This window comes from Impatiens glandulifera, chromosome 5 (genome assembly GCF_907164915.1).
Source record: "Impatiens glandulifera chromosome 5, dImpGla2.1, whole genome shotgun sequence".
Classification (NCBI taxonomy): Eukaryota; Viridiplantae; Streptophyta; class Magnoliopsida; order Ericales; family Balsaminaceae; genus Impatiens; species Impatiens glandulifera.
The window spans coordinates 48,615,561-48,731,279 of record NC_061866.1 but is presented as its reverse complement, the minus strand read 5'-3'; the positions used below and the strand labels follow the sequence as shown (position 1 = coordinate 48,731,279).

Below are 115,719 nucleotides of genomic sequence, written 5' to 3'. Positions count from 1 at the left end.
TTTACTTGATCGGTTTCTTTCATGATTGGCCGCCGGGTTGATTTTCCTGTCTTCAGATTTAGCCGAATTTCTGATAACACGCTCTTCAAGCTTTCATCGCACTCGTTGAAAACGGAGTCCGCCGGCGTCATGCAGGATCCGACCACGACAATCTCGTCGGTCTCCATTTCCTCCCATGCGTTCCAGAGATGGAAACAGAAACAATCCGGCACGTCGATCCAAACTAATTGATCTGCATTTTCGGCTTTCTTATCCAAAACCCCGAATCTAGAAACCTTTTTATCATCATAGACAACCGGAGATCCGTCCCGGATCATTTCAGGTAGTCTGAAAATAACATTCTGATCTGGGATTACTACGAAGTTCTCTGTTATGGCGAAATCATGCATCATTGTCGGCTCCGGCAAGGGAATTTCCACGTCCGGTGATTTCTCACCGGTGGGTGAGACTCTAAAGTATTTAAGATAAGGTTTCTGAACAACATCAGAGCTCAATGCAAATAGCTCGCCGGAAACAGGGTCGACTTTTGGATGTGCGATCATGGCTGTTTTAAGCTTCCCGTTAAAATCATACCGGCCGGCGGTTTTAAGGTCTCCGGCGTCAGTAATCTGGACATGATAAGGAATGTCATCTTCTGACATGGCAAGTAAACGTCCGTCAAAGTAAACCAAACCAGCGTTAGCAACGCCAGAGCCGCGACTATGATCAACGATTCCAAATAACCCCCTAGCGTAAAACAACATCAAACGCGCGATTCCTAAATGTCCATGCAATTCTCCAATCGCCTTAGGGAAAACCGGCCGACCCAATGCTTTTTCTTGAACAAAGCGTTCTGTTTTAGTGAACCGACAAGCGTAGCTAGCCGAACCTTTGTCAAACTTAACGGCGTGAACCATTCCGTCTCCATCGAAGAAATGATGACCGGCAACCGGTTCGAAGAGTGGGTTAGCGCCGTTTCTGACGTAGACGCCGTTAATAGAATCAGGTATTTGACCGACAACAGGGAGGTTTCTGTGTACGGGTTGCTCTGGCACCGGAGCAAAATTACCGGCAATTTGAACACGTGGGTCAGTGGTTTTTGATAAGGGTTTTTGGGTCTCATGCGCGACCAAGGTAGTTTCGGCGGCGTCTAGGATTGCGGCGGCGGCTTTCTGGAAGATGTTGAATGGATTGGGATTAGTTATGTTAGTGGAGTGATTGAGGAAGTTGAAGATATTATTAGAGGCAGAGCAATTTATTCTATGTTTGTTGTTGCTGTTCTTGTTGGGATTGGATGAGAATGAAATTGATGAGGAAGAAGAACTTAAGCGAGGATTATAAAAGAAATGATTAGATGGATTTACTAGTTTAGCTGAGGAACAAGAAGAAGAAGCCATATTGTCGTGTTTATGATGAAGTAGAATAAAAACATAGAATAAATTATATATATGGAGAGAAAATGATGTTTGATTAGGGTTTGTGAAAAATAAGGAGAATGGAATGCTATATATAGAAAGGGGAGAATATCCACGTGTTATGTTTCGTATGGGGAGAAGAGTGGGAAAGAGGTTTGACGAAAATAATGTGGGAAGTTGAGCTTCCAAGCTTTGCCACGAGCTCCCTCTCTCTCCTTCTAATATTATTTTTCAAATTGGGATTTTTAAAATTAAATAAAGTTTGAATTATATATATATATATTTAATGATTAACATAATAAGATAGATAGGACACCTCTACAAATAAATAAGAAAAATAATTTTAAGTAAACAAACAATATAATTCATAATAATGTCTCGTAAAGATGTAATTGAATCCTAAAATTCACCTTAATTATTGTTATTTACTATGATGAAATATTTATTTATTTTTTTCAAACTCATTCTAACTTTAATTTTAACATCCATTCTTATCCACAACTATAACTTTACATTTACAACTATAGTTAATGAGAATACGTTTGTGCAAGTCTCACCTAGGAAAATATTGAATGACGTGTATATATTAAGTGTTGTATTTGTTTTGAATCTTTTGAGTATAATTATGTGGAAGATAGTTGAAGAGATTTTGGTTTCATCTATCTAGCATTCAATTATTTTCCACTTAATAAGACATGTGTGATTTGACTAAGGTTGCAACATTTTGATGTCTATGTTTAGAGATTTGTCTACTATATATAATCAGACAAACCCTTTATATAAAGAAATATGTTTCCTTTTTTAAAAATAAAAAAATAAATATTTTAATTAAGAAAAGTAAAGTGAGAGCAAATATCAAAATATGATACATGTGGCCTTGTATTATCATGATGTGATGTGAGTGTTGTTACTATTCAATTCAATGGAACTTACAAATATATATGAACTAAATCATTCTTAAATTTTTTTTAGCTAGTAGGATACAATGATCGATCACACACAAATGGAATAAAAAATAGATAGATAGAAATCAAGAAGTAATTAAGACATGAATATACTAAATTTAGTATAAGAGACAATTAGAATTAGAGAGAAGAATATATATATAATTAATTAATGGTGGTTTATACACGTTTTGATCAATCGGTCCTAACCCAACCCAACCAACCGAACCCCGCGTTGCATCCTCAATTATGGGAACAGTTTCCATTTTCACTCTACACGTGTCCCGTACTGACCACCTGAGATCTAAGAACCTTCTTTTTTCTTTTTTTTTGGGAATAAAAAGTTTCCTAGCTGGACATGCGAAGAACATTTTGAAAGAGAAAGATTGCTTTATGAGACGCGTTTAATAATATCTCGATCGTAATCCGAGTCTAATAGAATTATGAAGTCAATTAATTAATTAATTAATTAATTAGTGAAATGAAAGTGCATACATGATACATCACCTTTCAAACCGCCCCTTCTTCCACGTTTGGCTTTCACTGTTCCAAATACTTTAATTTTAACGGATGTTAGCCTAGATTCGAATTCGATTTATGATTTTTTTTAATCTAAAATCTATATCACTCTTTATCAGAATAACTATAATTTAAAATTTTAGTTTCATTATTTTCTATGTTTGTTTCAGTCAATTCAATTTGTGAGTTAAAATAATATAGTATTTATTATTTTAAATTATTAATATATATTAATATCATTTAATTTTTTTTTATCAAAAAAATATATTCACATGTACTCAAAATCATCCATCAATCATTATTTTTAATATAAGTAAATTAACTTTTGACAGTAATTCTTTTAGAAGCTTGTTTTTATGTTAGTTTGTTTTTTTTAAAATAAAATTAATTTGATGAAAAAAATGTGTTGTAATAAGTGTATATTGGTTTTATTTTCTTAATTTTTGTAATTATAAATTTTAATATAAAATAAAATAAAATAAAATAAAAATGAACGGACCTCCCAAGATTTGTCATAATTACCTTATTGACAAAAAAAAAAAAAAAAAAAGAAGTACTATATGAACGCAGTATGCTGATATATAGAACCATTTCCTGTCCTACCCACCTTTCAAACAATTTTTCCCAAACTACCCACCTTTTCATTCACATTCCCAAACTACCCACCTTTCTCTCTCTAAATCATTAATCAACCCATTAATTAACTCACTCTCTATCTTAACCCACTAATTAACTCCCTCCCTCTCTCTAAACCCATTAATTAACTTCTCTATCTCTTTCAACTATTAATTAATATTCTCACTTTTAAACTATTAATTAATTCAATTAAAATATATTATATAAATATTAAAATAAAATAACACGTTTTATTTTTATTTAAATCTGTAAATATAATATATATAGTTCAAATTAAATACATTAAATTAAATAATTTAAATAGCTATTATAAATTAAAATAAAATAGAATACATTACATAAACGGGAACTTGAAATAAAATATATTACATAAAAATTAAAATAAAATACATTACATCACAATAAAATACATAACATAAACATTACAATAAAATAAAATACATAATAAATATTAATCATTCAATATACAATAAAATGCATATTTTATCTTTATAATTCAATTTTATGATATCTACTCCATTTTCCACCAGAGCAAAAACCTCTATATAAATCCACATTATGTTTGTTACCACCCTTCCAATATCCATTTATGGTTCTGTATTGTGCAGTAACGATTTCGAAGATTGCTCTTTGTTCATTGTATGGAATAATCTTGTGTGATGATGTTTTTTTCTCAACCGTTTCAAATAATTCTCTTGACCTTTGACAATAAGTTTGACCATTTTGAAGGTCATTAAACGTCGCAGTTTCAAATATAAAAAAAATTGAATTATAAAGATAAAATATGCATTTTATTGTATATTGAACGTGATTAATATTTATTATGTATTTTATTTTATTGTAATGTTTATGTTATGTATTTTATTGTGATGTAATGTATTTTATTTTAATGTTTATGTAATATATTTTATTTCAAGTTCCCGTTTATGTAATGTATTCTATTTTATTTAATTTAATGTATTTAATTTGAACTATATATATTATATTTATAGATTTAAATAAAAATAAAACATATGTGTTATTTTATTTTAATATTTATATAATATATTTCAATTGAATTAATTAATAGTTTAAAAGTGAGGATATTAATTAATAGTTGAAAGAGAGAGGAATTAATTAATGGGTTTAGAAAGAGAGAGTGAGTTAATTAGTAGGTTAAGATAGAGAGTGAATTAATTAATGGGTTGATTAATGATTTAGAGAGAGAAAGGTGGGTAGTTTGGGAATGTGAATGAAAAGGTGGGTAGTTTGGGAAAAATTGTTTGAAAGGTGGGTAGGACAGGAAATGGTTCCAGGAAATGGTTCTGATATATATCCCATCCTGATCATTTCAATCAAAATATGATACCAATTAGGATTCGTTACGTTCTCACGAAGTAAAGGTAAAAATCATTTTAATATAAATATAAAAAATCATTTTTGTATGTTTTGTAACAAAGACATTAGAAAAATCAATTCACTTTTTTTTTTATGACAAATTTAAATGTAACCAAATAATATTTTATATATATATAGAGAGAGCCTATTTACAAACTCTTTTTACTTCTCTATAATTTTAAAGTTCAAATATTATATATATATATATATATATATATATATATTAAATATTTTACCACTAATTTTTGAGACTTCACATTTTTAGATTCTAATTATTATTTGATTATTTATCTATTTTATGGTAAAAATTAATTTATTATTTATTAGCATATATATGCTCTCCTAAAATATTATAATTTTTAACAAATACAACTAAGGTAGAGTCATACAATGAAAATATATTGATGTACATTAATTCTAATGTAGTATTTTAATATATTAATATATTTGTTTTAGGTCTCATTGTTATATGTGACTAGAATTTGAGCTTTTTATTTTTTTTATTATCAAATTGAACTTTGAATTGTAGTCATTTGAAGATCGTCTTTTATCTTAATTTATTGTAATATTTTTCTTTTCTTTATTATTTTATAATACTTATAAAAAGTTAAATAACAATTTTCTCTCTTTTATTTTTTCCAACTATTTCTATACATTACAAATTCTTTAAGACATTTAAATTGAATTCGAGAATTAATTTAGAACAGGTATATTTTGACTCAATTTAAAATATAAATACATTCAAATTAGTAAATCGTAGACAAAGTTATATCATCTCAAAATTTTATAAAAAATAAAAATCAAATCTATATCTTTAAGAATTTTCTCAAATTTTTGTTTAAATTACACTTATTTTAGTAACACAACCCACATTTGACAAATTATAATGTTCAAATTAAAAAAAAAAAATACTCAGTTTAAAAAATATATGTCTAAAACATTTATAAATATTATTTTATTTACGAACCTAACAAATTAATTAGAAAAAAATAAAAATGATACGTTAGAATAACAATACAGACGTTTTTGTTAATTTGATAAAAACAAACTCGAATAACTAAAATTATTATGATAATTTGAACTTCATTTAATAAAAACAATTTAATATCGAAACTCAAATAACAATTAAACCATTTGTTTTATTTTAAATATAAATTTTATTCTCTTAGATAAATAGATAATCCATTTTAATCTTTGCCTATAATTTCTTTCTCTCTAGGGTACTCGTATAATCCATATATCTTTATGGTCCCATAAAATTAAATAATTAATATAAAGAATGAAAAATAGAAGATGTAAGATCGATGTTGTCCACAAGAATGTTAATTAGTTTTGAATTAATAATATATGTACTATGCAACGGACTAACTGTGTGGTTGATTTGTTTTTGACTACATAAATCAACTTGGAATAATTAATTAATTCCTAATTCTTTAATATATATATATATATATATATATAATATGTTACGTGTCTTCATATTAACAGCCATTAGTCAACTAGCTAGTTCATCCATTAAGCAGCACATTTGCATTTATAATTAAAAACATATTTATGTTTTCTTTTTATAATTAACGGAGTATTTTCATATATTATTTTGCTGTACTTAAATGAATCACACTTTTAATTTATCATGGACTTCAAAAAAAAACTGAGATATGATTATTTAAAGTATAAAGAGTTTGTTTAAAAAAATAAAAAATTCAAATTTGATTTCCACCGTCTTTATAAATTCAAAATAAAGAAGAAGAAAAAAATCATAAAAGAGAGCCTGCATGATTTATTTAATGGGTGAGACTAATATATATATATATATGGTTATTTTTCTTATTTAAAATAAACAATGTTGTTAGGAAATTTCTGTTAGACAAGAATAGTAAACAAAGTCAATTAATGATGAGAAATTAGCGTGGGCGGTGGCATAAACATTCTAAAGTAAGCAAAAAATCTGATAAAAAATATAAAAAGAAAGATATTTAAGGATAAAAATGGGACATGTGGGTTCAATATGAGTTTATTAGGAGTCAAACATAGATCGCGTCATGTGTTACTTGTCAGAAAGGACATAAATTAATTAATTAATTATGAAATAGACAGAGTAGAGACAATAATATTTCTATTGTTAATTAGAAAAATACTAACAAGTAGCTAACTAATGAATTTAATGACGAGATTAGGCCGGTTGGAAGGCTACGATAATCAAGAATTAGAGAAAATAAGACGTGATTTGTGGTCGCCCAAATCTATTTCTTTTTTATTTTTAATTAATTTTACGCGCAAGTAGTGTTATTTGACATTAATCATCCCCATTATCCGACAAGCATGGCCAAAACTGTCTATATTTTAGACCAATTGCTCAAATTTATATCATATGTTAGGGACCCCACACAATGTTTTTTTTTTTTTTTTGTAAAAGCGTTACATATATATATATATTATTATGATTTAATTTTTCTACTTTAAACCCTAGAGTACTCATGAGAAGAATGGACCGGACACTAGCCGAACCAGTTACATATATATATATACAAGGAGAACAGGCCAAGATATATGAGCATGAAACACGAGTACACGACCAGCTAGCCCTGCCAGATAAATAGACATATGTTAATTGTGTGTTTTTTTTAACCCGTGGCCTACACAAGTAATGATATAATATTTTTAAATGTACCATGGTCATAGGACTACAATTCCATGTAAAACATATGATAAACATATAATGAAATTCTTTCATGTGTATTAATTATTCTTCTTTGAGAATCTCACAATTAATAAAGAAAAAGAAATCTTAATCGAAATTTCTTTAACACATATAATTAAACTTAGTCCGAACTTGATACCCCTCTTGAATATGGAATAAAAGTGTAAGAGAGACCCGACTGAAATATTTCATATCAATTTGTTTCCGTCTAATAAAATCGAGTAACTGATTAATTACAATATAAAGGTCTCATATAATTCAAAATAATAAATAAATAAAAATTAAGAAATAGCAAAACATAAAAGTAACGTTGTTCACTATCCATTAAGAACCATATCTATACAATCAATAGTAAGAATGGTTAGAATTATTCTAATTAGATCATAATTTAATATGTGAGAAATTAAAATCTGAATGCAGCGGAAACGTACCTTAATTTGATGAATCATGAATCTTCTCTTTCTTAGACTTTTCATGAATTGAATGATTCTTTAATCTTTTTCTTTAAACTTTCCTTATATGAAATTGTTCTTCCATTTGATGAGTACGTAAATAATTTTCTCTTTCTGTTGATAGGGACGCAAAGTAGAATTGACCGTACATCAAATAAAGACAATTACCGTTACATATAACCAACATTAAGTTAACTAGCATTTAGCTCGTGCATTTGCACGAGTAATAATATAAAAAATCGCGAAAAAAATTACAGATAACATTTTTAATTTTATTTTTAACCGTTTTAAATTTATGGGTGGGTCAACACATAATCCGACCCAAGTATCCATTTACTCAACATCATTATATATTAGTTAGTTAAAAAGTTGAACTTATATTGATGTTAAAACGTCCCGCGTTTATCAAATTTGGTGTTGAATTTAAAATATAAAGTCTTTGTAGCCTAGTTGGTTAAAGAGTTGTACTTGTTTTGTTAGGTTGCAAGTTCGAAACATACCTCTAACATTTTTAATTTTATTTTTAACCGTTTTAAATTTAAAAACGGGTCAACCCACAATCCGACCAAGTATCCAAATTAACCACAGCTCTCGACCCGGCAATCCGGACACTTTAAAAATTAAGCATCATTATATATATATAGATTAGTTAGTTAAAAAGTTGAACTTATATTAATGTTAAAACGTCCCGCGTTTATCAAATTTGGTGTTGAATTTAAAATATAAAGTCTTTGTAGCCTAGTTGGTTAAAGAGTTGTACTTGTTTTGTTAGGTTGCAAGTTCGAAACATACCTCTAGCATTTTTAATTTTATTTTTAACCGTTTTAAATTTAAAAACGGGTCAACCCACAATTCGACCCAAGTATCCAAATTAACCACAGCTCTCGACCCGACAATCCGGACACTTTAAAAATTAAGCATCATTATATATATATAGATTATTATAGTTAGCTAATTTCTAATTTAACCCCTTCATAAAATTAGAAATCCCACTTAGGTATCCTCACTTTATATTCATGACAAATACAACCATAAGTCATAAACTTAATTTCACATTAAATCACATTATTTTGGCTTATATTAAATATAACATTTGTACCATTATTTATTATACTAGTCACCCTATTCATTCCAACAAGAAAACCAAAACAAAGTTGATAACAACAATGTCACATATTCAATCAATATTTTCAACAAAAGCTTAAATAAATAAATAAAAATATAAAGTATGTCAAGGCATTTGACGTGGATGATAAGATTCTTAGTGATCGAGTGAACTTTTTAATTTGTCTAATGAAGTTGTAATTAGTTATTTAATTAATTAGTTGGGACGTCCTATATATCTATCTAGTTGTTAATACATAATATCATCAAGTTTCTTTCTTCTTCAATATATATAGTAAGCTATTAATTACTTTTTATTTAGCAACATGTAATTTACTAATTAACTAAACAGTTAATTAAACCAAATTAACTAGTGATCGAATACTATGAATATGGGACAATAAACAAGTGAGCTTAATTATCTTCAATCTTCATGGATTAATCATATATATATCGATATCAATCAAGCATGTTAATTAACACTAGTTGAGAGCTAGGGAATAGGCATGAAAAAGGAAACCATTAAACTATATAATCCGCACATTGTAACATATGATTCATCAAATTAACACAATTAGACACGCAGACAAAAAATCAATTCTTTGTGTAACTAAATTATTATTCATAATAACAACTCAAATAGCAAGAGTAGTTTTTAAGATATCAATGAATACGGTTTGATTTTCACTTATAATACCTTAAATTGAAGTGAATGTCATGATTTGTGAAGAAATTAATATGATAAATATATATATGACACATACATATGATATCATGACACACATATAACAAGCTTTCTATATATATTTAGGAAAGAAGTTGAGCCCATATATTATAAGTGGAAGCCAAATTGGGCTTTAATTTTTCAATGGCTGAGAGGCTTATTATTTGGGTGTGGCTATTAAAAGTATATGTCTAGTGTTATGAGAATGTTCTCAATTTGTGTGCTTTGACCTTTTCTATGGTATTCTTGTAGACTACTCAACGGTGACCTCCGGTCCCCCCTCGACCCTCTTGCATGTTTTCACACTCCAACTATTACTATATATAATACAAGCTAACTGCTTCCATGCATGTTTTGGGATTATCAAAATCATTTGTTTGTTGTAAGAAATGGGTAGCAATAAAGAAGGTGGAAAACAAACTAAGGTGGTGATCATTAACACCCAATACGTGCAGACCAATGAAGCCAACTTCAAGTCAGTTGTTCAACATCTCACCGGAAAAGATGCTTTCGTGCCACACTCAGACACCAGGCACAATGGGCTCATGCGAATAAAGGAGGAGGAGCCACAACAACCACCCAACCACAAACAGCCACTGTCGAGGAGCTTGTCATTTGAGGATTTCAATAAGTTGATGAAGGAGTTGTCGGGATGATTTGCCGCCCCCAATTTGTTTAGCTATATTGGTTTAGTATAATTTATTGCAATTTGTGTTATACTTTAAAAAAAAAACCCACCAAATTAACTCAATCATTTATTTAGTTAGTTTTTATTATTATGTTTCAAATTTATGAACTTGTCATTTTATATCATTGGGATGACAAAGTGACAAATTAAAGAAAAGACATATTATAATGATAATCTCCTTATTTTGTATACAAAATTCATTCATTTTACATGCATGTGATTCTCCGACACCAAATTGTCTCTTTCATTGCTAGCTAGATCTTAGTTTTCAATCCACAACAAACTAAAATTCCTATGAAAAATAATCATGGAAGTCGTCGTCGTCAAATGGAGAAAATGAAGTTCCTCCCTCCACCTTGAATAAGTGTGGAGAATAGGCTACTTAATTTGATCCAGGATATTTTTAGGATTTTTATGTTTTTTTATAAAAGTGTTTGATAAAAGAAAATTTGTTTGAGATTTATTTAAAATAAATTACTAAAATATTTTTTCTGGATAAAAATATTTTATTTTACGAATTAAATGAAGTGATTATTAAAAATTTATCCTAAATTATGTGTGTTTCTTTAAAGATAATGATACAATAAAAAGAGATATTTTTAAACCAAAAGAACCTAAAATACACAACATAAAGCTCCGTTAGAGATAAACATTTTGACTAAGAAAAAAAATAATGTTTAATTAAATATTTTGTTAAAAAAGGAAATTAGAATCGGTTTAGATATTTGGAAATGGAATTATATTAAAACTATAATTATAATTATGTTAGAGATGATATTGAATTAGATTTTAATTTATATGTTTGAAAAATTATAAAATTGTAATGTATTTTCAATTTTTATGTTGAAAAATGATTTAGGGTAGGAATAGGGATGGCAACGGGTACCCTACCCGTCGGGTAGTGAAGTACTTATTCCCGAACCCGATTTTTAATTTACTATCCGATCCCGACCCCGACCCCGACGGGTATATCTAATTTTATCCCCATCCTCGATTCATCGGGTACCCGATCCCCGACGGGTACCCCATTACCCGATTAAAAACTTAAAAATTGTAGAAGTTGAAGAAAAAAAAAACATAATAACTGTAATAAATAATAAAATTATTAATAACGAAATGTTAAAAATATAAACAAAAACATTACTTACCTAAGTATTTATGTTATAGATTTTACAAAAATAAAAAAAAAAAAACTTTGTTGTTGCTAAGTGAATAAAAGTTAGAATAAATGTAAAAAAAATATTGACTTATGTCGAAGATCTTGAAAGAAATAAGAACTTTGTTGTTGCGAAGAAAAGTTAGAATGAATGTGTTACGACTTGTTTCGTAATAAGTGTTTTGGGTTCAAGAATCACGTTCTTGATCTATAAGACCGGTGAAATTCTACAATCAAAGGGCAGCGGAAGGTTTTCGATAGAGAATTTAGGGGAAAGGGATAGAAGAATCAAGGGTGCGAAGAGAATTACTGTTGGTCTATACCAAACAGTCCATAGTAAATAATAATAGATGAATAGGGAAGAAGTTTATATCTTCATTATTCCATTCATGGGTCCTTGGGGAAGAAAGATCAGCCTTATATAGGTGATGTCTTGCCCAAAAATATTCGGTTACAACAATAACTAGAAAATAACAGAATTCAGTTTGTAAATTAGAAAAAGAAAGCAAAACAAAATAATAATACAACAAAACAGAAATCTGGCCCATGTGCACACTAGGACCGAGACCGGGTGCCGGGGAACGTTGCTGGAATTTATTCTAGGACCGAGGCCTTGATTTTAGACCCTAACAGAATGTTAAAAAAATAAACAAAAACATTACTTACCTATGTATTTATGTTGAAAATCTTGAAAAAATAAGAACTTAGCTGTGCTAGAGTGAAGAAAATATAATGAATATTAAAAAAAAGTTAAAGATTGAATACGAAGAGTGTTGAGATTGAAATATATCTTGTTATTAAAAGAAAAATTTGAAGATGATGAGAGAAATAATTTTTGGGGGAATATAAAGAAATAATGTCTTTTGGGGAATACAAAGAAATAATGTTTGAGTGGAGTATTGATAAAAACAAAATATTCATGATGATATTTGTAATAATGAGATATTTGAAATGTCACATTAAACTATAATAAAAAATATTTTATTTTTAATATTAATATAATCGGGTATCGGGTTTGGGTTTCACACACTCCCCATCCCCGACCCCGTACCCGATCGGGTATCTTCTCTCATACCTCATGCCCGACCCCGACCCCATACCCTATTTAAAATACCCGAACCCGACTATCGGGTACCCACGAGTATCGGACATACGGGTACTCATTGCCATCCCTAGGTAGGAATAGGGTGTTCAACCGACCAGTTAACCGGTTCAATGGTTAAACGGTTCCGGTTAAGATCGGTTTTGCCATTTATTTTACAAACCGATTAACCGGCCGTTAATGTTATCGGTTTTACCGGTTCTAGTTCTATCGGTTTTGATCGGTTCTGATCGGTTAACCGGGTTTAACTAGGAACCGATAATTCAATTTTTTTAAATTAAGTAATAAATTTATGAAATGATTTTTTTTATAAATTATTATTTGCACTTTCCTATTATACTATTTTCTATCTTTTCTTGTCTTTATTATAATATATTATATTATTATAATATATTTATCTGATGTATTTAAGAATATGTTATAATATATAATTTTATTGCAACAATATAATATATTTTAGAGTTATTTTGTTAGATTTTTTATATATTTGTTGAGAAAATTTAAATTCATTATGTCGGTTATTCTTTGACCAACAAGTATAGGCGAATATGATTAATCTCCTTCTCAACCGATAGAACGAAAAGTGGAATCAGTAAGTTATAATAAATAATGGCTATCTGATTAAATTCAGTTTGTTTTTAATTTATTTTTGTAAAATTTTATATAAATTATAATGTTTAAAAAAATTAAATCTATAAAAATTATAATTTATAATTTAAAAATAAAAAAGAGTTATAAATTATTAAATATTATTTATAATATATCTATTATTTATAAAATAACTAATACAAATTATAAAATATAAAAAAGTATAATTAAATTATTACCGGTTAAACCGTTAAAAAAATAGGTAAACCGAAAACCGAACCGTTTAACCGGTAAAAAACCGACCGGTTAACTAATAAACCGTTAAAATGGAACCGGTTAACTATTGGTTCGGTTGGGTTATCGATTTTCTGGTTTTTTGCACAGCCCTAGGTAGGAATTTGGGAGAGATAATTTTAGATGAATGACACGACGACCGCAATATGATTCGTTAAAAAAATAACAAATTTTCTATTTTTTCTCTCTCTACTATTCTTTATTATTTTTTATCGGACCTCTCCAAATTCATCTCTATACCTCCTTTTTTATGTTTGAAAAAATATAATAAAAATAATTTGAATATATTTCATTTATATATTATTAAAATATTGATTTGACTTAATATATTAGAATATTTTAAGTGTTAATAATTTTGTTTAAAGATAAAAAAAATTATTGATTTAACATGTTATATAACATACTAAATTAAAAAATATATTAGTTAAATAGATTAACTTTCTAAATTTTTAAAAAAAAATATCACTTTGAATTATAAAAAATTTTGGCTTAAATTTTATTGGAATTCTTCCAATTTCAATTTTTATTCATATAGAATGGCCTGTGAAACTTAAAAATTATGATTATACACCACCACCAATTTCAATTTTATGATTATCAAACACACCCTTAAAGTCATTATAGATGGTAAGTCAAACTTTACAATAATTATGATTTATTTGTTTTTGAAAAGTATAATAATTTTTTATGTTCAAAATTTGTTTAATTTAATTTATTGAAATTGAATAATGTTGGGACAAAAAAATTTGTTTATGTAGTAAAAGAATTTTTTAAAAAACCTCATAAAATAGTTTTTATGCTAATTTATCAGGGTATGACAAATTTGAAGAATTTTGTTTAAAATATTACAGAATTTGAGTTTAATTATTTTTATTAAAAATCTCCTAAGTTAGAGTGAGGTGATAACCATGAAATCATGATAGATTCTCTTAATAAAAATAATTAATAATAATGTATTTGTGAATTCGAAATAAACAAAAATGATTTTTTTTATTAGAATTATTACTTTGTGTTGTTTTGATGTTCTTTTCAAAATACTATATATGTTCCATTATGATTCTTATGTTTGTATTGTATTTTTAATTTTATGGGAACTATATCTTATTTTGGAAATATGTTTGTAGTGTTATTTATGTGTTATTATAACTATCTCTTACTCTTCAGTTTAAATAAGGCTAATTAACATAAAAAAAAAAAAGAATCAAATCAAACAAAATTGATGAGTGGCTTACAAGTTAAAACCATCATTATATTACACATTAAACTCCATTCTCTTTTTCAAATAGTTAATGAAAAAATTGAATTCAATTATTATAATTTTTTTTTATTTGAGTTATTAAAATATGATTTATTTGAAAATATTAAAAATATAAATATATAATGTAGAAAAAATATTTAAAATGGAAATAAAATAATAATTAAAGTGATAATGTTTAATAATGAATATAAAATTGAATGATAGACATCAAACAGAGGATGATAACAAATGACAATGATAAAAAATAAATAAAAATCATATTTTGTCTCTACTTCCCGCCTTTCCTAGTTTAAATTGATTTTATATATTTATTTTGCTTTAAATATATAATTTATATTCGGATCTGCCTAGGTCTACCAAATCAAAACCATTAATTATGTTGGTGGTTGAAAAGAAGGATCAAACAGGCGGCTTATTATTTTAATTAGAAAACTTATATAATTAAGTTTTTTTTTTATACTTGCAATTTTTAATATAAATTATTTTTGAATGATTTGTATATTTCATTTATATATTTTTTACTAGCTATTATGAGTATTTATATTTGCCTCTTTGTAATTTATTTTTAAAAAGTCTTAAAGTCTTGACATATCTATGCGGCTATGCCCCACTACTTGGTGGTCCAGTTTAATTTTAAAGTTTTAAAAATCAAGTTTAATAAAAATAAGTATTTGATTTGAAGTATAGCTTTTAAACATATATTAAGGTCATGTTTGATAAATGGTTATTATGATTTAAATTTTTCTCGTTATCATCCTTATTTATGAATCAAATAATTTTAAATATGAAATATAAAATAATACTTTAGTTATTAACTCAAATAATTTAATTTTTCATCAATATATATATATATATATATATATATATTTGTTAAAAGTAAATTATTTTAAAATAATAATTAAAAGCTATATCAAAGCAACTTTAAATTTAGTTTACAAACCCACAACAGTAGGTGTGGTAATTTAAAATTCAAATATGGCATATCCTTTTTGTACATATATGGAAATTAGAAGGTTATTGGTGTCTTTGACCATGGAATATTATTGTCATTATAATTTGTTTGTATATTTAACAATGCAAGGAGATTGACTTTATTTTTTAAAAAGCATTCATTCTCGTGCATTTATGTTTGTCCTCTAGTACAAATTTTTTTTTATTACTATATTGCCCTTTCACCTTTTTTATATATATTTCAATTATCATTACTATCTAAAAAAAATTACTTCAGTCTTGTTTAGATATTTCAATCACTCAATTTCAAAAATATAAATCCTTTATTCTTGTTTAGATATTTCAATCATTCAATTTAAAAAAAAATCACTTCACTTCTTTCTAGTGGAATCACTTAATTTATTAATTAAAAATTTAAATTATTATTTTTTTATTTTATCATTATTATAGAATATTTTTATAAAAAAAAATTGACACTTTCTCAAAATTACTACTCATTATTATTTTTCAAATAACCCTTATCCAATCAAGTTATTTCATTCAATTTTAAAACATTTTTTTTATGGAAATCAAATTCATAACTTTTAATGTAATTTTTTTTTATTTCAATCAATTTTAAAACATTTTTTTATGGAAATCAAATTCATAACTTTTAATGTATTTTTTTTATTTAATGATGAAATAAATGTGTTTCATGAGAAAAGTTAACTAGGACTTGTTTATTATTTGATTATTGGTCAGTTTTTATTTCAAAACTTAAATATCTTATTAATAATTTAATTATCAATTTTCTCTCTCAAGACTAAATTAGTCTTAAAATTTTAAAAACTAATTTTTTTCTAATTCTTGTCCAACAAATTTTGTATGAGAAAACTCATGTAAAACTCAAAAACATACTTCCTCAAACAAACCCTAAAATGATTTGAATTATATTGAAATTTTGTTAAAGGGTAATAAAAATATTACTATTTAAAATGTGATGATGTTTTCAAATAATTTGTAATTCAAACAAAATTGGATTGAGCGGTGGCTCTTGTTTCTCGTGCTAAGTGTAAAGCTGCCAAGCTGTGCGTGTCTTCCTAGCGGCGAGCACCGCATAGTGTGAAGTTTTCTCTCAATCACATTCACTCGATTTAGATTAAGTGGGTGGGACTCTCACTTTCTCTCTTTACCCTCTTCAAAACCAGGATTTTCTCGCCCAACTTCTTCAGAACCCGAAGCCCAGGTGAGATTCATGTTCATTCACTGAATTTTCTTTCTGTTTCATTTTCATTGTTCAAAAAAGGTAACATTTTTTCATCATTTACAACTATTCTTAGTTTGCATCATTAGGGTTTGTCAGCAAATCGTTTCTACTAACTTGTAAGTAGTTTAATAGTTTGTCAGCATCATTAGGGTTTATCTTTATAAGGCTTGCTCTGTTTCTACTAGAGTTTTGATTTTCCATGGAGAATAGTGATTGTTTCTGCAATAATGTTCATCAAAGAGCTCATTTTTCACCGTATAGATATTTTCTGGAATGGGTTCAGTTCAATGTATGTCCATCTAGAGAGTTAGCTCAAACTCAAGCTTAAACTAGATGAGTTTTTAGTTGGAATTGAAAAATAAGGTCTTTTTATGAAGCAAACCAGCACCAATTCTTGTAAATCTGATTATGGTAAAACCTTGTTGTTGTTGCTATAGGGAATCAGACATGTCTCGTAAGCAATCATCTCCATCTCGCTGTGATTATGATCCTCTACATCGCAGACCAGTTGCACAGAGAAAGAGCATCATCCAAACAAGTTCAACCAATCAGAAGAAGTTGGTAGGTAGGATAAACAATCTGGAATCCCAACTCGGGCAAGCACAGGAAGAGCTGAAGATTCTGAAAGACCAGTTAAACTCAACCGACACAGTGAAGAGGGCAAAGAGCAAGAGATCTTCTATAAATCCTTACAAGGGCGTTCGAGAATCCAGGACACGCGATGAGAAGACTATAACTGAAACAAACAAGGAGACAGATGTGTTTGAAGTTCCTACAGAGAGTAAAGATGATATCAATGCTCTTAAAGCCATGCTAGAAGTGAAGGAAAAAGAGCTGAAAATCTCTGTTGAGGAGAATGAAAGGCTGAAAATTGAAGTGGAAGAGAGAATGACAGGGATGGCTTCTGCTGAAGCTAAGGAAGAGGAAATGCGGTTAAGGCTGAGCCAGTTGGTGGAAGAGGTAGAAGGAAGCAAAGATAAAAGAAGGGAGTTGATTTTGAAAATGGAAGCCATGGAAGCAGCAAAAGAAGGGATGGAAGATGAGATGAAGAAACTGAGAATTCAAACAGAGCAATGGAGGAAAGCTGCGGATGCAGCTGCTGTAGTGATGTCGGAGGGGATGGAGAGAAGAGTATCGGAGAGGTGGGGTTCGAATTCGATGGATAAACAGTATGGGAACATATTTGAGAATCCGGTTGGTGTTGGTGGGTATAGTATTGTGGATGAGTTGGAGAATGAATTGGTTGGCCATGAAAAGAGGAGGGGATCTGGCATTAGAATGATTGGGGATTTGTGGAAGAAGAAAGTTCAGAAATAAAAGAAAGCATTCATTTGAATGTATTCTCAATATGAGTTTGGTGTTTTGTTATTGATCCAAGCCAATGCTGCTGCTACTGCTGTTTTTGGGCTTGGAAAATCACATAAACACCGATTTCAGTTTCAATGTGTAAGGTGTTCTTAGTGATCGATCACCCTGATCATTTGGATTTAATTCATCATTAAGTAGTGCACTTTGTGGATCATTTCATCTACTTTACAAGACTCTATTCTCTTAGAGCAGAGCTTGATTGATGTTGTTGGATATTTGATAGTTTTTAGTTGATAAATTAAGGAACTAGTTCCACATTAAATGAGCTCTTAAATCAGAAATTTTATGTGCTTGTTGTTACTTTATTAGTTTAAAAGATATGGTAGGAAACCAAATTGACAGACTTATCATGAAGTGTTGAATGAACATTTAAGGGATCTTTGATTGCTCATTGTCTTCATTGCTCATTGTCTTCATGACAAAGAAGAACAATCCTTGAATCAATGAAAGAGGAGGAACGCGATGAACCAGATAAAGTATGAGCTTGTTCGATCTTTAATTTATTAGTATTTTTATTGATTTAAAAAAAAAAAACTATTTGTAAATTTTGTAAGATAAACTATCAATAAAACAAATATTATTTAAAATTAATAAAGATATAACAATTTTTAATTTAAGAATAATCAAATAATTAAGATTATAGAGCATGGTTTGATTTAATTTAAAATGTCTTATACAACTGCATCAGTTACTTTAAGTCTGAGTATTTAAAATACATTAAAACAATATGAACTTACTTTAACATCTCAAATTTTAACGGTTCAATACATACAAAATTATAAAATATTCATTCCCTCAATATGAACTTACTTTAACATCTCAAATTTTAACGGTTCAATACATACAAAATTATAAAATATTCATTCCCTCCAAAATCTATTATTATAATACGAGGGAAAGAGAAGAAAGAAAGAATGGTAGAGAAGAGAGAAAGAATTATTAAAAAAATGATAGAAGAGAGAGGAGAAAAAGAATTATTAAAAAATTATAAAATTTGTATTTGGTATGCTAAATTTAAACTAGGAGAGTCAAAATTTTAGAATTAATGTTTAAATTAACTGATGTATGGTTTTTTTTTAAGATTTTTTTGTTAAAAAATCTAATATAGCATAGATGGTTGTGTTTAGAGTAACAGATGCACTTACTCTTATACCACCACATCACTAGTTTCGACATAATTTATTTTATTTTTTTAATAATTAAATTGTTAAAATTATTGACTAAAATTAAACTTTAATTTTAAAAAAAATCATTATTTAGGTCTTGTTTGAGGAGATGGTTTTTTGGATTTTGTTGAGTTTTATCTAAAAAAACCCTTATTTGATAAAAAGTAGGAAAAAATTGGTTTTTAAAATTTAAAGACTAATTTGTCTTTTGACTTTAGAAGATATAGTGTAGGTGAGAGAATGGTAGTTTGAGAGAAGATAAAATTAGAGGGTAGTTTTGGTATTTAAATGATAAAATTATTTGATTTGATGATTGATAAGATATTTAGGTTTTATGATAAAAGTTGGGTTTTATCCCAAAAACCGCCTTCATCAAATGAGGCCTTAATCTAGATTAGATTAGATTAGATTAGATTAGTGTAGAATAGAGTAGGTAATGGAGGAGTCTATCCAGCTATCTAGCAGGGGATATAGCAGCAGGCACTCCTTTTAATGACAAGACTATCGTCCTTATTCAATATGCACTCCTCCTCCTTCCCTCTTATTATCCTCCGGTTCCTCATCATTCAACAGATTCTCGAGCCGCCAGTATTTTAATCCATTCTGTGGATTGTTGGAGGATGTGGGATTTTGAGAAAAAAAAATTGGCTTTTAAAATTTTAAAACTAGTTTATTCTTGAGTTTGAGTTGAGAGGATATACGATGAATGTTTGAGAATTTTGGATTAGAGATAAAGAATAAGTTGGCTTAGAAAGTGGGATAGTTTTGATATTTAAATGTATAAAATTGATGATTTAATATTTGATAATATGTTTAGATTTTGAAATAAAAATTGAATTTTATCTTAATAACTAAATATCAAACAAGTCCTATGTTTTGTTGTTGGGAGCGGATCAGCTGAACATAGCATGATCTTTATCCTGTAACACAAATCAAAAATATTTTATATCAATTTTAATATTTTTACCTTAAATTTTCGGGAGACAAGTTTTTATTTGTTCAAGGGGTACATGAGAGGGTACATATATTTTCTTCTCATTTGAATAACCAACCTTAAATATACTGGATACACTTAATTGTTCTATTATCTTATTTGTTTTGAATTATCTAATTTCTTGGTTACACTGTTATTTATGTCTAATTTTATATGCACCATGTCTTATTTGCTAAGATTATTATATATTGATTTATTTTTTTGCTTTAAAAAAAATTATTTTATTTTTCAGTCAATTAAATTGCAGTCTATCCCTTTCTCAAATTTTCTCATATATGTTTCACCTTTTAATTTATTTTATAAAATTACTTTGTTACTTGATTCGTTCATAAATACTCTTTTCATTTTAATATATATATTTTTTTCGACAACTCCGACCAATGATCTTAAGCATATGAATGTATTTTACCCTTAAATAATGAGTTTCATTTATAACTTTTTTTTAGATTAAATATTTTTATTTTAAATATAATAGAGAAAAAAATAAAAAATTCATTATTTTGAGAAGGTAATGCTTATTTTTGATTAAAAATTTTAAGGATATTGATGGATATATATAAATAAAATGAAAAATAAGAATTTAAAATAGAAAGTATTTTAATGTTTATATTAATGATTTGAGTGATTTGATAAATGAGAGCAAAGTGAGATGATGTTTGATTTTATTTGAATTTTTGAAAAACCAAAACTGAACCTAGAGGTTGTTCAGATTGGAATTTTTATAAATACTTATAGAAAAAAAATAATAATGATTAACGATGATTTTGAGATGATGATGATTATTTTTAACAAAATAGACTTAAAAGGTATTGATATAAATAAATAAAATAATAAATAATAATTTAAAATAAAAATTATTTTAGTACTTTAGTTAATGATTTGAGTGATGCAATTAATAAAAAAGAATTGAAATAATGTTTAATTTTGTAATTTTTTTTAAAACCCATACAGAACAAGACCCTAACCTAAGTTTGGGAAAATTTAATTTAAAAAAAATATATGAATCTATTGTCTTGTAAATATGTTTGGCAAAAAAGTAATTATTAATTTATTTGTTGATGTCTAACTTAATTTTAAAACATATCTAAATTTTTAGCTGCCTTACTTCTTCTACCTAGGCCTTATTTGTTATGGGTTTTTTTAAAAACCAAGAGGGAGAAAAATTGATTGATGGTGATAATTTTGAAGAGATAATAATTATTTTTGGTAAAAGACTTAAAAAGTATTGATATATATAAATAAAATATAAAATAATAATTTAAATTAGAAGGTATTTTAGTATTTTAATTAATGAAATAAGTGATGTGATTAATGAGAAATGATTGATTGAAAAATTAATTTGATTTGGATATTTTAAATAAGAACAAGACCTTATTCTTATTTTACAATTTTAGAAATAATTATTCTAATGATATGGAAAAAAATAATAGTTTAAAATAACTTTTTATTAAGTTAATTTTGTTTAGAGTGATCTTGAATGTTATAATCATTGATAAAAAAAATTATATATATAATTATATAATAAAAATATTTTTTGAAAAAGTAATATAAAATATTTTTATTTTAATAAATAAATTAAGTAATATAATTAAAAAAATATATGATGATATTGTCTACTTTACTATTTAATAAATTGAAAAAAAACTACTGAATAATTAAATTTCATTGAATTCAAAATGAAAAACTCAAAATTCAAAAATATAGTCTGACAATATCTCTGATCAAAGTCTGTCACGCTTTGGGACTTGTCTGTTTTTTCTTTTTTCATTTTTATAAAAACTGAACACTCACGTGTCTCTTTGCTTCCATTCCCTATCCTTATCTCGTTTTCTCACATTTAACAATATATATAATAAATAAAGACATTATTCTCTTGAGTTTTTTAAAATTTTTATCTAAAATTAAATTTTTAATTAATTATTTTCTTAATCATTAATTATTTATTTCATTAACCAAAATATTAAAATACTCTCAATTTTAAATTATTATTTATTTATATATATCTTTTAAGTCTTTTTACCAAAAATAATCATCACTTTCACAAAATCATCACCAATCATTATTTTTTTTTCCTCTCTAGTTTTTTCAAAACCTCAATCCAAACAAGGCCAAAGTAAAAGAATTGTAAGAAGATAGAAATATAATTTTTTGAATGATTAAATTAACTTTAAGGGTAAACATTCCGAAATCGAACTATCCGAATTTCATATTTTACTATCCGAGTCCAAGCCCGAGTCTGAGTCCGAACTATCCGAATCTGAACCGTCCATTTTTTTGGATATGAATAATCCAAATTATACGAAATATTTTACACTCTTGAATATAATAATCACTATTAAAAATATTTAAGAAAGTAATACATCAAAACACCACAAATTTCAAACATAATGTTTCACACAATTATAAATTAGTCAATTATAAATTAGTCAAAATCGAAAATTAAATTGAATTCAGATAGTTTGGATATCCGATAATATTTTTTCAATTTCGAATCCGAATTCGAACTAAAAAATTTGAATGATTCGAATCTAAATTTCGAAAAAAATCGAATACGGACTCGGATTTTGGATAACGAATTTTATACTCACTCTTAGACATAATAATCATGAGAGATACATAAACATAAATTTGTAGTTTAACCTACTAATTCATAATTTGAATCATATCAAACCTGACCTTGAAATTTTAGCTCAATTATTTTATTTAAAAATAGACATATAGGTTTAGGTTAGAGTTAAAGCCTTTTACTTTGAGAATCAATCAATCCATTCTTCTTATGATAAATCACATCATTTAAATTATAAATAATAATATTTTTTTAATTTAAATACGTAATTTTTTATAATAATACTCTAAAAAAATAATCATCTAAATAATTAAAATAAATATCTACCTAAAACAACCTCTTGGTTATTCAATTATTTATTTTTTAAGGCTATTCTTTATGCTTTATTTTAAATTGAATGAAACTTATTAGCTATTACAAAGAGTTTGTGTAAAATGCTTTATTTTGATTTTTAAAAAAAATATCATCCCATCATTCATTTTTTTTTTTATAAATTATTCAAATCATAAATTAAAATATTTAAGAATACAGATATTTAGTAAAATAGCTTAATCAAACAATTTTTTTTCAAATAACCCTAGATTACACAAAAACACATATTAATATGGTATTTGTATCAGAATCAATAATGCAATATAAAGTTTATATTCAAATTATAAGTTATATTAGGCTTAAGTATCCTTTTGTATCACTTATTATAGTTGAGGGTAAATTTACATTTGTATACAAACAAGTTTTTAATGAGAGAAATGATCCAGAATGCTTTTCATTATACCACCTTTCCCTTCATTTCATCAGTCTATTTTACTTACACAATTTATTTAAAATAACTATGCCCAATTGCCCATTAAAGAAGAACACATAATTATTGAAATAAGCCAAGATCAAAGACAAGACCTTGACGATGATTACAAATTTATTTGAAAAGCTAGCTAGGCTTCAATTTTCTCAAACAAACAAAGCCTATTATCAGCCAGGCGTGATTTGTATGCAGATTTCTTATACTCAAACCACGTAAACTCTTTATACAAACTTTCTTCCTCACCTCCTTTCATCAGCGCCGGCAACGGCGCTATCTTTTCCGTCAACGGCGGCCCTCCAAAGTATACCATCGACACTCTTGATTTCTTACTATTCCCCACCACAACTCTGTGTTTCACACTCTTGAATCTCCCATTTGTCATCACCTGAATTAATTGAAACACGCAATTCTTTTTGATCATTCATACTCTCTGTAAGAACTTTTTAAGTTATATATACCCACCTGTAAAGAATCACCAACGTTGATGAAGAAACAACAGTGATCAGGAGGGACAGAGATCCAACGGCCATCTCTCAAACAGATTTGAAGGCCACAAGTGTTGTTAGATCTGAGCACTGATATGATTTGTGGGTCAGTGTGCTCTCCAAACCCTATTAAGTGTTTACCTTTCACCTGTTGTTGATCAAGCTCCGGGCATGGCGGGTAATGGTTTAACCTAAAAACAGAGTCACTTTCTTCATTCTTCAATAGCTTACTCAAAGCATCCTTTTCATCAATCTTCAAACCATCCGCCACCAGTTCAAGAACATCACACGCCATCCTCTTCACAGCCTTCACGTAATCACTCACCACACTTCTACAAAAAAAAACAAGGAAAAACCATTGATTTTTCCTCTTAGAAAATATCATTTGTTATACAAACACGTTACACGTACCGAAAGGTTTTGAGGTTTTCCCCGAAGACAGACTCGAATATTTTGTAATCAAACTCTGGATTTGTAGTCAACATTAAAAACTCGATCCATCCGATGTCACCATTTGGACCAATATTCTTGTTACCATATCCAAAAGGATCTGGTGAACCCGCTTTCTCTTTTTGAAACAGGGGAAGACTAAAGAAATTGTTGGCCTCTGTTTCTAACCTGGAAATGATCTCCAAAGGGACTCCATGGCCGACCACCTTGAAGAATCCAAGCTCCTCGCAAGCTTTAACTAGTAGATTCTTGGCGTCGGGATGAGACAGGTCTATGGTGGGAATATTCACGGCGGCGGCGGTGGTGGTGGCGGCGGCGGCGTAAGTGAAGTTCTCTGTTACTGCAACGGCTACCATGTCGTCGAAAGTATATAATTGAGGATGGAAGTGGGATTATGCACATGTGTTGCTGGCTGCATCTTCTATTTATAGAAAGAGGCAAAATTGAGAAATTTGGAGAAAACGATAAATGATGGATCAAATCAGTGCTTCATTGCCTAACTACATATAATTACAAATGGATACCAAATTTAATCATGAATGGAATTCATTTTTATTTATTTATTTATTTATTTAACTTTTACTTTTAAATAGATGTAATGATAATAACTGATTTTAACTTTTATTAAAGTTAGATCAATTATATTATACAATTAATGTTTAATAAGTATTATAAGGACTTGTTTAGTTGGGATAAGTTAAATATTATTTTCATTATATAGGCCAAGTTTGATTTGATTATATATACTTAAAGGTCTTCTTCAATTAAGAATAAGTGGTCAGGAATAGTTTAGCCAAATTTGATGTTGCTCATACACATTTTGGGAATGAATTAAATGTATCAAATACATATAAATATCAATCCTTAGTTAATTCAATAAATTATATGTTATATATTGTGGATAAAGATTAATTTGGAGCAAATAAACTATTGAAATTAATATAATGTTTAGTATAAAAAAACTTAACATTTTATCTTTTAAGTATCACTCTAGATGCTAAAATTATTTTAGTGGGTGGCTTGATATTTAGTTATTTGAAATTTAATTTTTTTAGAGATGTTTTATAAATTGCATTTTAATTTTGTTAAAGTATTTTGTTTTGTTTAAATGATGCTACTTAAAAAATTCTAATCTGAATTATTAGAATTTTAGTTTATATTGAAAGTTAACCATTTATATCATATATGTTAAATAAAAGACCAAAATGTAACAAAAATTGATTCTAACTTGTTTCCGGTCTTTTTCGGTTCGAATTATTTTAATAGTCCAAATAAAATCAAATATTATTTCACTTTTTATTCATTAAATTACTCAACTCATTAATCAAAATACTAAAATACTTTTTATTTTATTTTAAACCTTACTATTAATCTTCTAAAATAATTAATAAAAATAAAAATAAGAAAGAAGAATGAGAAAATGACAACTGCAAAGACCCCCTAATAGAAATTGTCTATTCATCAAGGCTCCACCAAGTTCACATCTATTAACTGTCCTATGAATCCGAAATTAATCATTGAAAACAATATATATATACATATAATATATAATATAATATAACTAACGATATATAGAAAAGACATCTAAATTAATGGTCAAGTATTTATAAGGTTTGTACCAAACATTTAATATTTTAATTATTATTATTTTATTAAATGTTTTAATTATTCTCTCTCTTATAATTTTTACTATTACATTTTTTTTAAAGATTATATATATATTTTAATTTTAATTATATATATATTAATATAATTAAATATAAAATTATTATTTTTACAAAATTATACACTTATTATATCTGAAATTGTTTTAGGTATAATTAAAAAAACGAATGACCACTATCCAGATCAAATTAAATTAGATTTTCTCTATCACTAGCCCAGATGTTGTTGATAAGGATATATTTCCAGCTCATCCGTTCATAGATTCCATCTTCTTTTTTGTTTTTCCTTTTGTGAAGATTCCATTTTAACTCTATCTTCATGCTTGGTAGATTATTTGAATAACATATTTGGTTAAATAATTCAATCCTTAAATTATTTTTTTTTATTGATAACTTAATAATTATTCATTTAAAGAGCTTTTAACCAATACAACGTATAATTCATATATTTGTATAAAATAAATAAAGTATTTTTTTTTATTTGCAAAATTAGTATCACATTTTCTTTCAACAAGGTCATTATCTCCTAAATATTTTGAAATTTATTAATTGTTATCACCGCATACGATCATTAACAAGATTAATATCAATGACTTTTGACCTCCAAAGAAAAATATATGTACATGTTACTTGGTCAATAGGAAAAACTGTTGTTTTTTTTTTTATTGAAAAGTTGGTCATAACTCATAAGCCGTCAAAATACAATTCAAAGTCCAATAACATTTGCAGAAGTATCCTATAAATTTCCCACAACTCATTTGCATTCTCTAGCTAGAAACTCAAAATGGCGATCATTTTCCATGTCACAAAAAGTTGTTTTGTTGGACCTAATGACAAACCCATTAATTTGGTAGCTTGGAGGAGAAAGCTGTGAAATATGAACGACTTGGAACAAGATCTTAGTAACAAAAGTCAATTGTTATTGGAGATGAATCCGATTCACCAAAAAATTCCGATTCCTATCCACAACATAGGACCTATCTGCGAGTCTTCCGTTATTCTAGAGATGAGGTATGGACGGGAAATTCTAATTTCTGCCCATCCGACCCTTATGAACGAGCCCACACCAGATTTTGGATATATTACATCGGCCAAAATGTAAGTTGATCATGCATATATAGTTACTACATCCTTATAATTAATTTATATATCTCGATTGTGAACAATTTTCACTAACATATATAACCATTTTTGGAACAAATATACGACAAAGCGAGTGCATTTGCGTTTAAGACTACTTGGGGAGAAATGCAAGAAGCCGCAAAGAAAAAGTTGGTGAAGTGCTAGCTATATATATATATAAAGTGTTGGAAGAGGAGCTCGGGAACAAACCTTACTTTGGTGGAGAAAGCTTCAATTATTATAATATGTATTATATATGTATTCTATTTATTGGTGGAGATTGATGAGTCTACTAAATAATTGAACTAATATGATATATATATTATTTATAAAACCGACACATGTCTGAATAATGAAACAGTGATGATGTGGATGACATAACCCTTTATAGTTCTGATTCGTTTGATCGTGTAAATTTTCACGTGTTTTAATGTTGACTCCAGTAATATTCCAGTCACAAACCAATAATGGTACGTGGAGTCTATATATAATATATTAATCATGTATGTAATTAAGTCGGTCATAATTAATATATAGTTTGAAAATCATATTATTAATCAATCTAGCTAGTAGTTATAAGCTAGTGAAAAAGAATAGATGTGTCTGCTTCTATTCGTTTCCTCCCCGCTAATAAATTAAAACACTGTCTCATTTGCAGCTTAATTGAATATATAAACTTATATATTATATTATTATGTCGGTCAATTCTAAACTTTTTCCATTTAAACAGGAAATTTAATGACATTAATAATTAATTAACTAATTTGAACTTTCATCTCATGTTGTCCCATCCCAATAATAGGGGGAGACCCATTTTATTTATTTATTTGACATGACAATAAAATGTACACTATTCATTTTTTGTTTTGTTTTTCAAGGTTAATTAACTTATCTTAAAACCACCATAATGTATTACTAAAAAAGATATTTCAAGCTTTTGTTCTTGTAGTGTCATCCTTTTGTAATTAAGGCACTCTTTGTTTTTGGGTAATGAAATTTGCAATAATAAAAAAGAAAGATATAACCCCACTTACCTCAAACAACTTGTATTTCATAATGTTATTTGAATAAGGGAGCTGATCTATTATTGTTGGATGTCTGTTCCTGCTATATAATAACCTATAGTATGCCCTTTTTCTTTCTTCAATTAATTAATTAATATATAGCGATTAAAGTTGATGCCCCTGGGAAGACATGCAATAATAAAAAAAATAAATATTTCTCCTTCAATTATGTCTACCCTTTGATTGTGGGTGATTGCGGATTTAATGGGGTTAATAAATCATTCCTTGAGGACGAGTGTTTTGAATGGTTTGGTATATATATATATATGGTTGATCTTTTTCGAGTTCACCGACCGTCTTCACCGGTTTTTTCAAAAAGATTTTCCATATCGTCGTAATAATAACGTTGTGGAATAAACGGATCGGTCAACTGCGATCATTGAACGTTCTACGGTTTTTTTGAGTTAAATAATTTAGACGAAAATAATCGGGATAGAGACTCACCGACTTAATCAATTTGAGCTCGCGGTTTTTATCCAAACGTCTCAACAACCGACAATTGACTCGGTCATTACCCACTCAATGTGAATAATCTTCCAAAGTAGGCTACAAATCACAACATCTCCTTTGCAATGCAAAAACAATTGAGGTGTCGTTTACACTTCTTCGCAACACATTCTGCAACAACCAACCATAATACATGTTTTATTTATGAATCTATCATCCGTTAAAATCCCTTCACATATGCTCCGTCCAAAAAATGAATTTTTTTAAGAGAATTTAGAATATCACAATTTTTTCCATAAAATATCATATGGAGCAATCTCCGCAAATAATATGTAACAATGATCAACCTTAAAAGAATCAATATATTGTCAATGTAAGACACAGAGAAGAAATCACTACATTGCACCCCCACTAACTAAAAACAACATCTTTTTATGTAAGGTTATCTTTCTATTATTAAGTTTTCTTCCATATCTAATTCTACTCGTGAAACTATACGAACTAGAAAAAACATGTTTTTGACCAAAATATTTCTATAAATAATAAAAACTTCAAAACTACAAAACTACAAATAATGATCGATGTCCTTAAAACTGATCGATTTACTTAAAAACAAATAATAAGATATTTTAATTTATAATTTGAAAAATGTGGTTGATAAATATATATAATTGAACATTGAGATCCATTTCATATATATCCTACATTTGTTCATTAATTAAAACATTATCTATTTTTCTATAACAAAAAAACTTCTTTTTTTTTTCTTTAAATGTTTATACCTCTAAAGCAAATAATTATAAATAATCCCCTTTTATTTTTAACCTAAACCCTAAACTAACCAAATAATTTAATTAAAAACAAACCCTAAATTTAAGCATATTTGTTTCAAAAGAATAATTGATGACAACGTTGAACCATTTATAAACAATAAAAAAGCGGCATCAAATCAGCTGGACACTCCCTAGATTACAGATTTTATCAGCCTCCTCCATCTCATGTCTATCTATATACCCTGTTCTGATTCTTTTTTAACCAATCATTTTGCTTCTATTTTTTTTTAAATTAATTAATTAATATCCTACTTTTTATTTCGATTCAATCAATTTGTTGGCCTACCCAATTTGTTTAATTTAAGTGGTTGTGATTAGCTTACTAAAATAATTTGCTTAAACTATTAATTAGAGATTTAATCATGATATATATATATCTCAAATTTGATTATAGTTCGAATACTTTGATTGGTTTAAGTCAAGTCAGACTGTGTTATTTGGCTAATATTACTTAAAATAATTTATGTACACTTTTCACTAATCTTAGTAAAAAGAACACCAAAAATCATAGTGTAATTTTTTTTTTAATTTTCTATACAGACTGGGATTTAGGGGATATATATATTATAATGAAAAACAAAGCAATATTGTTCCTTAACTTTTTTTTACTAAGTTGTTGTTTAAGTAACAACTACATCATTTCTAATCAGCCATATATCCATTATCATAAAAACATTAGTTTTCTTGGGACTTAGGTTATTTGAATTAGTTGAAAAGAGATAAAAAAAAAACTTAGAGATATTAATATATATATATATATATATATATTAATATATATATATATATAATAATAATAATAATAATTTCAAATAGATGTATTTTAAGTATTTGAGTTAATGAATTGAGTAATGTGATAAACGAAGAGATGAGTTGAATTATGTTTGTGTGGTTTATGTTATTTAAATAACTCAAACCTAACCGCAATCTAAGGCCTTGCTCTAATTTGGTTATTTAAATGATATATTTGAGGTAATTTAAATAATTTTAATTAATAATAAGTTATGAAAAGTTGAGTTATTAGTAAAATAAACTTAAAAATATTAATATTTAATGAAACATGTTTATTTATTAACATTGTTTTTAATATTTTAATTAATAAATTAATTGATTTATTAATAATGAGATAAGTGATAGAATAGAGTTATTTAAATAATTTAAAGGATTATTCAAATAACTCACCAATTTGATGCTTAATATGATATTATATATGGTAGAAGTTGTATATAAATATAGATGGTAATAATATATAAATAATATATGATAATATAAGTTGTATAAATTATTACTATTTGATTTTAATTATAAAAAATGATATATATATATATATATAATTGTAAATAATTTATAATTTTATGTTTAGTATATATTATAACAATTTTTTTAAATATTAATATTATACTTGGTTTTGAGTATTATTTTTTGTAAGATGAAACAATTTATAATAATAAATAAAATAATCCATTATGAAAAAATTTGACACAAGGACACAATAATCTCATACTAGTTAATCATTTCTCTTTAACTTTTGATCATAATATTAAAACTTTAAATGAAAACAAAATATAAATAATAAATTGATAGGTGAAATTGCCACCCCAAGTTGGAGAAATCAACTCAGCCCACAGACAAGTGATGCCCATTCTTATCTCGGCTTGATGAACTCTGCAAATCTTATCCAATTTGTCACCCAAGTTGGAAAACTGTTTATTTGGATAATCATCCGATTTAATTTATTAAAAGTTTTATTATTTAAATAAAATAAATATTACTGGTATAAATATATATTAAGTTATCTTTAGAAATTAAAATAAATAAATGGTATTATAATATTTTAGTTAATAATTTGAATTATTTTAAAGTTTAAGCTTAGGATTTAAAACCTTTAAAATAATCTTATATATATTAATAAAATAAAATAAAAATATTGTATTTCATTTATTTTTTATGATTGATAGACTTGGTCTATTTGATAAAACTTAAGAAAATAATAATAATAATAATATTGTCACGTATCAAACTTTCAAGGCCTTAAAAGGTGGCTTGCTATTATTTGCACATAAATTATTTATTCTTGAAACTCCAAACCAGATCAATTAATGTATTTCAATATCAAAAGAGGATGGGCTGCCTAATATGGTCACAATGTCATACATTAATATTTGTTACATAGTACACATGTTGTGTCAGAACTCAAAATTACACAAAATAACATTTCTATTTATTTATAGGAATTATGGCCTGTTAAAATCTTAGTCCCACTGGGTTCCATTTTGTCCAATATTTATTATTCAGTAAAAATATTTTATTATGATTTAAATTTTACACTATAAAAAATTACATAAGAATTACATTTTTATGGGCTGACCGACTAAGGTGATTGTCCATCAATATTGATTTTCTTATTGTCCACTATAAAGATTTTTTATATTTTAAAGTAGTTATAGTCCATCTTCAATGTTTCATATCAATGAGGGTTGAATATTTAGCTTATTTATTAATTGGTTGTATAATATAAAAAAAAATAAGATATGAATATATGAGGCATTTTTAATTTGAGATATTTGTTCAAATTAAAACAGTTGATAATTTATAAAATCCTTAAAATAAAAAATAACTTTAAATGGTAAAGAGTTTTATTTAAAAGTATATTAATTTTATAATATTATTATTTTATTTTTTTGTGAGTATGTTTACACAATTTTCATAATTTATTTAAAAAAATAATTGCATACATTTATTATTTGAATAAATCTGAACTTTTTTATGATGTGAAATGGTAATAAAAATGATTTATAAACCAGTAAAATCATTCCAACTTTTCATAGTAATTAAAAAATATAGGTGTATTTGACAAATATACTTAAATCTGCTAAAAAAAATAATATTCTATTTATTATAAGAAATGCAATATTCACACTTTTATTATTTTTTTAAATTCAAGTCAGGTTGAAAGTCACTATGATTTTTTTTTATAATATATATTTATTTTAGTTTAATGATTCTATTATAAAATAATTTCAAATTTTAACATAAAGTAATCTCCATTCATCATGCTAATGCTTCTTCAAATCTCTATTTGCTTTTATTGAATTTTTTTTTTAAAATCAAATTCTACAAGTTCAGGTTCAGATAGATAATGTTGAAATCAGATTAGTTTTGATTTAGATTCCTGGTTAAATTTTACTTTTTAGTTTAATTTTTTGCTACATGCATGCATGACAAAACATCTTTTAAATTCAAGATAATATTTAATGTTCAATAATAATATTTTCTTAAATTTAATATTTTAATTTATTGATTTTATTATAAAAGAAAATATTTACTATTTTAATTTTTTATAAAAAGGTTATTAATAATATTATATATATATATATATATATATTCTATTTATAATTAATAAAAATAATGATAATTTCAAATAATTTGTTTTTAAATAATAATTTTATTTTAAAAAATTTCAATAAAATTAAAAATTATAATTTTAAAATAAATCTATTTATATTACATTTAAATATTTACTAAATAAATACCTTAAGTATATAATAATAATTTATAATTAAATATTTGTATATTATTTAAAATTACTATTAATTTTAATAATTATAAATAATATATATATAAATTAGAATAATTAATCTTATTAAAAAATTAAAATAAATTGATAATTAAAAAAATTGTATTTATTATTTAAAAATATATAATTAAGTTAAGATAAATAATATTTTTAAAATAAATAAATAATTTTAATGTGATTCCATTGCCAAGGATTTGTTTTTATACAAGTAATATGTATAATTGAATATTTTCAAACATGTAATTTGACACTTTGAGTGAAATAGTAAGTAAATATTTTATCTTCTTAAATTTAGAATATAAGAATATAATTTATTTAAGATTTGATTTAAATTAAACATTTTGATCTCTTATAAATTAAAAATAGCAGATAAATAATAAAAATTAACTGTATTCTCTCCCACCACTAGGAGATCTGAGATCGAGAAAGAATGCTTTGAGGCATTGGTTTTCAACATAGTTTGATATATTTATTGTATTTAAATAAGTAGTTGAATTATAATCCTCAAAATACGCCCTATATATAGCTAGATCTGTTCTTCATGATCAAAATCCATGAATTTGATTGCGGCAAGGAGGAGATCATATTATACGTACATTTAATTCAATGTTTTGCAACTTGTAAGAGGAGATCAAGGGCTTCACCCGCCCGCATGCCCGTTGAAAGACGTAGTTTGCGATACTCTTCAAAATCGACCGGAACATATAACCTAGTATCATCGGAATCCAGCAGCAGCTCAGCCGGCGCTTCCATCCGAGTGTCTTTCGGTCCCAGGACAAACAGAGCAATCGACAGTCGGACACTTGCAGCTTCCCTGCACATCACTCTATGCTTCACATTGTAAAATCTTCCATTGCTCCATATCTGCAGCAAGCAACAACACATATCATCAAATCCCTTTACTTGTTAATTTTAATCTCTCAACTCACTTTGCCGAAATCGCCCATGTTGACCAGAAGGGATCCAGCCATGGGATCGATCGGCAAGAAAACACCCGTTTCCTTATCCATAACTTCAAGGCCTCCAACGTTTTCATCGTCCTGCAACATTGTAAGGAACCCAGAATCCGTGTGGATTTGTACTCAGTGGCGGACCCAGAAATATTTTCTCGGGGAGGCCAAATACCTAATAACGTAGCATTTTTGGCTATCAAATAAATGCATTTTTAATTAAAATTTTACTCGATAATTACATAAAAATACTAATAAGCACAATTACTAAATTATTCTTGTCCATGAGTCGGTACAAAAGAAGACAAATATCTTCATTACGTTGACTATATTAATCAATCAATTCAAGAAAATTTCCTTTATTTGATGAACTACTTGACTCATCATGTCCTCGAAAAGGTAATCCTTGCCTCAATAGAAAGTGTGTTACATCAAATATTGTCGTTAAACATGTGTGATAATTTATTTTTATATCACGACCATGTGTACGTAAAACGTTTCTCACGTTATGTCTTTAATCTTAAAATGATTCAAATTGAATTCTAGCTTTATTATGACAACTATTTGAAGTTCTCATATGACGATTGAATCTTTCTAATGCTTTTTTCCAATTTTTGTACTCATCTCCTATAAATGTATCATCTACGTTTTCTCTATTTAAAGGTTTGAAAAGATAATACCAAAAACAAAATGATGCATCTTTTGATATGCTATATTCTAACCATGTATATTTGATCAGTAACATTAGACTCATTAGTAGGCTCATTAATTGATTGAGAAGACTCATATTGGTCATATGATGTAGAAGTACAAATTCGTTTATAGAACATCTTCATTATTCTATATCCTACATAAAATAAATGATTAAAAATAAATATGTGTCACAACCCCTAAATAAAATCTAACAAATACATTTATTTGTTGAAATAATTTAAAATTAATTTAAAATTAAGAAATATAAAATAATATTTTACCCATATATTTATATAAATGGTTATTTTATCCTTATATTTATAAGTAATTTGTATTATTAATTATATTAAAATTAATAATATATATATATATATATATATAAATAAATTATAATATAAATGTAGTTTTAAAATAAATAATAATATTATATGATTTTCATTATTTTATATATAATTCTTTATATTTTAACTTATATAAATAAATGTTATTTATATATTAACTAAAATTTATGTATTATTATAAATATTGTATTTTAGAAAAAAAAATTGTATAAAATAAAATATTAATAATAATTACTTGTATTTTAGAAAATATTTTTTTTGTATAAAATAAAATATTAATAATAACTACTTTAATAAAATTATATTTGAAATTAAAGGAAGTGTTAGTTTATTATAAATAATGTTGGTATAAAAAAAGTTATAATTAAAGAAATGTTAGAGGCAGGGTTTGATCCCCTGACCTCTACTATACATTTCAGCTCCAAAACCACTGAGGCAAAGCCTTATTTGATAAATATATATATAATATCTAAAAAGTTTTATCTTGGTTGGGGGAGGCCCGGGCCCCCCAAGGCCCCCCTTGTAGGTCCGCCACTGTTTGTACTCCACAAGATCCAACAGCTTCGGGTGTAAAATTGTACTTGTTAATCCTGAACTGGCATGGCCATTCCAAGAACAAATTTTTAGAACCCAGTCCTAAGCCTTCGTATATCTTCCGTCCTATGTCAATCACTAGTTCATTTATTGCCTCTGAATATTTCTCTATTGTGTATCTGTAATAAATCATGAAATAGATCGATCTAGTTCAACCACAGGAAACTCAAATCTAAAATGTATAAGTAGTTACAGATGAGAATTAAAGACGGTACCTTTGAGCAGGGGCGAAGCCAGGATTTAAAACCTACCCGGGCTAATTTTTTATTAAAAAAATCTATCCGGGCTAGTTTTATAGTTTACTGTCACCAATGCCTTTTAGCGACGAAAAATAACCTTTTAGCGACGGAAAATAAACAATAACGACGGTAATTTACCGTCGTTATTGATAAAATACATAAGGCTCCCCGGGCTACAGCCCGGGCCAGCTTGCACTTGGCTCCGCCCCTGCCTTTGAGATGGAGTGGCTTCAAGCTGGTCGCAAAAATCTCGGACGGCTTGGGAGGACCCGATGTCGTAGAGACCCAAGGCCTCATAGAGTGGATTAGTCTTTGTCGGACCGACATACCCGCTTCCGGCAATGACGTCGATGTTCCGGATTTTCACTTCGGCTGGGAGGTCGAGGAGGGATTTTATGACCGACTTCATTTCAGACATCAAATTGGTGGGTATAGTTGATGATCCTGAAGCATCCCCATTGATCGCAAGCTTGGATCAGATTGTGGGATTCAGATGGGAATTTCTGCAGATCGATCACTGGTACAGACGATTTCATTTCTCGCTCTCTCCGCCTGGGTTTTACTCTTGATTTCTTGGTGACCGAAGAAGTTTGGTGGTGCAAAAAATAAACTCTTTTAAGTGGTAACATGACCTATCATATATATTATATTGGTGATGACTCATTCTTTCCCAAAACAAATAAATAAAAAAAAACACTAACAAAATGAATGAATAAGAAGATAAAAATAACTTCTTACTTTATTATTAGTGATTGATGGTTCATTATTAAAGATCAAAGAAAAAACAAACTATATTGGACTATTCCAAATTTCCATTACAAGATTATTATTAATATAATAATCGATCAAATTTCAAAGGTGAGCCATATCTCATTCACCCTCCCAGAGAACTCAAACGGTGAATTGTATTGCGCCACCGTAAACACCTTGGTCGGTTCCGCAGCATGTGACTTTCCAATCGCCGCCGCCCATTCGGTGTCGGCTATGCTTTCCGCCAAGGCCGCCGCCTCGACGCCGACATCGGAATCCTTAACGAATCCACCGAACTGTCTAACGGCAACGTAGGTATTCTTCCATTTCTGAACATGGAGACCGTTTGCAGGTGGAGGGTTTTGCTGATTCTTCTTTGGGACATAGAAACTGACAACAAATGATGATTCGCAGAAAGGGCCGTCGCTTGGGGAAACTTGTGTCATAACCGGCGCCGTCATTTCTACTTTCTCATTGAAATCGTTCTTCCCTTGTATGTAATCAAATAACCTGTCATTTCAATTTCAGACATACCCAACTTCAAATTAACCATTATTATTATTAGAATAAATGAAAGATCAATTAGTACCGTAAGAAGCCGGTTTTGGTGGCTCCGACTAAGGAAATGTCCTGAATAGAAGAAGTGGACATCCACATAGAGGAATTGTATAGACGGATCTCGTAATCTTTTCCGGCGTCGATGACATCGTAAACAGGGCATTCGATTCGGCTGCAACTCGGCGGTGTTTTTACTGCAGTGCCCACGTTTAGGTTTGAGTTTGAGTAGTAGTTAGGTGTGAGAAGGCTGAAGAGGAAAGAGAGCTTCAGAAACCCTAGAGCCGCCATGGTCGATGACATTGAGGATTATTTGAAAACAGAACGATTGAATGGACTCTGTAAATTCATTCTGTGGCGTTGCATAAAACATTTCTATCTTTGGATTTTACTGGTGTACGTTGGTACACGTGGCACATTATTCATCCCATCTTTTATTATTTTATTGCTTCAAGATAATTTTGTTATTTGTTAGATATTTCCAAAATATATTTTAAAAGAATATGGTTATATTTTTATTTTAACTTTTCAGTTATAGAAAAAATAACATTAACTTGGCTTTGATAAAAAATAAAAAAAAAATAGTTTTTAAAATTTGAAGATTAATTTGTCTTTTGACTTTATAGAGGATATGGTGTAGGTGAGAGTGTTATTATCATATTTAGCATAGCCTTACTAATTTTTTCATATATAACATTTTGTCAAAAAAACCGAAACGTCTTCAACATTCAGGTTAGACGCTACTGTTCCGTTTCCGTTTCCTTCGTCATTTTATCGCGGAAATGGATGAATGTTTAGGGTTTCATCGTTTAGAGTCTAGGTTGTAGGTTAGGTCATGGATGAATAGTTTTAGAGCTTGGCTGATTGGTTTTACGGTGGAATATACATCTGACGAAGGTGACGAAAGCGACGATGCATCTGTCGCAGGCGGGAAATGCATCGTCGCCTGCGACAGATGCACAGTCGCCTGCGAAAATGCATCGTCGCCATCGACAGCCTGCAACAGCTTTCGACAAAAGCATTTTAAACCCAAAACTATTCAGTCAGCCAATAAACCTAAACCTAAACAATAAACCTTAAACCATTCTTCCATTTCAACATGTATGGAATATAAACGATAGAAAACGGGAAAACTCAGATAGAAACGGGAAAACAAGGAAGATAAACTCACCTTCAATGGATAGTCGGGGTTCAGGGGCTCTTATTCAGTCGTTCTGCTTCTCATCGGGGGCTCTTATTCAGTCGTTCTGCTTCTCGTCGGGGGCTCTTATTTGTCGTCGGGGGCTCGTCGGGGTTCGGGGGAGAGGAAGGGTTACGTGGGTTGGGCTTTTCGTCGTCGGGGAGAGGGATGGCTGATCGGTCATCTTCGGCTTCGATCAGTCGTCTTCGGGGTAGGGGGAGTTGAAAAGAGGGAGAGGAAGGGAAAACGGGGGAGGAGGGAAAAGAAAAATGATTTTTTTTTAAATTAAAGGACAAAAGAGACATTTGCCTTGAGAAAATGTTATATATGAAAAAATTAGTAAGGCTATGCTAAATATGGTAATAACCCTCTTATGAGGGTTATTTAATCAAATTTCCCGTTTATAGAGATAATAAAATTATAGGGTAGTTTTAGTATTTAAATGATAAAATTATTTGATTTGATGGTTGATAAAATGTTTGAGTTTTGGGATAAGAACTGCCCTTTCATCAAACCAGGCCTTGGGTAGAGAAATGTCTTGTAAAAATATGTCAAAGTTCATTTAAAAAAAATTAAAATTGTTTAAAAAAAAGTTTTTTAAACTAAAAAGTTAAAAAAACATGGCGTTGATAGGCGCTGAACATTAAATTGTAAAACGCTGATCAATAAATTGTTTTGAAAAAAAATAAATATTTTTAACTAAAAAATGCGCTGAAAATGAAGTTGTAAGATGCTGAACATTAAATTGGTTTTAAAAAACTACTGAAAAAAGAGCTGAACATGAAATTCATAAACGCTGAACATTAAGTTTATAGAAGTTGAACATTAAATTTGTTTAAAAGAAAGACAGTTTTTTTAACTGAAAAATGCACTGAATATGGAGTAATTAGGCGTTGAACATGAAGTTCATAAACGCTGAACATTGAGTTTTAAGACACTAAACATAAACTTGGTTTAAAAAAACCAAGTTATTTAAATTGAAAAGTTAAAAAAACATGACATGATATGTAAAACATTATTATTGTTCTTCTAATATATATTAATCTAACTATCACTAACATTAGCAATATCACTTCAAATTGTATATTTTGATGTTAACTTTACTTTTTTAAAAAATACAAGAACATAGCATTGTTCTTGTTTTTACAAGGACATGTTCTTGTATGTTCTTCAACTAAAACATAGTCTTGTTTGGTACGATTCGGGTTTAACGAATTATTTATTCAATGTTTTATCTTTTCCATATCATTGATAAAGATATTTGAGAATTTTATACCCAAACATTACAATATCTTCCATAATTATCCACTATACAAACATTTACTAACTAACTTGTATAACTATCTACTACCCCACTACATTAGGGCTTCTCCAATCGGACTACAAATGCAGACGACAGCTCATAAATTTGCTCCAACCGAACCGCAAACTTCCCTGCAAAATGAGAATGTAAATTCTCTTTCTAAAAATAATATGCGTAGTTCCTGTTCACTGTATAATTTTTTTTATAAAAAGTTAATTAAGTCCTTAAAATATATAACTATATTAATTTAAATATTAAACTTGTTTAAATAAACTATTTGAAACAATTTATTGGTTTTTTAATTTTTAATTATATTATAAAAAATTATAATATTTTTTAAATATTTAATTAAATCATTAAATTGTATTATACTTTTAAATTTTATCTAATTTATTTTATATTTATATTTTATTATATATTTTTACGTTATATTTTATAACTTAAATTTTATAGATTATAAATTTATAATTTTAAACAATATTAATAAATATAGAAATGTATAATATGTTTGTTTATTTAAATGTATTATTGAATTATTTTGTTGTTTATGAATTATTGATATATATATATATATATACTTAATTTTATTTTAATATTATTAAATGAATAAGAAAAGATTAGGATTAAATATGTAAAGTTGATAAATATATAAATAATATTAATAAAGTTAAAAGGTTAGTGTGAGAAAAGAATATTCTAAGAATATTCTTTTAAGTTTGGAAATGAATTTTTGGGTTAAAGGTGAATTACTGTTTGATGTGACAGTTTATTGCATTTTGGATTTGAGAATGAGTTTGTGGGTTTGAATGTGGGTTTGAATTTGAGAATGAGTTTGTGGGTTGAAAATGGTCTTATACTTCAATTGCTATTGCTAGCTATATAATTTTAGGTACGTATAACATAATTTAACTATTTTTTTTTTTACAAATTACATGCATTGATTTTGAAGATGGTTTGATTTATTATATTTAAACAAATATGTAAAGTCTGTAATCCTCAAAATACGCCTAGCTAGCTAGATCTGTTGTTCATGATCAAAAGACATTGATTTTATTGCAGCAAGGTGAATGAGAATATCATGCTAGCTGTTTTACAAGTCACTGTTTTGCATCTTGTAAGAGGAGGGAAAGGGCTTCACCCGCGTGCATTCCCTTTGAAAGCCGGAGTTTGCGATACTCTTCAAAAGCCACCGGGACATATAACCTAGTATCATCGGAATCCAGCAGCAGCTCAGCCGGCGCTTCCATCTGAGTGTCTTTCGGTCCCAGGACAAACAGAGCAATCGACAGTCGGACACTCGCTTCCCTGCACATCACTTTATGCTTCACATTGTAAAATCTTCCATTGCTCCAAATCTGCAGCATCAACACGTATCATCAAATCAATATCAAATCCCACCATTTCCATTTCCATTTCCATTTCCATTTAATTTACATGCTCACTTTGGCTAAGTCGCCCATGTTGACCAGAAGGGATCCAGGCATGGGATCGATCGGCAAGAAAACACCCGTTTCCTTATCCATAACTTCGAGGCCTCCTACGTTTTCATCGTCCTGCAATATCGTAAGGAACCCAGAATCCGTGTGGATTTGAACGCCACAAGACCCAACAGCTTCGGGTGTGAAACTGTATTTGTTAATCCTGAACTGGCATGGCCATTCCAAGAACAAATTTTTAGAACCCAATCCTAAACTTTCGCATATCTTCCGTCCTATATCCATCACCAGTTCATTTATTGCCTCTGAATATTTCTCTATTGTGTATCTGTTGTAGATCATGAAACAGTTCTTATTCTATACATATAGCTCTTCCAGATTAGAATTAAAGACGGTACCTTTGAGATGGAGTAGCTTCAAGCTGGTCGCAAAACTCTCGGACAGCTTGGGAGGACCCGATGTCGTAGAGACCCAGGGCCTCGTAGAGTGGATTAATCTTTGTCGGAGCGACATACCCACTTCCGGCGATGACGTCGATGTTCCGGATTTTCACTTCGGCTGGGAGGTCGAGGAGGAATTTTATGACCGACTTCATTTCCGACATCAAATTGGTGGGTATAGTATGGTTGATGATCCTGAAGCATCCCCATTGATCGCAAGCTTGGATCAGATTGTGGGATTCTGATGGGAATTTCTGCAGATCGATCACTGGTACAGAAGAAGATGATGATGATTTCATTTCTGGCTCTCTCCAACTCCAACTTCAATTGGGTTTCAACTTAATTTGATCTCTTCACTTCACTGACGACTCGATCAAGACGACCTAAAGAGTTTTCGTGCTGTAATTGATGTTCTCAATCCATCACATGTTCAATGAGTAGGAAATGATGGTGGGTCATTTTCTTTATTTACATGTGGCACTGCCTATACCACATCGGATTTTTATCCAATCATACAAGTTATTTTATATATATATATATATATATATATAAATATATATATATATATATATATATTTATATATATATTTATATATATATATATATTTATATTTATATATTTATATATATATATATTTATATTTATATTTATATATATATATTTATATTTATATATATATATATATATATATATATATAATATGTCTCTTTTAAGTGTAGATTTTTTAGAACATTCGATTAACTAAACTATGAACAATGAACAAATCTTAATTATTAAAAAAATTATTCCAAATTCCCATTACAAGATTATTATAAAATAATAATTGATCAAATTTCAAAGGTTAACCATATCTCATTCACCCTTCCAAAGAACTCAAACGGCGAATTGTATTGCGCCACCGTAAACACCTTGGTCGGTTCGGCAGCATGTGACTTTCCAATCGCCGCCGCCCATTTGGTGTTGGCTATGCTTTCCGCTAAGGCCGCCGCCTCGACGCCGACATCAAAATCCTTAACGAATCCACCGAACTGTCTAACGGCAACGTGGGTATTCTTCCATTTCTGAGCATGGAGACCGTTTGCAGGTGGAGGGTTTTTCTGATTCTTCTTTGGGACATAGAAACTAACAACAAATGATGATTCGTATAAAGGACCGTCGCTTGGGGAAACTTGTGTCATAACCGGCGCCGTCATTTCTACTTTCTCATTGAAATCATTCTTCCCTTGTATGTAATCAAATAACCTGTCATTTCAATTTCAGACATACCCAACTTCAAATTAACCATTATTATTATTAGAATAAATGAAAGATCAATTAGTACCGTAAGAAGCCCGTTTTGGCGGCTCCGACCAAGGAAATGTCCTGAATAGAAGAAGTGGACATCCACATGGAGGAATTGTATTGACGGATCTCGTAATCTTTTCCGGTGTCGATAACATTGTAAACAGGGCATTCGATTCGGCTGCAACTCGGCGGTGGTTTTACTGCTGTGCCCGCGTTTAGGTTTGAGTAGTAATTAGGTCTGAGAAGGCTTAAGAGGAAAGAGAGCTTGAGTAACCCTAGCGCCGCCATGGTCGATGACTTTGAGGATTATTTGAAAACAGAAGGAATGAATATGGACTCTGTAGATTCATTCTTTGCCGTTACTATATATATATAACATTTCAAGGATTTGGCTGACTCGTCACACGTGGTACTTTATGCATCCCATCTTTTATTATTTTATTGCTTTCTAGATAATTTTGTATTTATTATATTCTATTAATTTCAAAAGTTTTGAAGAAAAAGGTAATTAATAAATTATAATAACAAAAAAAGTCTGATATGGTTTATCACTAAGATTTATTTCCAAATTATAAATAATGGGGATTACTAGAATATACATAATATTAGAACTAATTAGGTAACATGATAATTAATATGTATAAGAGACTATTATATATAGCCTAATTAATTTCACCTTGTTTTTAATCACATATGGAGTGTTATTTAATCACATTAAATATTTTGAATTTATTTTATAATTCTTACTAAATTTAAATTATTATTTATTATGATTTTTTATAGGTATTACATATTTAGTAATTACTTTAGAACTTTTAATTATTAAATTTAATAATTATTTATTTACATAAAAAAAACTACAATTAACAAATCATTCGGCCAAGGCAATCTTCTTTAATAAAAATGTATATATATATTGATATAGTTGTTACAAATAAGAATATTTAGGGTTTCTTTTTCTTTCTATTATATACTAGTTTTTAATAAATATCTTTTAAGGCCCAGAGCAAGAAAATGAGTTAAGCCCAAGTAGAAAAAGAAAATCTTAGGGTAAGGTAGGGCAGACAGGCCCATGGTTTGTGATATATTTTGTTTTGTTGAATCATTCATACAAATTAATTAAAATATAATTAGTATCTTCAAACTTATAAGACACAATTAATAATTGTGTGTCTAACTTCCCGGAAAATCCTTTGACAATCTTCCGTTACAACACTATTGATTGATCTACTGTTTGTTTGTTTTGAAACAATAATATGTACGTAGGACTTGTTAATTAAGTTTAAATTATTAATTTTGCAGTTTTGAGTGTGATTCAAAGTTTGCTTGATAATGCATTTAAATAAAAAAAAAGGATGATGATGAAGTAGCGAATTAAATCAGCAGGCCAGGTTAGAGGGATGATGAAACAATACGCGATTGCCGTTATAATAGCTTTGTGTGGCTGTTTAGCCGGCGTCGCCGCCGCAGCTGTAGTGTTTTTGTCTGTAAGAAAATTGATGAAGAAGAAATTAGATGAATTGAAGAAGCCAAATGCTAATAATTCAATGAAGAAGAAGAAGAATAGCTGCTGCAGCAGTAACAGTAGTACTGTAGCCCCTTGTCCTCCTCCTATGCCTGCAGCAGCAGCAGCAGAAGACAATAATATTGATCATGATCTTGAGAAAGGAGATGTTCATGATGATAATGATGTTGATGATGATGAGAAGGACGGAGGTATGGTTATTCTAGCTCACGGCGGTCTAGTCAACGGCGGCCGTTGCTGCGGCGGAGGCGGCTCATGTCATCAATAAATATATATGACTCACAGGAATTAATTATTTGTTATCTTGCCATTCTATTCTCTTCTCTTGATTAATTCTAATTTGTTGTTAAATTATACAAGAAATTAAATGAAAATTTATTATTATTATTATTATATTTTATGTTATATAAATATCTTTTTATATATAATAATGATATTAATATGATAGCATCCATCCTAAAATTTATAATAAAGGAAAATTAGTCACTTTGAGATTAAAGACAAATATTATAAAATGTTAGATAATATATTATTTAAGCTGGTAAAAGATAAACCAACAAATAAAAATTTATATTGACTCTCAAAGTTATAATAGTATAAAAAACAACAATAATAACATTTAAAAAGAAAATAGATTATTAAAAATTTATATAATAATAATAAATTTATTGTAGTTATTTAAGGCTTTGTTCTCTTTGGGTTTTTAAAACTTATCCCAAATCAATTTTCCAATCAATCACTTCTCAACAATTACATCACTCATTTCATTAACCAAAATACCCTTTATTTTAAATTATTATTTTTTATTTTATTCATATATATCAATACCTTTTAAGTTTTTTTACCAAAAATAATCACCAATCATAATCTTTTTCCCTCTCTAGATTTTTTCAAAAACCCCAATCTGAACAAGGCCTAATAATGACTAAACTAACTCTATTATCTCATAAAAGTTAATAATCTTCTTAAAAAAATATTATTTTAAAATTTTTAAAGAAATGTGTTATGACATTTTGAAATTAATTAAAATACTATATTTTTTTATCGAGTTTAAATAATCTTTTAAATTTAGGATAATCAAATCATCGTTTAATTAAAAGAAAGATGTATTTTTAATTATTTATTTAAGAAAAAAGTCGTCAATTGATTTTTAATTTAAAATCAATAAAATGTTTTGTATAGGTATATAAACGCATACTTGATTAGAATTTTTTTAAAATTAGTATTATTTTCTCCATACCAGTTAAAAAACGGTATCTACTTTATAAAATTTTGAATCGTGAAAAAATTATTTTATTATGTTTTATTTAACCAATTATTTTTTAAATCCTAAATATGCACAAGATTTTTCTTGCATTTGATAATTATTGAGGAAAATACCTAATAAATATAAACTTAAGACATTAGAATTTCAAAAAAAAAATCTCTAACATACCCTTATCAAATATATTTTGTGAAAATATTCTCAAAATATTTTGAAATTGTTTTCTATTTGTTTGAATTTTTTTAAAATGGTTTAGTTTGGGCTTCAAAATAAAACTATTTTTTTTAAAATTAAAAATCTCAACCAAACAGGACTTAAGACCGGTCCTCTCAGTCGAGGGCTATCCCCTCGGTCTGGGGTCGAGATCCCTCGGTCGGGTGCGAAAATTCTCGATCGAGGTGTGGGGAGCTCGGTCCTAGACTAGGAGCTCTCGGTCCTAAGCTAGATTTCCTCGATCGAGGTGCGGGAAGCTCTCGGTCCTAGGTTAAGATTCTTCGGTCAATGCTAGAAATCCTCGGTCGAGGTGTAGAGAACTCTCGGTCATAGGTTAGAGATTCTCGGTCGGGTGCAGGGGAGGGTTCAATTTTCTTGGTCGGAAATCGAACCCAAGTCAATCCCTCGAACGGTCGGTCGTTAAGAACATCAAACTACAAGTTTGATGAATTCGACTAGGGCTTTAATCCTTCGATCTAAAGGCATGGGGAGCTTCGTCTAGTCTCAAAGATCATTTATAACATCATCACGATGCATCATTCGATCGGGATGATGTTCCATTCAAATTAAACAGTTTTGGAGTGATAAACGTGTTTTCATTTTTTTTAAGGTTCAATAAAGTGTAAAGATCTTGCCAATAATTTTCTTATACTTCATATGATTGAACGAAACCAAAACATGAACGTTGACGGTTCATTTTAACCAATTCAAAAGCTGAAATTTTTATATTTATAAAAAAAATAGTTTTTTATCAAACATGATCGAGATTGTTTGGAATTGGTTCTGAACATGTTAGAAAGGTTTTTGGGTTGTTGTTCTTGAGTTATAACTCAAAAACAAAAACCCAATTTTGAAAATTTTCAAAATCAAATTTAGGTATTCTTGATTTGGATCGATTGATTCAAATTAATTTCGATAGAAATCTTATAAATGATCTCATGAACGTTTCCCAATCAAAAAATTGAACAATCAGGCATTACATAAAATTGGTCGAACTAAAATTTAAAATTTCAATTTGAACTTGTAATGGAATTATAGTATAATTGTAAGTTTACTGTGAGTTGAAGAATACTTCTGAACTCTTTTAGAAACTTTATGAATGCCCAAATCTGAGCTTTACAGTCTTACACAAAGATTTAAAATTTTCAAGAAAAGTAAAAAAAAATTTAATGGCGTATTTCGTATGGGATTGATTGAGGACTTGAGATTTAGATCATTGCCTTCAGTTTGGCCTTAAAGAGCTATTTATAGCCTCACAAGGTCAGTTGATCGACCAAGTGGATCGAATTTCAGTCAAAACGCCATAAATGATTTTTGTTTGTTCTTCATCCAACTTGATCGTTCAGGCGATGATGAAGGCTATGATCGTAGGTGAAATAATCATCGTGGTAGGGTGATCATTTCAGCTTTCAAATTAGTCGTTTTGGTTGAGTATCGGTCGAGTTTCACTATTGAAAAATCAAAAGTTTTGGCCGATGATGATGGTTATTCGTCGCAAGGAAGAAGAATAACTAGAGGAAAAACGACGTCGTTTTGGGATGAAATGGTAATGACTGGGCGTTTCGTCCGCGTTCTGTTAGTGTTCTATTGTGCCTGGGAGTCCCGCTGCGTCTGGGCTAACGACGCTAACATGTGCGTTAGTTGTTCTGCTGCTTCGCAAACGCGCGCCTTTTACGTTGTAACGGGCGACGTGACTAACTATTGGGCATTGAATGATATTCTGTCACTCATCCAATGAATATGCGGTTTACTGCACCAATTCTTCTTTATTTCGGTTATACCAGATCCCGGTCTTTTTCCAGCCTTGGAGCTTGTTTGTAATTGAATTTTTTTCAATTCCTTTTGGCATTATTTTTGACATACAAAATATTTTAAATAGACATAATATATATTTTGCCTATTTATTTTATTTTATTTTTGTATATTTTTGAGATTTAATAAATAATTTATTTTGGATAAAATGGATACAATATTTTCCTAAATTATTTATTTTAATTTATTTTGACCCCTTAAAATTAATTTGAGATAAAATAAATATAACATTTATATTAAATTATTTTATTAATTTTTCTTAGCTATTAGTTTAATTAATTGGGTTTAATTACTATAATAATTATTTCAATTAATTATGTTTTGACCTTAATTTTAATTATTTTAATTTTATTTATTTAAAATAATTATTTTAAAGTAGAATTCAATCAAGGTGAAAAAAAAAAGGTATGATTTTGTGAGTAAAGAAACGTAACTATAACATTATAGAAAAAATAATTTATGGAGTGATATTATTTTTTTTTTTTTCATTTTCATCTCATATAACTAATTTTAATTGGCTTTTATTTTCAACATACTAATGAATAGTGTTGAGTAGTCTGGGATATTTGAGCATTTTGAATGGGCTGGTCCAATTATATATTAGTTAAGATTTTTATGGGCTAGAATCACGTATATGTTGGAGTTTGTTTAAAAATTTAACTGATATTATCAATTTAGGATTAAATCTAGAATAGGATGAACAAATTGCAAATAATATCAAGAGAGAAATTCAAGAAAGAAGATGTTATATATTATATTGTTGAGAATTAATTACCCATAACTAAATATATATAAATATATATATATATATATATAAATAAATAAACAAAACTTTAGTAATAGAAATATTATTATATTTGAAATACTTCAAAATAAATAAAAGTGGTAGTAACTGAAACACAATAATGTATAAAATAAAAATAAATACTTATCTTAATATAATTTAAGATTATTACGACATAATTTCTGTTATAACATTGAGGAGTGAAGAGAAAGAGAATTTGAAGGAGATAATGACGTGTCACTAATCACTAGTTGAAAATAAGATAAAAGGTGAAGAGAGAGAAATTTTGTTATTTTTTTAGCTAATCAAATTACGCCACATCATTCCCTTCCCATTCCTGTAGCCTAAATTAGGTGACTAAATTGTATCTTCATGAATCACATTAAATTTATATATATTTTTATTGTTTTACGTCATTTTTCATAATCTGTACTAACAAATAGCAAGAAATAAATAAAATTATAAAAATAGCAAGAAATAAATAAAATTATGTATAGTAAAAGAGATTGCGTGTCCTATAGTAGATGATAAATAAATATACATAGGTAGATTGCTATTAATCAATAAAGGTCATTAGACATTAGACTCATGACTATATATATATAATGAATGAATGAATAATGCATATATAGATAAATAAGTAGACCCCATCACCATGATAATGGTGGTTGGATGAGAATGCATGGGTTCCAGTGTTTGGGTGTTGTTTTCGGGGGACCGGGGTCGGCAAGGAAGCATGATCACATGGTCCTGGGTGGGTGGCTACAGATACATACATACATACATATACCTAACTGACAGATAAAATAATTATTATTTAAAGAAAAATCATGAGAATCTTACGAATCAGATCTTCAAACCCTACTACCCGCACCAAACATGTTTTATATATATAATTAATTGGCCTATATATATCTAACTCATGATGTCCATGTCATTTATCACCAATCTAATTACTAGTGCCAGAATTTCTCAAGTGGGCATGCAGGCAGTACCAAGCATACCTAGCTAGCTAGCTAGCTAGATCATATATAGAAATGGACAAGCCACTCAAATTTCGTATATATTTTAAGTGGAACTTTAATTAATTATTAATCAATATCCCATTTATCACCTTAATTATAATTCACTGTTAATTAGGTCTACCTATGATCTACCTCCATTTATTTAAATTATAATTCACTGTTAATAGAACACTCTCTGTATCCCTGGAATTTTAACAAACTATATATGATGAATTGTTGTTGTTAATTTTAATGTTAAATATTTTTTAAATTAAAAAATAATAAAAATCCATGGTCACCGGCCACAGTACTGGGGCGATTTCTCTTTTGGGATTAGTTAAATAATTAAACGCCTCAATTGCCAAGTGTGACATCTTGGCCGTGTTATATTGGTTACAAGGAAAAAAAACACTTGGATAATTATTGTAAACATTATAAATATATTGTTTTTTATTTCTTGGAAAACAACTTTATGCGGCTCTTTTTTGGTTAAGTTTGGTGCAAGTCAATTACATATAAGAATAGTCTGGGATGTGGGTTTAATTGCTCAATGGGGAGTTTGAAAAAAAAAACATTCTCAAATTAATATGTCAATCTTTATACACACTTTTTAATTTATTTTATTCTAAATTTAGCACGATGTCTTTAGTTATGTTTCTCATTTTAACTTAGTACGTTTTTAATGAGAATTATAATCGTGACATTTAAATAACATTAATTTTAATTTTTTTTTTTAATTTTTTTAAACTGTAATGGAGGATTTTAAAAATGGAACTGATATTTTTGAGATATTTTTTATACAATTTTGATTAAATTATGTTTTGAAAGAAAAGTTTGGGGAGCATAACATTAAGAAGGTGGGTGAAGGGAAGGGGACCAACTTAGTTTTTTGTAGTGGGGTCTTGCTTAGTTGGGGGACTGTTTGTAATTGGGCAAAGTATGACAATATATATATGCTATATATTTCAATTATTAATTATACTATACACTTGTTAGGATTCTCTTATTATTTATTTATTATTTTGTTAGTGGTTATGGACCTTATGGTATGGGCCATAGCTAGGGGTGTACGTGACTGGTGATGGAAAGATTGTCCTCGATATATATTATATAATTATATATGTATGTGATAATGTGAGTGCATGCCCCTTTCTTTGCCTATATATATAGTGAGAAACCTCGGTTGTATTCATAGTCACATATTCATCAATCACTTAATAATTATTGTTCTCACAACAATTCTCACTTAACAAAATGGCAGTTTCATTCTCTCCAAATTGGGCATCCGACATGGTGGATGATGATGAATTATTATTCGATGTCGACAGTGCGCTTCTCATGTCATTCCTCGAAGAAACGCAAGGGGAGGAATGCGATCAGGATCAACTACTCACTGTTATGAAGTCGCTGGAAGCCGAGATTGATTGCGATTCTGCACAAGGAAAGGACTCTCAAACAAACTTATTTCATGATGATGATCAGCTGGAGTTATATGGATGGATGGGCAATCAAGATTGTTCCACGTCATCATCGGGAAGTTTTGATGATTTTCAATGGATGGGAATGGACATGGATATGGATAATGGCAATTGGTATATGGACCACTTTGTTGGTTGTGGGGATGATGAGTTAATTGATCAATATGGAGGTGTTAGGGACTATTCGGTCATTTACTCGGTTGGCATGGAGGAGCAATCTTATGGTTCTTTGTGGCAAGAATCTTAAAAACTATAAAACTAGGGTTAATTTAGATCTGTCTGTTCTATCTTAATATATCGTAATTATTGTAAATTGCGTTTCTTAAATATTATACCCTTGGGATTATCGTCAATACTCAATCATAAATGCATGAAGCTCTTGACTCTTATCTTATTATTTACCGTGGATCATGATAATTTGATTTGTCATTAAAAGTTAGGTGGTTACTTTTAAGCCGATAATTCACATATTTAAGATAATCTAATAGTTTTATCCTTGTTAATTAAAGTACAAACATCAATAGAATCAAGAATAATTAAAGATCATATAGACGATAGTCATTAAGCCATGTCATTATTGGAACTTCCACTTGCCCTTCAATAATTTGTTTCATAACCAGCTACAACAATTGAGATTAATGATTTTTAGAGAGTTCAAAATTAATTAAACAAAAGGAAATCCCAAATCATTGCACAAACCAGTGAATTTTAAGTTTGAAAGTTAAAAAAAATATATCTACTTAAAAAATAATAAACATTTGTCAATTGCTAAGAATAGAGATCTTCAAAATTTTGATTGATTTTTTCCTTAATATATAACAAGTAGTCTTCTTTCTTTTGTTCAAATTATATCCACAAAAAAATATTTTGTTTATATAAAAGTTTGTACATTCTTAGAGATAACTTTTATAATTTTTCTCTAAAATTCAATAAACTCTTTCTCAAAATTAACTAACCTATTTAAATTAGTTAATTTATTTATATAATATATATATTTTTAAATATGTAAGTGTGTAAATGTTGAATAAAATATTATGTCAATTTATGTTGCACATGCATACATAATATATATAATATATATTGTTCCCTTTGTCTATTTGAAAGGAAATAATTAATTATTATTTAATGTAATATGTTGACAGAAGGATAGATTAAATGAAAATAATTGATAAGAAAGATAGAATATGATCATGATGATATGTTTAATGGATCTGAAATCCATCCGACACGCTGTTTTCGCACTTAATTTGTACAACCATGAGTCATCATCCTTAATTAATTAATTAACTAATTAATCATCGTCCATAATTAATAATTAATAATTAATAATTAGTTGAATGAATCTCTCTTTATTAGTGAACCACCTCCACCGCACCTTTTTTTTTTATTTATTTATTAAATTTAACATCAATAATTAAGCTAGCCAGCAAGATGCTTGATTAGCTCATGACCGGTCAATGTGTATCTTTTCCACCAAATTCATTTCATTTAATATTAATTAATTATAGTAGCATTTATGAATTCTATTATAACTTTTCAATCATCTATCCGAATCTCAATAGGATGATGAACTCTTGGACCAAAGACTCTAGGTTTGAGAAATGGAAAGATTGATGATACATTCGGGTCATTTAGGTTCGAGAGAAATTATATAACTTAAAAATAATCAATGTTATTATAACAACTCTCGCTGAAATATGTAAAGGGGTTATGTGGATTTTGTCGGGGCTAGTTGGTTCTGTTGGGAGACCTCTAAGTACGTTAATATAATTTTCTTTTATTTTAGTTGTATGAAAGGCGGATTAACGTTTATTATTACTTGGGTTAGGATTATAACCCGGGTGGCTATATAATTTATAATTTATTCAAGCTTAATTAAAAAATATTAATATTTAATATTTTAACTCTATGTAGTCTGAGTGGTTCATTTATTGAATTTTATGAAAAATTTAGCCTGTGTAAATTTCAAGGTTACTCTTGTGTTTGAGGTTTGCCCAATTTCTATAGTGAATTTTTTATTTATCTATTTTTTAATACTATTATGCACTATTTAAAAGAAAAAAAAAACAGTATTAAAATATGTTCATGTGTATGGTTGAATACTTGATTACAAAACCAAGCAAAATATTGAAATGATAATAAATACTTATAATTAATTTAGTTATACACTTCCATAAATATCTATGCAATGCATGTATCTCTTCACATTATGCATGTGCTTTGTTTATTTTTCTTTAAATAAATAAACGGATTGGAGGATGGAACTAACATGATTTTTCAGAGATCTTTTGATACATGCATGCAAATTTGGGGGGAAGGATCAGAAAGTACTACTTTATTGAAGTGGTTAAGTCATCAACATAATAAATAATATAATATTTCTCTCCAACGTAGATGTAATTATGTTTGATTTGTTAAAAAATAACAATTTTTTTTATTTTTTCTCTCTTTATATTTTATCATTTTTTCAGCTAATGATATGGTGACATGTCATTCTTTCTTCCAAATTCTTTCCCCAATCCTTCCTCATTTTATATATAAAATTTGAATATAAAACTAAATTTTAAATCAATAATAATTACTAATTAAATTACAATTGAATTATTATGTTCAGAAGATATTTCAGTTATGTTTAATTTGAATTTTTATTTAATTCAAATAAATAAATTATCTACGATTTCATACGGCCCACCAAAATTGATGATGAAATAATGGGCCTTCCTAGTAAAGTGAGCCCACTTATCTTCTGTATCACTGTGGCTGTACACGTGGACGGTTTCGATTAACTATCACCATCGGAAATTAAGCTTACTGTTAGTCAAACTCTCAACAAACTTCAAGTAGAAGAAGAAATTTGACTTAATAGATCCCTTTGGGAAAGGGGAAATTTGATGAAATGGCCCCCATAACAGGGGAAATTCCGAAAAGGGCCCCCGCCTACTAATGTTGGCAAAAAGGGCCCTTTTGCCCTGCGAAATGTCAGAAATACCCTTTCGGCGCCAGTTTTTACGCTCATAGACGCGAATTACCAATCACGCGATTTAATCTAAATCGCGTGAGTTCATCACCGCGATTTAGATGAAACGCGTGATTGGTAATTCGCGTTTTTAAATGTACGTGAATTAAACCTAAGAAGAAGCTGATATGGCCACCGAAGAAGCTGTAGCGGTAGTTGAGGCACCTCCGGCCGTCGTGGAAGCTGAGCCGGCGGCGGTTGTTCAACCGGCGGAGAATGCAGGAAAGGTCAAGACGGTTAAGGAGCCTAAACCTAGGAAGGCCAGAAACCCTCCTACTCATCCTCCTTATCTTGAGGTTAGCATATATATATATATAATGATATAATAATCTAGGGTTTAGTTTCGTTTTGTGATTTGTTTAGGTTTTGAATTTGAATCCTTCTTAGATCTGATCAATGGTGTTTGATCTGTATGATTCAGATGATTACCGAAGCGATTGTATCGCTTAAGGAGAAGAATGGATCGAGACAGTACGCGATCACGAAGTTCATTGAGGAGAAGCAGAAACAACTTCCTCCTAATTTCAAGAAATTGTTGTTGGTTCAGTGAAGAAACTTGTTTCGACTTCCAAATTGGTGAAAGTGAAAGCTTCTTTCAAGCTTCCTGCTCAGTCGAAGGTGGCGAAGTCTGCCGCCGCTGCTCCTGCCAAGAAGAAACCGGCACCGGCGAAGGCTAAGAAGACTGTGAAACCGGATGGTAATTCACGTACATTTCAAAACGCGAATTACCAATCACGCGTTTCATCTAAATCGCGGTGATGAACTCACGCGATTTAGATTAAATCGCGTGATTGGTAATTCGCGTCTATGAGCGTAAAAACTGACGCCGAAGGGTATTTCTGACATTTCGCAGGGCAAAAGGGCCCTTTTTGCCAATATTAGTAGGCGGGGGCCCTTTTTGGAATTTTCCCTGTTATGGGGACCATTTCATCAAATTTCCCTGGGAAAGAGATCCTTCCTCAACAAGAAGTAGTTTCTTTGAATTTGAAGGATAATGAGCGAAGATTCGAAGGAAAGAGGCCTTGCCGGAGACGACCATCACCACCACCACCATCATCTTCATCATCATCGGCCGGAGCATGATCAACAACAACTTCAGTACGGAACGTTCCAGGGAGTGGCCAACTATCCTCCGCATCCGCAGCCTGTAATCGGATTTCCTCAGCCAGTTCCGCCTCCTGGAATCACTGCATCATCACTTCCACCAGGCTCCGAATATGATCAAGGCTATCAAACCGTTCCAGGTAACCATCTCTTTCTGATCGAAGGACTGAAAAGAATTGTTAGATCAATCAATGTTGTTATAGATGGAAGTCCTGCATAATCTGGCGATTAGTAACTGCTGTTGGATGTTATAGATCTCTCAACAATTGGTTAATATCTAATTTGTCTCCTTCTCATTGGATCTTCACTTCATTTCCTTGTTCTAGGTTATGCTGTTACAGATGGAAGTCATGTAAGAGAGGGACGGCTTTCATGTTGCGGATGTGGTATGGGATGGTTCTTGTAAGTCAACATTTTGATATTTTCTTCTTCTGTTTGGCATCTTCCATTCTGTTCCTTAGTTTTAAATTGATACAAGTTTCTGCTTAAGGCTTGTTTTCTGCATATGCACACTCATCTTCATGTTCATAGATCTACTGTTATGCATAAGAATAAGCGCATTTATTGTAGAAGAAGCTATTGGACCTAGTTATAGGCGAATTATCATTGAAAGGAAGACAATTCTGAAGATTTGGAGACCTCCTTTGTTGTGTCTCGTTAAGAATGTAACGTGTAATCGTAACTAGACAGAAAGAAGATATGCAAGATTGGCGATAGAAAAGATAACTGATGGCACAATGCCAACATGTAATTAGAGAGAAACTAGAAAGTATAGTACAAATATCATCATACCCGTAATGAAACTAATCTAAGGCCATGTAGTATTCTAACAATGGTAAATAGTAATACACACACGACTAAAGAAAATAAGATCAAATGTGCCCCGATAAATGCTATCTAGATTGAACCGACATTACTGAAGACTGAAAAAAGAAGATTAGATAATTTATTGAACTTGTGCATACATCATTGTAAAAATTGACTATTTCTAACATGATTATGGATGTCTCTTTCTTGAAGGTTCATAATAGGTTTCTTCCTAGCTGCAATCCCATGGTATATTGGAGCATTTGTTATACTCTGTATCAAAACAGTAGACATTCGCGAAAAGCCTGGTTATGTTGCTTGCACAATTGCCGTAAGTAAATCCTATTCTCATTTTGTTTGTGTACAAACTTGAGTAACAACAACTGAAAGATTATTATATCTACAGGCTGGTATTGCTACGGTTGCTATCGTTTTTGGTGCAACAGCCAATAAGTGGTAAGTATCTTATGATTCTCTGTATTTGTATCAATGTTGAAGACATATATATATTGTATGTATAAAACCTCATATGCAACCAGTGTCGGTTTGTGAATGATTTCACTTTATATAAATTATTAATCAATGGCCGATCTTGGATATATCTTTTCTCATGAATTGCAAATGGCTCAACTTATAGAAAACTCATTAAACCCATTAGTGTACGTGTCTCAAAGAGACAATAGTCTTTGGCTCGTTACATTAAGAACACCTTAAGTTGAAAGGTCGTGTTAGCTTTGTAGAAATGTATGTTTAAGGTTTAGGATAAAAGTTTATATTATCAATCCAAATTTATAAGTTTCTTTTTTCTGTTTATTCATACAATATATTTGACTTTCAGCTGTAGTAGAATTAGATCAAAATAATAAATTTCCAAAAATAAAATCCCTGAAATTGGATTTCCAGCGTAGTTAATAGAAACAATTGGCCTAACCTGAAAAAAAGAATAAAATTCATTTATTATAAAATTTGAATTAATATTTTAAAAAAACTCTTAGTTTAATATAAATTATCATATTATATTTTTCTATTTTATTCAATTGAATAGTTTTTACCTATTTCATTGTTAAAAATATCTTTATGAAGTGATAAGTAAAAGTGGTAAAGTCAAAACAAGTTATAATTACAATTTGATAACTTGTCTGTTTCAACTAATTTGTGACAAAATTCAATGATGAAAGACATATTTTGAAAATTCTTATTACGAGAAACATCAAATTTATAATGTTGTTGTTGTGATCTCAAATAATACATTTCTTGAGATGAAGTCTCCTAGATAATATTTTTCAACTAATTTACAAATATCTTCAACTTTAAATTATTTAAAATTATTTTTAGGGCTTAAAGCATAATTAAGTATAAAGAATTCTCCTGCATCATCATTAAATCTGGAATTCAACTATTCTTGTTGAAAATCTATCATTGAATTGAAGATATTGAAATAATAGTGTTTCCAAATTATCAATGAATTTTTTTGTTGGCATGAACGTCTTGTTGCATTTTTGTATGAAGCATTTAGATCTGGAATTTCAATGTTAGGTTGAGTGCAAACTATTTGCACGTATTCTAGGAAAAGATCAAATCATTTTTCTCTTAAATTGAAAAGTAATGCTTTAGTAGTTGAAACTAGATCCATGACACTTATAATATTAAGAGATTTGTGTTGGAAAACTTGACTAAGTAGGTTTGTAATTCCCATAATTTTGTGCATCATATAAAGTGTGAAAATAAATTCAAAAAATCTCAAAGTTATCAGACAATCACATGCTTCTCCAGGTAAAGAACTAGACGATCATTCTTTCACAATACTTTCAAGCACAAAAATAGTTGCACCAAACATATCAATTAAACTGCAAATAGATTCAAAATGAGAGCTCCATCGAGTAGATCCACTCCGATGTATTACCAATTTGATTCATTCCTTTACCACTATCACGTTCACCCGAAGTAATTATACGAGCAATTTCAATAATTTGGATTAAAAGGTGATTTCTTTTGAAAAAATAAAACATGGAAAATAAAATATTAAATATTTTGAGCTTCTACAAAAGAGATTTTTGTTTGGCTATTCTTTTCAAAACTATCTACCATTATTAATCTTATTGGTTGTTCCTCCAAATGACATTCTGAGTTACATTATGTTCAAACTATTAAAATTGCTCGTATGATTATTTCTGGTGAACGTAATAGTGGTAAATGAATAAATCAAATTAGTAATACATCGTAGTGGATCTATTCGATGAAGCTCTCATTTTGAATTTATTTGAAGTTTAATTGATATGTTTGGTGCAACTATTTTTGTGCTTGAAAGTATTGTGGAAGAATGATCGTCTAGTTCTTTACGTGAAGAAGCATGATTGTCTGATAACTTTGAGATCTTTTGAATTTATTTCCACACTTTATATGATACAAAATTATGAGAATTACAAACCTACTTTGTCAAGCTTTGCAATACAAGTCTCTTGATATTATGTGTTATGGATCTAGTCTCAACTACTAAAGTACTATTTTTCAATTTAAGAGAAAAATAATTTGATAATCTCCTATAATATGTGTAAATGGTTTGCACACAACATGACATTAAAATTTCAGATCTAAATACTTATACAAAAATGTAATAAGACGCTAATGCCAACAAAAGATTCATTGACAATTCGACAATACTAACATTTCAATATCTTCAATTCAATGATAGATTTTCAACAAGAATAGTTGAATCTCAGATTTGATGATGAAACAATATAACTCATTATACTTAGTTCTACTTTAGACCCTAAAGATAATTTTAAATCATTTAAAGTTGAAAATATTTGTAAATTAGTTGAAAAGTATTATTCAGAAGACTTCAGTGAACAAGAAATGCATTATTTGAGATCTCAACTCCAGCATTATAAAATTGATGTTTCTCGTAATGAGAATTTTCAAAATATGTCTTCTATCATTGAATTGTGTCGCGGATTAATTAAAACAAACACGTCATCAAATTATAATTTGATTGATTCAACTTGTTTTGACTTTACCAGTTTTTACTACCACTACAGAAATATCATTTTCAACAAAGAAACATGTGAAACGAGAGTTTTTTGAAAATATTGATTCGGAATCTATAATAAATGAATTTTATTTTACAAAGAATAGAAGGTTGCAACATAAATAATATGTAAAAATTGGTTAAATTTTATAGATTTTTTTGTCTTATTTTTACATTTTTAATAATTCGAAATACATAAATAATATGTAAAAATTATTTTATATATATTTGTAATTTAATTGGGTATTCTATCACTTTTTAGGTGGTATTTATGGATAAATTTTATTAATATCTTCACGTAAGAAAATATAATCAGTTCAAGAAAAAAAAAAATATTATGAATTCACCTTTGCTGGTGCGAACTGAAAAGGAAAAAAGAAAAAAGAAAGGAAATTATGAAAACTAAACATTGATCATTCTCTTCTTTTTTTTGGGCAAGTGAATGAACATTTATTTTCTTGAACTGTACTTACTAAAAGTAAGGATCATAGCAGAATGAAGAGATATAAATTAGTCGTTGCTTTAGCCATGGTGCCACTATTTATATTTATATTTCAAGTACAAACAGGAGGAGATCCAAATCAGATTATGTTATATTATCAAAATATTTTTATACCTGGTTAATGGTTGAAAAATTATCACCCGAAGAATGAAAAAAACGTAAATATATATAGCAATTGTAATGGATTTAGAACAATAACTTAAAAGTAAAAAATAAACATATAATAACGACATAAGAGTTTTACCCAGGTTCGAACCAAAAATGTCCTAAGTCTTACTTTCGGAGAATCGATTCAATAGAATTATAATTACTCTGTATTTTTTGGAATTAGTCTCACCACACTCTACCACTCGTTTACAATGTAATATATATAATGTTTTAGAATTCATAATTAAGAAAGAATCATTATATTTATATATTATATAATATATTATATTATATAATATATAATATATATTATATATATATATATTCAATTCTAAAATATATCATTATCTCAACTATAATATAATATATATAAATTTTTTCCTAATTTTCTACCTAGACATACTAATTTGGTCCCAAAACCCTAAGCTCAACGTTAATAATATAAAAGACTATACCTTTTATATTTTTATACTTTATTAATTAAAAAAGTATATTACTTTATATTATTAAAGAGGTATACAAATATTTTATGATAATATATATAACAAATCATCTATCTATATCCATAATTTATGATTAAATTTTGGCTAATATATATTTTAAGTAATAAAGCTAAATTGCATGTAATTATATTAATAGCTAATGAAACTATAAAAAATTTATATGTCTATATATACTATTAAAAATGGATTCTTAGTATTTATAGTTATTGTTTTATTAACTTTATATATATATTTTTTTATCAAAGTAAGTTTATAATATTTTTCCTTTTTTAATATAAATAAAAAATTTCATTCAAAATTATTTAAATTTAAATGAATTTATATTTCAAATATTATTTTATTTAATATTTAAAAAAAATAAATTAGTTGACACATGTTTATATTGGATCAATAATTAGTATACAAAATTTAGATAGTTAAGTTTATATATATATTAGTTTATATATATATACTAATATACATATATAAATGATAAATAACTTTTTAAAATTATATAATTCACATATATTAATATAATATTTTTTACTAATTATTAAAAAAATAATTATAAATTAATAAATATATTTTAAAATTATATATAAGTTAATAATATATATAAATTTAAATTATTTATATAACTGAAAAGTTAGCAATAAAAAAATAATTTAAAAGTTAATTAATAACAAAATAATTGAAAAGAAAATATAAAATAAATTTAAATTTAATAATTAATATATTAATTCTTCATTTTATATGGAGTCTTCTCATAAAGCCGACAGTTTGCAAGACACCGATTTTGGGAAGAAACGACTCTAACAAATTTAGTGAGCAATAAAGGTCCACTATCTAACATGATTTTACAATTGAAAAAATTTGAAAAGCCATTAGATGGAGACAAAACACCTGGCCCGGATGGATACGCAATTGCTTTCATTAAGGAGTCTTGAGAAAATTTAAGAAAGACTATTTGAGCTTGTTTAAGTACTTTCATGCTACGGCTTCCTTTAAGAGATGTTGGAATTCTAGTTTTATTGTATTTGTTAGGAATATTCAAAGGGCCAAAGAACTCAAACACTTCAAACATATTAGCATTCTATTAGCATTGTGATGAGCTTCTATAAAATCTTGGCAAAAACTTTAGTTAATAGGCTCAAAGTTCTTTTGCCAAAACTCATTTCTCCTAACCAGATGTCGTTCGTACAAGATAGACAGATCACCGACGTTTCTCTCATTGCAAACTTGTAAACTTGATATCAAATTTTTTTTGATCACGTCAGTTGAGATTTTCTCTTTTCTCTCCTTGAGAATAGGAGTTTTGAAGTGAAATGGAGGGGATAGATCAAAACTTGTGTTATTGAACCTAATTTTTCATTTTTTATCAACGGCGCGGTGTCTGAGTTTTTCAAGATCTCGAGGGAGCTTAGACAAGGGGATCATTTATCACCCCTCATTTTCACGGTGGTTATGGAAGAATTATTAAAACTATTCAAGAGGGCCATCAATGCTAGTCTTTTCATGGGAATTAATATAGGAACGACGAGAAGACCCAACTACATATCTCATTTACTTTTGTTGATGACACTCTTTGTCTTACTAAACCTACAACATAAAACCTTCATTCTCTTCAGAAGATTCTTATTCTTTTTTAGGCAGGCTCGGGGTTGAAGATTAATAGAAAAAAGTTTGAACTTTTTTTCATTCGTAACGTTAATAACACCTAGTCATTGGCCGAAATTTTTTGGGTTCAGAATTAGTTCTCTCCCATCAAAGTATATCGGTTTCCCTCTCAACGCCAAATTCAATTGCAAGGATATTTGGATTCCTATCATCAAGAAAAATGGGAAATAAGTTAGCTCTTTGGAAGAGTAAACTTCTCTTTAAAGGTGACAGGTTGGTCCTCATTAAGAACAATCTTGCCACAATCTCAACATTCATTATGTCACTCTTCCGTATCCCTTCATCAGTGGTCAGTAGAATTGACACACTCATTAAGAATTTCCTTTGGGGCGCTCCAACTCATCTAAAATCACTCACTTGGTGAGATGGGACACAACGAAACTTGACGTTGTTGACGACGAACTCGGAATCAAGGACTTCTCCTTTTTCAACACTTCGCTCCTCTATAAATGGTGATTTCTCAACAAAAACACAAGTCTTTGGAAGAAAACAACCATCGCCAAGTACGAACTTCGAGATAACTAATGGATGCCTCTTTCTAGGAGAAAATTTATGGGTAAAAGTGTATGGGGTCGTATCTATCTAAAACATGGGAGAAGCTTCACCCCCTTCTCATTTTTACGGTTGGTAATAGTAAGAAAATCAATTTCCGGAATGATATGTGGCATCCTAGTGGAATATTGTCAGACTCTTATTGAGATCTTTTTGAGATCTCTTGTAAAAAGGAGTCTAAAGTGGTAGACTATTTTTGTCTCATATCTAATAAAATTGTTTGGAGAATTCCTTTAAATAGACAACTTTCCATTGAAGAGGAGGGGAGACGAGATCTCCTCATAGATTCTCTTACCAACGTTTCAATTGACCTAAAAACTGATGACTCTCCCGATTTTAAAACTAGCTACATTTATCATGCGTTTCTCTAAAGAACTTCATCCCGGTTTTTTTGGAAAGAGGTGTTGAAATATAAAAATTCCATCAAAAATCTCGTTTTTGGTTGGGAAGCTATAAATAGAGGAGTCTTGACATCTAACAAACTGAAAAAGAAAGGATTTCATCTCGCTAGCAGATGTAACATTTGTTTGAAGAGTGAAGAATTTATTGATCACAATCTTCTTCATTGTGACCTTACCAAAAGCATGTGAACTCTTCTACAGAACCTCCTTCAATTTCAATGGGATACACCACCAAAAGTCGCTAATTCCTGGGTTAAATGAATTGAATTGAGCTCTAGCAACAATATCGTAGACGATTGAAAACCATTCAAATCATTTTTTTTCATTATGTGGTGAACAATTTGGAAATAAAAATATAAAAGAGTTTTCGAATAAAAAAATTATAGATACTAGCGTTTCAAAGAATTTCTGTTATACGTGTTAGCCTCAATCACAAAAAAAAAAAAAAAAAAAAAAATGGACTTGTACAGGATGCAAATAAAAAAAAATGGACTTGTACAGGATGCAAATTTTTAATAAAATTGTATGCTCTTTTTTATAAAAGTTACTTTTAAAAAGAAAAATATATAATATACATATATTAATTTTCTTAATTCTATTTAAACTGTGGTGAGATTTTATTTAAACAAAAAAATAAGTTGTTAATAATTTTTAAAAATATTTTATAATATTAAATGAAATAATATTTAAAATTTAAACAATTTGTAAATATAAAAAAAAAATTAACTCAGTCAAACACTCTAATTAAAGTAAAATATAAAAAAAAATTATAAAAAGAAATATAAATATGAGAGCATATAGAAAAGATGAAAAGTAAAATTTTTAATATTACACGTGCCATTTAAACTTACACAATTAAAATATTTAAATAAGTCACTTATACAAATACACATACGATTTAAATGAGATTCATTTTCTATTTTTATTATTAACAAATATAAATATATTAAATTTGTATATACTAGCTATAAAAGTAATTAGTATTTGAGAATATGATTTAATCAATTATTTATTATTATTACTTAGTCTAAAATTTAGTTTATTAGATATAATTTAATTAGTTTGATTCCACTTCCAGCTTATTTATTTTCCTGAACAATTTATTTGAATGGTTAGCGTTTGGTATATTATTTAACTTGTTATTTTTAATATTTAATAATTAATATTATATATAATGTTATATATATAATATTGTTTCGGTAAATATTAACCATTACATATTTTTAATATTTTCTCTTATAAAAAAATATATCTTATTTATAAGTATATATATATATTTAAATTTAAACGGTCTATTTTTTAGAATATGTTATGTTATTTAACTTAAAAAGTTAACATTATCTTAAAATTATTTCTTGTTATCCATAATGAGGTTAGTTTGATTCCATTTCAGCTTATATATATTTGTGTACATTTATAGTTATTCAACTTTTTTTATACTTTTTTTTAAGTATTAATCATTTTTTAATATTTTTAAATAAAAATAATATCTTATTTATAAGTTATATATATTTAAAATTTTAACGTGTACATTCTTTAAAAAAAAATTGTAAATTAGAAAAGGGAGCACCCACAAAAATAGTTCAAATTATTTCTAAAAGACCAAAACTCATACTAACAAACTAGAATTGCCAACCATACTTATCATTATCATCTCCTCAATTTAATGCGTTTTATATAAGAATCAAATATTTTATAATTATTTTCTTATGAATCAGTTTTATCAATATTATTTTAGTTAATTCTTTTTTTTAGGACATTTATTATAACAATCATATAAATTATAACAAATAAAAATATAATAATTATGTAAGTTATAATAAATAAATAAAAATAGTTATTTTTAATAAATATAGATAACTAAAAATATAACTTTTATATATATATAGATAACTAAAAATATAACTTTTATATATATATATATAAAAAAAAAAAGTTATATTTTTAGTTATCTATTAAAGTTATATTTTTAGTTATCTATATATATATATTCTGGTTAGTTTTGAGTTATTTGATATTAATTTTAAATAACTTTATAATTTAAAATGAAAAGTAAAAAATAACATTGAAAAAGTAGAAGAAAATAAATAATAAAAGAACTAGAGAATAACAAAAATATGAAGTAGAGAGTGAGAGAGAAAATTGTGATTTTATTTTTTAATAAATTAATATTAAAAAGCTACACTTTAACTGTTGACTAATTATATTAATGTAATAATTAAACAATTCTCTTATTTATTTATGTTTATAATTAATAAGCGGAATCAAAATAGATAGAAATAAGTGGAGTATGAAATAATATTTTAATTTTCCTTATTCTAGGGAACTGAGACGACAGCAAAAATAATAAGTCATTATCACACAACTAATAATTAATTTGTTTTTTAAATCCCTGAAATTGGATCTCAAGCATACTAAAAAAAACAATTGTCCTAACTGAAAAAAGAAGGATAAACGTAATCTATACACAAACATTAAGAGTATAGAATCAACTAATTAAATAATTCAATTTTAAGCAAATTAACAATAAGCCTGACATATATTAATTAGGAAATGCATAATATATATTTCATTGGATTTATAATTAATTTTATAATATTTAGGATCAAAGTCATTTATTTAAAATAATGCCATTAATTTTAAAGATTAGTCAATTTTGAATAACATTTATTTCAATTATCATAAAATATATTTATACATTATAGTATTTTAATAGAAAGAGATTGGACAAATTTCATGTTATTTGAGACTTTTGAAAATCTTAGTTTGGAGGGATGAGTTTTATTATTATTACACTTATAATGGTGAATGAATGTTTGTGGATGTTTCATTTGTTTCTATTTTCCTTTTTTTATATTATGGATAATTTATCTTATTTATTATATTGTTATCATTTTTTTTTTGAAAAATATTGTTATCTCTTTATTCATTATCAAATGAGAGAATTAGAATTAAAAATAAAAAGTAAAATGAGAAAATTATAAAAAGAAGATGGATTAAAGTAAGAAATCAATAAATTAAAGTTATTATAAAGAATAAATTCAAGAAAACTTTACAGAAGAAATCAACTACGATACTTTCGTATCAAATATTAAATATTCATATGTTTACATTGCATATAGAATAATTCCGAATAACTGAAATTAAAAAGATAAAATATACATATGACACTTCTATTTTACATTTTCATATAAATAAGAGATATAATTTTAATATAACTAAAATATATTTAATAAGTTACAAAAACAGAAAAATTATTTAATAACTTGACTTCAATATAATTATATAACTTATATTTCAATACAAAACTTGATATAAGAATAAAAGGTTTATCTAGTGTAATATTTTTTAATATAACTATCAAGTTTATCATTGAGTTAGTAAAATCGATTGTATGGCTTTCTAGGTCCTATGTTAATATCAAGAAAATTGTGTTATAAATTTTCGGACAATTACTATAGAGTCACTAAAAATATATATATATAATAGCAATGTCAATGTTTTTTTTAGTTTAAGGATCTTATACAATTATAAAATAAAGAGAGAAAAGTTTATGTATATGTGAGATAATGAATATGATAGAAAGGTATAAGATTATATAACATGAATTTTAGATAAACACTCTATTATTATTATTATTATTATTATTGTATGTCAAAACCCAAAATAATGTATTAAAGCTTAATTCATTGAATTAGGACATTCACTTAATTTTCTTATCTAATTAGTTCCAGATCTTCTTTGTTGATTTGACTTCTCCTTGTCTTTATTCTTTTAACATATATATGTACAAAATTTTGTTAATAAATGATATCTCTCAAATTCATTGATCTTGATCGATTAAATTTTGTTAATATATGATATTGCAGTTACTCATATAAAAAATCTTAAAATATTCTTATATTATATAAGATGATTTACCTTTTAAATTATATGAGTATGAATGTCTAGCTTACTTTTTAATTCTTTAATTCTTTGATCCTTATTATTTTATAATAAGAAAGATTCTAATTCTTTCTTAATTTAGAAAAAGACTTTCTAACAATTAGTCTCATTCTTGAATTTAAAACTACATTTATTATTATAATCAAATATTTTCCACTTAATAAATAACAATACCCAGTTTAGAAAATACAAATAAATTGCTTAAAAATGATGATTTCTTTCTTAATTCGGACTCTATCACGTGGCCGGTTCAGTGAAAATCTCCGGTTCAATTATTTACTTCAGTACCCCTGAACCGGTGATGAACCAAGAGTTGGATGGTTCTCCTTAACTGCCTGATTGCCTCTCAGGCCTCTTGATGAATGAAAGGAGGGGCCTTTCGTAGTTATTACATTTCTATATATACAGATTTGTGTATATCTATATGTATATATAAATCTCCCATTTCTTCCACTTAATTCTCGCAGAAATTCTTGCTTCTCTCTAGATTATCCTTTTCTCCCTTGAGTCTTCTTCTTCTTCTTCAATCCTGACCCGTTTTGACTCGATCCTGGTCTCATTACCGATTTGTAAGTTAATCTGTCTCTTTGATCTCCTTAGTTAAAGTTAGTTTTACATTGAATTTTAAATTTTTCTGCATCTAGTACTGTGTTTTATGTAGATCTGCTATGAATTTGAGCATTTCCATGTCAACCCATTGCCTAGATTCTTATTTTAGATCTGGGTTTATAGTTTTAAATAAAAAAGATGCTGAATTTTGTATCTGAATGCTTTGTGGTTGAGATCTGAGTGAAATGTATGACAATGATTGATGTATTTGTAATATATTTATTTTCTTCATACAACTTGATATTAAAAAAGAAGAAGAGGGGGGAGTATACAATGCATGCGCTACCTAATAAAATAAGGGAAAGAAAGGGTTTTTGGTATCACAATTATTTCGTGCATAAGGCAATTATAAGGTGTATGTCAAGATCAGCTGCTGTTTTGAGATAAATCTTTGTTATTTTCATGAGTCTTTGATTATTGTTCTGAAATTTTGAATTTTTTCATTATCTGATCTACAGAGCCTAACATGGCTACATATACTCCTAAGAATATCCTCATCACCGGGGCTGCTGGATTCATCGCATCTCATGTCGCCAATCGCCTTATTCGTAGTTACCCTGACTACAAGATTGTTGTGCTTGACAAGCTTGATTACTGTTCCAGTCTTAAAAACCTGCAACCTTCTAGATCATCTCCAAATTTCAAGTTTGTCAAGGGTGACATTGGCAGTGCTGACCTTGTCAATTTCTTGTTAATCACTGAATCAATTGATACAATCATGCACTTTGCAGCCCAAACACATGTTGATAACTCTTTCGGTAATAGTTTTGAGTTTACCAAGAACAACATTTATGGGACTCATGTCCTTCTGGAGGCGTGCAAAGTCACGGGTCAAATCAGAAGGTTCATCCATGTCAGCACTGACGAGGTATATGGAGAAACCGACGAAGATGCACTTGTGGGTAACCACGAGGCCTCGCAGCTCCTTCCTACGAACCCATATTCCGCCACGAAAGCAGGGGCGGAAATGCTTGTTATGGCTTATGGTAGATCATACGGTTTGCCAGTGATTACTACAAGAGGAAACAATGTCTATGGCCCTAATCAGTTTCCTGAAAAGCTAATCCCTAAGTTCATCTTGCTAGCTATGCAGGGTAAACCTCTTCCAATCCATGGCGATGGTTCTAATGTACGTAGTTATCTTTATTGTGAAGATGTTGCTGAAGCTTTCGAGGTCATTTTGCATAAGGGAGAAGTTGGTCATGTTTACAATATTGGTACAAAGAGGGAAAGAAGGGTAATTGATGTTGCTACAGATATATGCAAACTATTTTCGATGAATCCTGATTCGAGCATTAAGTTTGTGGAGAATAGGCCTTTCAATGACCAGCGTTATTTCCTTGACGATGAGAAGTTAAAGAACTTGGGGTGGTCAGAAAGAACTGTATGGGAAGAGGGTCTAAAGAAAACGATGGATTGGTATATCAAAACCCCTGACTGGTGGGGTGATGTTTCTGGAGCATTGCTTCCTCATCCAAGAATGCTTATGATGCCTGGTGGGATCTGTAATGACACTTCATCTCAATTGTCTGGCATTACTAGCCAAGAAACTCAATTGGTGGTTCCAGTTGTGAAAACAAGCGATTCCTCTAATAAACCATCGATCAAGTTTCTGATTTATGGTAGGAACGGTTGGTTAGGTGGTTTACTTGGTAAGTTATGTGAGAAGCAAGGGATTTTATATGAGTATGGTAAAGGGCGGTTGGAGAATAGGTCTTCACTGTTGGAAGATATTCAGAATGTGAAACCCACACATGTGTTTAATGCTGCTGGTGTGACTGGTAGACCGAATGTTGATTGGTGCGAGTCTCATAAGACAGAGACTATACGCACAAATGTAGCGGGTACTTTGAATTTGGCTGATATCTGTAGAGAGCATGGGCTTTTAATGATGAATTTTGCTACTGGATGCATATTTGAGTATGATGCGAATCATCCTGAAGGTTCTGGCATTGGCTTCAAGGAGGAGGACAAACCTAATTTTTTTGGTTCTTTCTATTCTAAGACCAAGGCAATGGTAAGTTGATCACCAATTCCATCTATTTGTGTGTTTTTGTATATTTTATTCAACCAAAATACCCCTTTTCAAATATATAGATTTATACCCTTAATGTCTTTTTATTCAAATAACCTAGTTTTCAATAACTTACACTGGACAAGATTGTTTTGAAAGGCTCGTGTTTTTTCAAATAACCCAAGAACGAACAAGACCTAGGATTATTTGTATTTGATATTTTAGTTGATGATGGGATAATGTATTAACCCTTTGTCAAATAAGGTTTAACTATTTCAAATGGATCATTATGTCTTTATTTTTGGTTCATGATTGTTTTACTTTCATCATGAACAAGGTTGAGGAGCTGCTGAATGAGTTTGACAATGTGTGCACTCTTCGAGTAAGAATGCCAATATCTTCAGATCTTAACAACCCACGAAATTTCATTACCAAGATTTCGCGTTACAACAAGGTGGTTAACATTCCTAACAGCATGACCATCTTGGACGAGCTTCTTCCAATTTCAATCGAGATGGCAAAGAGAAACCTTACAGGAATTTGGAATTTCACCAACCCGGGGGCTGTGAGTCATAATGAGATTCTGGAGATGTACAAGAAATATATAAATCCGGAATTCAAGTGGGATAACTTCACATTGGAAGAACAGGCCAAGGTGATCGTCGCTGCTAGAAGCAATAATGAGATGGATGCTTCCAAGTTGAGTAAAGAATTCCCCGATATGCTTCCGATAAAGGAATCGCTGATCAAATATGTGTTTGAGCCAAACAATAAGAACAACGTTGCAGCTTGAGAATAGTTATAGCAGTGTAGTTCTTAGATATGAATTTGCTAAGAAGAGGTCCTCCACTTATATTATTTTTATTATTATTATTGTTAAAACTTTGTTGCCTTTATTAAGTAGATGATATGTATTGTTTTGGTTAAGAAAAAGGTTTGATTTATTATTTTCCAAGTGAGAACCTTCTGTTGTGTGAGAGGAGGCTCTCAACATATATTAATTTGAGAACTTACTATATACATTGAGCTTTGTTTATTTGGATGGAAAATATTAATCTTAATATATACATTGCTTTGTTTAGAACCTTTTTCAATAAAATAATATATATATTAATTTGAAAAACACCTTTTCTTTTTTAAAGTCTATTTAATTAGTTCATAGTTTTCTGAAAATTACATTGAAAACTCTAAGTTTGTTTAAAGAACATGAATGTGATAATAGATTTCAAAATTTGTAATAACAAAGACACTTTGCTTTGACAAGATGATTTAGTAGGCTTAGGTCTTTTGTTCTACATCGGGAAATCACAACTAACCATCTCGATAACATATAAAGTTTGCGAGTTACTAAGAAGTTTTTGTGAACTAGTTAAATAGTAAAAGTTTGTGCAGGCCTCACAAAATGTTAGCATCTATTCACAATTTTGACTAGTTATTTTTGGTAAGCACATAACCAAAAACCTAATTCCATTGAAAATGAGACCTTGTAAGTGTGTCTAAGGCAAAAGTAAACACATGACCAACTATTAATCAAATGCTTGCTTATTTGAATTTCATTTAGAAATGTAACTCTTAGTAGAATAATTTCATTTTTGATTATTCATACCCAAAAAAATCTCTTTATATAATAAAAATATTCATCTTTTTCTGGAATAAACAAATTCTTTTTTAAAAATTTATGTGTACAGCTTGTTTTGCTGTATTTTATGAAATTTGAAAAAATGAATGAAATCTTTAGGAATTAGACAAGACAATTCAGAAATATAAAAAGATGTCACAAACAAAACATAAGTGTAGTTAAAGTGTTCAACTTACTTAGATCCTGGTCAGATGAGTATCGACTTCCTAAACAAGAGTATTATTTTAGGACACAAATATGAAGTAAAGATGAGTTAAACTCGTTTAAAGAGACGACAAAATAAAGTTAAATTGCGATAGCTTAACTATCTTTTATTCTGGAATTTGATTTAACTAGTAAAAATCCTTGAAACAATCATCATCCACACAGATTAAAAATCCAATTCAAATAAACTCACTCAAAATATTACATTAACAAGATAAAGTAAAACGCGCCTAACTGTTAGTCTGCGAAACAAATAAGAAAAGCCATGCATATGATAAATTTACATTAACTTCACTTGGATATAGATTGCTTCAGCTCTGCTCCATGGCAATAGGAATAGCATTATGGATGAAAGTTGTGCTATTCTCTGTAACTGCAAACATATATATAGATTGTTAGCAAAACATATTATTATATATCATATGACTAAATCAGGAATGAATTGCATGCATGATCAAAATCTAAACCTTCTGTTTCTGTTCGCAACCAGTCTTGCCCACAAACCAAAGCTTCTCGAATATCAGGGTTAAGTGAACTTCTTTGAGGGTCAAGCATTTTCCCTCCAGAACTAAACGCCAATTCATGTGAGAAAGTCGACACAGGAATCCCCAATATATCGCGTGCCATCATAGACAGAATAGGGTATCTAGGCGTATGAACCCTCCACCAGTTCAGTATATTGAAATCGTAATTACGAGGAAAGACAGGTTCTTCCAGGTACTTATCCAGATCAGACGATATGCTTTGACTTTGCGAAGTTTCATGAAGATACTTGTCAAAGCCCCTTAACCTATCTCTACAACCATTGCTAGCACCCGATGAACTACTCCCAGCCTTCGTCTGGTCTTGATCGATTGAATTCGTACATATACAGTATTCGCTGAACAAACCCCTTATTCCATTAGAGACCTCTTTTATACTGTTGGAAGCATTCTCCCCATAAATCTGTGGATAACAATATTCCACCAGCTTCATTTTGAATCGGGGGTCCAAGATAACCGCAACCGCCAGAGGCAAACTGCACTTATTCCAGTACTTGTCGAATTTGGCTTTCATTTTTAAGGCTAAGGAACGGGTGAATTCATAGGAGCTCCTGCACCATTCCATCAGATGAATGTGAACGTCGCATATTTCGGGAAAGCATATATTCGCTGTCAGAGGATTATTACTTTTGAAGACGTTAATTACTTCAACAAAGAGTTTGATATAGCCGGTGATTGTAGTCGCCCATTCCCACTCTTCATCAGTTAAACCCATAGTATAGCCCGGTTCTTGTTCTTTCAGGGCAGAAAACACTTTCTTGTATTCTAAAGCGGTTTCGAGCATGTTGTAGGTTGAATTCCATTGAACTGGGCAGTCGACGAACATGTGCTTCTTCGTGGTATCGATTCCGACTTCTTTAGCGACTTCATTAAACTTCTCTTGATTCGCTTGAGAGCATTTCACAAACCTAATGCTTTCCCGAATCTTATCGGTTATCAAATGAATCGCTTCAAAAGCATCCTGAACCATAGACCTTAGAACGTGTGTGCCACATCGAATATCGAAGAACTGGCCATCTTTTAACAGGGGCTTGTTTTGAGATAGCCAGTCTTTGATTTTGACAGCAGTATCGTCGTAGGAAGAGAAATTGTCGAAAGTCATTGAGAACAGCATCCTATCGATATCCCAATCCATCAAACACTTAATAATGACTTCCGAAAGCATGTCATATGTGTGAGAAGTGTCTAGGGTTATGAAATTGAGAATCTTTTTCTGCATTCTCCAATCCTCATCAATGTAGCATGCCGTCAGACCTAAGCAACCTGCGTTCTCGAGCGAATCCCACATATCAACCGCAATGTTAACTCTACCCTGGAGATTATGAAGGAGTTCATAAACCTTTTGCTTCTCTTTCCCATAGATAGTCACACAATCAAGTGCAATTGTCCCATTGGCAATTTCGATTAAGGGATGAAGGTTCTTGACAAATATTTGAAAACCGACATGCTCAACCATTTCCAATGGATAGCCATGTAACATGACCATACGAGCAATATCCATCCTACTACGATCTTGATCAAACTTGATGTTTCCGAGATTCATGCCTCCATGGTTGGCGGACTCCTCTCTTTTGGGATCCTGCTTAACCTTAAAATTTCCTGGAGAGATAATTTCAACTTGTTTTTGGTCTTCATCATAGTTAGTCTCTGTGAGGGTAAGGGCAGTGTCCTTTTTCTTCCTTTTCGCTGAAAGTATTTGAGAAACATCGAAGTTGGACCTTTTGAGACATCGAACCAAATGATTTCTCAAATGGGTAGTCCCGCTGTTGCTTGACCCACTGAGTTTCTTTTTACAATGCAAACATACCGCATAACAAGTATCAGCCTTTCTAACTCTTTCAAAGTGATTCCACACAACAGAGGTAAGCCTCTTTGATTTCTTCAGAGGTGTCTCGGTTGCTACTTCCATTAAATGTGTTGGTGGGAGCTAAATAACTCTGCAAAGTCAAGTTCTTTAGCTAAATTCATATTTTACAGAACAAAATTTAGCAAATAACAGTAATATAGCCTTGAAGATGAATACATTAAATACCCAAATATCATTCAGCATAAGAACTCTGAAAATAATTGTAACTTTTAGTATGATCAAAAGAATAGATAGATCCCTTTTCTCATGAACCTATAAGCCACCAATGGTAAAAGTTCAGGCTATGGATATACATACAAACAGAATTACGAGACACCACCAGTTGATTTGATTCTTATGAAAGGTATCTATCTACTATTACCCATATTATGGGATCATGGGTTTGCTATCAAATATTAGCTACAAGACTCCAAATTGATCTTGATTTTAAACTAATGGGTCTGATTTTGACGCACAAGATCTTCAATTATCTGAACAGGAATAAGTTATAAGGAGGGTTACGAAACCAAGGTAGAATGCAAAGTTGGATCGGCTCTATTTCCAACATGATCGGTTAAAAATAGAGGCTACGGACATGAAAGAACGCAGATTTAATAAGAGAAAAGAAAAGGGTATCTGTGGAAGGAACATAAAGAGACGGGAACATACGTCCATGATGAAATTGGATCGGAATTGAAAGGTAAAGAAGAGAAATAGACCTGAAAAAGGCAGTCGGAGTTGCCGGGGATTCGGTTTCGTCCTCGAAGGTTGCGGAGTCCGATGGGAAGATCCGGAAGAAAAAAAGTAGGGTTAGAAGACGGATGGATGCTGGGGTTGTGGATTGTGATAATTTCGGGGGAGGAGAATTTGAACCGGACAATTTCCGGAAGTTCGGTGCCAACCCGATAGGATTTCGCCACATATGTATTATGTATACACTAATTGGGTCATATACGATTCTTTTTCTGTAGTGGGTCGGGTCGGGTCATATTTCTGCTAAAAAAGGAAATACGTGTACGGGAATGAGACTGGATCGGTCAAACTGTGGGTAGAGAGAGAAAGACTAGGGCGTATTTTTTGCAGTCAAACCCAGGTTTAGGGTCCGGTTATGAGTTTGGGTGGGCTTACTAATTTGGCCTTGTTTGGAAATTAATTTATCTTTTTAAGTTCATTAAAATATTTTTGTACGGAGAGAGTATTATTTATTTATATCTTTATCTAGTATCTCAAATTACAAAATTATTTTGTAAGACTGACCTATACTGAGTATATTTTTATTCATTTCTTCTCTATTCTCTCCTAATTTCTCTTTCATATCAATCATCTATTTTTAATATTTTTAGCTCAAATCTATTATTTATATGATGAATTTGCTTCACTAATATGCTCACAAATCCACTCATCCAGCTTATGAATACGACATTTCAAACCGGGACAATCCTAAGATTTATAGTTGGAGTGGGCTTGAAAAGAATTTAAGATAAACTTAAACAAATTTAAACAAAAGAAAGGTATAAAAGTAAGTTTATCATTTTTATAAGTTAGAGAAATAAAGTGAATTATATTAAATTATTTTAAGAAATTAAAAGATGATCACATTTTTACCGTAAAAAAATATTATTTTTTTCGGAGTGGGTTTCAGCCCACCGAACCCCTTACATAGATCCGTCTCTGATCTCATTGTTCATTATAATTTTTTTATACTGGCTTCATGGAACGCAAGTGCAAATGCTTGCTTCAATTTGTTTTTTATATCCCCATAAATTGTATGTTTATAACCATAGGAAATCGATTATTTGTATTGTGTCAATTATATGTCTTTTCCTTGATAATATATTTTTTAGATAGATGATTTTATCTTATCATAACAAATCATTAAAAAAAAGTTTTAAAATTTTAGAGGATCTTTACAATATATTAATATTTTTGTTTGTTTGATTTTTATTTATAATTGTTAAATAGACTATAAATTTCATAATATTATTGACCATTTAAAAAAATGAGTGATGGAAACTCCTATTATATATTATATGCTTAAGCCTTCACTATTATCATTTTAAGTACCTTAGTAACTTATAATATTACTATTTACTTACTCATAATATTACTAGTATTTAGTAGCATATTAGTAATACATTCTGATAAGGAAGCTTGGTTAAAGTATACAGACAGAAATATTAAGAGATATTAAAACACCAAAACAAATGCTACAAAAGTGAATGAATGGACAAACAGAATTAGTGCAATAATACTCCTCCTCTTCCTCCTCCAGATGCTTTACTGTTCATATGTTATAGTAAAACTGTTCTGTTGTTCATCTCTACAGACTGGAAAGAAACAAATAACATATTATGTCAGGTAGACAAATGGCAAAAATTTATAGTACCAGTACTGTTTGTGACTTACGTGAAAAGCTGAGGGCGGTTACGCGAGAGCTGAGGCCTTTTCAATGGCGAAAGAATCAGGTTCCTCAAAGTCCCTGATTGATGATTACTATCATGTCCATCTCCAGCTCCAAAACCGGGCCAACCTGTAGTTCTCGTGTTTCTGTTTCCAGGCTCAACTACGCCTGCAGTTGATTTCATGGGTGAACCACCAGCAATTTCAAGGGTCCCAGATTTTGAGCTGGTCTGTCTTTCTGCTGGCCATATGTCCTCTTTAGGTCCTGGAGTTTCAGGAGTGAAAACTGACCAATCTGCCACCAATAAGGCTCTACTATTTCTAGGCAGAAAGCAACAACATATTTCTATAGAATCAAATTAATTTACCTTTTCTAACATGTTCTCTATTGGAAATCATATTAGCTGGACTTTCAAATAGATCAGTCTCAGTTCTATAGAAATTGCTCACAGGCTGGATAGCAGAACGTTTCGTTGTTTCATATTCACTTCTTAGTTGATCATACATCTCATCAAGTTTTCTCTTTTGCCTGCGCTTTTAAAAATATATATACATATCCAACTTGTCAAAAAGTTAACCCAAGGCCAAGGAAGCTTGGCTTTATTTATTAGAAAACCTTACCTGGATTTCTCAGAGAATTTCTCTTGGAGCTCTTGCTTATCTTTGGATAAGCTTTCAATTTCTTTTTCCATCATCTGGCACTTCTTGACCATTTTCTGATAAGCAGTATGCACCTGTTCCAGTTTTTCAGTGAACTTTTCTTGCATCATCTCACATTTCTGCTTGCACTGAGCCACTATCCTGTTCATTTTGAATTGCATCTCTAGTTCCATTTGCCCGTTATAGAACATCACGCTCTTGTATGCACTCTTCATCACTGGACACGGTCAAGGAAAACAAAGCAGAGAAATATTTCCAAAAATTGCTTTTTTCTGCTAAGATATGAGCTCCTTATGTTGTCCAAATAACTGTGTTTCTGAACTTCATTTGTAGTATAGTCTCATTGCCTAAGTAAGACCATTTCGTAAAGGATACATATTTGCGGAGATATCCCAGCCATAGCCATCTGTACAAAATAAAATAAATACATAACTTGTAGAAATTTTCAATACCCAGTACAAATTGAGAAAACAACTAATCATTTGTTAAGAGAAAACTGAAAAGCTAGCTTACATTCACCCATTCATCGTTTGGATTGATATCCACAGGTTTCATAAGACTGAGAAGGAGAAAACACAAGGTTAAAGTGACAACATCATTCAAAACATAGAAAGGTTGTACTAGTAAAATTAATGTTTTTCATCAACGTCTTCACATTTTTACTACAGGAAGGACAATGTTTGCATGTTATAAATAAATAAACAAGTGCTGGTGGAAACATACCTTTTGGAGAGCACTTGTTCACAGATTGGGCAGGCTGCATCAGTACTGAGGATCTTACTGGCATCTTCAGTGCCTTTTAACATTGTTAAGTAAACTTGATGTTGGTGAAAAATGTTACCTAATTATATGTAAAACATAATTGTGGACTGGATACATAAAATGTGACCGCAGGAGGTTGAAACAGCTCGTCCTTCTAGTTCTCTCCAGCATACATTACACCTCATTCCAGCTTGAAGACTCTCTTTACTTTTATGTAAAAATAGAAGGCTCAAATAGCTAGAACAAATAAAAACCCAATTTTTGTAACAAAATCAGCCCACAGGATGGAACTAAAACAAAAGATAATAAAATAAATTTGGTTTTGTATATATATACATGTATGAATTTGCACAGATCTCTCGAAAAGGAAAGAGGTATACAACATTTAATAGTGAAAGAGACGACTCCAGAATTCTGTTGTAGATGCTATAGAATTTCCCATTTTTTAATGCACTTGCAAGTTGCAAGCCAATTTATTTGGCCTGATCCACTTTAATTGGTGGTGTTTTTTCCCAATTGACATGACAATCCAACATAGAAACATTTATTATTGAAGAATAACAATGCAAATATTCAGATTCTCAAAGAAACAGTTTGATGCAATGTCTTCTTAGCAGAGAAAGATACAAAGTTTGTCATGGCTAGTTAAAGAAAGTAACAATTTCCTACATTGTGTGTCCCTGGGATGCAATAACACAGACACATTTCTCATATTGTAATCTAAACCAGAGAGACATGAAAGTAATATGATTCTCCAGAGTAATGATATGAATAGATACTAGCATCAAATTAACACAACTCAAAACTATAAAAGATAAAAATGAATGAAATGATCCAAAAATGATTGAACAGAATTCTCCAGATTGAATAGATACAGTATCTCAAGTTGAATGGAGATGCATCTGTGGCAAAGAGTTATCATCATAATCAAGAAACACAAGCTTTTCAGAATGATCAACTTCACAATTCAAATACTACACAAAACTATTGGTAAAAAAATCAACTCTGTTTACATTATCTTAAACATAATCCTAGATTCAATTTGTTATATATCAACAGGAGCTAGAATAACCTGTTTCCAAGAAGTCGAATCACAGATCACTTATGGAGAGCATGTGTTATACTTTCTGGAACCTTCGGCAATCAATTCCTGCAACTTCAAAACAGCATAACAAGATTCGTCAACTAAGCATGGTATGAGCGATCAAAAACTACAAATGCTGCATGAAAGATCATTGAAATGACCGCAAAACTGAACGTGATGTTCAAATAGATTCAGAATTTCGATCCACAAACAGTCGCACTGAACAACTTTACCTGCATTCTATATTCTCGCGACAAGAAGTGCTTAGGAAAAAGATATATAGCAGGTCGGATGAAGATAGTTGACGACGAAAACGTGTGAAATTCCAACTCCAATCGAGAAACGCGAAGACTAAGAATTCAGTGCCTTCTAGCAACTCTTTCTTCGTTGAAAGTAACCTAAATTTAACTATGAGTGAACAATTCAAAGTTGAACGGTCGATTTCAGCGATCTTAAACTCAATCTTTCTAGTCTGTAAGGCAGTGGAATGGAATGTATTATCAGTCTAAGTTTCGGAGATGGAGGAAAATTAAAAGTTCACAAATGAAATGAATGATAAAAAATTCACAAAATATGAAAAACAATAATATCAAAATGAATGATACGAAACCTTAAATTATGATTATTAAAAGTTCAGTAATTTTTCTCTCAAAATAATACCTCAATCTAAATTTCTCAACAATTACCCAATTTTTTAACAATTACCCAATGACTGCATCATCACTCATACTTTACAAAAGTCTTAAATACTATCAACTTCTTAACAATGCACAATTGAATGAGCTGTCGTTTTCATATTTTTGTGACATATACGACAATGAATTATCATAATGTAACATTTTTTATGCATATATATAAAGGCAAGTTGATAAGTTAAAGGTCTTCGATTCTTTTTGAAAAATTCCGCATTAGGCAATATTCACTCATTTCTCTTTCAGACGAGATCTTACTTTGTTAATGTTGCTTGTAAAAACAATTGGTAAGTCTCAAAGACTAGTCATGTTTTTTTATCTCATTATTATGGATCGTCGAAATTATTCAACGGAAATTATCCTCCTAATTTTTGCACAAAATGTTAATTGAGTATGTGCTTATAAATTGTCAATCTTCTCATAAATATCTTTGTTCCATGCTACAAAAATCTCACAAGACTCCCTATAAAATTAAGAGTCTCTTTCACTAATTTCACTTTTAAATTTTAGTCTCACTAAAATAATATATATGCTAAACTTAACTTAATTTTGTATATCTTCACGTCATCATGAATTTCATAAACGTTCTAAGTAATAACTTTTTTAATCATTAATGAAATCTAGCTAATTGAAATAATTTATTTTATTTTATTTTGACACACTCTTCCTTTTATATATAACCATTAGATCATTAAGCTATTTTAGCTAACTAACAAGAAGAGTTTGGGTAGAAAATGAGAGTTAATTTTATTATTAGAATAAAAAAGAAAAATCACTACTTATTTTTAATTCATTTAAATGTATTTTTATTTATTTTCATAATTATTTTTGCTAAAATTATTGTATCACTTAATAACAACTTATAGTCAATTATAAACTTAATCAAATATCTTTATATTATCCTTCATTGCTGTATTGTGAATTGTGATACACCCGGCCGATTATAGGATGACTTACGTTTGTGCTGCCCGTAGATTTTTTATTTTCTTTTTACAACAAAACAACAAATTAAAAGAAGATAGTAAGTTTGAAAACAATATTTTTTTTTATGAAATTATTAAAATAATGTAATAAATTTGGAAGACAGAATAAGAATTGGAGTGATAATAGTCAAACCATTGTAAGGGATGAAAATAATGGATGAGAATGACAAAATATAGATATAGTGGAGAGGCGGGAAATTTGACGAAATGACCCTAATAACGACACTTTTTGGGAAATTACCAAGGCCTGGTCATTTTTGCAAACTTTATTAGCCTAGGTTATTATTGGCATTGGGTGCTTGGGTTGGGTGTGTCTGTCCTAGCCCCTGACTTGATGGGAATACTCAGAATCGTGGTTATTGGGTGTCTGCCCTAGCTAGCCCATGACTTGTTAGGCATATTCAGAGTAGGCTTTAGTTATAGAGGGATCCAAACTTAGTTTAGCTAGGTTAAATGTCACAATGTTTTGTATATCCAATTGCTTATATGGTTATAATTAAAGAGTGGTATTAATTGGACAAAAAAAAAAAAAAAGAATAGAGAGGAAAAAATAAATAAGTTTCAGATTTGTTTCATCGGTTTAGCTTATTCGTAACTCCTAAAGGCTAAATTAAAGCTACATTTTGAACGGTGTTTTCAGTCATAAAGCTTATAAGTCTGTTAGATAAAGGAAAAATCGAAATTTGATATTTTTAATTAGTTGTTTCTCTTTAGTTGTTAAACAAGATTATTATTTGATCAACTTGGTACAAGAAATTAAAGAATGACCCTAGCTAGCTTGATGATCTAGAGAACCCTTATTATTGAATGTAAAAAGTAAAATAATTCATAGATTATTTACAAATAAGCTGATAGGGCCATGAGAGAAGTAAAAAGAGAGGAATATATATATAAAAAAAAAAAAAGGTGTGTCGGATTTCCAAGACATTATTTCTGGGTTAGTCGTCAGTGAGAATTCCCTTTGCCCTATGCCCTTTGTCTGTGATGTAAAAAGCATATATAATTGGTTTGATGGGTCGCTATTTGTATATAAATTCTTCTTGTCATGCATGCAAAAAGTAAAAAAGAAATTATATGACATATCCATATCTTAACTTAACTTGACAGTACGTACTGGGTGGCGTGGATCCTTAAATTTTAAGCATCAATCAATCAATCAATCCATCCATTATTCAATTGTTTAATTTTAACTCTACCTATTTGTTTACACTTTATTCTCCCTTCCTTACTTCAAATCTTTATAAGACGGCGACCACGTATATATTATCATCATTCATCATCATCATATTCTCTTGATCGATCAATGATTGCCATGTCATCTGTAGATCATGATGGTGATGATTTGTCATCATCATCTTCAGCTACAACGGTCCAGACGGTTTCTAAGACGGTCTCGGAGAGACTCCTACAAAAGTACACGGACGACGTCGACGATTACTACAACTGTTCGGAGTTGGATTATGATATTAATGATAGCAGCTTGCTTTGGTCTCCGGCAGTTCCAAGAAGAGTGTTCTTCGATTCCTTTACCGGAAACATCTGCTCCGACGATCACATGCTCTCCAAACTTCGCAAGCTCAATGTTAATAATAAAGCTCCACGTTGCACCTGCTTCATTAGAACCCTCATTCTTTGCTTCAAATTAAGTTCTCATATATATTAATTAATTGTAACCTTTAACATTCTCGTTTAATTTCTTCCATCTAGCTCATAGCTAGTTATAATATGCTGCTTAATTAATTAATAATTGGGTTTTATTTGAATACTATAATTTGAGCAAATGGCTTAACAAGTCTTTGAATTTTGAATAATAAATCGACCCCACACTCTCTATAATTGTTGTCTTTTAAAAGCAGAGAAAGAAAAAAAAAGGAGGATTTTCAGACTGGAATTTATCTGCTTTTGATGATTTGGGAAGACCCAATTATCATATGAATGTCCATCTCATATGCTATATAAGATTGATATTTTGCGTAAAAGTAGCGAAAGGAAAAATACTTCGAAAATGGACTTGTTTTGGTAATCGAGCTGGAACAACTTATTCTTCCTCAGTAATGTTTTGTTCAGATTAATTATATAAAGGCACAAAATCAAATTAAGTAAAAGAAAAACTCCCACAGAAACTAAAACTAATGGGGACTTTAAAATGAGTTAAAAATATCATTTACTCTGAACAATATAACCCATTTACCGGTGAGAACAAATTAACTAACAAACATTAATTTACAGCTCATTAACAATTTCAATTTTTATTTCTTCAGTTTTAATGATTTATTTGTATCAAAAGGTAGGGGCTTATTTGATATTCTTGAGTTATTTGAAGTTATGAGAACAAAAACTTGGTGACTTAAACTTTTTAATTTCCCTGGACTGGCCAAAAAAGTAAGAACTTTATCTGATGTCCCCGGAGGACAAGAAAAGTAGATCTTGGCAAGGGTGCATGGACAAGTACTCTTATCTCAATCCCATGCTCAAAATTTTGTTCATCAAATTCAAAAAAAAAAACATTTTTTTCAAAAACAATTAATAAAAATCTTAAATAAACGTTTGGAAACAAGCTGCACTAAAACTGATCTTGAAAAGAAAACATCCCAAGAAAACATACATACATATAGATACAGTACTATACAGTAGTATATATGTAGACAAAGCAAGCACCAACCTAGCTAGCAAGCTAGCTACTGTACATGTAGTAGATTCTGCTAGCTGGCTAGGTAACGTCTATATTATTCATATTGAAAGCAGAAAGTAGAGTCGTTGGAGTGAGATAGATAATTAGGTGATATATAATTAATTAACTAGCTAGCTAGTTTTAACCGGATTCGGTGAGACCTACTACATGATCTCTGATCGGCTGCTGCTGCTGCTTCTGATCACTCCGGTGTTCTTTTCCGACGCCGTCGTCTTCGTTGTTATCCTGCTGTTGCTGCTGATGATGATCGTCATGAGTTTCATAATCTATGTCGACTACCTGAATGGGACCCTCGTCTTCTGTAGAGTGAATGTCGAATCTCTTCTTCTTGTTATTTCCAGCTCCAGCCTCCACCACCACCGATTCGTACGAAGTCTTAATCAGCAATTCCGGTGACTCTACTGCTCCTCGTGCACCCGACATCGAATTATTAGCTAGCTAGGGTTTCACTGCTACCTCTTTCAAATATTCCTTATATTAGTTACTTACTGGTACTCATGCATTATATATATAGAGAGAGATATCTAGAAAAACATGCCACGTTTCACAAATGACTAGCTTTTATGGCATGCATGCATGCCACGTACGAGGTGGTCTACTACTTCTCATCTAATTATTGAGTCGGCCGATATTATTATTATTATTATATGGATAAAGCTTCTTCGTTAACCTTATCCTACTTACGTACATACATACATACTTTCATGATAAACACCAACAAACAAACAAACAAACAAACGTGTCCATCGCTAGCTTATCTACTTCCTTAATATATATGCAATGACAAACGGCAAGATAAACATAAACATAAATATATATGGCACTCTGATGCTTGCACGTGATCACACATGCTCCTTTATCCTTTAATTAGATTTATATCATAGGAATTTATCGTATTATTTTTAATAGATTTATACATATACAGATCTGATCATTAATAATAATAATAAAAAATGGACTAAACCCTACATAAATCCTTAGTTTTTTTTTTTAAAGTTTGATCATAGGAGACCAAAACTTAACAATTTGGAGCTTCTTTGATCTTGGTTAGTTGGACGATAAAATCAAGTTTTTTATATAGAAAAATAAACTTGTTTGTGTAAGAATTAGAAAAACTGTGTTTTTAAAATGGTTAGATGTGAAGTTTGTGTTTTTAGAAAATATCCTAAAAACAAAACAATTTGAGAGTCCTACATAATTTTAACAATCAAACTGGTTCGATACACTAATTTATGAGAATTACTCTTTTATATAAGAAGTTGAATTTTAAGTTTTAACTAATGTTTTTGAAAAAAGTTGAAAATTTCTAACCCCGAATTATTATTTTGATTTTTCTGGAAAAAAATTTATTGCTTCCACAAATTAATGTCTAAAAAACACGAACACATGGGAGAGTCAGTGAAAACAACAGGCAAATAATAGACAAGGCAAAGGAAAAATAAACGACCAAAGTCATGCAGGAATTTGAAGCTTTACCCACTAATTAATTTTAAGAGAGAAAATTATTTAAGGAGTTATTTGAATTCTGAATATTAATTATTACAAACAGGAAACCGAATTATGATATTAAGTGGAAAAAGAAGTAGGGATAGATCGATATCAATCTACTTCATCCTTATTTTGTATGCATGTGCTCGATTCAATCATTTGTTGGAAACCTTGATATAACCAACATGACTGGAATTAGACACCTTCTTAAGTGTCTTAATATCAAACACATTCCAACATCTAGAGCTCTCTCTGTAATAGAAATACCCCAAACACTTACAATCACTTGTGCACTTCTTCCCACAATCCATCTCATTCACCGAACTGTTGGGCCTTATGGGTCCAGCCCAATTAGGCAATATAAAACCAAATAAACCCTAATTTTGTTTCTCTCTCTACCACAATTTTCAGAGAGAGTTCTGTGAAGAGATCAAGAGAAACAGAGTGAAGAAAATACAGAGGAAGAAGAAGGGAAGAAGATATAGAGGAAGAAGAAGAGAAGGAGAACAGAGTATCACCTTCTTTGTCTTGATTACCCTCAGGTTCATTTCTCTCTTACTTGTAAAGGGAATTTCATGTTTTCTCAAACCTAGATTTGTTTGGGTTTGAATGAAATTAGTTTCTCTGTATGTATACCTCAACTTTAGGTTTAAAGTTGAGAAGAACAATTGTATCGGTTTCTTACTGATTAGTGAAATCTGTTGGTTTTGCCCCGTGGTTTTTTACCCTCCGTGTTGAGAGGGTTTTCCACGTAAATCTGGTGTTCTTTATTACTTTGCTGATCTGCTAGTATGATTTGGTTGACTTGTGAAATTAATCAGATCAATTGATTTCAATAGGAAGTATTATTCAACTTGAAATTCCTAACAAGTGGTATCAGAGCTGTTAGGTTTACTTTCTATTGAAGAGTGTTTTTCCCTCAGGTTCAGATGGAAGGCAGTAGCACTATGATCAGGCTGACAAACAATAACTGGCAGATTTGGAAATCCAAAATGGAGGACATCCTTTATTGTAAGGATCTGTATGAGCCAGTTGAAGGAGATAGTGCAAAGCCAAAAGAGATGGCTGAAGCTGATTGGATAAAACTGAACCGGAAAGCAGTCGGCACAATCAGACAATGGCTTGATGATAGTGTTTATCACCATGTAGCAAGTGAGAAAAGTGCTCATGAGCTATGGAAGAAGCTAGAGTCATTGTATGAGCAGAAGACGGCAGGTAACAAAGCGTTTCTGATCCGAAAGTTGGTAAATCTGAAATTTAGAGAAGGCACAGGTGTTGCTGAGCATTTAAACGAGTTCCAGAGCTTGATTAATCAATTATCAGTGATGGAGATGACCTTAGAAGATGAGCTACAAGCCTTATTGCTATTGGGATCATTGCCTGACAGTTGGGAGACATTGGTTGTGACTGTTAGTAATGCAGCTCCGAATGGTGTGCTTACTATGAGTATAGTTACTAGCAGCTTGTTCAATGAGGAGACAAGAAGGAAGTCAACTAATACAAATAGTGCACAGGCCCTAGTCACAGAGAACAGGGGAAGAGCTGAACACCGACAACAATCAAGAGGCCATAGCAAGTCAAGAGGCAGATCAAAATCTAAGGGGAGAGAATGTTATCACTGTGGTAAAGAAGGTCACATGAAGAAAAATTGTAGAGCCTGGAAAAGACTACAGAATGAAGGCAAAAATCAGAAGAAAGATGATGAAAACAGAAATACCACAGCCACAGTAACTGCAGAGGATGTAGTTATTCTTTCTTGTGAAAAGGAACAATATCTACATGTAGAAGATCACCAAGGAGTTGAGTGGATAGTTGATACAGGTGCTTGCTATCATGCTACACCGAATAAAGAGTTCTTCACCACGTACAAGGCTGGAGATCTTGGTACAGTGAAGATGGGTAATACTAGTCACTCAAGCATTGTGGGTATTGGTGACATTTATTTGCAGACAGAACAGGGGCATCGGTTAACACTGAAAGATGTGCGGCATATTCCTGATTTACGTCTAAATTTGATATCAGGTGATGCATTGGACAAAGATGGATTCAAGCATTATCTTGGTGGTGGTGAATGGAAACTCAGCAAAGGATCAATGATTGTAGCAAAAGGGAAGTCGTAGCATTCATTGTACAGAACACATGTGAAGGTACTCAAAGATGATCTGAATGCAGTACAAGCTGAAAGCTCTCTAAATCTGTGGCATCAACGCCTTGGCCACATGAGTGAGAAAGGGCTGCGAATTCTGGTGAGGAAGCTGCACATCCCCTCAACCAAAGATGAGGTTCTGGATCTATGCGACTACTGCCCATTTGGTAAGCAACATCGAGTCTCTTTTAGTCAGACATCAGAAAGAAAACATAATGTGTTAGACTTGATTTATTCTGATGTGTGTGGTCCTTTTGAAGTGGAGTCATTGGGTGGCAATCGATATTTTTTAACATTTATTGATGATGCGTCTAGAAAGGTGTGGGTTTATTTTATGAGAACAAAAGACCAGGTATTCAATTACTTTCAAGAGTTCCATGTCATGGTAGAAAGAGAGACAGACAGTAAGCTGAAATGTCTTCGCTCTGATAACGGGGGAGAGTATACCTCCAAGGAATTTAAAACATATTGTACCAAATATGGTATTCGACATGAGAAGACAGTGCCTGGAACTCCGCAGCACAATGGTGTGGCTGAGAGAATGAATCGCACCATTGTAGAAAAGGTGAGATGCATGCTGAAGATGGCAAAGTTGCCAAAACAGTTTTGGGGAGAAGCAGTTCGCACAGCCTGCTATCTCATAAACAGGTCGCCATCTGTTCCTTTGAAATTCGAGATACCAGAAACAGTATGGTCTAAGAAGAATGTTTCATACTCACATCTAAGGGTGTTTGGATGCAAAGCATATGTGCATATTCCAAAGGAACAAAGATCCAAGTTGGATGATAAAGCAACTCCATGTATTTTCCTTGGATATGGAAATGAAGAATTTGGGTACAGGTTATGGGACTCAGAAAAGAAGAGAATTGTCAGGTGCAGAGATGTTGTGTTCTTTGAAGGTCAGACAGGGATAAGTCCAGAAATAATTGAGAAGTCAGAGAGGGTTGATGAGTCCATAGAACTCATACCAATTCCTTCACATGTACAGTCAACAGTAACGGATGAAGATGAACAAAATGAAGAAGCCACTGAGGAAACCTCTGACATGAATGGTAGTAATGATGATGAGAGTGTTTATGGTGTTCCTGAGCAGGGGGAGCAACATCGTCAAGAGGAGCCAGAAGAGCCCCCATTAAGAAGGTCTGAGAGAGAGCACCAACCTTCTAAAAGATACCCTTCTTCAGAGTATATCCTGTTGACAGAAGAAGGAGAGCCAGAAAGTTTTCAGGAGGCACAAGCTCATAAAGACAAAGTTAAGTGGCATGATGCAATGAAAGACGAGATGAAGTCATTGCAAGAAAATGACACATATGAGCTTGTGGAGCTTCCTAAGGGCAGAAAGGCCTTGAGAAATAAATGGGTGTTCAAGCTAAAGAGAGATGAAAATGGAGAACTTATGAAGTACAAAGCCCGACTGGTCGTAAAGGGTTTTGGACAGAAACAGGGCATCGACTTTGGGGAAATTTTCTCACCAGTGGTAAAGATGACTTCCATTCGTGCAGTGTTAGGTCTAGTATCTGGCCTAGATCTTGAACTTGAACAACTTGATGTAAAAACCGCATTCCTTCATGGTAACCTTGAAGAAGAGATCTATATGGTGCAACCAGAGGGATTTGAAGTGAAAGAAAAAGAAAACATGGTTTGCAAATTGAAGAAGAGTCTATATGGTTTGAAACAAGCCCCGAGACAGTGGTACAAGAAATTTGACTCCTTTATGATGAGTCATGGGTACCAGAAAACCAAGGCAGATCCATGTGTTTTCTTCAAAAGATTTCCTAATGGAAAATTTATAATCCTTTTACTTTATGTTGATGATATGTTGATTGCAGGACAGGATGCTCTGTTTATAGCTATGTTGAAGAAAGAGATGTCCAAGACATTTGAAATGAAAGACATGGGTCAAGCACGCCAGATATTGGGCATGAAGATTACTCGTGACAGAAAGGCTAAGAGACTTTGGTTGTCACAAGAGAAGTACATTGAAAGGGTGCTTGAAAGATTCAACATGCAAGGAGCAAAGAAAGTAAGTTGTCCACTTCCTAGCCATTTGAAATTGAGCAAGAAGTTGTGTCCATCAACAGAAAAAGAAAAGGATGAAATGTCAAGTGTGCCATACTCCTCAGCTGTAGGGAGTTTGATGTATGCAATGGTTTGCACTAGGCCAGATATAGCTTATGCAGTCGGTGTGGTAAGCAGATTCCTTTCTAATCCAGGAAAACAACATTGGGAAGCAGTGAAATGGATTCTTAGATATCTAAGAGGCACTTCCAATTTGTGTTTGAGTTTTGGAAATGGTGAATATGTGCTAGAAGGTTACACTGATTCTGATATGGCTGGAGATCTGGATCACAGAAAATCCACTTCAGGTTATGTGTTTACTTTTGCAGGGGGAGCCGTGTCATGGCAATCCAAACTGCAGAAATGTGTGGCTTTGTCAACCACAGAAGCAGAATACATTGCAGCCACTGAAGCTGGTAAAGAGCTATTGTGGTTGATTAGATTTCTCTTGGAGCTTGGTATGCAACAAGAAGATGCAGTTGTTTTCTGTGATAGCCAGAGTGCTATAGATTTGAGCAAGAATGCTACATATCATTCCAGAACTAAGCATATTGATGTGAGATTTCATTGGTTAAGAGATGCAATAGAAAGCCAGCAGATGAAGCTGAAGAAAATTCACACTGATAAGAATCCATCAGACATGTTTACGAAGATAGTTCCAAAAGACAAGTTTGAGCTTTGTTGTCGGTTTGTCGGCGTGAATACCAAGTGATGACTTGAAGATCGGTGTGCCTCTCTCCGTGGGCTGGAGGGGGAGATTGTTGGGCCTTATGGGTCCAGCCCAATTAGGCAATATAAAACCAAATAAACCCTAATTTTGTTTCTCTCTCTACCACAATTTTCAGAGAGAGTTCTGTGAAGAGATCAAGAGAAACAGAGTGAAGAAAATACAGAGGAAGAAGAAGGGAAGAAGATATAGAGGAAGAAGAAGAGAAGGAGAACAGAGTATCACCTTCTTTGTCTTGATTACCCTCAGGTTCATTTCTCTCTTACTTGTAAAGGGAATTTCATGTTTTCTCAAACCTAGATTTGTTTGGGTTTGAATGAAATTAGTTTCTCTGTATGTATACCTCAACTTTAGGTTTAAAGTTGAGAAGAACAATTGTATCGGTTTCTTACTGATTAGTGAAATCTGTTGGTTTTGCCCCGTGGTTTTTTACCCTCCGTGTTGAGAGGGTTTTCCACGTAAATCTGGTGTTCTTTATTACTTTGCTGATCTGCTAGTATGATTTGGTTGACTTGTGAAATTAATCAGATCAATTGATTTCAATAGGAAGTATTATTCAACTTGAAATTCCTAACACGAACTTCCCCTCGTGAATTGGCTGACGAAATGCTCCACCCCCTCAAGCTTATAGTAATGGAAATCAACAGGTTTGCACGAACTCACCTTCTTCAACTCGCACTCCTCGCTCCACCCCAACAGTCCCTTCTCGGTCGGGCAAGCCACGCATTGGTTCTTGCTGCACAACCCAAACTTCCCACACTTCTCCGGCAATTGACACTCTTGATCATCTTCTGGGTGCCATTTATCGTTAATAAACTGAGTGAAAACCTCCTCCCAGGCCGAACTGTCAACTTTATCATTGTAAGTGAATATTCTCAGCCTTCCGTCTATTCCCAATCGCAGAAATGAATACGTTGCGTTATAATTTGTCCATGCCAGAAATCGACCCAATGATAGGTAGTTTCTAATCAGGACATCTGAAGTATCTGTTTCAGTCCTGATATCAAACTTTATTGATTCACCAGGGACAACGAACCCGAATTCCCAAAATGATGACGAAAAGTAAAGCAGGGGATTTGGAGAATTTGGGGATTTGTAGAACCAAGATAACCCTTTATTCGGCTCCAACACCATGCTATAAGCCCCATTTGAATTCTCTTTAACTGAAGCTCGACTCACAAGTTTGTTTACTCCACCGGCACGAAGAGATTGTCCTACCAAAAGGGTGTCGGTTGGAAAATCAAAGCTCTGCCAAACAAATTTGCCTTTGGAATCAACCAACACCAAATTGCCGTTAGGGAGGAGTTGACAGTCCACGACGCCCTTATTGGCGGTGTCGGTCTGCCACTTGATCCGACCGTCGGCTTCGGCGAGAACGAGGTTTCCGTCACTGCCAAAGGAAAAGGTGGCGTTTTCCTTGACGGGGTTGCCGCGATTGGCTTCCCAGACCCATCGACGGAGTGATTCGGAGCGGGGAACGCCTATTTTCATGGCGAGGGTGAAGGCGTTGGGGGTAGTATTGTAGAAACCGAGCTGGAAGGGTGCGTTTGATACGGAACTGGAACCGGTGAACGGTCTGAAATCGGCAACATACTCAACGTTAATGTCGGGGATTTCTCCTTCATTAACAAATTTAAAAGTTTTATCTTTAGGGACGCCGGCGGAGTTGGATGGGGAGCAGAAGAAGATGATGAGAATAACAATGGTGAAGAGTTTCAAGGAGGAAGAAGAAGAAGAAGAATACATGATTGGGTGTTGAATCCTTTTTGGTAGACATGTATTTATAATAGCCTCATGATTTTCAATGTAATTCTTCAAATATTTGTATATTAGTTTATGTAGAGAAAACAAAGCAATTATTAATTTGAGAATATATTTATTAAAAATAATTCTATCCACATCAATTCCATTTATTTGAAGGGGTTAATATTTTTGCTTAAAAATAAATAATATTTTGTGATTTAGTTTAAAATTTAAATTATTAAACTTTAAATGGGTGAATAGTGTCCGTTGTTCCGTTTGCCAACTGGATAACTATACGTGTCAATTCATGGAATTCATGATATCAAAACCAACCGGTCCCTTACCATGTGCTAAACAATTAATTTTATTATTATTATTTTTTTTAAATACCCCACATTGTTAAAAATATTGAAATAAATCAATGTTGGGTGGTTGCCACTTTGTTAGATAAAATGTATTTTTTATATAAGGAATGCTAAATGATTATTGAGAAATGTTGGGTCAATTCCTGTGTGCGGACAAATGTGGACTTTCTAAATGTAGGATTGGAAATTTGAAGATTTATATGACATATCACTTGTTTGAAAATAAGAATTTATAAGATTAATTTAATTGAAAAAAATCACAAGTTAATATCATAATTTTGTGTTGCATGGAACGAAGATATATATAAAAAAATAGATGTTAATTTAGGTATATACACAATTAACGCTCAATTTAAAATTCGGAAGTATAATTTTCGGATGGATAATTTCTGTAGCATATGGAGCGGTTTTTTTACCATTTAAAACAAAATTCTTTAATAAAATTATTTATATATACATATTTTTTTATAAATAATTGGAATGCATAACATAATACGATTAAAAATAATTAAAATTAAATTATATATATATTTTTAATATAAAAATATAATATTTTGATCTCGTTGTAACCAAATTTAATCATAATTTATGAGTACAAGCAAAATTGAAATAATCTAAAAATAAATAAACTAAGGACCAGGCCTACCAGGCTAGCACAACCGAACTTACTAAGGAATTCAATGGATAATTTAAATACCTGTAAAAATTAACTATGGTTGTAATTTTAAGAAAATAGTTTTTTTTTTTTTAAAAGACTTAAAAAAAATATTAATATATAATAATAAAATAAATTATTATTGTTTAAATATAAAATATTTTAATTTTTTAAATAATTAATTAGAGACAGGTAAAATAATAATTAATTAGGTCATAATTATTAAAATAATTCCATCCTACCCTAAACTTTAGAAAATAAAAAATAAAAATAATATAAAATGAGAATTGAAAGATATAAGAGAAACTTTAAAAAGAGAGTAATTATATAATTTTAGTTACTCAAGGCTTTATATTCAAATAAGAAAGTCACATTTTTTAATTAACTAGGGCTGGGTATTTTTTTATAATTTTTTATATGATTATCTAAATGCAATCTTAATAAATATTGTTAAATATTTTTTCATTATTTATCAATTAATTTAATAATCAAAATATTAAAATATTCCTATTTTATTTTATAATTATTTGTTTATTTGTATATTTTCATCATATTAATATGAAACCTTTAAAAATAGAAGAACCATCTGGCCTTGCTTAATTGATATCTTGGTCAAACCCAAATCTGAGATATTTTCTGGTTGTCATTTAATAAGATTTTTTAGATTTAAAAAATTATCTATATGAAAAAAATATCAACAAGATTTTTTAATCTATTTTAAGTTTTTTAATTTCATAAAATCGGGTTTGAGCTTCATGACCAATTATTAAAATATTTAAATTGTAGGATTTGGTTAGGAGTGAAGTTATTTAAATAATTTGAAAAAGAAAAAATATTAGGTTTGTGAAGATTTTTATTTATTTATTTTTAAAAAAAACTTAAAGTTTATTTATATATATATAGATAAAATATATAATAATTTAATATTTGAGTAATGTGAGATGAAAAAGTAATAAAAGAATTTTGAGTGATTTGATATTTAAATAGCCCAACAAGATATATAAAGTAGATCCAACTCGAAAGGCCTTATTTTTAAATTTTAATCTCATCTCTATAAGTGATGGGGTTGCCTGTTCCGTGTATACTCAAAGTTTCGTTTTGGAGAAGGAGTTTTATAGATTAATTTTTTTTATAGATATAAAAATGTGTTTTCTAATAAATGTGAAATGTTTGTACATAAAAGAAAATGTTTTTTTTTCTGTCTGTTATTTAAATTCGAGATCAAGACCAGATCTTGAAAATGTTTAAAAAGAGGTTAAAATAATTAATCATTATATAAAAGAATACTTAATTTTTAAAGTGTCCGAATTTCCGGATCGAGAGCTGTGGTTAATTTGAATATATATATATATATATATATATATATATATATATATATGAAAATAAATGAATATTTTGGTTGGATTGTGAGTTGACCTTCCTATAAATTTATAACGGTTAAAAATAAAATTAAAAATCTTATAGATATGATTCGAACTTGCAACCTAACAAAACAAATACAACCTTTTAACCAACTAGACTAATAACACTTTATATTTTAAATTCAACACCAAATTTGATGAACGTGATGGTTCATCAATAGTTTTGAATCAGTCATAATTCTCTTTTGAATATGCGCTATATATTTCACTATTATTAGTGAGCAATAACGGAAGAATTCCGTCATATTTATAGAGATAGGGGTCATAATTTATATGAATATAGTAAGTCTCGCATGTGTTACTTTAATGGTAATCTTTACATTTTCTATTTCACTCATAGTATGAGAAAAAAGTGGACTCTAGAGGTCAAATTAATTGAGTTGAAAAATCAACTTGTATCCATTGTTTTAAAAATCGTTCTTCAATATGAAAGTAAATGAATATTTGAGTCGAATTTTGAATTGACCCATCCATAAATTTAAAACGATTAAAAATAAATCACATTTTTACCGTAATATTATTTTTACAATTTTTTATATTATTAGTAGTACGGTCTGAGATGCATAATTAATTCCTCTTCTGCCTTGCCTAACTTACTAAATTTATTAAATCTATCCAGCTCATTTATCTGCACTACTTTTCTCGTACAGTTTATTTAAATATAATAAAAAACAAACATTTGTACGATGTCACATTACACGATACACTCATCGATTATAATACTAAAACATTATTTGTTTTTAAAATTATTTGGATAAATGTAATTTGATTAATTGATTTGAATTATTTAAATAAAAGGTAAAAAATAAGTTTAAGGATAGCTATTTGATATTTCAACTTGGTTCATTTTATCAAATTAACCACAAACTTTTAATGGTATCTATTAACAAAATTGTCTATATTGTTATTATAACATTTTGGCCGTGTTCATTTGGATTATTGAAATAACCAAAATCCAAAAAATATAATTTTATCGATCACTTCTATTACATTATTTATTTCATTAAAAAAATACTTTTTATTTTAAATTATAATTTTTTATTTTATTATTATATATTAATATTTTTAAGTTTTATTAACGTAAATAAAATTATAATTATAAACGTTTTGGACATATATTTTTTAAATTGAATATTTTTTCGACATATACAAATTCTAATTTGTGAAAAGGCTTACCTGACTGAAAAATGTGATCTAATAAAAGATTTGAGATAATTAAAAAATATATATATAACCTAACTTTGTATATAATATATTAATTTCAGCGTATTTGTGTTATAAATTAAGTATGTATTTATAATATATAGGTTTTAAATTGTAAAATTCAATTTAAATGTCTTAAAAAACTATAATTTATAAAAATAATTTTAAAAAATTGAAAATTATAATTAATATAATAAATTAATTAAGAAAAAAATATCAAGATAAAAAGACGGACAAACCTTCGTTTAGGAAAAATGCCCAAATAGTTAAAATTATAATATTTTTAACCTCATGTAACATAATTGAAAATTCAAATATTATTTAATAATATATATATATATCCAAACTTTAGACTCAAATAACTGAATAAGTAATTGTGCCTTAGTTAAATAAATTAAATCTAAATTATAACAAAAGTCACAAATTAGTATCCAAGCTGGCTTAAGAATTTTTTTTTTAGATTTTTGAAAATATTATTTGTTAAAAGATTGAGTTATTTTGAATTTTGTTAGTAAAAGTTATGAAATGTTTTTTTTTGTATTTAAAATTTAAATTTAATAAAAAAAAATAGTATATTAATTAATTAATTAAAATAACAGTGATTTAATAAAAAAAATATATAATTCTAAAGATCAAGCAAACTCTTATTATACATTACAAATTCAATCACTAAAATGTGTGATACCAAATAAACAAGTCAAAACAAACTAAGCTTAATAATAAGTAGATTATTTAAAAAACTTATTCTTCAAAGCATAGCATGTATCTTATCATTAATCAAATTAACAAATTTCAAATCAAAATATTAAAATACTATTTATTTATTTTTCAAAAATTATATTTTTTTACTGAATATTAATATATTTTAAATCTTTTAACCTATAAACTAATTTTTTATAATCTTAAATAACCCGAATTTCAACAAGGACTTGTATTTTTTTAGTCACTTAATTGATAACTTACTTTGTCCTTCAATGAGCATTTAATTCAATGACCAAACCGAATAGAAATAATCTACCAAATAAATGTGCCATAATTAAATGTTATACAATCAATGTGCCGCTTGAATTCCGCTGATTCTGAAAATCAAAGGAAAAACTAGCAAAATTGGATATTATCTTGCCCAAGTATACACTTTTGACTTAAATGCTCTTCATTTAGGGCCCATTTGATTCAATTCATTCTTTTTAACTTATTTATTGAACACTCATGCATATTTAATAGTAGGGGTGAACATAATTTGGGTTTACCCAAACCCAACCCTAACCCAAACTCAAAATATTAATTTGAGTTGGTTAATATGGGTTGAGTTGAGTTGAGTATGGGTTGGGTTTAATTTGGGTTGAGTTAGGGTTACCCATATTACCCAAATTATATAAATTTAATTTAATTCTCTATTATTAATCCAATATAAACTAATCATCTTCCAACTTTAAGTCGAACACGTTTTTCACACGTTTAACACATTTTTCACACGTTTAACATGTTTTTCACACGTTTTTAATATTTTTAACACATTTTTACACTTATAACACGTTTTTCACACATTTAACACGTTTTTCACACGTTTAACACGTTTTTAAAATTTTTGACACATTTTCACACTTATAACACGTTTTTTACACGTTTAACACGTTTTGGCACGTTTACACATTTTTTACATTTTAACACGTTTTCACACTAATAATACGTTTTCACGTTTTTGTTAGGTTTAACACGTTTTTGACATGTTTAATATGTTTAACATGTTTTTGACAAATTTAACACGTTTTTTACGTTTTTAGCACGTTTAACACCGTTTTAACACGTTTAACACGTTTTTAACATATTTAATACGTTAACACATTTTTGATAAGTTTAACACGGTTTTCACATTTTTGGCACGTTTAACACATTTGTGATATTTTAATATATTTTTGATATTTTTAACACGTTTTTCACTCGTTTAACACATTTTCACACGTTTAACACGTTTAACATGTTTTTCACGTTTTTGACATGTTTAACACGTTTTTGACATATTTGACACGTTTTTCACATTTTTGGCATGTTTAACACGTTTTTGACATGTTGAACACGTTTAACGCGTTTTTATCTCATTTAACACATTTTTAGCACATTTAACATTTTTTAGTAGGTTTAACACATTTTTCACATTTTGGCACGTTTTCACATTTAACACGTTTTTAACGTTTAACACGTTTTGACACGTTTAACACGTTTTTGCACATTTAACATATTTTTGACATGTTTAACATGTTTTTTTTGCACGTTTTGATAAGTTTTAACACGTTTTTGGCATGTTTAACACATTTTTCACTTTTTTGGCACGTTTAACACGTTTTTTACGTTTTGGCATGTCAAACGTGTGAAAAACGTATTAAACGTGTCAGATATGTGAGAAACATGTTAAACATGTCAAAACCGTGTTAAAAGTGTCAAAATGTGCAAAAACGTGGAAAACGTGTCAAAACGTGCCAAAAACGTGAAAAACATGTTAAATGTGTCAAAATATGTTAATTGTGCCAAAAACGTGAAAAACATGTCAAAATATGTTAAATGTGTCATAATCATGAAAAACGTGTCAAACGTGTCAAAAACATGTTAAACATGTCAAAACATGAAAATAGTATCCAGAATGTCAAAATGTGTTAAACGTGTCAAAAACGTGTTAAACATGCCAAAATGTGAAAAACGTGTCGAAAACGTGAAAAACGTGTCGAAAACGTGGAAAACGTGCCAAAAACATAGAAAACGTGTCAAAATGTGTTAAACGTGCCAAAACGTGAAAAAGGTGTTAAACGTGTCAAAAATGTGAAAAACTTATTAAAAGTGTCAAAACGTGTTAAACGTGTCAAAACGTGTTAAACGTGCCAAAAATGTGAAAAACGTGTCAAAACGTGTCAAAAATGTGAAAACATGTTAAACGTGTCAAGACTTGTTAAACGTGCCAAAAACGTGTCAAAATGTGTCTTAATCGTGAAAAATATGTCAAACGTGTCAAAAACGTGTTAAACGTGTTAAAAACATGTTAAACATGTCATAAACATGAGAAACGTGTTCAACTTATCAAAATGTGTTAAACGTGCCAAAAACAGGTTAAACGTGTGAAAAACGTATTAAACATGTCAAAAACGTGAAAAGCGTGTTAAACATTTCAAAACGTGTCAAACACGTGAAAAATATAGAAAACGCGTTAAACATGTCTAAAACGTGTTAAACGAATAAAAATGTGTTAAATAAGTCAAATATATGTTAAATGAAAAATTAAAAATTAAAATAAAATAATTTAGGTTACTCAACCCATACTCAACCCAATCTATACCCAACCCATATTAGTAAATAATATGAGTTGAATTATGGGTTGGGTAAATTTAATTTGGGTTGAATATGAGTTGGGTAATACGAGTTGGGTTTACCCGTTTGTTCACCCCTATTTAATTTAATAGTATTTGATATGTTAATCGTTCAAACTTATCATTCTTATTTGTATCTGATTATGTAGCTAAATATTCATGCTTAATTATGTTAACTGTATTTATATGCGGTAATTTATTCGATAAAATTATTATAATTTAGTAACAATTATGACTTATTTACTTTCATTAGAAAAGTCAAACTAATCCTTAATCAACAAATTTATACAATAGTTTGGTTAGATATATACACTAATATAAATTCAAGAATAAATTTCATTATTTTAATTACAATCTTGAGAGACCTAATTAAATTTAATTTTATAATTATTATTATTTAAATATAATAACTTTAGCAGGACTCCTCCATCATTAGAACTACCATAATATGTTATGTTCATTTTCATTTATATTAATAAAACCAACTTATTTAATTACAACAATAAAAATAAAATTATGCAAAATTTTCTATTCAAAAGCATATATAGACTTTCTGAGCAATAAAAACAAGGACAAGAGATTTAGATGAAAAATCTCTAATTTAGTTAATGTGAAACAATGGATAATGTGTCTCCTTAAAGAAAAAACAACCTTTTTGATGTCTTTATTTTATTTTTATTCAATTAAAATTTTAAATACAAAAATATAATTTTAATAATTTAACTGATTAAAAATTTAAATAACATACTTTTCTATCAAACAAATTTAAAATGAGACACAAAAATACATAAAAATACAAACATAAAAAATTTAACATACTTTTTAGACTAAATCCATAAAAATACAAACATAAAAAATTTAAAAACTCTAAACTCTAAGAGGAGACACAATCCTTTCACACAAGATTTGTTAATTATAAAATGAGACTCTTATAAACTGAATTAAAACAAGTTATTTATATATATATATATATATATATATATATATATATATATATATATATATATATATATATATATATATATATATATATATATATATATATATATATATATATCAATAAGACTAAATATACTGTGAAAACCAAAAAAACAAGATAAAATTATTAGAAATTTTGAAATTTAAAATTAATTTAATGATTTTATTTAAAAAAAAAGAATATTAAATAGAAAATGCCAAAGTAATTGGATTTGAGCAAATTTCTATGACCATTACTTATCTTGTAATAAACAATGCACATTTTAGTCTTTTTAGATTCTTTTAAATCTATGCTTCTTTCTCAACTCTCATTTACACAAATTTGTAATAAAAGAGTAGGCTTAGAAATTCTTAGAATAATAAATTTAATGTATAAAATTATTGTAATCAAATCATTTTAAGAGCTTATATGTATGAACCATATTTAATTTAATTTAAATTAATTAAAATGCCATTAAAAAGTATTTTAACTTTATAATTTAATTTATAAATTGAATTAAATATATAATAACCTCAAACTTTTTAATATTTAATATGGAATTTTAAAATTTTCAATATACAAATTAATTTTAAAGAAATAATTTCCATAAATTATCAAATAAAATATTTTATATATTTATATTTTATTTGTTAAATAAAATTAATACTTACAAAAATATATATATATATAAAATAAAAACTTTCAATGTACAGTGTACGATTAAGATATTAAAAACACACTATTTAAGATAATATATTTAAAATGTGGCTTGATTAAGCCAAGTGGTCCAATCCTAAAATTATGAAAGAAAGTTTGTATTAAATATTAAAATATAATATTTTTATTCCATGCCATGGACATTGTATTGTGGATAGGTGGACCAATCATTCTACCTAACCTTTTCTTCTCTTTTATTTTGTTTATCTAATAGGTAAATTTTTAGTTTCATTTTCTTCAAATTACTCCATTTTTCTATTCTAAACCACCTTATTTTCTTCAAATTATATAATAGTTCACAAAATATTATATATATATATATACATATATAATTAAAATTAAACATTTTTTATATTTTTTTAAAAGGTCAATGAAAAAATATAAAAAAAAAATATTTAAGTCTAACAAAAACAAATAATGACATCCGAAAATTAAAAGACAAGAAAAATTAAATAAGAGAAAAAAATGCAAAAGGTTATTAAAACAAGGATGAACACTAACTTTATAGATTTGTTAAAACAAATTTCATAGTATCTCAAATATAACACTGAATGTTCGATGATTCATTTCTATCCAAATAATTCACAAAAAGATAATGAATGATTTATACTCATCATATTTTCTCTAAGAAAAGTGATAGAGGAAAGCATTTGTGAGAAAAATAAGAAAAAAAATGACGTGTCACCGCATCATTTGTTGGGAAAATAATAAATGGTGAGACAAAACTTCCGATAGACTTAGTCATTACCTACAATGTTTAGACAAAACTTATTAATTATGTTATGATAATTTATGGATTACTTAGACCTTCTTTAGTTTGTTGTCATTAAGTATTTACATCATTTCAATCTCTTGTCGTCAAGTATTTTTATCAAAATAATTTCGAAGAGTTTCTCTCATTTTTTTTTATCTAAAACCCAAATATCACATCTAACATCTTTTCATCAATTAAATCATATTATTTAAAATAAGTAATACTCCTTCTTTTAATATTTTATACTTTAAAAAAGTAATGATAATAAAGTAATTAACCTTTACAATTTTTTTTTTTAATTTTTATACCAAAAAGTTTTTATTATTATAAAACCTGATTTTATTCCCAGTTAACCATAATCAAACATCATCAAACAAGCTCTTAATTCGCAATGCCCTAAATATGGGATGTCATTGATATTATATTGCCAACCAATTAAACTGAAATCTCAATCATAACCAAATATCATGTTACAAACAGGAAAGACAATAAGATAACAAGTGGAAAAAAGGAGCACAACCTCCTTCATCCTTATTTTGCAGCCAATTAATTATAACTCCAGCTTATTTGTTGGAAACCTTGATATAACCAACATGACTGGAATTAGACACCTTCTTAAGTGTCTTAATATCAAACACATTCCAACATCTAGAGCTCTCCCTGTAATAGAAATACCCCAAACACTTACAATCACTTGTGCATTTCTTCCCACAATCCATCTCATTGACAGAACTTCCCCTGGTGAATTGGCTGACGAAATGCTCCACCCCCTCAAGCTTATAGTAATGGAAATCAGCAGGCTTGCACGAACTCACCTTCTTCAACTCGCACTCCTCGCTCCACCCCAACAGTCCCTTCTCGGTCGGGCAAGCCACGCATTGGTTCTTGCTGCACAACCCAAACTTCCCACACTTCTCCGGCAATTGACATTCTTGACCATCTTCTGGGTGCCATCTATCGTTAATAAACTGAGTGAAAACCTCCTCCCAAGCTGAAATGTCAACTTTATCATTGTAAGTGAATATTCTCAGCCTTCCGTCTATTCCCAATCGCAATAAAGAAAGCGTCCCGTTATAATTTGGCCTTGCCATAGATCGTCCAAAACCTAGATAAGTTCTAATCAGGACATCTGAAGCGTCAGTTTCAATATCGACGACATCAAACTTTATAGATTCACCGGGGACAACAAACCCGAATTCATAATATGAAGACGAAAAATATAACAGGGGCTTTGGAGAATTTTTGGGTTTATAGAACCATGATAACCCTTTATTGGGTTCAAATTCCAAACTATAAGGCCCGTCTGAGTTATCCAATTCGGAAGCTCGACTTACAAGCTTGACCGCAGCACCTACCCGAAGAGACTGACCGATCAAAAGAGTGTCGGTTGGTGAATCGAAGCTCTGCCAAACAAAGTTGCCATTGGAATTGAGCAAAACCATGTTCCCGTTAGGCAACACTTTGAAATCGACGACTCCCTTATTGGCTGTGGCTGTCTGCCACGTCACGCGACCGTCGGAATCGGCGAGGACGAGGTTCCCGTCCTGACCGAAGGTGAGGGTGGCGTTTTCCTTGACGGGTTTGCCGCGATTGGCTTCCCAGACCCATCGGAAAAGGGATTCTGAACGGGTGTTGGCCATTCTTAAAGAGAGGGTGTAGGCGTTTGGGGTGGTATTGTAGAAACAGAGTTGGAAGGGAGCATTGAAAACGCGGAGCGTTCTGTAGGTTCCATCGTATTCTACGATGAAATCGCCGAAATCTCCTTGGTTCACGAACTTGAAAGTTTTATCGGCGGGAACGACGGCGTGGGATTTTGTGTAGAATAAGGTTTGGACAAGGAGGAATAGAAAGAAAATATTCAACCAAGACATGGCGATGGCGATGGCTGTGGGCGGTGGCGAATATATGGATATGATTTAAACTTATGAATGTGTAGATTTAGATATATATAGGAAATTTTGATTTTAGTGGTCAATGTTATATGATATATGGTCAATAAAAGAGTTCTGAATCAATCGCACATAGATAATATATGTACCCCCACTAATGCTAAATTTGAAAACATTAAATTTCTTTTTATTTTTTTTAAGCTCAAATTCAATCACATTTTGAATGCGTCACGGAGTAATATGTGACATCATTTCTTTTTACTTTCATCATTTCCGTGACTCTATTTTAACTTATGTATTTTTTGAAAATTATTGGGTTGAAAATTTTAACAAAATTTTTCTCTTTTCTCTCCGGTTAGTTCGATGCTACCGGTATAGGTAGTGCATATATTCATTAAGAAAGTGTCACATGTATAAAAAGAAAAAAAATCAACAAATAAGTGAGGTAATGTTTCACTTTTGTGTATATGTGTCACTTAATGAATGTGATACAGGTAGTGTCTCATCCTTTATTCTTTTTTCAACCAGTGATATACTGACACACCATTTCCTCCTTATTCCCTCTCCGATCACTCCTCTTAAATTTTTAGACAATTATTTATTTATAATTTTATAAAAATATTATTAGAAAACAATTTATCTAAATGTTAGTAAGAAATAAAAAAAGGACAATAAAAATAAATATTTTGAATAATAATATGTCACCCAATCTACGAATTTGTAGCCTTATTTGGGATAAACTCGAGTTCGAAATACTAATAGCTAAAAAAGATTTTACATTTCAATGCTTAAATGCATTTGAGAGTGAGGAATATACAATAACTGTTTTCGGCATAACTAAGTCAAATTCTAAAAAAGACTTCATATACTTACAACAACGTGACAATGTAAAAGTAGATGAGAAATTGTCTCAACCTCTTTGTAACACATAAGACAACGACTCACAATCATACATTTTTTCATACATTTATCGTTAGTGAGAATTCTGCCGTGAATAACCCTCCAATCAAAAAAGAAGATCTTGATAGGCATCTTAGACTCCCATAAATTTTCCCAATAAAGATCAATTGGGCTAATTTTATTGAACAAAGTGTAACTATGTTTCACATGAAAGTTATTCAGATCACGCCACCGCATAGAATCTCGAGAAAATGGGTTTAATCTCTTATTTCTAACAATGAACAAAATTCTATCATTGGACATGTTTTCTTCATTATTCAATCTTCATCTATATCTGATATGGTTAGTAAAACCACTAGACCGAATGTTAAACATATCTTTGATCGATGCATCTCTACAAATAGAAATAGAAGCAAGCTCGTGGAAAACTTTCGCCAAACATTTACCACTACACCAAGTGTTGACCCAAAAATTAATTGAACTTCTATCATCCACAATAAAAATTGAATGCTCTCTATAAATCTTCCACATTGCATAAATACCACCCAAATGTTGCATCCCACGGGTTTATAATAATTTAACCAGACTTATCCTGACCATATTTATATTTAATCAATTTGACCCAAATACTCTCTTGCTCAGATGCAAATTTAATACACCATTTGAATAATAAAGCTTTATTAAAATAAATAAGATCGCGAATTCCCAATCTCCTGATCTTTTATTAATTTAACTTTATCCCAACTCACTAAATGAGAAAATGAGGAATTAGACGATCCCCATAAGAATTTACACATAATTCTCTTCATCTTCACGGACACACACTTTAGGTGGACAAATAGAGACATCATATAAGTTGGCATTGAAGAAAGAAGACTCTTAATAAGGATTAAACGACCTCCCTTAAAAATCATCTTACTTTTCCAAATGGGAAGCTTCCTCTCCATTTTACTGATGATCAGGTCCCAAGAAGGTTTGGAGCTAGCTTTAGCCCCTAAAGGGAGCCCGATATACGTAGACAGAAAATCTCAATTTTAAATCTCAAAATACATGTTAATCTAATCTTTCTCTTATACGAAATTGAATTAGAGAAGTAGATATCAGACTTACCCAAATTAACATATAGTCCTAAACAAGCTCCAAATAACCAAAGAATATTATGAAGGTGCTTGAAATTTTTCTCACTAGCCTAAATCATACAAAGAGTGTCATCTGAAAATAATAAATGAGACATAGAGAATGAAGATCATCTCGAACCGCACTCCACACCACAAACCAAACCTGCATTTTCGGCAAACGACAAATAAGAAAGGGGAAAGAGAGTCCCCTTGTCTTAAACTCATTGAACTCTCAAAGAAACCATGAGAGCTCTCATTCACGTTAACAGAGAATTTCCTTGTTGATACGCAAAATTTAATACATCTGATCCATTTATCTCTCATACTCATTCTACCCATAATATAAAAAAAGGAACTCCTAGTTAACATGATCATATGCTTTCTCGATATCGAGTTTGACAAAATCACATCTATCGCCTCTAGAGTTAGCGAAATTAATGCACTCATTGACAATTAGTACCGCATCAAAAATTTGACGGCCTTTGATGAAAGCCATTTTATTGCCAGAGATAACCGTATTTAAAACTCCACGCATTTTATTTGCCAAATATTTTGAGACTATCTTACGAATTAGGACAATCAACATAGAATCCAACTTTTTTCAAAAGATAAAAATTGATCTAAATGATTCATAGCTGCAATGATATCAGCCTTAAGGAACTCCCAAACCCTTTTAAAAAACCTCAAAGTAAAATCGTCGCTCCTTGGGGACTTATCACTACCACAATTCATAGTGTTGCCTCGACCTCCTCGATAGAGAAAGAGCTTCCAACATTAAGGGTGACAATTTGAAACCGCTCCGCTGAAATCGAGCCGAACCGAACCGATTGGTATGGTTTTTTTCCGCTTTGACTAGGGATCAGCGAAAACCCGAAATATGTTGACCGGGGTTCGGGGTAGGGATGGTATTTACATGCATCAATCCGATCCCCGAACCGAACCAAACCAATAAAATATAATTATATTTATTTAATAAAAATATATTAATTAATGAAATCATTATTTAATGTCATCATTACTTTTCTCTTTTTTATTTTCTCTTTTTTATTGAAAACCTCTTTTAGCTTACTTCCCTCTACACGTTATCTCCAATTTATCTTTTACTTTTTATCTCTTTATCTTCCTCTTATCTTCCTCATTATCATTTCTCTTTTTGTAGGATTTATTATAATTTTAGTTACATCTTCTTTTTTTTACATACATGATTCTCTCTTAAATCTTGAGAGTGTTTTCAGTTTGAAAGTTAGTTGAACTCTTTGCTAATATTATGTTACTATTTTTTTACTAATTAATATAAACAATATGGCATCACATCTTTTCTGTAGGATTTTTTCTATATTCATCTTTGTCTTTCACAATCTTTGTTACATCTTCTCTCGACTTGACGACGATATTTTCGATTTCAGGGTCAGTTTAGATATTTTATTTCCATTATAAACAATTAATTTAGATCGCTATTATTTAATTTGTATAATATTTGTGTCCGATAATTTGTTTTGGTATTTATTACTTTAAAATTATTATTATTGAATGTTGTTTTTGTTTGGTATTTAATATTTTGATAATTTATAATTCTAAATATATGAATTATTTTATTATTTATATTTTAAATTTAAATTGTTATTCGGTTTTGGTGCATCGCGGGAAGACCCCATCCCCGATCGAGGTAGGTAAATTCGGGGCGGGGATGGTATTGTCATTCACCGAACCGAACCGCACCATTGTCATCCCTATCCAGCATGCATTTCTTATTTGCATTTATAGATGTAAAACTGATGTGATTTAACTTTGGTCTATCCCGAAATGATTCATGAAATAAATCTTTGTAAAATTGAATAATACTATTAGATATAGTTGGTTCGTTCTCATGCACGACACCAACAATAGATATCGAGTTAATAACTTTATTTCTCGCTTGTGTTTTAGAGATTCTATAGAAATACTTCGTGTTTTTTATCATCTTTCTGTACCCAAATCACTCTATTGCGTTGTCTTGTCACAATTTATTCCTCTTTACATAGTTTAATCAACTTACTCACTAGATGAATAAGTGTAGAAATTTCCGTAATAGAGAGATCACAAACTTCCTCCGCACCATCAATTGTTACAATTTCAAGACTTAAAACTTCAACCTTGAAGCAAAATAATGCACGATCCTCCACAAACCAACTTTTAAGCAACTTCCGTAGATTTTTAAGCTTAATAAATAACCTAGATGATGGGGATCCAAACAAGATCTCACTCGCACACCACACTTCCACTTTCGAGAAAAAACCATCTCTAGTCAACCACTTGTTCTCGAATCTGAAAGGCCGACTAGTTGGAACCACCTTCCTCCGCTCAATAAGGATAGGGCGATGATCAGAACAACTTCACGGTAAAACCTTTTAAAATATATTAGATACACCACGGAAAATCGAGTTACTCACAAGAAATCTATCAATGCGGGATTACACACTCTCACTGTGTCGGTTATCTCTTCTAAATGTGAATTGCCCTCCTTCCAAAGGAAGCCAACGAGCTCTAAATTTTCGATTGTCTTAGAAAAGTCATGCATATACCTTGTGAGTCTACGTGCTCCTTTTCTCTCGGTAGGAATCATTCATATCTCCCGCAAAAATAATAGGTAGATCCCAAATACTTGTCACATCCACAAGCTCATTGAAAAAATCAGATTTAAAGTTAGAAAGAACAAGTCCGTACATCACAGAAAACACCCAACGAAAATTATCTACACGGTTACGAAACTGAATACTAACTAAAAATTGACCTATTTTAACGTCAATTTTCTCAAATAAATCTTCATTCTAAGTTACCAGAATCCCACATGATGCCCCGATAGAATTATGAGCCTCACATCCACACAATCTCTATTTACTTAGGTCACGAATAATCTATTGTTTCATATGCTACATCTTAGTCTCACTAAAGCAATAAATACTACAAATCAAAGTGTCAACTAAAGACTTTATCATTTTGCGCTTTTCACTATCGTTAATTTCACAAACGTTTCACATCACAAATTTTCCAATCATTAAGATAAATTAATTAGAATATGTCATATTAGATTTTAAAACACGTTTTCCATCAATAATATCACCATTAGGCAAAACAATCTTCTTCATTTCACTTCGAAGATAACAATATGGAAGTGGGGGAATGTCAAGAATCTCCGGTCAAACCTTAGTATCACGCCTTAAAACTTCTTGCACCGTAGATCTATTCTCATTCAAAATAATATTATGAGTCGAGAACTATGCGCAAAGCTCCTCTTCAACATTGTACTCAGGATCAGACTCAACGGATTCTTCCTTAGAAACCTCATGAATGACCCTAATCGGTTCGACAATGGGATAAAGAGATTTAATTGGGGAGACATTAGCTATACCAAGTTAGGGTGCCACATATCATCCTTAACCCTTTCAACATGCTCCAAATTATCAATTAAATCTGAGATTAGATGTGAGACTAGGGCACTCTAACTTGGTATGAGACTAAATGTAAATTATTTCTCATAGGAAACTAGCGGGAGAAACATGGTTAACACTTAACATTCTCTGGAACATGCAAAAGAGGATAAAATTTCTTGATATTCGCCTCAAACGTGTGCATCTCAGCCAAATACTCCATAACATTGACATGACCCTTATTTGAGGCGAGACACTCATGAGAAAGATGAGTCGAATATAAATGTGGAATAACTTTGGACCTAACCTCATGACCCACCTCTTTACCTACAGACACTTTAGCTAAAACCGTTACTGTTATTAAAGGAGTATCAGTAACGGATTTTGAAAGTCGTTACTAATACTAGAAGAGTATCAGTAACGCTCGTTTCTGTAACGAATGGTAACGGTTTTATTCATTGTTACATAATGTTATCAGTAACGGTTTTCGCCCTTACTGATACCTTTTTTTCTACTAGTGGCATCAAGACTCAATACATGTTTATTATCCTCCATAATTGTTAACCATTCAACATTAGTGAGCTCAACAAAACGAATCCGATTCACATAGAAATGAGTCACCACTAAGTCCTTAACACGTGCTCTTAATGTCGTCAGACTCGTATGATGAGTTGTCGATAAAGGTTCAACAATGATATCATTGTTAGTATTATGACAATAACTAATATCCGATGTTATTAAAACCTCAGTAGAACATTTTGGCCAAACCATAACTTTACAATCATGTGTTCTGATATCCACAAGAAGGACTTCTCGCTAATAATATTTCTAATTTTTGCTTATTGCGTATTCACTTCAATACCGGACACGATAGGTGCCCTAAGTGGTAAACGAGATAGTTGACTAAAGACCGACAGTTTACGAGACCCTTCGATTCCTCTTGGCCATTTTGAGAAATCATCATTCATTTGGTTGCCTAAGAAAACCGGAGGTAATAACCTATGTAATTTATAACTCGTAATATCTTTTTACAATTTATATTCTTACAACTTATTCTTATATAATTAGTACCGCGTACCAAACACTACTAAATGATATTAATATATAATAATAAAATAATATTTTAAAAAAATAAAGGATAATTCGTTATTTTTGTTAATAAATTGAATAGTTAATTAATAAAAGGTATAACGAAATAATGTTTAATTATGCTTGAATTAAAAAAAAAATACATAGCTATTTTCATTTAAGACCTTTTAACAAAAAATTTCTTCAAAATCATTCTTACTAGTTGAGTTATCCTTGTGGGTTTATTATAAATATTAATTTATTTTTAAAATATTAAATGGTTGTAATTTTAAAGAGATGTATTTTTTAAAATAATTTAAAATGTATTAATATGTAATGATGAAATATATTTTAATTAATTTATTGTGAAAATTTAATTTATGAAAATAATAAAATAATATTTAATTATAATTAATTTTGTAAGATAAAATCAATAGAAACAAGTTGAGATATAGAATTGACTAATAGTTAAAGTAAATTAATTCAATTTTGACAAACTTATATTTGATATTCGGTTATTTAAATAATTTAAACTAATTAAAAATATTTTTATCCTTATTTTAACTACATTTTGTTTTTATGGATAATTTTAAAAAAATTGATGTCATCTATTATATTATCAAATTAATTAACTAAAATATTAAAATAATTTTTTTTTTAAAATGAGTTTTATACAATATATTTATATGTTTAATTGTTTTTATTCTGTATTTTTTATATATCATAAATTTATAATAATGAACCATATTAATAAAAAAACTTAAAATTAATAAAAACAACTTTATTAAAATAAAACATAAAGATATGAAAAATAATAATAATTAATTTGTTTTTTATGTCTATAAATTATTATTTTTTTTTATCATAATTTTTTTTAATTAGATGAAAGAAAATAGAGTTTATTTTATAGAGTTCATATATATATATATATATATAAATAAAAGTATTATTGAAAAAGTTTTTAAAAAAATTGTGTAAGATAATATGGTTTTATTTTGAAAATATCAATTTGAGTGGTATTTATTATATTTTTAGTTTGAGAATTAGATTATGGGATAGAGATAACATTGAGTTTGGTTGTGTAGGAGGTTTTTATAAATAATTTATGAATTATTTAAAAAAATATTTACTATAATTTTGAAATTTTAACTATATTTAGTAAAATGATTTAAAATATATTAATCTATAATAATAATAAAATTATTTAATAAATTGAATAATATCATTTATTGATTAAAAAATTAAATTGAAATTCATTAAAAATATCTAAGGCCTAGTTCTTGAAAGATTTTTTATTTAATCTACACAAAATCAATTTTTCAATCAATCACTTCTCACCAATCATATCATTCATTTTATTAACCAAAATATTGAAATACCCTTTATTTTAAATTATTATTTTTTATTTTATTTGTATATATCAATACTCTTTAAGTTATTTTACCAAATATAATCATCACATTCTCAAAATTATCAACCATCATTACTTTTTTTCTCTTTCTAGGTTATTCAAATAACCCCAATCCGAACAAGAACCAATTCATGTTTTACCCACCTTTCAAACAACTTTTCCCAAACTACCCACCTTTTCATTCACATTCCCAAACTACCTACATTTATCTCTCTAAATCATTAATCAATCTTTTAATTACACATCTTTCACATTAAATTCACTAATTACTTTATTTTATAAATACAAAAAAAAAAAAATATTTTTTAATATATATAATTAAAATTAAACATTATAAATATAATTCAAATAAATATTATAAACTAAAATAAAGTATTATACACTAAAATAAATTACATTACATAAAGTTTTAATATTATATTATTTATTAAAATAAAATATATTATATTATATAAATATTAAAATAATACATATATTACATGAATATTAAAATAACACGTATATTTTAAAGTTTATTGTAATTTATTTTATTTTAATGTTTTTTAAATTAATATTTTTATAAATATTTTAAGATTTAGGTAATTTATTTTAAGGTTTAATTTATTTTATTTTATTTTATTTAATTTTATTTTATTTAAGGTTTATATTATATATTTAATTTTAATTTATAATATTTATTTTGATATTTAATTTAATAGATTTAGTTTTAATTATATATATTATATTTATAAAATTAAGTAGAAATAAAAAATATGTGTTATTTTATTATTTAATGTAATATATGTGTTACTTTAATATTTATATAATATAATATATTTTATTTTAATATATAATATTAAAGGTGTAGGTAATGATTTTTGTTTTAGTTTATAATATTTATTTGTATTATTTAATTTATATTGCTTATTTTTAATTATATATATTATATTTATAAAATTAAGTAAAAATAAAATATATGTGTTATTTTAATATTTATGTAATATATTTTATTTAATATATATTATTAATTTTAATTATATATATTTGTATTTATAAAATAAAATAATTAGTGAATTTAATGTGAAAGATGTGTAATTAAAAGGTTGATTAATGATTTAGAGATAGAAAGTTGGATAGTTTGAAAATGTGAATGAAAAGGTGGGTAGTTTGGGAAAAATTGTTTGAAAGGTGGATAAAACAGGAATTGATTCTCCAAACAAACCCTAAACAAACCAAGTTACGTATTGACAGCGACGACACATTATGTTAATGACGTAAAAGTGTATAGGCAGTACGTCAGCACACGATGTTTTTGTGGCTTATGATGAATTTATGTATATTGGTATAATTTAACTTTAAAATATAATAATTGTGGGTAGTCAAATACACAGAGTTCTGAAGTACTATTCAACTTTAAAATATTAAATGTACGTACCTTTCCCTCCTATTTTTTTTTTTTAAAAAAAAATTTACACATTATCATAAGTTATACAATAGATTTAAAAAAAAAGATCAAATTAGAGAAAGGAGATAGAATAGGAAAAATCAAAACAGATCCAATGCAAGTTCTGGATATAATAATTTGGGTCACTCGGACTATGTGCATGAAGCCGAATACGTAGATCCGCCCTCCATCAAGCAGAACTAAAGGAATAAATTATTTTAGATATTGTTAGGTTTTGTAGATTGAAAAAAAAGTTAAATTTAATAACTAATTAATATGTTTGATGTGGCTGACAAGCTATTAAAATTTATAAAAGTTTAATGGTTTTACTATTCTTTTTTAATTAAAATTTATTGTTTGAATGAGACTCGAATTGAAATATTTGCTCTCTTAATTAAAAAATTTTAAACCTGAAATATAATGTTATATATATTACTTGGATTTGGGCGCTCTAGCCAAAATGAATTCTATTTTGGTTATTACCTTCTCCATTACTATGTTCTCATACGCGGGAATACCCCGTTAGCCGGCCTATATTTAAACGATAATGCCGTGTTGTCCAGCAGAGCCTAGAAAAAAGGTGACTTGCGCAGACAACTTATTTCTTACTCAAAAAGGGGTGGGGTTGAATGAACATAGGCTCACAGATGATTTGAAGGATCCTAGCTTGGCCATGCGTTCAATACAAAATCTGGAAAGACCTGCGCATGCTTAAACGCATAAGAAAGCCAATAATCAGAGATTAACCAGTTAAATTTAAAATTTGAACTCTTATCATTTACAATTTTTAAATCTTACTATTACAAAATTCTACAAGAGTTCATGCGAGTGATTTGCTTTCTAACCCACCACCATGGCGTAAAATCATGTTACAATTCCAAATTATATCTTAACACACACACAAATAGTAATAACATAAAATTTAATAATAAATATATAATAGCATTAATATTTGGGGTGTTGACTCCATAACTATGAAATTCTACTTGTCATAATTAGTATTAAATCAAAAACAATATATTTATTTATATAAAAAACTATTTTAACTAAAAAAAGATTATAATACGAATAATGTGGTAAATTAAATATGTATCTTGATTCTTAATATATTTATTTTAATACATAAAACAGAAAGAAAAAAAATATATGTATATATATTTAAAAAAAATACACATATTTGTAATGACAATGGAAATATAAGTTAATATATATATATATATATATATATATATATATATATATATATATATATATATTTTAAATCTGGGATTGAATCATACAACTATTATCATTATAGGGATCAAATAAAAAAACAAAAATCAGTTTGAGATCATTAGGTTATATTTAATCTGTGATACTTAAGATTTTTTTTTATTATTTGTTTTTATATAAAGTTAATGTAACATTATCTCCACGTTTTAGACTAATATATATTGATATGAAAAAAAAACTAAATCTACTTTCAATTTGTTCTTACTAATTTTAAATTATTTAAACTTTATATATTTTAATATATTTTATTTTCAAATAAATTATTTATTTTAAATTTGTAAAATATTAAGATATTTTGGTTTTAATAAATAAAACTGGGCATGAAAATAAATAAACAAAATGATGAAAATATATCATTTGTCGATTTAGGATTTGTTCGTTTCAGGTTATTTAAATAACCTGGAGAGAGAAAAAAATGATTATTGGTAATGATTGGTGATAATTTTGAGGAAATGATGATGTTTTTTTGGTAAAAAGATTTAGGCCTTGTTCGGATTGGGGTTATTTGAATAACCTGGAGAGAGAGAAAAATAATGATTGGTGATTTTGAAAAAATGATGATTATTTTTGGTAAAAAGACTTAAAATGTATTAATATATATAAATAAAATAAAAAATAATAATTTAAAATAGAGGGTATTTTAGTATTTTCATTAAAGAAATGAGTGATGTGATTGGTGAAAAGTGATTGATTGGAAAACTGATTTGGTATAAGATTAAATAAAAATTTTACAAGAACAAGGCCTTAAAGTTAAAGGGTATTGATATATATAAATAAAATAAATAATTATAATTTAAAATAGAGGATATTTTAGTATTTTGGTTAATGACTTAATTGATTTGAAGGATGAAAGGGGAAGTGAAGTGACAATTAATTTGTTGGGTTATTTGAAAAAACTCAAATCCGAACGAGGCCTTAGAAATTGAGTAATGAGTAGTTGCGAATTAATGTCTGACAAAAGAAAAGTCCGTGAACAAGTTGTGAGCCCCCATTAGTTAAACTTTTGTTTGAATAAATTATGTTTTCTTAAAAATAATTAATTATTTTTTATTTATTTTAAATAAAAAAAATTACATATATTTTTTTTATATAAAATAATGTGAATAAAATCAATCATAGGGGTATTGTTCTTTCATGTTTTTATTTTTATTTTTATAATAATTAAATGTCATTTTATTTACTTTTTTATAACTCAATTCATTAAAATACAATTTATTTAATTTTTAATTTATTTATATTTTATTATTTTTTAAAAAAGATTCATCTATATTTTTATTTTATTAATATATATTAATATTTTTTTAACTTTTTTTATTAAAATTTATTTAAATAATCTTTATAACTTGTGTTTATACTTTATATACTATTAAATGTTGAAAATGTGATTTATTTATTTTAGATTATTTAGTTTGTTAGATATATTTAATTATTTTTGTAAAGATAAAAGTATTTTAGTATTTTGTTTAAAAATTAAATGATGTGATTGATTAAAGAGTGGATAATTCAAATTAAAATAATTATTTTTATAAAATTTTAAATATTTAATATTCTCTAAGGTCCTGTTCGGTTGGGATTATTTAAATAATCTAACCCACTCAAACATCTTTTCACTCCCCCTCTCATTAATCACATCACTCAATTCATTACCCAAAATACTAAAATACTATTTATTTTAAATTACTATTTATTATTTTATTATTATATATCAATACCCTTTAAGTAATTTTATCAAAAATATTCTCATCTTCTCAAAATTATCACCAATCATTACTCATTTTCCCTTCTAGTCTTTTGGATTTTAATTTTAAAATATATACAATAATAAAGTATTCAAATTTTCTAAGATAGAAAGATATTTTAGTTTAAATGAATAAAAATGTAATTAAAGTTAGCATTCACTAGTGTACATTGAGTAAGACAAATTTTGCTTGATGCAAGTTGCTGGTACCATTCAAAAATGCATCAAATAATTTTGAGAACATCTAAATTATCTAATTTATTCATTAATTAAATGCTTATATATATGTTTGATTTTATTTATAAATATATCTTATTCACTTTCATAAGCCTAATAAGTAGAACATCATTCTAAAATCATAAATTTAAAAATCTTCATCATATGTGTTGCCCTCAATTTTTTGTTTTATTGTAAATTATTTGAATGTAATAATCACAATTCTGTAATATTTAAAATGTAAAAATTAAAAAGACTAATAATGTAAGCCTGCTAAACAGTGAATACTGAATAGGAGTATAGGACCACAGGCACAGAGCCACAGACTGCTCACAAAGACTCGTTCAAATCCAAAGACATTAAAGCGGAGCAGTGATATATAT

At 29.3% G+C, this 115,719-nt stretch overlaps 12 protein-coding genes and 2 pseudogenes across 21 annotated transcripts in view; 4 read left to right on the top strand and 10 right to left on the bottom strand.

Annotated features, from left to right (window-relative positions):
- The window catches only part of LOC124937508 (9-cis-epoxycarotenoid dioxygenase NCED3, chloroplastic-like), a 1,841-nt gene extending 435 nt beyond the window's left edge, over positions 1–1,406 (bottom strand). The window contains exon 1 of the mRNA XM_047477773.1: positions 1–1,406. This exon is cut by the window's left edge and continues 435 nt beyond it. Coding sequence (XP_047333729.1) covers positions 1–1,376 — 1,376 coding nt within the window. The 5' untranslated portion in view covers positions 1,377–1,406.
- Positions 1,407–16,904: 15,498 nt separating this feature from the next.
- Positions 16,905–18,720, top strand: LOC124938795 (interactor of constitutive active ROPs 1-like). Of its 2 annotated transcripts, none has more exons than XM_047479304.1 (2): positions 16,905–17,173; positions 17,572–18,720. In XM_047479304.1, exon 2 carries the CDS (start codon positions 17,582–17,584, stop codon positions 18,449–18,451), a length of 870 nt encoding a protein of 289 aa, XP_047335260.1. In that variant the 5' UTR covers positions 16,905–17,173; positions 17,572–17,581; the 3' UTR covers positions 18,452–18,720. The 2 variants fall into 2 exon arrangements, with proteins under 2 accessions (XP_047335260.1, XP_047335259.1); XM_047479303.1 differs by having other exon boundaries at positions 16,906–17,113.
- A 5,416-nt stretch (positions 18,721–24,136) lies between these two features.
- LOC124940186 (gibberellin 2-beta-dioxygenase 1-like) lies at positions 24,137–25,339 on the bottom strand. Its single transcript, XM_047480670.1, has 3 exons — positions 24,927–25,339; positions 24,493–24,847; positions 24,137–24,415 (listed from the first exon to the last, which is right to left on the bottom strand). Exons 1-3 carry the CDS (start codon positions 25,319–25,321, stop codon positions 24,161–24,163), a joined length of 1,005 nt encoding a protein of 334 aa, XP_047336626.1. The 5' UTR covers positions 25,322–25,339; the 3' UTR covers positions 24,137–24,160.
- An 8,710-nt stretch (positions 25,340–34,049) lies between these two features.
- On the bottom strand, positions 34,050–37,115 carry LOC124939984 (annotated as a pseudogene).
- A 93-nt stretch (positions 37,116–37,208) lies between these two features.
- On the bottom strand, positions 37,209–38,137 carry LOC124939986 (heme-binding protein 2-like). The gene is made up of 2 exons (XM_047480455.1): positions 37,826–38,137; positions 37,209–37,746 (listed from the first exon to the last, which is right to left on the bottom strand). The coding sequence occupies exons 1-2, from the start codon at positions 38,092–38,094 to the stop codon at positions 37,332–37,334; spliced, it is 684 nt and encodes a 227-aa protein (XP_047336411.1). The 5' UTR covers positions 38,095–38,137; the 3' UTR covers positions 37,209–37,331.
- Positions 38,138–41,214: 3,077 nt separating this feature from the next.
- Positions 41,215–42,560, bottom strand: LOC124939985 (2-oxoglutarate-dependent dioxygenase DAO-like). Its single transcript, XM_047480454.1, has 3 exons — positions 42,109–42,560; positions 41,717–42,038; positions 41,215–41,629 (listed from the first exon to the last, which is right to left on the bottom strand). Exons 1-3 carry the CDS (start codon positions 42,447–42,449, stop codon positions 41,372–41,374), a joined length of 921 nt encoding a protein of 306 aa, XP_047336410.1. The 5' UTR covers positions 42,450–42,560; the 3' UTR covers positions 41,215–41,371.
- Positions 42,561–42,940: 380 nt separating this feature from the next.
- Positions 42,941–43,762, bottom strand: LOC124940046 (heme-binding protein 2-like). The gene is made up of 2 exons (XM_047480523.1): positions 43,473–43,762; positions 42,941–43,393 (listed from the first exon to the last, which is right to left on the bottom strand). The coding sequence occupies exons 1-2, from the start codon at positions 43,721–43,723 to the stop codon at positions 42,979–42,981; spliced, it is 666 nt and encodes a 221-aa protein (XP_047336479.1). The 5' UTR covers positions 43,724–43,762; the 3' UTR covers positions 42,941–42,978.
- A 10,571-nt stretch (positions 43,763–54,333) lies between these two features.
- On the top strand, positions 54,334–57,057 carry LOC124938749 (60S ribosomal protein L18a-like protein). Its single transcript, XM_047479250.1, has 5 exons — positions 54,334–54,396; positions 55,481–55,775; positions 55,962–56,037; positions 56,656–56,773; positions 56,849–57,057. The coding sequence occupies exons 2-5, from the start codon at positions 55,526–55,528 to the stop codon at positions 56,900–56,902; spliced, it is 498 nt and encodes a 165-aa protein (XP_047335206.1). The 5' UTR covers positions 54,334–54,396; positions 55,481–55,525; the 3' UTR covers positions 56,903–57,057.
- LOC124939575 lies at positions 54,660–55,526 on the top strand (annotated as a pseudogene).
- Positions 57,058–67,533: 10,476 nt separating the features above from the next.
- On the top strand, positions 67,534–70,835 carry LOC124937591 (trifunctional UDP-glucose 4,6-dehydratase/UDP-4-keto-6-deoxy-D-glucose 3,5-epimerase/UDP-4-keto-L-rhamnose-reductase RHM1). The gene is made up of 3 exons (XM_047477878.1): positions 67,534–67,745; positions 68,244–69,802; positions 70,137–70,835. The coding sequence occupies exons 2-3, from the start codon at positions 68,252–68,254 to the stop codon at positions 70,590–70,592; spliced, it is 2,007 nt and encodes a 668-aa protein (XP_047333834.1). The 5' UTR covers positions 67,534–67,745; positions 68,244–68,251; the 3' UTR covers positions 70,593–70,835.
- A 973-nt stretch (positions 70,836–71,808) lies between these two features.
- LOC124937874 (zinc finger BED domain-containing protein RICESLEEPER 2-like) lies at positions 71,809–74,931 on the bottom strand. Of its 3 annotated transcripts, none has more exons than XM_047478204.1 (3): positions 74,750–74,931; positions 72,110–74,121; positions 71,809–72,009 (listed from the first exon to the last, which is right to left on the bottom strand). In XM_047478204.1, the coding sequence occupies exons 2-3, from the start codon at positions 74,091–74,093 to the stop codon at positions 71,954–71,956; spliced, it is 2,040 nt and encodes a 679-aa protein (XP_047334160.1). In that variant the 5' UTR covers positions 74,094–74,121; positions 74,750–74,931; the 3' UTR covers positions 71,809–71,953. The 3 variants fall into 3 exon arrangements, with proteins under 3 accessions (XP_047334160.1, XP_047334158.1, XP_047334159.1); XM_047478202.1 differs by having other exon boundaries at positions 71,809–72,015; positions 74,750–74,929; XM_047478203.1 differs by lacking the exon at positions 74,750–74,931 and adding an exon at positions 74,700–74,714 and having other exon boundaries at positions 71,809–72,015.
- A 1,215-nt stretch (positions 74,932–76,146) lies between these two features.
- Positions 76,147–79,436, bottom strand: LOC124938800 (E3 ubiquitin-protein ligase CCNB1IP1 homolog). 7 transcript variants are annotated; one of them, XM_047479311.1, is made up of 10 exons: positions 79,170–79,436; positions 78,925–79,008; positions 77,968–78,089; positions 77,814–77,886; positions 77,604–77,649; positions 77,466–77,496; positions 77,052–77,307; positions 76,799–76,959; positions 76,437–76,716; positions 76,147–76,357 (listed from the first exon to the last, which is right to left on the bottom strand). In XM_047479311.1, the coding sequence occupies exons 3-10, from the start codon at positions 78,035–78,037 to the stop codon at positions 76,351–76,353; spliced, it is 924 nt and encodes a 307-aa protein (XP_047335267.1). In that variant the 5' UTR covers positions 78,038–78,089; positions 78,925–79,008; positions 79,170–79,436; the 3' UTR covers positions 76,147–76,350. The 7 variants fall into 7 exon arrangements, with proteins under 7 accessions (XP_047335267.1, XP_047335268.1, XP_047335263.1 ...); XM_047479312.1 differs by having other exon boundaries at positions 76,437–76,695; XM_047479307.1 differs by having other exon boundaries at positions 76,148–76,357; positions 76,437–76,725; positions 79,170–79,435.
- A 5,290-nt stretch (positions 79,437–84,726) lies between these two features.
- Positions 84,727–91,499, bottom strand: LOC124938778 (epidermis-specific secreted glycoprotein EP1-like). The gene is made up of 2 exons (XM_047479283.1): positions 90,303–91,499; positions 84,727–85,115 (listed from the first exon to the last, which is right to left on the bottom strand). The coding sequence occupies exons 1-2, from the start codon at positions 91,466–91,468 to the stop codon at positions 84,947–84,949; spliced, it is 1,335 nt and encodes a 444-aa protein (XP_047335239.1). The 5' UTR covers positions 91,469–91,499; the 3' UTR covers positions 84,727–84,946.
- Positions 91,500–101,255: 9,756 nt separating this feature from the next.
- Positions 101,256–102,805, bottom strand: LOC124940487 (epidermis-specific secreted glycoprotein EP1-like). The gene has a single exon (XM_047481013.1). The coding sequence runs from the start codon at positions 102,763–102,765 to the stop codon at positions 101,458–101,460; it is 1,308 nt and encodes a 435-aa protein (XP_047336969.1). The 5' UTR covers positions 102,766–102,805; the 3' UTR covers positions 101,256–101,457.
- Positions 102,806–115,719: the final 12,914 nt, after the last annotated feature.

Coding starts and splice junctions, on each gene's coding strand:
- LOC124938795 (XM_047479304.1), top strand. CDS start 17,582: ATGTCTCGTAAGCAATCATCTCCATCTCGCTGTGATTATGATCCTCTA.
- LOC124940186 (XM_047480670.1), bottom strand. CDS start 25,321: ATGGTAGCCGTTGCAGTAACAGAGAACTTCACTTACGCCGCCGCCGCC. Junction 24,848..24,926: donor GAAAACCTCAAAACCTTTCG/GTACGTGTAACG, acceptor TTTTTTTTGTAG/AAGTGTGGTGAGTGATTACG. Junction 24,416..24,492: donor ACGTTGGTGATTCTTTACAG/GTGGGTATATAT, acceptor CAATTAATTCAG/GTGATGACAAATGGGAGATT.
- LOC124939986 (XM_047480455.1), bottom strand. CDS start 38,094: ATGTCATCGACCATGGCGGCTCTAGGGTTTCTGAAGCTCTCTTTCCTC. Junction 37,747..37,825: donor ACCAAAACCGGCTTCTTACG/GTACTAATTGAT, acceptor TTGAAATGACAG/GTTATTTGATTACATACAAG.
- LOC124939985 (XM_047480454.1), bottom strand. CDS start 42,449: ATGAAATCATCATCATCTTCTTCTGTACCAGTGATCGATCTGCAGAAA. Junction 42,039..42,108: donor GAAGCTACTCCATCTCAAAG/GTACCGTCTTTA, acceptor GATCTACAACAG/ATACACAATAGAGAAATATT. Junction 41,630..41,716: donor ACATGGGCGACTTAGCCAAA/GTGAGCATGTAA, acceptor TTGATGCTGCAG/ATTTGGAGCAATGGAAGATT.
- LOC124940046 (XM_047480523.1), bottom strand. CDS start 43,723: ATGGCGGCGCTAGGGTTACTCAAGCTCTCTTTCCTCTTAAGCCTTCTC. Junction 43,394..43,472: donor GCCAAAACGGGCTTCTTACG/GTACTAATTGAT, acceptor TTGAAATGACAG/GTTATTTGATTACATACAAG.
- LOC124938749 (XM_047479250.1), top strand. CDS start 55,526: ATGAGCGAAGATTCGAAGGAAAGAGGCCTTGCCGGAGACGACCATCAC. Junction 55,776..55,961: donor AGGCTATCAAACCGTTCCAG/GTAACCATCTCT, acceptor TCCTTGTTCTAG/GTTATGCTGTTACAGATGGA. Junction 56,774..56,848: donor ATGTTGCTTGCACAATTGCC/GTAAGTAAATCC, acceptor TTATATCTACAG/GCTGGTATTGCTACGGTTGC.
- LOC124937591 (XM_047477878.1), top strand. CDS start 68,252: ATGGCTACATATACTCCTAAGAATATCCTCATCACCGGGGCTGCTGGA. Junction 69,803..70,136: donor ATTCTAAGACCAAGGCAATG/GTAAGTTGATCA, acceptor ATCATGAACAAG/GTTGAGGAGCTGCTGAATGA.
- LOC124937874 (XM_047478202.1), bottom strand. CDS start 74,093: ATGGAAGTAGCAACCGAGACACCTCTGAAGAAATCAAAGAGGCTTACC. Junction 72,016..72,109: donor GTTGCGAACAGAAACAGAAG/GTTTAGATTTTG, acceptor ATATGTTTGCAG/TTACAGAGAATAGCACAACT.
- LOC124938800 (XM_047479307.1), bottom strand. CDS start 78,037: ATGAGGTGTAATGTATGCTGGAGAGAACTAGAAGGACGAGCTGTTTCA. Junction 77,650..77,813: donor GAACAAGTGCTCTCCAAAAG/GTATGTTTCCAC, acceptor TCTCCTTCTCAG/TCTTATGAAACCTGTGGATA. Junction 76,960..77,051: donor AAATTCTCTGAGAAATCCAG/GTAAGGTTTTCT, acceptor TTAAAAGCGCAG/GCAAAAGAGAAAACTTGATG.
- LOC124938778 (XM_047479283.1), bottom strand. CDS start 91,468: ATGTATTCTTCTTCTTCTTCTTCCTCCTTGAAACTCTTCACCATTGTT. Junction 85,116..90,302: donor AGCCAATTCACGAGGGGAAG/TTCGTGTTAGGA, acceptor AAGGCCCAACAG/TTCGGTGAATGAGATGGATT.
- LOC124940487 (XM_047481013.1), bottom strand. CDS start 102,765: ATGTCTTGGTTGAATATTTTCTTTCTATTCCTCCTTGTCCAAACCTTA.